General features: G+C 42.2%; 4 protein-coding genes across 12 annotated transcripts; 2 read left to right on the top strand and 2 right to left on the bottom strand.

The window, feature by feature from the left end:
* Positions 1–4,001: 4,001 nt before the first annotated feature.
* On the top strand, positions 4,002–30,295 carry ep300a (E1A binding protein p300 a). Of its 4 annotated transcripts, none has more exons than XM_063481574.1 (31): positions 4,002–4,494; positions 6,863–7,530; positions 8,656–8,835; positions 9,409–9,739; positions 10,021–10,134; positions 10,527–10,766; positions 11,152–11,257; positions 11,385–11,507; positions 11,974–12,091; positions 12,383–12,470; positions 12,645–12,716; positions 13,081–13,166; positions 13,438–13,587; positions 17,226–17,717; positions 18,161–18,581; positions 18,691–18,809; positions 18,954–19,017; positions 19,183–19,358; positions 20,976–21,064; positions 22,622–22,702; positions 23,107–23,163; positions 23,259–23,336; positions 23,441–23,508; positions 23,840–23,990; positions 24,434–24,580; positions 24,720–24,833; positions 24,966–25,131; positions 25,237–25,404; positions 25,559–25,720; positions 25,839–26,120; positions 26,281–30,295. In XM_063481574.1, the coding sequence occupies exons 1-31, from the start codon at positions 4,401–4,403 to the stop codon at positions 29,356–29,358; spliced, it is 8,283 nt and encodes a 2,760-aa protein (XP_063337644.1). In that variant the 5' UTR covers positions 4,002–4,400; the 3' UTR covers positions 29,359–30,295. The 4 variants fall into 4 exon arrangements, with proteins under 4 accessions (XP_063337644.1, XP_063337642.1, XP_063337643.1 ...); XM_063481572.1 differs by having other exon boundaries at positions 12,383–12,524; XM_063481573.1 differs by having other exon boundaries at positions 10,021–10,140.
* Positions 30,296–33,456: 3,161 nt separating this feature from the next.
* On the bottom strand, positions 33,457–52,854 carry cbx7b (chromobox homolog 7b). Its single transcript, XM_063481570.1, has 6 exons — positions 52,527–52,854; positions 45,440–45,483; positions 42,340–42,405; positions 40,518–40,584; positions 40,055–40,400; positions 33,457–38,273 (listed from the first exon to the last, which is right to left on the bottom strand). The coding sequence occupies exons 1-6, from the start codon at positions 52,593–52,595 to the stop codon at positions 38,083–38,085; spliced, it is 783 nt and encodes a 260-aa protein (XP_063337640.1). The 5' UTR covers positions 52,596–52,854; the 3' UTR covers positions 33,457–38,082.
* Positions 52,855–54,215: 1,361 nt separating this feature from the next.
* josd1 (Josephin domain containing 1) lies at positions 54,216–67,334 on the bottom strand. The gene is made up of 5 exons (XM_063481569.1): positions 67,197–67,334; positions 65,751–66,629; positions 65,516–65,644; positions 63,025–63,219; positions 54,216–58,044 (listed from the first exon to the last, which is right to left on the bottom strand). The coding sequence occupies exons 2-5, from the start codon at positions 66,134–66,136 to the stop codon at positions 57,945–57,947; spliced, it is 810 nt and encodes a 269-aa protein (XP_063337639.1). The 5' UTR covers positions 66,137–66,629; positions 67,197–67,334; the 3' UTR covers positions 54,216–57,944.
* A 7,208-nt stretch (positions 67,335–74,542) lies between these two features.
* On the top strand, positions 74,543–114,971 carry mrtfab (myocardin related transcription factor Ab). 6 transcript variants are annotated; one of them, XM_063481563.1, is made up of 20 exons: positions 74,543–74,744; positions 75,391–75,452; positions 79,092–79,277; positions 99,248–99,313; positions 103,795–103,850; positions 104,201–104,276; positions 104,816–104,977; positions 106,410–106,573; positions 106,682–106,831; positions 107,033–107,095; positions 107,633–107,817; positions 108,176–108,347; positions 109,381–109,776; positions 109,885–110,886; positions 110,990–111,196; positions 111,977–112,069; positions 112,457–112,597; positions 112,781–112,873; positions 113,358–113,421; positions 113,505–114,971. In XM_063481563.1, exons 3-20 carry the CDS (start codon positions 79,115–79,117, stop codon positions 114,050–114,052), a joined length of 3,801 nt encoding a protein of 1,266 aa, XP_063337633.1. In that variant the 5' UTR covers positions 74,543–74,744; positions 75,391–75,452; positions 79,092–79,114; the 3' UTR covers positions 114,053–114,971. The 6 variants fall into 6 exon arrangements, with proteins under 6 accessions (XP_063337633.1, XP_063337636.1, XP_063337634.1 ...); XM_063481564.1 differs by lacking the exon at positions 74,543–74,744 and adding an exon at positions 74,930–75,307; XM_063481566.1 differs by lacking the exon at positions 112,781–112,873 and having other exon boundaries at positions 74,544–74,744.
* Positions 114,972–115,737: the final 766 nt, after the last annotated feature.

Raw genomic sequence — 115,737 nt, 5'->3', positions numbered from 1 at the left:
TTCAGGAGTGTGGTATATCAGTCCCATTGCTGCAAGGTACTCAGTCCCTGCACAATAGCTGTGAAAGTTTGGTTTGCTTTGCACTTTGTCTGCCCTTTGTCCCCAATTCTGTTCACAACTTTTATGGTCAGAATTTCTAGATGTAGACAATAGGCAGAGGGTATTGCTTTTGCTGGTCTCGGGATCTGGTCTCTGGTTTTTGCAGATGATATGGTTTTGCTGTCTTCATTACACAGTGCTCTCCAGCTTACACTGAAGGGCAGTTTGCAGCAGAGTGTGAAGTGGCTGGGATAAGACTCATCACCTCCAACTATTAGGCTATGTTTCTCAGCCAGAAAACGGGGGAAAGCCCACTTTGGATTGGGAATGAGTTGCTGATCCAACTAGTGTTGTTCATGAGTGAGTGAAGAAAGGGGCAGAACACTGACAGATGGATTGGTGCAGCATCTGCAGTGTTGCAGATGTTGTATGTGTCTGTTGTAGTAAAGAGAGAGCTGAGTGTGAAAGTGAAGCTGTTTATTTACTGGCAAATCTATATTTCTATCTTGTGGGTAATGACCAAAAGAATAAGATTGCAGATAGAAATAAGCTTTCTCTGAATGGTGTTTGTGCTGTTTCTTAGAAATAGGGTAGATGAGTCATTCAAGAGGGACTCAGCGTATAAATACTATACTCCTCCTAATCAAAAGGAGCAAGTTGATGTGGTTTGTGCAAACTAAGATACTGTCTGGATACCTCCCAGGTGAGGTGCCCAACAGGGAGGAGTCCTCAGAGGAGGCCCACAAGGAGAACTCAGGACACGGTGGAGACATTACATCTACTGACCGGCTTGGGAATCCTAACCTGGGGATGCTAGCTTGGTAATGCTTCAGTGTCCCCACATAATTGTACTTTAGCCTTAGTTTTAATTACTTTGCCTCGTTATCCCTATTTTCCCTATTAGCCAACTAGAGAGGGGGGTGTAGATATCCCTGACTAGGTTTCTGGCCCACTGAATCCCTGGATAAGTGAATGTGGAAAAGTACATTTTATTACAGAATAATATTACTGCTACTGCCCAGCCAAGCTTGATCTCAAATTTGGCAGCACGTGGCATGAGGGCTAAAATGAATTTGACACCACTGCGTTAGAGGCTTCCTCACAAGAGACAAGTTTTTGTACCCTAAAGTTACATTATGATATTTTACAGTGGCTGGCAAAAGTATTCGGCCCCCTTGAACTTTCCCACATTTTGTCACATTACAGCCACAAACATGAATCAATTTTATTGGAATTCTACGTGAAAGACCAATACAAAGTGGTGTACACTTGAGAAGTGGAATGAAAATCATACATGATTCCAAACATTTTTTACAAATAAATAACTGCAAAGTGGGGTGTGCGTAATTATTCAGCCCCCTTTGGTCTGAGTGCAGTCAGTTGCCCATAGACATTGCCTGATGAGTGCTAATGACTAAATAGAGTGCACCTATGTGTAATCTAATGTCAGTACAAATACAGCTGCTCTGTGACGGCCTCAGAGGTTGTCTAAGAGAATATTGGGAGCAACAACACCATGAAGTCCAAAGAACACACCAGACAGGTCAGGGATAAAGTTATTGAGAAATTTAAAGCAGGCTTAGGCTACAAAAAGATTTCCCAAGCCTTGAACATCCCACAGAGCACTGTTCAAGCGATCATTCAGAAATGGAAGGAGTATGGCACAACTGTAAACCTACCAAGACAAGGCCGTCCACCTAAACTCACAGGCCGAACAAGGAGAGCACTGATCAGAAATGCAGCCAAGAGGCCCATGGTGACTCTGGACGAGCTGCAGAGATCTACAGCTCAGGTGGGGGAATCTGTCCATAGGACAACTATTAGTCGTCCACTGCACAAAGTTGGCCTTTATGGAAGAGTGGCAAGAAGAAAGCCATTGTTAACAGAAAACCATAAGAAGTCCCGTTTGCAGTTTGCCACAAGCCATGTGGGGGACACAGCAAACATGTGGAAGAAGGTGCTCTGGTCAGATGAGACCAAACTGGAACTTTTTGGCCAAAATGCAAAACGCTGTGTGTGGCGGAAAACTAACACTGCACATCACTCTGAACACACCATCCCCACTGTCAAATATGGTGGTGGCAGCATCATGCTCTGGGGGTGCTTCTCTTCAGCAGGGACAGGGAAGCTGGTCACAGTTGATGGGAAGATGGATGGAGCCAAATACAGGGCAATCTTGGAAGAAAACCTCTTGGAGTCTGCAAAAGACTTGAGACTGGGGCGGAGGTTCACCTTCCAGCAGGACAACGACCCTAAACATAAAGCCAGGGCAACAATGGAATGGTTTAAAACAAAACAGATCCATGTGTTAGAATGGCCCAGTCAAAGTCCAGATCTAAATCCAATCCAGAATCTGTGGCAAGATCTGAAAACTGCTGTTCACAAACGCTGTCCATCTAATCTGACTGAGCTGGAGCTGTTTTGCAAAGAAGAATGGGCAAGGATTTCAGTCTCTAGATGTGCAAAGCTGGTAGAGACATACCCTTAAAGACTGGCAGCTGTAATTGCAGCAAAAGGTGGTTCTACAAAGTATTGACTCAGGGGGCTGAATAATTACGCACACCTCACTTTGCAGTTATTTATTTGTAAAAAATGTTTGGAATCATGCATGATTTTCGTTCCACTTCTCACGTGTACACCACTTTGTATTGGTCTTTCACGTGGAATTCCAATAAAACTGATTCATGTTTGTGGCTGTAATGTGACAAAATGTGGGAAAGTTCAAGGGGGCCGAATACTTTTGCAAGCCACTGTATTCTCTGGAAGTGCACAGCATTTGCAAAAAGTATTATCAGTTGCTTGAGAGGTGATTGATTGATTGTTGTAATGAAAAACTTAAAAAGAATCAGTATATGCTGAGATACTTGTTAGAGAATGCATCACCAAAAGGCCCAGATTAAATAAGTTTAAAAAGGGCATTTCTTTAGTGTGTTCACTCTTTACTCCAGATCAAGCTGTAAAACCTTTACCAGCAGCTAACAGTAAGTTATTCTAGCTCAGATCATGTAATTTATAAAAGCAAACTGATTCTGTGTTTCAGAGACACATGTGAAAATTCACATTATTGAATATAATGGAGCAGTAACTAAATAAAGTGACCTTTGATTAAACTCAGTGCATGTGTACCATTACTGTACAGATTTAATGGAACATGCTCATAAACATATTGCAAATGTTACACAGTTACATTTTGTGCAGTTTTACATCTTTGAATACTTTTACACAGAGAGAAGTTTGAGGGGAAACACCAGGGGGACTGGAAATTAACACGTTAAAACAATCACTGTTCAAATAGGTTCTTTCTTTTCAGTGACATATTTATATATGTTACTGAAAAGAAAGAACCTGTAGATTGGTTTTGGACAGTTTACTTGGCCTGAAGTGGAGAGTCTGGTGACAAGCTTTTAATGCTTTTCTCAGTGAAACTGGCTTTGGAGCAACCCTGCAGAGTTGCACCATCATCTTGGGAAGATTACAAATTTTTGTGGTGTCTCACTGAAAGTTTAGCTATAAATAAAACATTATGTATTTAAATTAGAAAATAATCAGGCTCAGCCAAACCTTTCCACAGAATACAGAGTTTTCAAGGTTCATGAATCAACTTCGGTCTGCTAAATTCCAAGTTATTGCGCTATTTTGTTCTTTAAAGCTTCCACTTACAAAATGTTTTAAAAAATAAATTCCCTTCTTTAACACAGTTCAAAATGAATCTTTGCAACTATAAACCTCAGAAACAGAAGATCACGTTCATCTTGCTGCATAGATGAATCATAACGAACTTTGAGGGTTTTTGGGTCTTTATATGCATAGATAATACGCGTTATATTTTGTCAACCATTACACTTGAAGATTTTCAGTTTTATTTTTTTAATTTGCATCCCCGCATCCTCACCCGCTGCCACCAGCAGCACCACCGTCACTTCGCAGGCAAACGAGGCTTTTCTGCCCGACATTATCTTCATCCAGACTCCGCTGGAAAGGAAGCTGAAATGACGGATGCGATCATGGGAGAGGTAGCAGGGGATAGTTTATTTACATCGGAAGAGGCTCTGTAAGTTTAGAGGGAAGCCGATGCGTGTGTCTCCCTCTACTTTCACGGACCCCCTCCTCCTCCGCTGGCAGAAATTTATAAAGAACAAAAAATCTGACGAGGGAGGGAGGGGGGTTGATATACGCCGAGGCTGAAATCGAGAGGCGAACCCAGGGAAAGAGGAGTAATTCGTACCCGTGACTTTCCCCCTCTTAGTCCCCCAAAAGGAGGGGGAAAAGTCGCAATATTGGAAACGGAAAGGAATGAGGTTCTAAAGGTGTGAAAACGACTGCAATTGTGGATACTTTATATATTTTTATTTCGAAAAAATATGGCCGAGAACGTTCTGGACTCTGGCCCGCCTTCAGCCAAGAGGCCTAAACTCTCCTCTCCGGCACTTTCCGCGTCCGCCAGCGATGGAAACGGTAAGTACTGGCTCGGGTTATAATTTGGTTTAGTGTTATTCGTTGAGTTTTTTGTTTTTGAACGGCTTGTGGTTACTTAAAAGAGGAGGGAAACGCGGGATTACGCTTCTGTTTTTGTCGTAGCTTGCTAATGTTAGCGTGCTAGTAGTGAGTGTGTGTACGTGAAGAAACGCTCCCCGTCTAGCTCGCATGCTAACAGCCATTTTAGCCGGAGGTAGCTACTAGCCATTCGGCTAGCGCTAGGCTAGCCCACTTGAACGCGGATCCTGTCCTGACGGTCCCGTGTCTAATGACTACTTTAGCCGGGCTGTTTGTAACCCCATTGCCAGTCAAACTTACGATGAAGTTTCTTGGTGTCATAGAGTTGTCTTAAATTGACAGTCATGTATACGTACTGGTATTCTGTACTCGAGTTTTTAGGCTGCTAGGGTTTAAAACAACCTTGTTTTGCCCCATCATAACTCGGACCCTTTCTTAACTGCCGTAAGCCATCGTTAATGATGTTAGCGAAGACAGAGGTTGCAGACGGTGGTGCTGCTAGCCTGGTGAGAGCTAAATTTAGGCCCACGGGTCCGACTGATTGTTAAGCTCAAACTGCCATTGTTGGTACGTTTTTTTTTCTGTGTGTGTGTGTGGATGGCGTGTGGCAGCAGCTGGAATAGTGGCCCGAGAACGAAACGGCGGAGCATGGACACAGCGCCATGCCCAACCACCGAGCTGCTAACCTGAAAGTCCAGTTAGTGACCGAATACTACTACACGCACGAAATATTCACCCAGATTTCATCACTTAGACATTCACTCAGTCGTTACACCAAAGCCAGCTGCGCCTCTGCTCGGCAATAAGAGAGACCATTACGGTTAAATTAGTCAGGCACTGCACACATTTCCGTCACCTTCCAAAGTATATTTCGATGACAGACGCATTACTGCCAAAAGACAAACACGATTTGAGGATGTAATTAACTGCACTCAAAATTATTCTGCCATGAAGTGTGGTTGTTGCCGAAAGATGCTTCCTGTTGATGTCTCCAGTTGTCTTTAAATCGTAGCATTAATTGAACTGCAGATTATTTTCATGGTTGGTCAGTCTATTTGAAAAAGCATTTGGTCTACAAAACAAGAAATAGTAAAGGTGCTACCTAAATACCTTAGTTCGTTCAGATAGCTCCCAAACCCCAAACTTTAACATTTACACCTTCAATACTTAAAACAAACAAACAAAAAAACTGTTACTCACATGTTATAGCACTGAACCAGTGAACCCGTTGCATTTGTATTTTAAATAAAGCTTAAGTAATTATTTGTCTAATATTTCTGCTTCCTGAGGGGAAAAAGTTAAGTGTGGACAGAATAAAAGCATGTTTCAAATGTTTGTGAGCTCCAGTGAATTTATGTTTAACTTAGTTATGTATAATTGCTGACTGCCACATTTCTTTGTAACGTGTCAGATAACTAACTGGTTGTAATGTGTATGTTACACGTTACTTGGTAATGTGTAGCATAAAAATTGTGTTTGCCTGAACGGAATATAGCCTGCTAAAGCTTGGATTGCTGTTCTCACTAGAAAGAATTTATCCCCGGTCCCTGTGTATCTTACCAATTTTTGTGGCCTTACTTCGATGAAATAGTCCATTCGTCAGCCTGTCTGTGCAACACTTTGAATGTCTTTACTGATCAGAGACTCTTTCTGCAAACTTGGGTAGTAAGGTTAGTTTTAAATCACACATCACACTATTGGTTTACTGTTCTTGCTTTGATACAAAGCTTGCCACTAAAAACGTAACTGTCTCTACAGATAGTAGATAGTACAGTAGATACTACAGATTTTTTTTTTCTCTCTCTTGACTAGAAGTGGTGGTTATTATTGTCCCTCACTTTGCTTCATTCAGCATTGTTGGTCATTGTTGGTTAGCTGCTATACTTTGTCTGTCATGCCATTTTCTCCTTTACAAAATGTGTTAGACTCACAAGATGCATAGTGCGTCAAATGAATATCGTCCTACTCGTGTCACAGCTGATTACACTTTTGGTCATGTCATATGGAGGGAAAAATGCTTGGACAACACTATTTTTATTGTATTCATCATATAAGTTTGTCAGGTTGCCCACCTCTAAATCATTTACTGGTTCGGTGCTCAGTGTTGTTGCATTGGATAGTATGTTTTTAATTTCTGATGTGAGAAAACTGGTCATGTATGATAAGCTTTCATCAATTTTTGATGTCAAGCAAGTGATCACATTTTCACTTGGTCATGCTTAAATATGATGGATTATACCAGCTTAACATAGCTGTGGTCCCTGTTGTCCTCCTCCTTGCTCTTTCTCTGCTTTTTTTGCCTTCCTGAACTTGCCTTTCTTCATTTCAGATTTCGGATCTCTTTTTGAATTGGAGCACGACCTCCCAGATGAGCTCATCAGCTCCAATGAACCAGGTCTGGTCAATGGCGGGGACCCTAACCAGCTGCACACCACTCTAGGAGGAGGACCGGCATTGTTGGGTCCTGGAGGCGGTGCTGGAGGGGCAGGAGGATTGGGTCTTGGGCTTGGCCATGGTCCTGGGGGAGTTGGTGGAGGGCAGGATGCAGTGGCCAAGCATAAACAGCTGTCAGAGCTTTTGCGTGCGGGGGCAACACCCTCAACTCAGCCGGGGCACCAAGGAGCCATGGGTAGCCCAGGAGGCCCCGCTGCCATGGGGCAGCACTTGGCGAACATGAAGGCGTCCCCTGGTCAGGGGCCTCAGCAGATGATGGGCCAAGGACAACACCTTTCCCCTCAGCAGCAGGCCAACATGATGCAGCAGCAGAGTGCTGCAGGTGGAATGATCAGGACCATGATGGGAGCACAGCAGAAAGGCAGTAATGGACAGCAGCAGCCAGGCATGATTGGGAACCAGGTGATTAATGGCTCTCCAAGGATGGGCTTCGGCAATCAGGGGATGGTCAGTGGCAGCAACCTTTTGGCTGAGACCCTACAGCAGCCGGGAGCTGGGGGCCAGGCTGGGATAAGAGGCCAGCAGCCTGGAGCAATGAACAAGGTAGGCAGTGCTTCAGTTACAGACTTATAGATTTATTTATTTTTTTAAAGGAAAAAAAATCTATATTTGCAAGAAGCTTGCAAATGCAAAATAGTGGAAATTAACCCTTGCACACACTTAGTCTTATTTGCCTTAGTAGTAATTTGTTCATCTGTGAGGTAAATTTCTAAATAAGACTGAATTTTCTTCAGCCTTACAATTTCAAAACTTAAGAATTTAAGCAGGCATAGATGTATAATTATGAAAGGTGTTCTCACGTTTTTTCATTGTTAACAAAGTTCTATTTAGAGACACTTAGAGTTAAGACATAATGTTTAGGTGCACAAGAAATTCCCAAATCCTGTTTTTATTTCTTAGAATTTCTTATTCTTTGCTGCGGACTTCAGTTTGTTCTCAGATGGTTAAAGGTTCATGGTTGTATTTGTTTATTTTAACAAATGTAAGTAGTGCACTTGGGTTTGTTTTTTTTGAGTCCATCTGTGTGATTGACAGTCCCACAGGAGTGATGGTAAAATGTTGCAGCTGCAGGTACTGGTGATGAAGATGATTCACTGTGGTAGAGCTACTGATGGTTGATTTTTACCCAATCAAATGCAATGAGTGGGATTCCTGGTTAGGAATAGGTTAAAGGAAAAACTCAGATGAGCTTGTGTTGGCCTCCTCAGTGTGGAGGGAGAAAAGAGAATCGCATCAGAAATGCTGTTGCATTCTCTCCTACTGTGAATTGCTGTTTTCGTTTGTTTCAGGTCGTATTCTAATGATATGGTTATAACATGTTCTATCTCCACTACTGTGAGATTTCATTGACTTAGTTGCTCCTTTTTAACTTTCGGTCTTATAAAGTTCATGGTTTGAGGAAATATCCACAAATCCAGCTTATTTAACAACTGAGACTTGGGTTCTTGAGACTTGATTACACTACAAGATTATTTGGTAAAATAAGAGCACAACGTGCTGGCATGTATAGAGCTCAGATGCTCAAGTCATCCTCATATCAGTGACATGCAGTTTAACAAAAAGAAGGCATAGAATGATTTTAAGTCTTGTTTTATCCTTGTCTTCATTATTGACACAAACATTTCTCTTTTAAAAAAAATTAAAATAACTTGTATTTTCATTTGCTAGATGGGGATGATGGGGAATCCAGGGGGGCCCTTTGGAGGCCCATATGGAAGTCAAGGGAATCAAGGTCTGGGAGGCGCAGGGCTGGGCCCTCAGCTCCAGAACAAAGGTTCCATGGCTAATAGCATGGCCCAGTTCAATGTGGACAAGAAGAACCAGCCCATGCAAGGAATGGGCGCCATGGTAAGGAAGAGATGATAAAGAGAATGTTTCCAATAAATAAGTTGTATTCTGATCCGTGTTATGAATTAGTAGATTACTATAAACTCTAGGACAGTACCAGATACTGATGCTGGTTGATAGCCAGTAATGATGAAAATGTTTTCTGTTATTTTATTTTTATCAAATTGTATCAGTGAATCAGAAGATCTTCATTTAAAAAAAAACAAACAAACAAAAAAAACAACTTGTATGTTTAAAATATTTTAGTTCTCCATCATACTGGTTGTGAGCGTTTAGCAAAAATTGATGTGAAAGAGTCAGACAATACAGATATCTGTCAAATCTATCATTTAATCTCCCAACACAATCAGAAACTAGATTACCTCTTCCTGCTGCATTACCTCTTCATGTCCTGTCATTTGACTTGAGCTCTCAGTACTCTAGTATTGCTGTAAACACCATCCTTTTATTTTCATCCTCCACCTCCTCTTCCATTTTTACTCCCTCTAATCTTCTGCCTTCTCTTTTATTCTGTTTCTTTTCTCTTATTTCCTCCGTCTCACCTCGTCTTGTTGTCGCCCACTTTCTTTCCAGGGCACACAGCAGTCACAGACAGGTGTGGGTGGTCCCACAGGTGCACCTGTGGGAGGAGCCCCCGGGATGGTGCCGGGCGCTCAAGCAGGTCTGGTGGGTCCTGGTACCCAGGTTTCTGCAGCATCCGCTGCAGCTGGAGCACCGCCCACAGCCGACCCTGAAAAGCGCAAGCTAATCCAGCAGCAACTGGTACTCCTGCTACATGCACACAAGTGCCAGCGGCGGGAGCAGGCCAATGGTGAAGTCTGGCAGTGCAACCTGCCCCACTGCCGGACTATGAAGAATGTCCTCAACCATATGACTCACTGCCAGGCTGGGAAGTCCTGTCAGGGTAAGTAGAAAGGATGCTGCATCCTCCTGGAAACACTGGATAAAATAATTCCTTCTGTAGCTGTCAAGCTGGCAACGTTCCTCGTAATGAAAGTATATCTCACCTATTAAAATGGTTTAGTGCTTAAGCACATGAAGCTTAATTTTATTATGCTACCTGATTTTTAAGAGTAGTACTTAAGGAAAAAAAAAAAAAACAGCCCCCCTCCCCCCCTCCTTCTCTAATACACCTCCATTTCCCAACTCCTGATTCCATATCTGTTTTGCCTCATTGACCAACAGTTGCTCACTGTGCATCATCGAGGCAGATCATCTCCCACTGGAAGAATTGCACGCGACATGACTGTCCTGTCTGCCTGCCGCTGAAGAATGCTGGGGACAAGAGGAACACGCAGTGTGAGTGTCTGTATCCGACCAAACAAAATAATATACCTTTACATTTCCTTCCTTCATACCATTAGATACATTTTTTAGATACTGTGCTGTTATCATTATCAATATATTTACACATTTATATTGTGTAAATATATTAATAATGACAAAGTTTGATGTTAGCGTTCTAATGCTGGTAATGTAAGTATGATTTTGTACTGGGTTTGAAATGACAGCGTTGTTTTGAATATACTAGTCAGTATTATATTATAGCACAAAAATAGAATAATTTTTGCTGAATTTTGTATAAGTATTCAGTAAATGATTTTTTTTTTTTTTTTTTTTTTTTTTTTTTTTTTTTTAAATTCTAAGCTGATTTTATTTATTCATAACTTTTCTTTTTTGTGTTCTTACAGCTCTACTTGCAGGGGCTGCTACAGGACTAGGCAGCTCACTTGGTACAGTCCCTGGTAGCCAACCAAGTGCTCCCAATCTCAATCAGCCGAGCCAGATTGATCCCAGCTCTATAGAAAGGGCCTATGCTGCTCTGGGCCTTACCTACCAAGGGAACCAAATCCAGGCTCAGACTTCCCAGCCTAACATGCCCAACCAAGGCCTTCAAGGGCAGGCTGGTGTGAGGCCTCTGAACCCAATGGGTGAGTTTAGTTTATTTTCAGTAAAAAGACATTGTCTGAATTGTCTGCTCTTTTAAAGCTTAATGCTAAGCATTTCTTTTTTTTCAATGCCAGCAAGCGGTTAGGACTTTCAACTTTCAGAATGAGTGAATTGTATACTTAAAGTGACTTTTCAAAAGCTGTTTATCGCTGGTGGGAGCTATGAAGATAGCTATATAAAATTGTTTGTCAGATGTCTCCAGGAAAAATAATCATCTCAAGAATATGTTCCATGCTATGTAGCTAACCCTAAGCCCTGGACATGTTGAAAAACATGTCCAGGCAAAAGCTTGTCCATTGTGTCCTATTGTTAGGATGACACTGAGAATAAACATATATAATTTCCTTTCTTTTCTATGCGGTGTAGGTGTGAATCCTATGGGAGTGAATGGAGGTGTGGGTGCTTCCCCTCAGAGCCAGCAAGCTAGTCTACTGCAAGATACAATGATGCATCTTAATATGAACAACCAGGGGTAAGAACAAACACCAAGGCTTTTATTGTATTTATTTATTTTTTAAAGATTTGGTCAGTTCTACATGAGTTTAGGACATACATTTATTTTAAGAAGCCATTTAAAGGATTCACTCTGTCTCTTCTAGTCTGAATGATGCTGGTGGGGTCGGTTCCATGCCTACAGCAGCCCCTCCCTCCGCCACAGGCATGAGGAAAAGCTGGCATGAGGACATCACACAGGATCTACGAAATCATTTGGTACACAAGCTGTAAGTATTAAAGAGAAAAGCTGCATTATTTATTTAGTTTTGGACTGCGCATAGGATCACAATTAGCATTGCTGTGCGAATACATTAAAAAAAAAGGGGGGGGGGGCGCCTTGTGGTTTTTTTTTTTTTGTTTGTTTGTTTTAGTTCCATTCATCTGCCTGGATATAAAAATTTAGGTGTCATGTATTTCTTTAATGTAGTCATAAATAGAAAACATACTGGTGGATTATCATATTAAATATGGTGAATGTTTCAGAAATAGATGGAGGGATATCTACTTGGTTTGATCAAGTTTTTTTCCTTCCTTTTTTTCTGGGATCTGAATGATGCCATCGAGACTGGTTATCCATGTCATGTTCATCTCGGACACATACCTCTGTCCGCGCTGTAGTTAAAAACTACACAATTTCCACCCTTTTTTCCTTCATCCTATTTTCTGTCCTCCTCTTTATTTGTCCCTCCACAGAGTCCAGGCCATCTTTCCGACTCCAGATCCCGCTGCCCTCAAGGACCGTCGAATGGAGAACCTGGTGGCTTATGCCCGAAAAGTTGAGGGTGACATGTATGAATCGGCTAACAGCAGAGTAAGTTGCTCTTTCCACTTGAGAAATCAGTGGTGTCGGCGTTTCAGTATCTATGTTAGTCATTGTGCTGTCATTACTCGTTCATTAAATTTATAGCAGCAGGTGAACCGCTGTCTTTTTTTTCCTGTTGTTAACTTGTCTTTTTCCCAAGATGAAAGATAGCCACAGATTTGGTATTACTTGAGTTTCAGAATACTTGTATAATTTTCAAAATAATTTATATTTTTGTGTCCTTTCTGTGTTCAAATTCTTGTTTTCTAACGTCCTTACTCTCTTGTTCTCTTTTGACAGGCTGAGTATTATCATTTGCTGGCAGAGAAGATCTACAAGATCCAGAAGGAATTGGAAGAGAAGAGGAGGACCCGACTGCAGAAGCAAGGTGTGAACATTGGACCTGCTGGCATGGGACAGCCCTCTACTGGGCTGCCTCCAAGTGAGTGAACCTGTTGGAGGCAGGGGAAGAAATGAAATGTTTTAGTGTTTGTTCAAAGTCTTCTGCTCATGCTTGGTGAAACATGGCAGTTTAACTTCTTCTCCTGCCCTGTCTTTACAGACGGTCCCCTAACTGACCCGGCAATGGTGCGACCAGCAGGACCAAATCAGATGAACAGAGCGCAAGGCCCAGGTAAAATATCTGTAGTTGCAGGCACATCATTTTATGGTGGATTTGAAGCTTACACTGATTTTTTTTTATTTTATTTTTATTTATTCATTTATTTATTTATTTATTTATGTTTTACCAAATGTTAACTTGGAGCCAAATGGGCTGAGTGTAATGCCTTGATTAATCTCCGCTGGGGACATAGACAGCTGGAGTAGCTGCGCGTCTCTAATATCTGCTGTCGTGCTCACTCTGATGACGAAGGCTTTAGAGTTGAGTGTCTTTGCCCTCATGTTGACACAGCCCCCCCGAGTGTTGATTACTTTGAAAAATAAAATCCATGTAAAATATTTTTATGTTGTATATCATAAATTCTGTGTTTTGTCAGGTATGAATCAGTTTAACCAAATGGGAATACAGTCTATGGGCCAGAGGTCAACACCTCCTCTACCCTTGGGACCATCTGGCAACCAGGTGAGTACACACAGTGTTTCAGATATTATTTATTTATTTATTTATTTATTGTTTTTGCCACACAATAAAGAATTTTCTGACTGAATGCTTTCATGATAATGTTATTGTAGAAGAACAGAGTTTAAAGAGCAGGGGAAATAAAATGAGTAGCTGTTAAATTAATTTGATTTTTTTTTTTTTTATAACAAACCTCTAAGAAAATATAAAGTTTTTTTTTTTTTTTTTTGAAGACCAGTGCTCTTTTTTTTCTTTTTTCTTTTTTAAACTTCAGATGGGAATGGTTGGACCCAGGGTGGGGCAACCCAATGTTAACCAGCTGCCAGCCCCGTATATGTCCCAGGGACAGTTTCCTGGCTCAGGACCTGGAGTTGGAGCTCAGTCTGGGATGACACCACCTGGGGGACCAGGAGGTATGGTGCAGGTAAGAGGGCTCACACTTCTTTTTGATGTTGCTTAGAAACCCTGATTGTACCTGTAGCAATTCATATTTAGGTCTTTAATAAGGACAGTCCTTCTTTTCTTTTCTCTTTCATTTTTTCCCCCTCCAACTCAAATATAAACTCTGTTGTTAATGTGTTGGGTGTGAGGAGGAGAATTGTAAAGAGTACTGTGCAGGTCATCGTGTTCTGTAAGTACACACTACACTAACCATTAGTTATACACGTAACTCTAGGGATGCACCAACCCTTTGGATCAGATATATTTCCAGTTGTAACTTGGTTCATTTCTATGTTGTTCTGTGTTATTCTGCCACATACCAGTAGAAGTACATATAGCTTAGAGGAAGCTAACAGGAAAAGGCCTGTACATTTTACTCAACCACATACTGTGGTCAAGTGAGTTGACATGATTGAAAAGCTCCAACAATCCTTTCCCTGCGTGTCTGTTTATTTCTCTCTCGGTTGTTGGGAAGCTTTTGCTGCACTTACAGTAACAAAAGTGTCGTCGCCAATTTGATTAATATTGACTTCAGTTGTCTCTTGCTAGCTCCACTCTACATGAGAGGTGTGTATATGTGTGTGCACTTGCTGTGAGTCAAGGGAAGGCGAAACTAGTGCGAGTGTAAATAACAACAGTATAAAGTAACCTAATGATTTTTTTCACCCACGTTTTTTCTCCCACAAAACGCTACGTCCAGATGAACAGAATCAACTTTTGGAGATAACCTAATGATGTTCATGCTGAGGTGAAAGTGTAATTTTTAAGCCCACCGGAGCAGGCACTATTTTTAAATCCCAGTAGAATTGAAACCACATAAGCTAGCGCAATAATGTTTGTTTGTTTTTTTGCATATGAAACTGGATGAGTTGTACTTGCATAACATGCATTCAGATTGTCCCAGGTCGTGGTTTCCTTCCACAAATGGCTTTGCAAAAATCGCGTAAAAATCGCTGGCAATGACAAAAACATTATAATCCAGAAACACGCTTTGCCGATCTGAACATCTGTTCATAGTAGGGCTGCACGATTTTGCATAAAATGAGAATCACGATTTCTTTGCTTAGAATTGAGATCACGATTCTCTCACGATTTTCTTTTCCAATATAAATATTTATTGCACTTATTAACTGCACATCAACTTCGTGACAGTTGAGACTGAACATAAAAACAATAAATGAACATAAAAACAATAAATGTCTCACATTTTGTCGTTGCCGCAAAATGTTGTACTGCTTGAAATTCCGTCTCCACTGTTGCTCGACACTGCGTGTAGAGCAGGTCGTGCAACAATAGAAAAATAGTTGCGGGACGGCACTGTGTAGCGTTTGTCTAGGGTGTTGATTATTTTCCTAAATCCCTCGTTTTGCACAGTGTTGATGGGAGCCATATCTTTAGCCAGGCGATAAGTGATAGCCTCCGTAATTTCTTTGTGCCTGCGGGAGTTCGACGGGTATGGGTAAGCGCTATATAAAGGTTCCCGTTATTGATGTTTGGGTGGTTGACCGGGACGGATTTTCTCCTGTCACTTTCTCGTCATCTCTCACGTGCTCTCGTTGTTTTTTCCCTGCCAATTTTAGCAGCCAGCTGGCTTCTGTATCACGTGGTATAAGGCTCCGCCCTTGTCATTTGTTGAGCAGGAAGAGTGAGCGCTTGTTTTCATGCAGATTATTTCCCGGATCAAAATGCGGTACAATCGTCATCTTTTTTTTCTTTTTTTTTTTTTTAAATCGTTGTCATTTGGAAATGAGATCGCACATAAGTATGAATTGAGATCGCGATTTTCTAACGATTAATTGTGCAGCCCTAGTGCATCCATGAAAACAGAATTTAATAAATTCATCGGAGTTAGAAGTTAGCAGGAAGTTAGCTCGCTAGTTTCCACCTAAACATGATATAGCATGTTCTGACTGAGAGATTTCTGAAAAAATTAAAACGTACAGCTCTGCTATCACTTCCAACATAAATGAAGACAGAGAACTAAACAACTGTGACTTTTTTAGAGTTACTGAAGTTGGACTAGCTGGTATATAATGATGTCCTACGTGATCGCTTGCAAAACAGCTACGTTAGCATAATATTAGCACAGTGAAGCTGAAGGATGAACACTAACACTTTTCTACTCGATAAAAGTTAACGTGAGGGTTTCGGGTGGTTAGGGACAAATGCAGTTGCATGGCAGGATGCTATAAACGGACCAAACTTCAGTCAGGAGAACAAATGAGATAATCCATCCACAATACGAGGTTAGTCATTAATATACTGCAACGACATGGGAATAGAGCAGTTGCGAGAGAATTCAGCATTAATGAATCAATGGTACGGAAGTGGAGGAAGCACAGTTTTTGGCTTTCCCCATATTCCAAAAGTGCTTCGTCTCTTTGCTATTACTGTCGCCCGGCATAATTTGCAGATGATGTTGTTTGCAGCCGCTGCAATGCTTTCAACCCAAAACAGGTGCAGATTGATGACACCATCAACATGCGCTATCGCGGTAGAATGGTATAGTCAAAATCTCTACCATTGGCCAAATTTATATCGTTTCTACCGTAAACCGTTTATACCGCCCACCCCTGATTTAAATTTGTCTGAAGGAGAAGACACTAGGTATGTATTTTCATACATAGGCTTTCTCCTGTTGTAAGACATAACCTTCACCAACAAAGGAAAGAGAATGCCACTGACATCTTCACAAAATGTCATCTTCTTTCTTAACATCTTAAGCTTCATCTCCTGAACTGAAGTCAGGTCTCTGACACAGGAAAACATGCATAAACATGCTTATTTATTCCAGATATCGTCACAGTAATTAATGTCAGCAGATTAGACACATGACCCTCCCATCTCAGAACAGCTGACAAGGAGCCAGTTAAACAACATCGACAGCTGGTTAAACGCTAACATTGTGACAGCTAATGTGGACTGTCAAGTAACTGAGTCCAAGAATGTTAGTGAAACTGTCTTTTGAATTGGATCTAAAGCCAGCTAACAGATGCTAAAACAGCAGCGCTTATCAGCAGTTCAACTTACCCTCAACAATTCATCTCAGCATCAATGAAACATGTGGAGTGTAAAGTCATAGTGAACGGGCGTTTTTATTGTTTTTGATCTCTTGGCTAATTTAAACATGTTTTACCTGAAGGAGCCACTGTAGCTAGTGCACTTGAATTCGGGGGGGTGTTAACTCTAATCTGCAATCCAGTCTACTGACATCTAACAGTGAAAATTATGCACACTGTAACTTTAAACTAACATAAGCACTGATACTCTGCACTGGCAGATATCTAAACCGGATTGGTGCATCCCCATTTAAAATGTAGCAAACTAAAATTTAAACCCGAAGAAGAGAAAACACACTCCAATAATTCCTGGATCATCAGATAGAACTGCAATATTCTGGGTTAATATAAAACTTTATGCGGTAAAATGTAAATGTAGAAGATGAGTAACCTCTTTATTCTTGCCATCCTCGGGCAGTATTGTTACAATTTCCCTATAGCGTGATGTTAAGAAACATGGATAGAATATAAAGGATCCTGATGTGATCTCATTACATACATTCTTAGGTTACCCAAAGAACAACATTTTCTGTCTCTTAACCAACTCTACCTCTGTCGTCAGACGCAGATGGGCACTCCTCCCCCCCTCTCAGTTGCGAGTCCTCTAGCACAGCCGGGTTCAGCTGGCACTCCCAGTGGGGTCCCTCCAGTAGGGCCAATGGGGCCTCAAAGCGTGGGTGGTGGAGGTCCCAACTCAGCTGTCGGAGCCCCTGCCTCATCAATGACTCCATCTAACACAAACCAGCAACCGAACTCCAACCCTCATTTGGGGGCCATGCGCGGCAACTCACCCTCTCCTGCTCACAGCCGATCACCTACTCCCCACCAGACGCCCCCCAGGCTTGCTGGGTCGCAGACGCCACAACCACACACCCCTAATGCATCACATTTGGTGCCACCCCCAGCTCCTCAGCAGAACCAGCTTGGTCAGGGTCCTGGCTCCAACAAGCCCCTCCAGCAGCAACACATGGGGCCTGCTGGTTCAACCACTCCATCTCATCCTGGAATGGCCTCCAGTTCAACACCACATGGCAGTCAGCTGCCACATACTCCGGTCAGTGTCCCTTTTTTTTAAAAAAAAAAAACTGGCATTTATTTTTAATTCATGAGTTAGAAACTTTAAAAAAAATTTTTTTTTAAAAAATCAGGTCTTTTAAGTTTGAAAAGTTTTAGACAACAATGAAATACTTTAAAGAGAAAATACTTTATAAATAATAGCACAAATATCTGAATCAGATCATCATCATCATATCAGTGATTTGCTGTGGGCATGCTTTGCCTCAAAGGTAAATTTACACAGTTCATCAAAGTTCTTTACAGATTTGATGCTCCAAGCAACTGCTAGAAGGATTAAGCTATGCCGCATTGCCCTTTCTGTTAATGTAACACCAAACTATGAGCAGTTTGTTCAGTTTTACTTGCATGTTCCCCTGTCGTGCATCACTTGCATATTTACTACTTGTATGCATCTAAGTCTATTTGTGCATCTCTCTTCAGTTATCCCAGAAAGGTTCGTTCCCAGCCGACAGTCAGGCCCCAACTCCAGCTTCTGTCAGCAGTCTAGACACCTCGTCCCAGCAACCGGCGTCAGACACTTCAGCCACCAATGTGGACACGAAGATGGAGGTCAAACATCAGGATGAGGAGGAGGAGAGCGATGCTGGGAGCTGCTCCAAAGGAGGGAAACTCGGCAACCTCAAAATGGAGGAAAAACCTGTGAAATCCGAACTTAAAAAGGAAGAGTGTTCTGGAGAAGGCGGTAAAGGAGTTCCTATGGAAACGTCGACTACATCACAGGGGTCAGGAGTAAAGACAGAAGACAGAAAACCGGAGGTGAAGAAAGAGGTGAAGAAAGAGGTGAAAGATGAAGAGGAGAGCTCGGAGGCAGTTGTGTCGCAGGCCCCAGTGAAAAAGAAGAGTAAGTCAAAAATACATTTTTACCAGCTGTTTTACACCTGCTGAAAATGAATCATGTTTTATTAATCCTTTCATCTCACTCTGCCCTCTAATCTCCATCATTCTTACAGTCTTCAAACCGGAGGAGCTTCGTCAGGCCCTGATGCCCACGCTTGAATCTCTCTACAGACAAGATCCAGAGTCTCTGCCCTTCAGAATGCCTGTTGATCCTCAACTGCTCTGCATACCTGTATGTACCCCTGCTGAGGTTTAGGTTATTTATACTTGCTCAGTTTCATATTTGCAAAAAAGTTGAACTTTTTATCTGCATTTTTACTCGTACAAATTTTAGTAGAGGGCTTAACTGCTCTGCTTTGACGTTGTGATGTTCCAGGATTACTTTGACATTGTGAAGAACCCAATGGACTTATCAACCATCAAGCGAAAGCTAGACACAGGTTAGTATGTGCTGCTGTATTTATGGAAATTTAGTAGACCACAACAAAAAAGCATGGATTTGGGGGTGTTAGAAGTTGATGTGTTAAGAAGGGAGAACTAAAAGTGTAAAAGTTTTTTGATTTCTAGATTGGAAAGTCATCATGGTTTGCGTGTGTTGGTTTTAGGTCAGTACCAGGAGCCCTGGCAGTACGTGGAAGACATCTGGCTGATGTTCAACAATGCCTGGCTGTACAATCGCAAAACCTCACGAGTCTACAAGTACTGCTCCAAGCTGGCCGAGGTTTTCGAACAGGAGATCGACCCTGTGATGCAGAGTCTTGGCTACTGTTGTGGGAGGAAGGTGAGACAAAGTGTGGAATAACAGGCTGAATGGATGAGGTGGAATAGGAGTGGGTACAGGTCACTCTTAAATTGGCAACAGCACTTCATAGGTTAGAGCTGTTCAACAGAGTTCTGTAATGGTTTGAGAGTCATTTGTATGTTCGGCAAGTATTGTGCATGTAAGTGGAAACACAAGCAATCTGCCCGAAAATCTAGTGAAAGTGCATTACATAGACAGACAAATGTCCCAAATGTTTTGTATAGCAGCCCAGAGCTCACACGATTATTAAAAAATAAATAAAACAACTATTGGTTATTAAACTAATCCTTATTTTTATAAGCTAATTTAGTTTAGCTAAGTGTGTGTTCCTAAATGTCTCTTTCTCATCTGAGCTGTTGTGCAGAAATTTGCAGTATGTATGCAGCTTTAAAAAAAAAAAAAAGAAAAAGAAAAAAGCAAAGCATTATTAATGCACTGGATTGATAACGCGTTCCCAAATTGTAGGACGTCACTTACACTGCTCAAGTTAAGGTGCTAAGTTGGTAACAACACCAAAGGTGAAGAAGCCCAATCCTGACACGGTGTGAAGACCTGAGTGCACATTTGCATTGGTTCAAATTATCCCGGCCAATTAACTCATCAAAGTATTTACAAATGAACTTGAACCAGAGTCTAAGTAAACCAGGGCTTAGTGTATCTGGCTAAATATTAAGGAGTGATGCTGATATAGTCTTACACTTTTATACTTTATAGAGGTTTTGTTTCAACACGTGAACCAATCCATGGAGTCTAAAACTATTACGGTTTTATAAAACGCAGGTTGAAGATGTGTGTTTAAATTCCTTGACCATGTTTCAGACCTGAAAACGGAAGCAAGTGAAGTGGGCTCATAGCTAAAATTGGCCTTGAGCATGCCACTGCGATATCACATTTCAGCTCTCATTAGACCCTGCTATTTTTGTTTTTGCAGACAAATAACAAAACTGATTGCCCCCCTATTATTAAAAGCTGGCTGAAGGTATAGTACAGTGTGACAAATCGAAGTAGAACTTGACTTAATCAGTAAAGTTTTTTTTCTCAGATAAAATAAAAACCTAAACACAACTTGGGAAATGTTGTCTCCTGTGAGTTTTTTTTTTTTCAGGTTCAGGTTTTGTTTCTGGTTCCTCAAGTCAAGTACAAACATTTTTCTTGAAATTGTGTATATATCTTTGCCACTGTCACAGTGTGATTAAACTGAAGGTCAGTTTTAAGAAGTGCTTAGACTTGATAATAGTACTGTTGTGTGGTGTGGGGTTGTTAACTCGGGCAGCTGTCCCAGCAAGAGTGCGGGGGTGTGGTGCAATTTAACGTTGCACTTGACTGAAGTAGCACTATCCAGCAGCTTCAATGCTAATCGTATGACATAGATGGAATAGCTGCCTAGGTGGAGCTCCCCACATACAGGTTGAGGGACATAAAAGTAAGACTCCGGGAGTTTATTTCATTACTTTTATAAGTATCGTAGGCTATACCAGTGAGAGGGCACTGATGAGTTTGCCTCATTCACATGATGCTGAGTGGCTAAAGATTCAGTTGTTGATGGTCAAGAGGTTAATGAGTTCTTTATCATTTTTCTTTGCTTCTCTCCATCAGCTGGAGTTCTCTCCTCAGACGTTGTGCTGCTATGGAAAGCAGCTGTGCACTATCCCCCGAGACGCTGCATACTTCAGCTACCAGAACAGGTATGGGGGGAGAAGGGAAGAGCAATAAAGAAATGAAGGGTAATAGGAAGAATGGATAGTAAAAGAGGATTGTAGAAGAGAGCCATTAAGAAGAGTTTAAGCAGTGGGACAGTATTCAGAGAATATGAGGTAAATGCCAAATGATTATCTGATTAATTTTGTTTCCCTAAACACTTCCCTTCACTTCATGTTCTCCTTTTTTTTTTTTTTAATTAAATATTTCCATGTGGTGCCTAATGCACTGGCATTTTAACAGTCAGTCCTCTGATCACATTCTTTAAGAAGTGTGTGTGTGTGTGTGTGTGTGTGTGTGTGTGGTAGCGAGGCAGGCAACCCATGAACAACTGCAAACGAACACCCCCTCGCTTTCTAAAATGGTTAATAAATAAATAAATAGCATTTATATTTTGTGACAATGATCAAAGAGGCTTAATCATCTGCCTTCCTTAGTAAGTTCTCTACCCAGTGGACGGACTCCTGCTTCGTCACCTTTGACTGCAGGTGCTGCAGGTTCTGGTTAGGGTGGCTCTCCACAACCAATCAAAACTGGCATCTCAGGCTGTAGTCAGAGACTGTCGAGTAAAGTCTGTTCCACCAAAGGACAGGGGACTTGAGACAGGTGAAGGATATTGAGGACCAGCCTACTTGTAGGGAAATGAGATGGTGAGGACTGAAGCTAACTAGTTGGCAGTGACAGACTTTTCAAAATAACTGTGGTGGATTGGTTACTAGTAAATCAATAATGTTAAATGTAATTAAAAGTAAATCAAGTAAAAATAATGGGTGACTCGCCAAAGTAAAATGTAATTGTGGGGAAACTATGCTAACGCAAACTGAAGTAGGAAGAAACTGGACAATAAATGCCAAACTTTCAAAATCTTCCCTTGATCATTTTTAAAAATTATTTCTATTATTATCATCGTCATCATCATTATTAAGTCCAGTCATGCAAACTTTAGCGGAATGTGAAAGGACCGACTTTAAAATGAACTTCCTGAATGAACAGCTGAGCAGTTGTCTGTGCTTGTTCATTATCTGTTGAGTGTTTGTATTACGTCCTGTGCCACAGCTTCCTGCTCCCATTTAGCTCCTGTTGATTCTGCTCCTGCTCTGTTAGCTGTGGTGGTGGTTGTTGTTGTTGTTGCTGTTGTTGCTCATCCTCTCATGTCCAAATTGCTAATCTGTGCTTTGCCTCGGCTCTCTGCTGTGTGTTGTCCTGGATGTTTGTCTCGTCTTGTTCCCATACGACTTGTCTGTCTCCCCTCCCCAAATGATTGTGATATCAACATTGGCTTGCATTTGCCTTGCCCCACCATGTACCACCAACCCCCTCCACCTCATTCCCTCACCCCTTACAATCATGACTGGCTGTTGCGGTGACGACTTCCCTGCTGTCCTGCGTTCCTCCTTCCTGCACTTCCTGCTTGCTTGGCTTGTGGCACCCTGCCTTGCCCATGTCCTATACCATTTGGTGACTGCCCTCCCATGCGCTGTCTGTGGTTGACTGTGCTGTGGGGAACGGTGTAGTTCACCAAAATTTGGGCTTCTTGCTAACAGGTACCACTACTGTGAAAAGTGTTTCAACGAGATCCAGGGAGAGACCGTTTCCCTGGGTGACGACCCCACCCAGCCACAGACGTGAGTATTAGTTAATAAAATGTGATTTTTGAACTTAAATGTCACCTTTCAGCATGCTAGATGCTTTTTAATGCGTTCCAGTTAATCTCTTGTGTGAGTCTACACTGTTCATTTCTATTATAGGAAAAAAAGAAACTGCAATAGGTGTGCTTAAATCATATTTCATGGTGTAAACTTTACCAGCAAAGCCGTGGGATGTAGACTCCACACCTAATATTTGATTTAGCAGATTTTAATACGTCAATGAGAAAAGAAAATGAACATTTCTGCATTCCACTCAATTTCTAATCAAAATTAATTTCCTCAGCATGCCCCTGAAAGAGATTTTATTAAGTGTTTTGCAATAATTTATTTTCAATTTCCACCTGCTACAGTTTTACAGTATCCCTCTTTGTTGGTTTTAGATCAATAAACAAGGATCAGTTTGAGAAGAAGAAGAACGACACACTGGACCCTGAGCTGTAAGTCTGCCTTTTGTCGTGGGCAAATTTAATTTTTGTGGTGGCGTGAAGAGATTTGGTCTAAGCTGTGTCCTCCCCTCTGTCCCTGTGGTCAGGTTTGTTGAATGTATGGATTGTGGTCGCAAGATGCATCAGATATGCGTCTTGCACAATGAAACGATCTGGCCAGAAGGGTAAATAGCCTTTTTGTTTCCATTTGTTTGATTTCTGTGAAAGTCCAGCTGGTGTTTGGTAAAAACTGATTTTGGTCTTTATCCATCTTGTTTCTGTTTCATAGTTTTGTATGTGATGGCTGCTTAAAGAAGTCGAATAAGACGAGGAAGGAAAACAAGTATTCTGCCAAAAGTAAGTGGACATTTGTGAGCTCACTTTTGTAATTGTGCAGCTTTTAGTGTTTCACACAGATCAGTTTGTCGTTGGTGCAATGGGGGTGTATATGCATATAATTATAACCGAATTAACTTTGGCTATATGTTGCTCATATAACCATTTGACCAAACTCTGACATAAAATAATAATTCCAGCTAAAGTTTTTGTTGGCTTTCCTCCAGCTTGATGTCTTTCCCTGCAGTTGTTCAGAGTGTGTTAGACGTACACTTACCAACAGAAGTTTTTATATTTGTCATTTCGTGCTGGCTGTTTTATACAGTTGTTGACTAGCTTAACTGTCCCACAGGGTTGCCCCAAACGAAGTTGGGGGTTTTTCTGGAGCAAAGGGTGAACGACTTCTTAAAGCGACAGGTCCACCCAGAGTCTGGAGAGGTCTTCATTCGTGTTGTTCATGTCTCTGATAAAGTCGTGGAGGTCAAACCAGGCATGAAGTCCAGGTACAACACTCTTCATCCAGAGCTAGAGCTAGGTTTTACCTACATCAGCTCTTGTGTGTCAAATAGATCAAGCGTTTTGGGAATTCAAGTTGAAATCTTGCGTCTGGTAAAACCTGCAACATTTCATTAATTGTAGATAAGGAAAGGTGTCTGTGTTTATTTGTGAATTAATTTTTCGATTTACTGAATTGTAAAGAATGGAGTAATGGATAGTTAAAGCTATAAATGCTTTTAAAACAAAAGATTTTGCCTTTAATTTAAAATTTCCTGAATAAAATAGTGTTGAAATGGAAGCTAACCGTGATTAAGCTAATAATTATGATGAAATAAATGCAATCTAGCTATCCGCTTGTTGCAGACGTCTGTGAGTATAGGCTTCCATTTGATTTGTACAGATTCACGTTATTCACAGCTCCTGTATTAACTCGTGCTTTTGTCTCCAGATTTGTGGACAGCGGCGAGATGTCCGAGTCATTCCCGTACAGGACTAAAGCCCTTTTTGCATTCGAGGACATTGATGGAGCAGACGTCTGTTTCTTTGGTATGCATGTTCAGGAGTATGGATCTGACTGCCCTCAGCCCAACCAGAGGTAAAGATATCACCATATTGTTAAACTTTTACCAAGTACTTTGTGTTTTTCTATGTTGGAATCATTTAAAATGCAGTTTCAGCAGTTTTGACACAATGTTTTTTTAAAGTTACTTTTTTTTTTTATTTCATCCACTCAGGCGAGTGTACATCTCCTACCTGGATAGCGTACACTTCTTTCGCCCACGCTGTCTAAGAACAGCAGTTTACCATGAAATACTCATTGGCTACTTGGAGTACGTGAAGAAATTGGGGTGAGTGCTGCTACAAGACAAAACATTTATTTTGTTCCGGGCTACACAAATTCTTATAAAAAGTTGTTATTTTGATATAGTTTAATTTGTCCAGTAGTTGTTTGATTTGTGTTCTCTTGTTTGAACTCGTAGCTACACCACCGGCCACATCTGGGCCTGCCCACCTAGCGAAGGCGACGACTACATCTTCCACTGTCACCCTGCAGATCAGAAGATCCCGAAGCCCAAACGCCTTCAGGAGTGGTACAAGAAAATGCTGGATAAAGCTGTGGCAGAACGGATAGTGCATGACTACAAGGTAAAGAGGCATTCTTTGACCTCTGGAGGGTTTAGAAAAGGAGTAAAGATAAACTTTATTGTATAATACATGTGTAATAACAATACTGTCTGTTTACCCCAAAAGGATATATTCAAGCAGGCGACAGAGGATCGTTTGACCAGTGCCAAGGAATTGCCTTACTTTGAGGGGGACTTTTGGCCTAATGTGCTGGAGGAGAGCATCAAGGAGCTGGAGCAGGAGGAGGAGGAGAGGAAAAGGGAGGAGAACAGCACTTCCAATGAGAGTGTTGATGTAAGAATTAACGACTCAATGTAGTTCTTGAATCTAAATGCACTGATTGAAAGAGGGGTGAATAAGGGTTAGCGTTGTAAACGGCAGTTTCTCATCAGTGTGATTGTTTTGTTTTAAACCACACTTTTTTTATTTATTTTATTTTTTGGTGCAGGACACAAAAGGAGACAGCAAAAATGCAAAGAAGAAGAACAACAAAAAGACTAGTAAGAACAAGAGCAGCCTGAGCCGAGCCAATAAGAAGAAGCCTGGGATGCCTAATGTGTCCAATGACCTATCACAGAAACTCTATGCCACTATGGAAAAACACAAAGAGGTATGTGGGGTGGGGGATTTTGAGGTTTTGCCATTTTTGGGGGGTGAGCTGCTGGCAAAAACTTGAAACTGTTTTAAAGACTACGTTTCATCTGATCTCCTCTCTTTTCCTCTCCTAGGTGTTCTTTGTGATTCGGCTGATTGCAGGCCCAATGGCAAATGCCTTGCCCCCTATTGCTGACCCAGATCCCCTGATGGCATGTGACCTCATGGATGGTCGTGATGCTTTCCTGACACTGGCCCGAGACAAGCACCTTGAATTCAGCTCGCTGAGGAGGTCCATGTGGAGCTCAATGTGCATGTTGGTGGAGTTGCACAACCAAAGCCAGGACCGCTTCGTTTACACGTGCAATGAGTGCAAACACCACGTGGAGACTCGCTTCCACTGTACTGTTTGTGAGGTGAGTTGGAAAGAGAAGTGAGGTGTGTTTGGTTTGTCTGATTTGTCCCAGGGCAAAATAGGTGGAGTTTGGGTTTATTATTATTATTATTTTTATTATTGTAATTGTTCTAAAACCTCCAAGTTACATTTCTAACTGTTTCTATTGTCATCTGTTTTAGGATTACGACCTCTGCATCACATGCTACAACACTAAGGGACATGAGCACAAGATGGAGAAGTTAGGCCTCGGCTTGGATGATGAGAGCAGCAATCAGTCTGCCGCTGCCACTCAGAGTCCCGGAGATTCCCGCCGCCTCAGCATCCAGCGCTGTATCCAGTCGCTCGTCCACGCATGCCAGTGCCGAAATGCCAATTGCTCTCTGCCGTCCTGCCAGAAGATGAAACGTGTCGTTCAGCACACAAAAGGATGCAAGAGAAAAACCAACGGTGGCTGCCCTATCTGCAAGCAGCTTATTGCATTATGTTGTTATCATGCTAAGCACTGTCAGGAAAACAAGTGCCCAGTCCCATTCTGTCTAAATATCAAGCACAAGCTTCGCCAGCAGCAGCTGCAGCACAGGCTTCAGCAAGCTCAGATGCTGAGAAGGAGAATGGCCAGCATGCAGAGAGTGGGCCAGCCCGCTGCAGGAGGAGCACCTGGGGGAAATGGACAACCCTCTCCTGGAGCCAACAATGGAGCTACTGGTCCTGGTACCCCTACATCGGGAACGCAGCCCCCTACCCCACAGACACCTACCCAGGGTAACATGTCTGCACCTTCTCAGCAGCAGGGGGTTGGGATGGGTGGTATGGGAACTCCAGGTGAGCAACAGCAAGGTGGTGGCATTCCCCCTCAACACCATCTCCACCAGTTTCCGTCAGCAGGTGGAGGGGGGATGATGAATTCTCCTCAGCAGCAGATGGTACCTCAGCTTCAGCAGCAGCCACCAAATCTCCAGCAGCTCCAGCAGCAGCAGCATCCTGGTAGTTTGCCTCCATACAACCCCAGACCAGCTGGAGTCCCTCCTCTTCACCAACCCCTTGGGAAGCCTGGAATGGGTCCAGCAACCCCTCCTCAGCAACAACCACCACCCAATCAAGGCCAGGGGTCCATGGGTGTCCAAGGCCAGCAGCAAGGGCCACCCCTGGCTGCTGTAGAGACAGCACTAAAAATCCAGCGCCTGGCAGAGACCCAGAGACAGATGGCTCACGCCCAAGCACACATGCGTGGCTTGGGACAGGGGGGCATGATACCTCCACATCCTCACCATCAGAACAACCAGGCCCAGATGAGAATGCCCCACATTGGGGCCCAGGGCATGCCGCTCCAGGCTCAGGGAGTTGATGGAAGGACTATGTTAGATCCACAGCAACCAGGAACGCTAGCAGGGATGCAACAGGGTGGTCCTCCATCACAATTGCCGCCTCAAGTTCAGCAGCAGGTCCAGCCAGGTGGACAGCTTCAGCCAACAAACCAGCAGTGGGGTGCTGGGGGACCAACCATGAACCAACAACAACGGCCAAACATGATGGGTCATATTACACCACAGCAGCAGCCAGCAGTTCCCCAACCACAGCAACAAATGCTGAATCAGCAGCAGCCTCAACCAGGAAACCGAGGGTTGATGCAGGCAATTGGAGGAGCAGGGGGGGTACCTGCTTCATTAGTAGCTGGATCGGGGAACTTGCCCCAGGCAGCACTACAAGATCTCCTGCGAGCGCTACGCTCCCCAAGCTCAGTCTTGCAACAGCAGCAAGTCCTCAACATCCTTCGTTCCAACCCAACGCTCATGGCTGCTTTTATTCGGCAGAGAGCAGCCAGGTATCAAGGTGCTCAGGGTGGCCCTGGAGGAGCAGGCGGGCCTCCGCAAGGAGGTCCTGGAGGTGTGCGTTTCCAAGGAGTTGCTGGAGGTCTGCCTGGTGTAGGAGCGCCTGGAGCCAACCAGCTTGCCAATATGGATGGGCAACAGCAGGTTAATGTGAACCAGGCAGGCCAGCCAGGGATGAACATACCTCAGGGTGGAGCAGGGGGAGGAAATATGCCCACCATGGCTCAGCTTCAGCAGTTACAGCAGCGCCCGATGTTGCCAGGAAACTTACAGCAACAACAGCAAATGGCCACTTTGCAGCAGCAGCAACAGCAGCAGCCACAGGGAGCAATGCAACCAGGTCAGCAAGGGAACATGGCCAATATGACACCACAGTTCAGAGAGATGTTTTTGAGAAGACTGCAGCAACAGCAACAGCAACAAATGGGGAACCACGGCCAGTTCCAGCAGCCTCAAGGACTCCAGCAGCAGCAGCAACAAGGCCAGCAAAGCTTCATGCAGCCTGGCCAGGGACAGCCAGGGATAACCCCATCTTCTCAACCCCAACCTGGGGGTGGTGTAGGGGTTCCCCAGCAGCAAGGACCACCACCAGGTGGGCCAGGACAGCTAGGCCAGCAAAGCTACCAGATGTCACAAGTAGCTGCAGTGCTCCAGCACAGGCTGATGCAGCAGCAGCAGCAGCAGCAAAATCAAATGGGTGGTCTTCAAGGACAAGATGTAGGCCCCAGTGGAGGTCCTGGAGGACCTCCACTCCAGCCTGGACAAGGTGGATCGGGGCCAGGGCAACAACCGCAGAGTGGTGCAGGTGGTGGCCCCCCAATGCCACAGACGTCCCAAGCCATGCTTGCCCAAAATATCCAGCAGAGGCTCCTGCAGCAGCAGCAACAGCAGCACCTTGGAGGGGGTTCTCCAGCCCACCATAGCAGTCCTATGAGTCCCCAGCAGCAGATGGCCCAGTCCCCCCATCACCACCTACAGGGACAAGGAGGACTCGGTCCAGCTGGATCGCTCAGCAGTCAGGTCCGGTCCCCTCAGCCCTCACCAAGGCCACAGTCGCAGCCTCCACGCTCCAGCCCGTCCCCACGCATGCAGCCTTCCTCCCAGCCTCAGCCCTCACCTCACCGCATCTCCCCTCAGACCCAGAGTGGGTCGCCCCACCCAGGGCATCTCAGTCAACATTACTCCAACATGGCACCACCCCAACCTCCACAACCCCAGCAACAGCAGCCAGGTAGTTCTGTAGATCCTAGTCAGTACAGTTCGGACCAGAACTCTATTATGTCTCAGCTGAGTGGGATGACGGGGATGCACGGTGGACAAGGGGGGCAGTCAGACATGTTGGGTGGGAACAACAACAGCGGCGGCAGCAACAACAACAACAACAACAACCAGGAGCTGGGAACGAACATTAACCACAACCTGATGTAGCCTTGACTCTGTACTGTCTCTCTCCGTCGTGATGCTCTGATCTGTTGCCCCAAATGACAAACTGCCATGAAAGGAGAGTGGGGCAGCTTTGGGGTTTTAGAAGTTTTTATTTTTTATTTAAATATTTTTCTGATGTATAAATATGAACTGAAAGCTTCCTTCCTATGGGAGATGCAACATCAATCTTAGAAGTCAATAATTGAATAAATTAAAACAATGGTAAGTTATTGCTGTTAATAAATATCTATATATTTTTGCCAATTGTGTACAAAAAAGGTGGAAGGTCAGTGTTTCAGGTTGAAGATATTACTTCTTTAAGTATATGACAATATTTTTGGGGACTGAGAATTTTTGCCTTTTTATGAATATTTTTAAGATTTCAAATGTTGCTAAAAATGAGAGTTGACATGATGTACTTTTTTTTTTATTATTATTCTTTTATTTTTTCTCCTCAAATACCCATCATGATTGTATCTATTTTGCAGAGTACGTTTATTTTATTTCTTATATTATTATAATTATTATTATTTTGTGCCCTCGGCGATTCGTTAATCAGGCATCAACATATCTTCCGTTACCCGACCCTTCTTCTGGACACACAAACGTAGATTTTTTTCCAGTGACTGCAGCGATTCAGAAGTATATTTATTGGGTTTGTAGGTGGTTAGGAAGGTGTGTTCAATGCAGTTTGATTTATTTTTTACATTTTTTTGACAGCTATTCCAGGTTTGTCTTCGTCAGGGTTTCTATAATTTGAATTAAACCGTAAGATCTTTTGTTTTGTTTTTTTTCCTTATGGGGCCGCCTCTTCGCACTTCTCCTGTGAATGTGCACACTTTCTTCATCCTAACTTCTCCTGCTCCACAACCTGCGTACTATATACCTGTATTATAGCTGTTGAAGCTCGCTGATGATTTAAAAAAAAAAAAAAAAAAGAGGTTGTGTGTACATATATTACAGCTGCATTTATGAACAGTAACCTGGAGAAGAGGTCGCTAAAATTCCGCCTTTATCCCGAACCCCAACGGTTTTCCTTACATCCTTATCCTCCCCCCGTCCCACACCCTCACGACTGCCTCTCAGCCACAAGGTTTAATTCACTGTTAGTACTGTACAAATTAAGAAATGGTGGACTTGGATACTGTTTTTGTTTGTTTGTTTGTTTTTTCTTTTGTTATGGAAGTGAAAGATGTAAAATAAGTGTACATACTTTAAAATCTTATGAGCAGAGACATTTTCTGCTGTTGTTTCCTCTTGTTTGATTGAATATTTGCTTGTATGTGTTTGGAAAAAAAAAGTGCTCCTGAGCTACTGTACAGTATTGTTTTGTTTTGTTTTCTATAATGTACAGTATGGGGTGTAGTCGGTCACAAGCACCAATGCGCCTTTTTCTGTGTAAGGTTTTAGGGAGGCTATAGCAACGGAGTCACACACCTAACCAATCTCAGCAGTTAAGACAGGGAACCTGTACGACGATGAGCCGAAGCTGGGGTCGGTTAGAGTTGTGACTTAAGAGTTCAAATTTGGTCATTTAGCTTTTTATGGAGAGGACTGAAGACACAATATTCACATGCTCACTATTTTTCTTAAAGGTCGGGCTTGCTGGGTATGGGGAAGGGAACGCATCAGAAACCAGGTGGCAATATATCTTGAGACTTATTTTATAAGAAAAAAAAAACAAGGAAAAACTGTCTTTTATAAATAGATATATTATTTAATTTTATTTTTTGGAAATAAAACTTGAAGCTACAGGAATTAATAGATAAAACATGCTTTGTTTTTGTATTAAAGATGTTATGGTGATGCAAAAAGACACTGCAGACAGTCTTTCAGTTCGCCTGGGGAGGCCTTGGAGTATATTATACCATCCTTTTTTTCTTTTCTTTTTTTTGGTTGTTTTGAAGAAATGTTTCATGTACATGAATATAGTTGTAAACATACTGAATCACTGTACAAACTGATGGCAACTGAACAAATAGTTTTGTTTTTATCATTTCTTTTTCCTAAAGAGACTGGAAGTAAGACTATTTAAATATTTGTTTAGTATTCAAATGGAATCTTTGACCACTCTCTTTTCTTTTCTTTTCTGTTTTGTTCTTGTTAACAGTTTTGGTGCTTGCTGAGAGAAAGCAAAAATAACTGTTGCTCCATTTTCATTAGTTTCTTTTAAGTTATTTCGGTGGTCTGATTGTTTTTGTTTTTGCCAATAAATTAATTGTACAATAAAGTATGTTTGTACCATTGGAAAAAATACTTTTTTTTTCTCTGTCAGTTATTAATGACAATATGATGCATCTGAGCATCAGTCAGAAGCCTGTGCCATTTGAAGATGCTAAATCTGTCCTTATCTAAATGCTCTAGCATTTTAGAAGGAAGTTGTGTCAGCATGTTTTCTGTTAAAAGATCAGATATTGTCAGATATTTTTCAAACTCTTAAATACGTGTATATAGTCCTTAAAATTTACTATATCTTGTACTAAGTGCCAAACTGGAGTTCTTGAATTGTCATTTGAAGCTGCCTTCAAAAAACTGATTCTGTCCAAGTTTTAAGCCTGAGATTTGTAGACCACAACTGTGTAGGTAAGAATAATGCATTTACTTATGGTTTAAAGTTAAGCATCTTAGGGGAATGACTGTTTTTAATGGCTTTTTTATCACAGTGTTGTGCAAAGTGATGCAAGTGCATCAGCTGTTCCAAGTTCTCCAGTAAGAGCATTTTGTTGGTTTTGTTTTTACTAGCCTAAATTAGCATCACAGTAAGTTCAAATAAAATGCAGTAAATTAAAGATGCATGTTGCTATTTAAGCTGTCTAAACTGTGCTAAGATTAGCTGATAAATCTCCAGCTCTACCCTCTCAAATCAAATATGGACATGCATACCTAAAAAAACAAAAACAAATGTGGAGATGGAAAAAATGCTTCATCATGATTCTCCACAAACCAACAATGGACTGATGGCTGCATCTATCATTTACATACAGTCAATGGTCTAAATATGTGAAAACTATCAAGTCAAAGAAACTTGAAATCTGCTTTTAAAAAACCTCTGCATTAATATTTTTTTGAACGTCCCCCAACGTTATTTCTAAACATGGCATCAGAGATATTACAGGCCATGTCTGCAGTACAAAGGTATAACCATTTAAATCACTGTAATATGACTGTAAATTAAGTACAACAATTTAGGTTTTTCTAAGAAAAGAATAGGACATATAAATATATATTTAATGGTACACTGAGTAAAATTTCACCACTAGATAGCAGTAGATTGCAGTCACGTGAATTCTGTTCTCCCAATTCAAGTAGGTAATCACAGCTGATCCCAGTGAGTCTACGCTGTCAGTCTGCTGTGTATATTTACTCTGGAACAGGCTGTAAAAGTTTGTGAAATGGGTCCAATACAATATATGTCTTTCTTTAGTCTTTTCTCTTGTTAGCTGAAGGGGAGCCATTCTCAGATGACACTTCATATCTTGAATCTGAAGTTGCAGACACATTAAAATTTGCCTCTATGGCACATAAATGCTTATGAGTTTTCTTCTCTCACATTAATGGCTTAATAAATATATGCTCGGTCTCTAGCCACAAACAAAAAAAGCAATTAGACAGAACAGCGATGTCCAACTCAGCCACTGTATTCAACATGGCGGCTTCCACAAACCGGCAGCTGCTCCTATTTCTTTTTAATGTACCAAGTCTAAGTTTATGAGAATGCCTCAACTTGTTGGAAGATGGAATTAAGCAGTAATGAATCTATATTTATTTTTACTCAATAAACTCTGAAAATGACTGACTGTACCTTTAAGTAAATGATATTTCTCTTCCCTGTAGGTCTTGTAATTTGTGTCCAGTCCCTTAAGAAGAGGCTTAAGTTGAGAAATCCTTTAAGATCTATTTTTGCCTTTTACATGCAAGCCATGGAGGCTCTCCGACAGAGCTTTGCCTCATATTCAGTTCTTCAGTTCACTTAAAGTGACACCACATGTCGACCCACTGTAGATCTGTTATAACCTTTAGACACAAAACTGCACCTGGAAAAAGTCACTCGAGTCACTGTAAATAATCAAGAGGCTGACTTCAAATGATATTAAACATGAGCAACATTTATTTTAGTAGTACCATAGAAATAGTTTATACACGATGACACTTCATAGACCGGAGCATGTAATGTGTAGGGTTACATCACAATAAAGTGCAAGGTTCTTCGCTCAGTGGTGGACGAAAGCAGCGCGAGCAACCACGTCAGGCAACGTCAAATCCGAGGTGCTTTTTACGTCATGTCAGCAACACTGAAGTATGGCATGAGCTCAGTGGTTATCACAAACTGTATAAAAAACTATCCTTGTTGGTCATCGAAGTGACAAATACACCCTCAAAGAATAAATATACATTCAGGTCAATGTAGAAAAATAACCACTAAAAAATACACGTTTCCTCTCCGGCTTCCTCCTCGCGTCGCCTTGTTTTTCAAGTCTTAGTAACATCATTGAAGGATGGTGAAATCCAGACATACAGAAACAAAACAAAAAAAACCAACCAAACAAAAAACTGGGACGGGAAAGGTGTGTTAATGTGTGTAAAAGGGAAATATTAGCCCTAAAAGCTCCACAAACAAAAGTAAAAGAAAAAAAAGTTAACATCAGGCACTTCCATTCCCTGCAGCTCGTTGTCACACAGAGACAGTTTGAAGATCACGAGAGGCTGACCCATCAATCCTCAGTGTGATATAAACAACATGTGGACCAATGGGACGCCTCTGTGGGAGATTCCATAGATGTGACACATCACATCGGCTCCTGCGTCCCCAGTGGAAGCCTGTGGAGTCAGACTGATCTGCTGGGTCCAGAGTTAGGCTTTACTTCTTAGTTTGTTTTGAATTTGTAATACTGATCATTCAGTGTCGCTCCCTGATAACTCAAACCTTCCACTTTTGATTAGCACATCGCAATCATTTGTCAAGTTTTCCATTTATTTGAGCCGCTGGCTGCTCAGCTGTCATGGAATTGATCAATTTGAACGTTGATATCTTTAATCGTTTTTAATATCATCTAAATGATTTGGATTTCTGTGATTTTCATCTCTCGGTGTTCTGAAACCTTTTTAGCAGAACTGAAGCGAGGTGGTGTTTTAAAGTTCAGTTTAAAGTCATGTAAGAACTGCAAAAACTTAACTTTTTCAGTCAACGTTAGAAGAAATGTTCATGGAAATGCAGACGAAAGAAGGAATCTCTAAGCAAAAGCCGGTGATGAAACTAATGTAAAATAATAAGCCAAACCTACTCGGGTGACCAGAAGCCCCTCCTTATGTGGGACCGTGCAGCACTTTGATTGCTTGTCCAATCTATGCAATGATACAAACAGAAACTACTGGAATAAGAGAGACATAAAAAAGAAGAATACAGGAGTATATAAAGCCCATCACATCATAGCATAAGAACAAACTTGAGCTTTCTTTTTCAGTATTGTATTTACTTACTGAGAGAGTTGCAACATGAACAATTTATTGTATTTTTATTTTGTGGTTGGATATGAACGTTCAGACTACCTCTCAGCATCGCTGACGTGTCCCTCACATTCAGTTTCTTGGGATCTGGTCACCCTAGCTATAGGTTAGCCTGGTCCAAAATGACCTTTTACTCATAATTACTGTGAATATATCATGTTATAGATACTTATGTTATGAGATAACCAATTATAGGTTGCTAGAGATCAGTTGGCGGCCCCTCAGACACCACCGGTCCCTCTGGAAAACATTACATTACTTTGGGTTCCCATTGGTCTTTAGGCTGGTGTGACTGAGGCTTTATACAGTTTGGAAAAGTGTTTTATAAAGCCTGTTAGAGCTTCCAACATAAGAGACTCTATATGTAGTTACACCGTTTCAAATTTTAAAGTATAAGTCATCCTGTTTTACATGTTAATGTCCACGTTAGTCCCTCTTTGTTTTCAGAGACCATTTGTTTAAAACTGAAAGGTTTTCCTGCATTACTAAATGACATTATCACTGGCTAAGAGCCTTAGCTGGCTGTTAGATGATGGGTTACTAATATTATCTGTTTTATTAGCCGAAAAGCACACTTTCTGAAAGTTGTGCTGGAACGCTACACGGTTGACAAAACTAAATGCATCAGCCCGGCTTTTAGTGGAGAGTCTCGTTTGGTAATTGACTTAATGAGGCATTTCCAGTTTTAAAAGAATCACATTAATGGATAAGGACAGTGGAAATGATATGATAAAAAGGGACTGAATATTGGTGCGAAACATCAGCTGGTAGCAGCTTTAGAACTTTGCCTTTGAAACTCTACCCATTAGACTTTGCAAAAAGAGCCTCCTGGTGGACACACAAACCTCTATGATGCTAATACAGTGCAATTCCTTAATACATTCTCTCATCAAGTCTCATTTAGTTTCTCATTTTGGTACAAATTTGTCACTTGTGTGGTGGGCTATATGTGCGGAGATGAAGAGCTAGTTGAACAGAGAAGACTACACCGTCTTTATATCGCTATAGTAACTGTACTGGAGGAGAAAGGCATGCAGGCGGATCAAATCTTCTCTCTGAGGATTTTGAAACGCATACAAGACTAAAGCCACGTGTCGTACAGTAGTAACAGTCTATGAGTTTACAGGTTACAGGTACAGCACTGTGTGTTAGTATGGGTCTGACACCTAAGCCCACCTCACTGAGTATGTACAAAATGTTTGAGTCCAGTCAGGCTGGCTTAGTGTGGCTCCGTTTACATGCACAGAGAACTCCTCACTTCTCTTCCTCACATGTTTATTAATGTAGCCTGTGTGCTTCAATGACCAGGAGAGCTGTGCCAGTGGGAGCAGAGGCTCCTGGTAGGGATACCCAGGTTGAACAGGTCAAAGGGTAGAGGCCAGACAAATTTGAACCACCTCTAAAGCTAACATGTCTAAAGCAAAAAACCAAAAAAAAAAAAAGCCCATAACTATTACACAAACATAAATGGCAAACTCAGATCACGCTGGTGGGGAGATGTCAGTGGATTTTGCTCGTCATGGGGCAAATGGGCTTAGAGGAAAAAGAAGATCTAATGTAAGGTCAAACATTTAGCCAAGAAATTTGCTCAGGCGCTAATGAAAAGTGCAATAACAAAGGAATTGGCTGTTTGACTTTCCAGTTTTGTGCTACTTTAAACTGTAAAACTACTACATATACTTCATCGCTGGAGTTCCTTTACAACTTTACAAGGTTCAAAAATAAAGACTCTGCATGAAAGGTAAGATCCACTCGATTCACAGTGTTCAGTCATAACTTGGGATCCACGTAAAGTATGGAGCTCTGTGTTTCCATCACTAAAACCAATGAATTGCCTGCGGGAGCGCTACTTTACTTGTTTTCCATCATTGTCTAAATGCCTCCGGGATGAACATTTATGCAATTTCAAACAGTTACAGGGATTTTAAATCCACATGGGTCAATAATTTGGACATTTGGGACATCAAGGAGAAGAAATACTTCATTCTCAAAGCAACTAAGTTTTTTGTTTCACAGTGCCTGTCAGTACTGTCAGGTAGCCATAACCAATCTCAGTTTAAATGACCCACCACTGACAGCTTGGATGGATTGGTGCGATCTGGCCCCTCTGCTTACTTTATGCAGCGCGCACTTAACAACCAAACCTGGTAAACTAACTATGAAGCAGGTGACTTTTCAAATGGTTTGTCGTGGCAGAAATGTGTTTTGCATCTTTATTACACCTTGGGGTAACAAAGAAAACCCCTATCCACTACTGTGCGACTGTAGTTGTGTTTCTTTGAAAGACATCTCTAGAGGAGAGCTTTACTATGGACATCTATGCATTAAGCAATGCCAACAATACAAGTAAACTCTGGGCCATTTTACCTCCACACATTTCCAGCTGTTTGATTCCAGATGTCTGGACATTCTTCACATTTGATCGGTCAGTGTTTCTGACTGTACCTTGGTCATGATTAGTTGAAATACTTAATGTGGCCCAGTCTTTGCTCCAGTGGCAAAGGAAAGAACAGATACCAAAATGATTTTGCCAGTATTCAGTGCCTTCACAGATATTCAGTACTGTCTTTTCATCACGTTTGTGTTGGACCTGTGTTTGGATAACCTAATCTCTCTCTGTGGAGAAGTAGCTTTCCAAGTTTTTCTGTTGTCTTGGTTGTCATAAAAAATGAAAATTCACTTAGAAAAATGGAGCAGAGCAAGATTTTTGCAGTTGTCCACATGAAGTGCCACGTGGACTTCTTCTGTGGCTGATCCACTTATTTAATGCATGAGAATGCTATGCAAGTTGTATGGTGGCCATTTTTTAAGTTTTGGTCAGAAGGTCCTTGCTGTGGCCATCACTTTTTTTTGCTAAATTCTTCTTCTTCATTCTACTGGAACCACAACAAAATAACTTCCCTTCAGGATTTACTCAAGTTTTAAATCCTGTTCTTAATATAAACATTGATGTAATGCTCTTCTTATTCAAGGCAACTCAGTCTGATTGTAGGAAAAGTGTCAAGAACAATGAAAAAAACACTTTACCTGGAGATCAGCTTATATTCAGGTGACTCTGTGCATGTAAATGTACCACTCAGAAAGTTGGGAGAGGCTGGCAATGAGACAAGCAGAGAGAGAGTGAAAACACCTACTGTCGGCACCTTTTACACACTGTGTCGGTGCCTCCAGCTCACTCTCGCCATGCCTCCACTGCTAACCTGCCAACCCCATTTCCAGCATTCAGACTTTCAGGCCCCAGTCTCTGAAGAAGCCTTTGGCCACTCTTGACTCTCGGAAAGTCACTGTGAGGGAGTTCAGGGTGATGTCTGTGACAGTTATTTCTCCCGGACATATGACGGGTCTCCAGATATTTTCTGATGTGGTGCCCTCGTCTGGTCCCGTGGAGCTCCAGCCGTCTGTCCTCTCATGTCCTGGTTGAGGCAGGGACACAGAGGGAGAAAGGCAGAAGGTGAAAAGTGTACATTTACACTAAGACAACTACTGCATTAAGGCTGCCACTCGTGTTCTGAGTTAGCTTGCCTTGACTGATCTGTTTTGATGCATGTTATAAACTGACAGAGTGCACGTGGCTGTTTATGTTTCCCAGAAAACAGACGAGCACACTACGGTTGGGATCACTGCACGATCATGCAGAACAGTGAATATCAACAAGACCACTCCCTGTTACTGAATTAGGAGAGGAGGCAATCCCCGTTAAATTCAATTCAAATAGCACCAAATCACAACAAGAGTCACCTCAAGGTGCTTTATATTGTCAGGTACAGACCTTACAATAATACAGAACACCCCATCGAAAGTGGGAAAGAAAAACTCCCTTTTCACAGAAAGGGGAAAAGGTGAGGGTAGAAAGAAGACAGTTTTTGGAGAGACGACAAAAGACACAAGAGAGATTAATAATAACTAATGATCACTAATTACTATAATAACTAATGACTCATAGTAAGTAAATGACAAATCAATCATCCCAAACCATCTCTCTTTATCGGGGCAAAACAATATTTATCAAACATAAACAATTTATCCATCCAGTTTCTTCCACTTATTCAAGCTTGGATCAGGGTTGCAGCAGGATAAACAGGTTATTCCAGATGTCTTTTTCCCCTACTGTTTTCCACTTCTCTGTGGGGTTTTAAAGATACATACTCTCTCCAGCGAGTTCTGGGTCTACCCTGTGTATGTGTTATTGCAGCTGGGTGGGGAGGAGCCCAGGAGATAGCCTGAGTAGATGTGTGAAAATTTGTAACACAAACAATTGTGCATTCACAGACTTACACTGTGGCCTGGACACCCTTCTGGATAACACTAGCATTAAGAGAACAGCATGATAGTCTGCTGACAGCTGGGAGATGCTCTGTCACTACAGTACATTTACAGAACAGAACAGAGAGATGGAGGATGAAGAAAAAATACTAGAGTTACACTAGAAGTGCTGAAAGGTGGTGCAGCCCATCTTCCAGCCTATGATGGGTGGGAGAGGTGACCTTGATATGGATCAGCCGAAGAAAATGGACGGCTGGTATCTCATATTGAAAAACAACTGCACGTGGATGGGACTTATCGTTGATCAGAAGGACAGCAAGGTAGAAACAACAGGAACTGCAACAACAGACATGTATAGTAGGTGATTCTCAGCCACCTAGAGGTGTAAACGTGAGTGTGAGGCTGCTCTTCTCTCTGTGTTAGTCACTTGATTGATGGGCTTAAGCCCCTCTCCCCTCCTGACTTGGGTCTTTGCACTCCAAACAGCAGAACAAGCTACTTAAAACCTTAGAAAAGGACTAGTCAGTGAGGGTTGATTGGGACAAAAACAACCCCGTGTCAGTGCTTGTATCAAGTTAATGTAGTTAATGTAGTCAGTTAATTAAAAAAAGCAATAACAAAGTTAGACAAGTCATTCTTTTTATCTATTAAATACAGTTGCTTGTTTATTAACTGGCCCCTAAACTCCTGTCATTTCATGAGAGCATCCCAGAGGCAAACGCAGCTCTGAATAAACTGCTGCCTTAGATTTAGAAGCAAACTGAGACTATATTCCACCCTTTGCAGGATTTGCTCCTCAATCGGCTCAGAATGAGCTCAGTATGAGGGACTTTTAATATTTTTGGTGGGATGCCCAGTGACAAAGAGAGTCAAGTAAATGTGGCGCGTGATGCTGATTAGAGTCCACTGGCTGACCAAGTGACACACATACCATTTAAAATGCCATTGTTCTCCTTTGCTGTGTTCTTCTGAGTCTCCTCTTGCTCCTCCTCCCTGTCCTCATCATCTTCCATGCTGTTCTCTTCCTCTTCCTCGTCCTCCTCCTCCTCGTCTTCCTCTCCATGCTCTTCCCAGTTCTCTTGTCTTGGACTTGGAGGGTTTGAGTTAAAGCATCTGAACTCCTTCCTCCTCAGTCTGTGTTGTGCTCGTGATTCCTGTCTGTACGGCTGATGGTCATCCTCGGGGAGCAGAGAGCGTGTCAGAGACAGACGCAGGCGCGGTGCAGGTTTTTCGGGAATCTTGTGAGCGCTGCGGAGATCCATGGTGTAGACAGTATTCTGAATCAAGATCAAACAGAAAAAGAAAAAAGAGTAACATCATTGTCAGGCCCCAATGAGAGAAACAGAGTTGGAATTTTATATATATATAATTTTTAATCAAATTCCAAACTTTACCTGCAGAAGGATTCTTTTGGATTTGGATCCTTTCCTTCTGGGACCCAGAGCTCGTTCTCTCTGTTCTCTGGAAAAACCAAGCAGACCTTTGTCAGGCAGGAAAAGCGTCCAAGCGCTATGACTTGGGGTCAGAAAGTCTGAAAAGAGCTGTACTGTAATGTTGGGAAGCTTTGAGGTACTACATTAGACAACAACCACTCAAACTACGCCATGTGTGCCATCATACATAGAGACACTGTGCATTAACAACAACACAACTGTTGCTCACCACCGAACAACTTTGGCCCCTCCCTAATTAATTCAAGCTGAAAGGTTGCGATTGTGACATTTTGGAATCACTGCAGACGCACAAATGTAAATGGTCAGAGAGGGGCTTTCAACGAGGCTTCTAAAAATAGTCTTCCAGTGTTGCCCAAGGAGACTACCTACATGCTTTACTTCAATATTCGTCCAAAAATTATATAAAAAATTATATATGTGTGTGTGAGTGTGTGTGTGTGTGTTGTTTAGCAATTCTCCTTTCAGAATCACCAACATGTGTATGATTATAGAACCAGGTACCAATTTAGAGGTTATACAAACAAATAAGAAGAAATCTTATGTCTTATTTCAAATGTCATAGTTAAATGCAAATTTCTGTCTATGTTTTTATATGTGCTTTTTGATGATTTATAATGATTTGTAAATCCAAATAACTGAATTCTACATGTGTATAAAATCAAGCCCCTTGGCATGCAGACTGCTTTTACAAACAATTGAAAGAATGGGTCGCTCTCAGGGACTCAGTGAATTCCAGGATCGTACTGTGATAGGATGAAACCTGTGCAACGAGTCCAGTTGTGGAATTTTCTTGCTATTAAATGTTCCACAGTCAACTGTTAGTGTTATTATAACAAAGTGGAAGCGACTGGAGGAAACGATGACAACTCAGCCAAGAAAAATCAGCAGTGCGGTAGCAGTGCGGTCAGCAGATGCTGAGGCACATAGTGCGCAGAGATCACCTACTTTCTGCAGAGTCAGTCGCTACAGACCTCTAAACTTCATGTGGCCTTTAGATTAGCTCAAGAACAGTGTGTAGAGAGCTTCATGGAATGGTTTTCCAGGGTCAAGCAGCTACATCCAAGCCTTACATCACCAAGCCCAATGCAAAGCGTTGAATAAGGAGGTGTAAAGCACGCTGCCACTGGACTCTAGAGCAGCCCAGACCCTTTGCATCTCTAAATCCCTCTTCTCTGTCTAGTAAACCAACGGACAAGTCTGGGTTTGGTGACTGCCTGGAGATCAGTACTTTGTGCATTGTGCCAAGTGACAACGTCCAAGCCTTCTCATCCAGCATCATTGTCTGATCTCACAAATGCCCTTTTGGAAGAATGATCAAAAATCCCTATAAACACGCTCCTAAACCTTGTGGAAGCCATCCCAGAAGATCTGAAGCTGTTGAAGCTACAGAGGGTGGGCAAACATCATATTAAACCCTATAGATTAAGAATGGGATGTGAGTCAAGTTTATATGTGCGTGAAGGCAGATGAACAAATACTTTTGGCAATATAGTAAAACTGCTGGATTATCAGATTCAGATTGTATGCAACTGCCAACTTGACCCCATTCAATTGCAGACTGACATCAGACTGATAACACACTCCCTCCAAGGGGAAACCCTAAAAATATAATATGATTTGTATCTATATACATATATATATGTATATGTATATATATGCACACATTTATAAACAAAAATTAGACTCTGCATGTCAGTTTGTGTTAAATAAAGGAGCAAAGTACAAAGGTGAAAAAATGAATGACAAATGGTGGCAGCCTTACTTCTCTTCGTAGGCCTGAACCAAGCGCCGGTCCAGAATGTGTTCCTCAGGTTCCCAAGTGCTGTACCTGTAGGAGGATACAAAACGTATATAAAAGCTTTCTTCATTTTTCAATGACCTCCATAAATAATTTATTATTATAATCATTTAGGTAATTAAAATCAGTCTGTTGATTCATTTAAAAACAAGGCCAAAGAAGTGCTGACACAGTGTCTTTATTGTATTTCTAAATCAGAAAAACAAACTTTAGAACTCTAGTTAAAATAAATTCTTGCCCTGGTGTAACTTTTCAAAACTGCATTACTATATCTTTTAGTACAGCGGTCCCCAACCCCCGGGCCTCGGACCGGTACCGGTCCGTGAGTCGTTTGGTACCGGGCCGCGAGAGTTGAGGCTCAGGTGTGAAATATATGGTTTTCAGGGTTTTTATCGGTTTTCAGCGTTATTTTGTTATCGTTTTTATCGTTAACTCGGTTTTCCTGGGTCTTTTCACGTGTGTTATGAATAAATCTTCTTTTTTTTCGGTACCGGTACTAGTTTTATTTTGTTGTATTTATCCGCGACACCTTAAAGGTTGGTCCGTGAAAATATTGTTGGGCATAAACCGGTCCGTGGCGCAAAAAAGGTTGGGGACCACTGTTTTAGTATGTTGATATTTACAACATTAAAACCACTGACAGCTTAAGTGAAAAACACTGATCGTCTGCATACAATAAAAAGTTCTTCTGGGAACCCTTAGATTTTAACATTCATGTGGATGTTACCTGACACGTACCACCCACGTAAACATTGCTCCAGGCCAGATACACCTCCCCATGGTAACTACACTCCCCGATGATAGCGGCTTACCCCAGGAGAATAATGTGCCCGTGCACAGTGCAAAAACTGCTCAGGAATGACTCGAGGAACACGACAAAGATCCCAATGCATTGACCCGACCTCCATGCTCCCAAGATCTCAATACTATCGAACATAAGGACCTACCCTACAACCCAAACAGGGCCCAAAGAAGGACACTCCCAGAGATCCTGTGTCCATGCCCCAATGGGTGGCAGCACTAAGGGGACCTACACAGTATCAGGCAGGTGGTTTTAATGTTGTAGTGGGTCAGCGTATACACAACCCCATTCCCACAAAGTCAAGACACAAAAAAATCCCATTTAAAACCTGTATTTAAGTTGAAATAAAACAAGGACGACATATTGAATGTTTAATTGATCGAGAGGTTTTTATTATTATAAAAACCAATTCTCATTTTAAATTCATGCATGGTGTCAGTAACATATTTCAATAAAAGCTGGATCATAAGGATGAGCACCACTGTGTTCTTTTAACAACACTAACTGTTTAGGGACTGAGAAAAGCAGCTGCTGTAGTCAAGAAAGGAAAGTATTTACCCACTGTTGCTTGATATATAACTCCTTCCTCCTGCTTCCTCTTGCTTTCTAATATGTCTCTATGGCTCTTTAATAATGATGGCTCTTTATTAGAAACCGATTCTGCTGTAATACATGTCAAAACAGTTTGCTACTCTCTTCTACAATAAAACAGCCCTTCCCTGAAGAAGTAATGGTCTGGATGGTAGTATACATAGTTTGCTCCAAAATCTATAGTATGGTTCAGCATTAATGGTGCCTTAGCAGAAGTGCAGATTAACTGTGCCACTGTACATCTTGTTGTGCTCATAAGAAACCAAACAGTTTCTCTACCCTTTAGCCTGGAGGACACAGCATCCATAATTTCAAGAAAGAATTTTAAATTCTGACTTATCAGACCGTAAAACAAATTTTCACTTTGCCTCAGTCCATCCAAAGTGAGTTTACGTCTAGAGAAAGTGACAGTTTGAAGATTTTCACAATAAGACTGTGTCAATCTTTAATCCAGAGCTATCTAAGAGCCTGATAACTATGGTCATTCAATACTGGTTCTCCCCTGCATAGCTTTTCTCTGAATACCATCCATTCTCTTCTGCTTATCCTTGTCAGGGTCGTAGGGGGTGGAGCCTATCCCAGGTACCATAGAGCAAGAGGGAGGGTACACCCTGGACAGGTCGCCAGTCCGTCACAGGGCTAACACATAGAGAGAGACAATCATTCCCACCTATGGGCACTTTAGAATCATTAATTAACCTAACCCCACTAACTGCATTCTTAGGAAGGCAGAGTACCCAGGGAGAACATGCAAACTCCACACAGAAAGGCCCGAGCCAGATGGTAGCCTGGTGGAATGGAACTCAGGACCTTCTTGCTGTGAGGCTACAGTGCTAATCACCACGCCACACCATATGTGATGGAATCCCCTAATTCTCTGCTATTTTGCTCTGACAAACATTCTTACAATGTCAAACTGCCAAAGCACAGACCTCGCCTATAGGATGTCCTATTATTCAATCATACTGCTACTGTACATTAACTGATTTGTTATGAGTTCATCCCGTTTTTGTTGTCCCTGTTTCAACTTTTCTGAAAGATGCAGCTTGCATCCAATTGAAAATGGGCATGTTTTTCAACGAATGATTACATTTCTAATTTCACAACATCTGATGCATTGTTTATATACTTTTAAAAAGATAAATTGATTGATGAATGATTGCAATTTTGAACAGTGTGTTTATGTGGAGAGTAAGTCTTGACCCAACTGGCATTTCTTCATATTTTGCTAGGAAAATGAGAAACAGGTGCTGGAATTTATTGTAGCATGTGCAACAATGCACAGAAATTCAGTCTGTAGGCAAAATCTGAGTTTGCACACTTTTAACAAGCCATAAGGTCCATATATAATATGACCAACTTTATTCTTCATATAGTCTGAAGTCTTTTAGGCATGCTTTCTTGTAATGTTTTAAACTTTAGGAATAGCTCTCCGGGCTTCTTGAAGGATACTCCAAAGCTCTTCTTTGGACGCTAGTTGCGTTTTACCTTCAGAAAGCCGAAGGACTACTGTTCAAAACCACTTTCAAAAAGTTACAGGCAAAACTGGGTCCTGTTAAGTACAATATTTCAAAAATGAGGGGTGGCTCAAGACTTTTGCATACCACTCTGTGAGTCACATTCAGTTCCATTTCATGTTATCCATCTTATTCTTCTAATCTACATACTCACTTTGGAGGCCATCCTTTCCACTTCAGCAGATACTCCACATTCCCCTGTGGAGACAAAGTTTCAGAGCAGCTTCAGATATAGAGTAGTTTTTGTTTTTTTCCCCCCTGTTATGAACTGTTTAAGTTATTGAAGAAACAAATTACTAGCAAAAAAAAAAAGGCACAGAGTCATGTCTGAAAAAAGTGATACCTATTGGAAACTAATGTGTCTTTTTTCTGCTCCTCTCTTCTCTTTTTCCTCCACTCACAGTGGATCTTGTGACCTACTGTGAGCGCCTTCACCTCCAGGTTGGGAACCACTGCCAAGCACAATGAAATCAGCCCATCAACAATTACCTCATCTCTCAGATGCACAATGTCTCATTTTGATGCAACTTAAGGGAGTGCATCGCTATTCTGTGCAGCATTTTCATTTCATCATTTAACTGCCTGGATGTGATATCGTGGGGCCAGGCAGTTAGATTTGATGGTATCAGGTTGTTCAGGTCAAAATGTCAAACTCATAAAGGTTGTAACTTTTCCATCAGTGACTTGGATTTCATTGAAATGTGCAGTTTGCTACAACCAGAGGTGGTTGCTTTCTTTGTGGTACATAGTAAGTTTGTCTCTTTTAAGCTTTTATGTGTGAAACTATATAAACAACATTAGAAATCCTAAATGTAACACATTATACAAGTATATCATATGAAAACACAGTAGTATGACTACAAATCTGAAATGGAACAAATCAAACTTTAAATTAGTTTATTTAATGATTATCTGTTATTTCTTATCTATTTCAGACCTTTCCTTATCGCATTCTCGTTAAATGTGCAGGAAGATGTTGCCATGATGTCATCAGAAGATATCTATAATTAACACAATTCAAAATGTATTGTATGTTTTCCACATACTAGCGAATCTACTCAGATTAGTCATCCTCTGTGACATCATCCAATAATAACTTCCAGGCTCTCAACGGTACTCTCAGTCGGTGAAATCACCGCTTTTCCCCGACTTCATTTTAATCACTAGTTACACATACACACAAAAAAAGACTGTATGATTAAAAGGACATAATATGTTTGACTGTAATAAGTACATTTATTACCTATCATTTCTAAACCTTGTAATAAGATCACATAAATATTAGAGCCAATATAGAATTTAAAGACTGATACTGATATTTGATGTTTTAAAAATCTGATATATTGGCCAACATATCAACATACGACTACTATACTAATACTACTACAATATACTACACAAGAAATGACTTTAATGTTAGTAGTTAATGTTAGTCGTTATTTACGAATACAGTTTAAAAATAATCTTGTCATGATCCTGGGTCTTATGACCCAGTGTTTTGAGTTTAGTTTATTTGGATGTTTATATTATTAAGCTCATGAGTTTTTCTAGTTCTTTGTTATTAGATTCCCCTTGTGTCTTCCAACCCCTGTGAAGTCTCCCCTGCTCTTCATGTGTTTCATGTCTGTGTCTTACGTTGTCAAGTTCTGGTTGTCATGTCTGCGTCTCATTAGGTTTCCTATTTTATTTTGAAGAGATCTTGTGTTTGTATATTATGGTTTATGTTTTGAGTCCTTGTTGTACTGTCTTTGTTGTTCCCTAGGTTTCAATTATGGTTATCAAAAGTTTAGTTAAGTTCTGTCATATGGCTTCCCTGTGTGTTCCATGTTGCCTACTGTGCCTTTCTGTACCATGTTTCAGGTTCCTACGTTCTGTCTCCCAAGCTGCTGTTAAGTTTACATGTCAAGAGTTCAGTCAGTGTGTTTCCTGTTTTTACCTTGAAGGTCCGTGTCTCATGTCAGTGTTTCTAGTTTTGCTTCCCTTGTCTCGTCCAGCCTGATTACTCCCAGCTGTGCTCTCCTTCTGTGTCTAATGCCCTCGTTATCCCTCTGTGTATTTAAGCCCTGTGTTTTCCCTTTGTCAGTGTCGTAGTCTCCCTCATGGCTGTGTTTCCCTGTGTGTTAGTTATCCATGTCCCAGTTTAGTTTATTTATATTTTTCGTGGCATCCTGCAATAAAGCAGCCTTTTGAGTTTAATTCCTGTGTGGTGAGTTTTGCGTTTGGGTCCTTCTCCTGCCTTTACACAGCCGAAACATGACAGAAGACTACGACCAGACAATGGACCCAGCAGCTCACAATCCCTCCGCTGAGCTCCAGGAGGACATGATTTACGCGGTGGAGTTTCTTTGTCAAGAGTGGTTTGCGCTGCCTTTCAAGGAATACCAAGAGGAGTTAGCTCGCCGGTTGCAGAGAATGATTTCCGGCCTCCCTTGGTTATTCGGCTCGCTACACCCACTCATTCAGGACTTCCTCGTTACCACCGTGCATGTCCGCCCTGAGCAGCCACTCCTGTGTGAAGAGCCGGAGGATTTTCAGCTGAGTCCGCTGGAGGATTCGCAGGCCGACTCGTCCCCTCCCTCTTCCAGGAGAAAGCGGCGTTCACGCCGCCATCGCTCCACAGCAGCTGAGCAGACAACTTTCGTGAGTGAAAATGACTGTGTACCACATTCTGATTCAAAACCTTCTGCCATTTCATCCACAGTTAGTCATGCTGCTCCTATGAACACTTTAGTTTTTCAACCAGCTCCTCTGAACCTTCATGATTCCGATCCTGTATCTGAGACTCTTTGTGGTGCTCCGCCAGTACCTCACTGTATTTTTTCTGTGCCTCAGATGGAAGATGTGACTAGCAACAGAGTGCCATCTGCTATAGTAAAACTGGCTAGGAAGCTTGGACTCAGTACCTCAGAGCTAATGAATCAAGTTGAATTTTGTGTTCCACAGCCAGCCATGTTCAAACACACTCACCATGTTTTAGAGTCAGACCAAGTTCAACCTGCACCTCAAGTGACTGTTTTGGGTGTGGCTTCACCCCTGGACTTTGCTGCTCACCAGTCAGCTTATTCTGAAACTGCCTTTGCAAACCTACCTACTCCTGTGACCACTCCTGAGCTCCGCTCTCCACCTGTCCCGGCTCCCAGAGTGAGGCCAGCCAGGACACAGCCTACCTCCGCACCCGTACCTACTCCTCGGGTGGGAGCGGCTCGTGCCCGGCGGGTGCCTGCACCCATTCCTGTGTCCGCTGAAGGCTCAGGCGAGCCTATCCAGCCCCTGTCCTTGTGTTCTGTAGGCTCAGAGTTAGGTCATCAACCACTACCACAATCACTACAACCTCTCATTTTTTCCATAGTTCAGTCTGTTGCTCAGTTATTAGCTCAATCATGTGTTCCATCTTCAGTTTTGCCTCCAGGTCAGGCCTCAGTTTTGCCTCCAGGTCAGGCCTCAGTTTTGCCTCCAGGTCAGGCCTCAGTTTTGCCTCCAGGTCAGGCCTCAGTTTTGTCACCCATACCCCTTTCATTAGCCAAATCATCTGCACAACCAACCGCTCAACAGTCTGCTCAGCACTCCGCAGCTCCCACGCTGCTGCCTGTTCCAGCTGGAGGGCCCGAGGAGCCCGTCCAGCCCCAAGCCACGTCAGCTGGGGGGCCCGAGGAGCCCGTCCAGCCCCAAGCCACGTCAGCTGGGGGGCCCGAGGAGCCCGTCCAGCCCCAAGCCACGTCAGCTGGGGGGCCCGAGGAGCCCGTCCAGCCCCAAGCCACGTCAGCTGGGGGGCCCGAGGAGCCCGTCCAGCCCCAAGCCACGTCAGCTGGGGGGCCCGAGGAGCCCGTCCAGCCCCAAGCCACGTCAGCTGGGGGGCCCGAGGAGCCCGTCCAGCCCCAAGCCACGTCAGCTGGGGGGCCCGAGGAGCCCGTCCAGCCCCAAGCCACGTCAGCTGGGGGGCCCGAGGAGCCCGTCCAGCCCCAAGCCACGTCAGCTGGGGGGCCCGAGGAGCCCGTCCAGCCCCAAGCCACGTCAGCTGGGGGGCCCGAGGAGCCCGTCCAGCCCCAAGCCACGTCTGCTGGGGGGCCCGAGGAGCCCGTCCAGCAACCTTCCTCGTCTGCTGGGGGGCCCGAGGAGCCCGTCCAGCAACCTTCCTCGTCTGCTGGGGGGCCCGAGGAGCCCGTCCAGCAACCTTCCTCGTCAGCTGGGGGGCCCGAGGAGCCCGTCCAGCAACCTTCCTCGTCAGCTGGGGGGCCCGAGGAGCCCGTCCAGCAACCTTCCTCGTCAGCTGGGGGGCCCGAGGAGCCCGTCCAGCCTCATGCCTCGTCAGCTGGGGGGCCCGAGGAGCCCGTCCAGCCTCATGCCTCGTCAGCTGGGGGGCCCGAGGAGCCCGTCCAGCCTCATGCCTCGTCAGCTGGGGGGCCCGAGGAGCCCGTCCAGCCTCATGCCTCGTCAGCTGGGGGGCCCGAGGAGCCCGTCCAGCCACCACCTGCTTTTCCACCTGCAGCGCCTACGCCGTCGCCTGGTCCAGCCTCGGCCTCTGCTTCAGCTACGCCCGGTCCAGCCTCGGCCTCTGCTTCAGCTACGCCCGGTCCAGCCTCGGCCTCTGCTTCAGCTACGCCCGGTCCAGCCTCGGCCTCTGCTTCAGCTACGCCCGGTCCAGCCTCGGCCTCTGCTTCAGCTACGCCCGGTCCAGCCTCGGCCTCTGCTTCAGCTACGCCCGGTCCAGCCTCGGCCTCTGCTTCAGCTACGCCCGGTCCAGCCTCGGCCGGTCCTGCCTCGGCCGGTCCTGCCGTTGCCAGGCCACCGCCTTGTCCACGTCCGGCTCAGCCTGCTGATCATCGCCCACGCCTGGTTTGGTGTCAGCGGCCACCTTCCAGGCCGCTGACTGGACTTCTTCGCCGGCGCGGCCGGCCTCCTGAACTGCTTCCACGCCGCCGTCGGCCGCCAGCCAAGCCGCCTGATGGTCTTCGTACCTGTCCACGTCGCCGCCGCCGTTGCCGTCCGCACCGTCGGCCCCCAGAACTGTGTCCACGTCGCCGTTGCCGTCCGCACGGTCGGCCCCCGGAACGGTTTGACCATGACCTCCTGTGCTGTCGGCCTCCGGGCCGGCCCCCGGATCTCATGAACTGTGGATTTCTGGACCGTCACCCTCCGGGTCGGCCCCCTGAGGAGTTCTGAACTGTTCCCTGCGCTCCTGTGCCTTTAATGGACATTTTGTTTTCGACCTGGTTTTGGCCCTCCGTCCTGGACCCCCACCGCCCGCCCTGGGTGGGTTGCTTTTGGTTTTGTTTTCCCAGCTTAGGGCGTCTGGAATCCGCCCTTGAAGGGGGGGCTCTGTCATGATCCTGGGTCTTATGACCCAGTGTTTTGAGTTTAGTTTATTTGGATGTTTATATTATTAAGCTCATGAGTTTTTCTAGTTCTTTGTTATTAGATTCCCCTTGTGTCTTCCAACCCCTGTGAAGTCTCCCCTGCTCTTCATGTGTTTCATGTCTGTGTCTTACGTTGTCAAGTTCTGGTTGTCATGTCTGCGTCTCATTAGGTTTCCTATTTTATTTTGAAGAGATCTTGTGTTTGTATATTATGGTTTATGTTTTGAGTCCTTGTTGTACTGTCTTTGTTGTTCCCTAGGTTTCAATTATGGTTATCAAAAGTTTAGTTAAGTTCTGTCATATGGCTTCCCTGTGTGTTCCATGTTGCCTACTGTGCCTTTCTGTACCATGTTTCAGGTTCCTACGTTCTGTCTCCCAAGCTGCTGTTAAGTTTACATGTCAAGAGTTCAGTCAGTGTGTTTCCTGTTTTTACCTTGAAGGTCCGTGTCTCATGTCAGTGTTTCTAGTTTTGCTTCCCTTGTCTCGTCCAGCCTGATTACTCCCAGCTGTGCTCTCCTTCTGTGTCTAATGCCCTCGTTATCCCTCTGTGTATTTAAGCCCTGTGTTTTCTCTTTGTCAGTGTCGTAGTCTCCCTCATGGCTGTGTTTCCCTGTGTGTTAGTTATCCATGTCCCAGTTTAGTTTATTTATATTTTTCGTGGCATCCTGCAATAAAGCAGCCTTTTGAGTTTAATTCCTGTGTGGTGAGTTTTGCGTTTGGGTCCTTCTCCTGCCTTTACACAGCCGAAACATGACAAATCTTGTTTTATTGTCATAACAAGTTGGGGATTATACATGTGCTGCCCGCCTGATGGTTCAGATCCACTGGTTGCTGGTTGTTGTTATGATGTTGCAGAGAACTCTGTTGGACAAACTATGCAACATTAACAGTTATAACATGGATGAAGGTTCTCTCGTCTCGTCTTCACTTTTTACATTTTCATTTCTTGACCGCTATAAATGCTGATTCTGACATATCGGCAAATAGCTAATTTCAGCTGATGTATGAGCAGGGGCTCTAATAAATATTATGCATGTAAATATTACATACTCACTGTATTGAAAATGTATTTTCCCTTTTAGAACTGCTCTTTGCAATTCTAAAAGGGAATTGCAAAGAGCAGTTCCCTTTTAGATTCCTCTGTGAACTCTGGCATCCTCAAATCTCAAAACAAAACAGTAGTTTTACTCTGTAAAGCCTGTGTTTAAGCTCAGCATCACAAAATCTATACAGAACACCAGTCAGTTATATAAATTCATATTAAGGCCCATTACAAAACTACATATGAAAGTTTATATTACTCTACCCACCATTTAATAAAACTCTTTGTACTTAATATTATGGGTTGCCTATGACTTGGGAAACAAGTATGTAAGTGGATCTTAAGCATTGTATTTATATTCTGTATATTAGTTGTTGACACTGGTGGAAACCACTAGTTTCAGCCCCCCCCCCCCCCCCCCCCCGTGCCCTGCGAGTAAACAAAGGCGTCGCACCTGCACATGTCAATACAACAAGGTAACTTAGACCCAAACACAATTAGCGAGCAAATGGGCCCAAAAGCAGAGTATTTTGGGGTTGATAGCGCGTCCTCCTACAACCCTTATAAGCCAAACACCTGACACTTTAAGCTGTAGTACAGGAACAACAGTCTCCGTGTCAAATTAAAGGGACATCCTCCGCTCACCTGCTCCCTCAATACACTCTGCAATTAGATAACCAGCTTAGAAACGCTGCTCTCCTCGTTTAATCTCCAAAGCTTTCATTAGCATCTTTAAAGTAGCATTCTGGTTCACCAAAAGAAAAAGAAAAAAAGCGTGTCTCCTTAAAGTGCTGAGAGCTAGAGAGGCTGATAATTTGGCCGCATTTTGTTTTTTACACGCTTACCTTTCTAACTCTTTTCTTGACGATTGATTCCACTGCAAACACTTGCTCTCCGATAGCTGACAGCTCCATCTCTTCGCACGCCGCCGTCCGCTGGCTTTTAACTGTCAAAGTAACGTCCCTCTCCCCGACAAACTAAGCTAACGTTAACTGCGTATGACAGCCCTCCCTCGGATACGTCTTCTTCCACGCGTGTCTCCTTCGGCTACCTCGTTTTCCTGACAGTTTAAAGGCCCATTTATCCAGAGCGACTTCCTTTTGCTGGCTCTTTCCATGCGTCCAGTGACTTTACAAAATCTGCGACACATCTGCACACTGCTTTGCGCGCGCCCGCTCTGGCCCAAAGCGCGTTTCCGGCGCGCGCCACCAGCTTCCCCATCATCCTTATTATGCAGCGTGTATACGGATACCAAAGACGGTGATAGTACTTTCCTCCTCTGCTTCACTTAAAGCAGCAGCACCGTAGTATAAACAGTCATTCTTTTATTATAATATTTATGATATAATATCGTTATTACATGTATGGAAGCTGCTCATTTTTAATTATGCACTTAAAGTAAGCCTTTGAAAGCCAACTTTCAATGGGTTAGTACCTGAGGTGTAGAGAAATAAACGAACATTAGCTTGGCATTTCTTGAATCTGTACTTTTATTGTGACATATCTGATCACAGAATTATGACCTTGATCTTGGTGAGAGGGTCATTTTAGTGTTTGGTGGAATAACTCAGGTGTCTAATGTGTAAATAGGGGACCCAACCAAACTTTGCTTTTATGCAGGTCTGGGCTTGTAAAGCAAAGGTTTAATGTTTAACTGTAAACCTTCATGTTCTTCATGTTGGAGAGGAGGTAGGGATACAGCTGTGAGATGCAGTTATCATTTTTTTAAAACAACATTATTAGTGCATCTCAGAAAATTAGAATATTGTAAAAATGTTTGTTATGTCCCCACATTTAGTTCAAAAAGGCAAGCTTTCATTTATTATATATGCATTACATGTAAGGTGAAATATATTAAGTCTTTTCTCTGTTATAATTTATATTATTGCGTTTTTTGACTCACAAAAATCTTTTGAGTTTGATGAGTCCGCCAGTATCAATACTGTGTCTAGTTCAGCACATGCAACCACTGTTCAGTAGCTCAGCGATCTTCCCTAATCATGAGGAAGACTGCTGACTTGACAGCTGTCCAGATGACGATCATTGACAGATAAGCCACAGAAGGTCATTGCTGCATAGGCTGTAGGAAAAAGTGGACAAGCAAAAAGGATGACCAGTCTTCAGATGATTGTGCATTAGAAGTACTTTGCAATCAGTGGACTGTAGCTGGTGTTAGTGCATTAGGAGGCACCACAAGCAGACGTCTTCAGGAATAGCGGGGAACAGTCACACACTAATTTTTTGCACTTCATTTTGAAATTAAGGCCGTAGAGCACACGAGTCACATACAACTCACTTTGATCTTAGGTACGATGGCGCAGTGACATTACAGGATAAATGTGTAAAATTACAGAGTTTGGGTAGTTTATTGCCCAGGCTGTCCTGTAATTGTAAAAAAAATAAATAAATAAATAAATCATTAATTCACAGAAATGTTTCTTCTGTGAATTTCTTTTACTGTGGACAGAAAAATAAATAAATAAATGAAAAATAAAAAAAAAACTTACATGATTTAATTTTATAATTTGGTGTAGTATTAATGGTAATTTATTTATTTTGGGTGGTGGTGAGGTCTTTACCAATAGGGAAAGCTTTCAAACTTGTGAAAATACAGCTAAAAGTTCAAAAACTATCCTCCACTTTTCCAAAGTCTTTGCTGGGCTGATCCTGCTCCCTGGGCCTTATAGTTGTTTGGAGGAAGAGTGGGAGAGGCACAGAATCCAGTGGGAAGTTTCCACGGTCTGTGATGATGCTGATGTTGTTGGTGGCTGGCCCACTGTGTATTATGAAATCCAAAGTCAACACAATCGTCTTCATGGTTCCATCTGCTGACATGCTTTATGGAAACGCAGATCTCCTTTTCCAGTAGGACTTAGCGTCTACCTCCAATGCCAGAACTGCTACCGAATGTTGAACATCTTATTGTGCTTCATTGGCCAGCCAGCTCGCCTGACCTGAACCCTGTAGAGAATTCATCTACAGGGTTCAGTCAGTGTTAAGAGGAACATGACAAACACATGATTAAAAATACAGATGATCTGAAGGCTGCTGTCAAAGCCACCTGGGTTTCAGTAACACCTCAGCAGAGCCACTATGCACTAATGCAGCAGTTCTTGGTAAAGGAGTCCAAACAAAAAACTGAGTATAAGTGAACAAACTTTTCAAGAGAAATATAGTCTGAAAAACTGGATTTCTGATTTTCATGAGCTTACATGAAGATCATCAAGTTGGGGGAAAAAAAAAGATTTGAAATATTTCACTTGAAGTATGATGAATATATAAGGTATGAAGGCTTACATTCTTTGATGCACCACAATTTCCCTGTGAAATGAACAAATGTTCTAAAGGGCAACATGTCATTGTAAAAGTGAGACATACTTTCCACACACTCACTGAGGCCCAGAATAGCAGCATTATACTCTACATGTAACCCAACAATGACCATTTGAAAGCAAATACACACCCATTTAATACACCCACACACCAGCTTATACATAAAGTGCCAATATAAGCATTTTATTTCTATGGAAAAAAAAAATTACAGTGACAATCAGGGTCCTTTAATAGGAAGGGCTAAATGGATTGTCATGGCAAAAACAAAGAATAAAAAGGCAAATGCTGAGTGCAAATGTGCCACACTAGTCATGACGTGATTGGGCTGAAAACTCTCCACAAATTACCGACGATTGCTCGGCTTGGATATAACGAGGCGGTGAAGGCCAACAGCCTGCGCTGGAGTCACTCTAAAATAAGACATGCACCATTAAAATAAAGTAATCTTTTTTCCTATAAAAGTCACGTCATTTCAAACGTTTGTATAGAACATAAAGTCCTTGGCGGAAAAACTGAAAATATCATTACAGATTAGTTTCTTTGCGTACTGGATTTCTCGTCGGTGCTTTGGAATTAACCTCCTGAAGTGGCGCCAAACTGCACAGCCCCCCTGTCAATATTTCAGAGCAACGTATATCTATATGTTTCTTTCAATGTAAACAAGTTAAGGCCAATATTGTCGTCAACAGACAATACATTTATAGTAGCAAACAGTTTTAACAGTTGATAAATACGAAAGCTACAACAGCGGAATCTCTCATTAGGCTCATTTCACTACACTTTCCCACAGCACGCGTAAAGGCTGGACATTTGGGACACTTTCCGACCTACACTTTCTTTACCTGACACCTCCTACAGATCTTCAAGCTTTTTTTTTTGTTTCATTTCCCCTAAGCCACCAACAAAATCTTCCACACATTGAAACTTCACGCAACAGAGGCCGCTGCGTAAGACTTTGTGGGACAATCGGTGACATTCTCTCAGAGCTGTATTTTGGCAGGATATTTATGAGAGGATACGGAGAAGGAGAATCTCTGCATAGGCTGAGCTCCTGTGCTACTGAGGACTGCTGTGGTGGGGACACTCACAAGCCAAAGTAAGAGGTAGGGTGGGGGCTGCAGTGGGTTGATAACTGTTGTGTCATCTGCGTGAAAGATCACTTTGAAGACGTTTAACAAATGTTGGTGGCTCTGAGTAGAAGTTGGTGACGGAGGGAAACAAAATTATTTCCTCATATGCATGATCTCTTGTTAACTGGTGTATAGAGCCCGACTGGTATCTGACTTGACTGATATTTTTTAGACGACATTCACTTATTACAGATATCTCAGTATCAGTATATAAATGCCATCTGATATGTGCAGTAACCTTTGTTTTTGTTTTTTTAAATATTACTGTTTCTTTAAGGAAAATAATGGAGAAAGGGATGTGTCGGGCAATTATGGCGACATTACAGAGTTTTACACACTCCCATTCTTTTGCCTTTAATACAATACCATATTGCACCTCAGCAGATCTGAATTAACAACAAAAGGAATTCCTCCTCTAATTTGACACATGTATTTATATGCTGTATATGTATATGTAGAATACATATACATAAAAAAACGCAACCCATCAGGAACAAATCGGCCTCTACAAAATATGGTGAAGTTTTTTCATTTTGTAATATGGAACAGGCTTCGCTGGTACACTTTTATCTATCATTCAGACTTACATTTGAAATGTCACACTAACTTGATTATTATATGCTGATGTAAAAGAATCCTGCTAAAGGTAAACACCACCTTTTCGGATATGCAGACTTAACTCTGTTGCAGTGATACTCTAACTTTGGGAGCAGCCAGGTTGAAGATACAAACTAAAACTAACTTATATAAATGTGATTTGTTTTTGTTTTTTTAGGGAAACTGGACAAACTGAAGGTTGATGACTCTTGTGCTGACCAGTGTTTAAGCTAAATTAAAGCTGCACCCATTTTGATTAATGATTGATTTAAAAGGAAAAAACAGTCATGGGGCATTGGCTTCTTAATCAAGGCATGCCATAAGAAGTTTGAGACTTCATTATGAACAATCTGAAAAGAAAAACTGGATAGGTGATGATGGTGTGTCTTGCTTGACTGAAAATTAGGCAAACATCCACTAGAGGGTCTACTTGGCCAGGGTGCTGTTGCATTGCTTTGTTGCCATATAAAAGTGTTGTGTCGGCAGAGCCTCCGCAGCAAAGGCTCTGTCTGTGCCAGAAATGTTTGGGAGGTGTTGAAGTATACAAAGTTGGCAACGTGATCACTCACCGATTCTTACCAGTGACGTGAAAAAGACAGAGAGATGGAGTCACGCTGAGGCAACGAAGGGCACGCTTTGGTGAAAGTGATACGGACAAAGAGAAAGAGAGCTTTACAACACGAAGGGAGGGACACAAACACAAAGACACATCAGTGAACGTCATGACCGAAGCGGGGAGGATCACTGAAGGAGACGGGCACATGAACATAGCATTTTTCATAAAGCCTGAACTCGAATGACTTTGGAAACTAGAAAAGTAAAAAAGGGAAAAAAACAAAAGCAAAAGATCAAAACTGACATTGAAAATATGCATCAATATAAAAAAAATCCACAAGAATAGCAGAAACAGGATAACCCTTCAGAAGTCTTAGCTGTGTCGTGAGAAAGAGCTGTGATTCTTTGATTCTCCCTGTATGTTAAGTGTTTGCTTCCTTCATTGCATTGTATCTCGCCAGATAATTGTCCAGCAATGGCTGTGTAAACAAAACCTCCAAAAAAGGTGTGTGTGTGTGTGTAGTAGATATATATCTGCAAGTGTGCATCAAAGGGGTTTGGCTGAGCACAACAATGCTAGTTCCTCTTCCGTTTATTCTGCGATTGGACTGCTGGCCCAGTTAGAGCTGTGATAGGCTGGTTAAACCCTTAGCCATCAGATCGCCATGTCTGGTGTGCCTCCACTTCCTCTGAGACGACTAGCAGGAGTTCACAGTTCTTCCCTCGTAGCTGCTGGTGGAGAAACTTCCTGAGAATGTGATAAAAATCAAACACAAGAATTACATTTTTTTAAAATTAAAGTGAAAGTGATTAAAGTGAAACAACAACAACAACAAAATTAACAAGTGGTACACTGATGTAAAGCTTCAATGAATTATTTTTTAGCCCAGCAGAACAAGTTGTAAACCACAAACTGGAGATGTAGCGATAGACCAGCATTTTTGGCCCTAACCAGTGACCCGCCAGTCAGCTTCACATACACTACCGTGAAAGGTTTTAGAACACCCCAATTTTTCCAGTTATTTATTGTAATTCAAGTTGTTCAAGTTCAATGAATAGCTTGAAATGAACTGCCAGAGGTTAAAAAAAAGTTAAGGTTACCCAAAACTAAAAAAATAATGCAATTTTAAATGAATTATACTAAAAGGCCTTTTTCATGGAACACAAAATGGGTTAACAAATTAAACTGTTCTGCAGCAACGGAGGTTTATCAAGCCTTGAAACCTGGTGTTCCAACCCTCTGTCTACATAAACACTGGAACACACTGTGGACCCATACCTTCTTGAGCATCGGTTGAACCATATTGTGCTGCATAAAATAGTGTGTTGCTACAAAAATGGTGAGAAAAAGGCAATTAATAATGGAAGAGAGACAGACCATCATAACACTTAAATATGTGGGTCTTCCCTACAGAGAAATTGCAAAGGAAGTCAAGGTGTCCGTGAGTACAGTTTCCTTCACCATCAAAATGCACTCAGAAACTGGGGCAAACTCTGACAGGAAGAGGTCTGGCACACCCAAAGCCACACCTGAATCAGAGGACAAGTTTTTGAGAGTTAACAGCTTGCAGGTGGCTCAGAGGACAACAGCTTCAAGCACAGCTTAATAGTGGTCGTAGTAAGCAAGTCTCAGTTTGAACTGTGATGAGGAGACTTCGAGCAGACAAGTTGCAGCAAGAAAAATATTGCTAAGATGTCAGATTAAGACAAAGAGGTTTGCCTGGCCATGAAACATTGCCAATGGACCACTGAAGACTGGAAGAAGGTATTATGGACTGGATCAAAATTTGAAATCATCACACAGGATATTTGTACGGCATCGAGTAGGCGAAAGGACAACTGTCAAACATGGAGGAGGAAGTGTGATGGTCTGGAGCTGTTTTGCTGGACCCAGTGTCGGTGACTTGTACAAAGGGTTACCACAGCGCCATGCAGTACCCTCTGGTATGCACCTAGTTGGTCAGGGGTTCATCCTACAGCAAGATGATGACCCAAAACATAAGTCCAAGCTATACCAGAGCTACCTCAGGAAAAAAGAACAAGACGGTAAGCTTGAAAACATGGAGTGGCCAGCACAGTCTCCAGACTTAAAGCCCATCAAGCTGGTTTGGGATGAACTGGACAGAAGAGTGAAAGCAAAGCAACCTACTGCCACACATTTATGGGAACTTCTGCAACAGATATGGTAAGAACTTTCTGAAGAATATTTGATTTCTATTGTAGAAAGAATGCCACGGGTGTGTTCAGCTGTTATATTTGCCAAAGGTGGCTACTTTGATGAGTCAAAAGTTTAGAATACATTTTGGTCTATAAATTGATTCCATGATTTTTTTTTTAACTCCAATTGCTTATTTGTACTATGCTGCAATGAGACATTAAACTGCATAATTTTCAATCCTAAAACATTTGACTGGTAGTGTATGTCTGATTAAACCGTGTCTCTTACATGCATGTTCAACTTGTACACAGAGGCTCAGGCAAATAGTCTTTTGCACATTTACAACCACATGCTAACATGTTGTTTTTTTCCCTTTTTTTAATCTTTATATTTTTAGTGTACACTGAGGGCCATGGGAGCATTGCGATTTCAAATTCCTGTGTATAACTCTACATATGGTCTTTAACAATAAAGCTGACCTTGATTTGACTTTGTTAGTATGTGTATAGAATGGGCAATGTCACCAAGTTTGTCAGAGTAAACCACGGTGTGCCCACCACGAGACTGCTCATAACAACAAACCTAATCAAACACTTGAATTACCCTTGACCAGCTGAACATGGACATTTTAAAAAAGCTAACAAAGGAAAAGCGATTAAAGTGAAAGCAATCCAGAGCTTAGAGTCAGCCTCGGTATGATCAGTGAAAAACCCCCAAAAAACATTAAAAGAGCCAACTAGGAAAACTTCTTTGGTTAAATGTAAAGTATATATATCAATATTTGTTATTGATATATACATATCAATAACATATCAAATATACAGTTAAGCCCAAAATTATTCATACCCCTGGCAAATTTTGACTTAAAGTTACTTTTATTCAACTAGCAAGTTATTTTTTGACTGGAAATGACACAGGCGTCTCACAAAAGATAATAAGATGATGTACAAGACGCATCATTGTGGAAAAAAAATATTTCTCAGCTTTTATTTACATTTGAGCAAAAAGTATCATGTCCAGAATTATTCATACCCTTCACAAACTGTCACAGTCTCTGGGAAAATCCAAAGTTCCATCCATTCCAAATAGTCAAAGCTGTTCTAAAGCATCCTAATTACCCTGATTAATTGGAAATAGCTGTTTTGATCAACTCAACAGGTGAAAAACAGCAGCTCTCTGCAGGTGGTCTGTGGACATTCATGGCTAAGACAAAGGAACTCAGTGAGGACCTGCAGCTGTGCATTGTGGCTGCTCACAAGTGAGGAATGGGCTACAAGGCCATATCCAAATGTTTTCAAGTTCCAGTGGCCACAGTGCAAAGTATTATTAAAAAATACAAGATGTTCCGCACTGTGGAAAATCTCAGAGGACGTTGTCGGAAGCCAAAAGTGAAACCTGTGCTGGCCAGGAGAATAGTGAGAGAGGTGAAAAAGAATCCAAGGATCACCACCAAGGCCATTCTGGTGAATCTGGGCTCTGCTGGTGGCAATGTCTCAAGCCAGACAGTCCAACGGACACTGTTGGGTTCCACGGATGCAGACCAAGGAAAACGCCACTTCTCCAGGCACTTCTAAGGCATGCAAAAGCTCATTTGGCCTTTGCAAATGCTCATCTGGACAAAGAAGAAGGTTTCTGGTCTTCAGTGTTATGGTCAGATGAAACAAAAATTGAATTATTTGGTCACAATGATGTTGGCATCATTGTGATCATTTGGCATAAAAATGGAGAAGCCTTCAACCCAAAGAACACCATCCCCACTGTCAAACATGGTGGTGGGAACCTAATGCTTTGGGGGTGTTTTTTAGCCAATGGACCATGGAACCTAATCACAGTAAACAGCACCATGAAAAAAGAGCAATACATGAAGATTCTCAACAACAACATCAGGCAGTCTGCAGAAAAACTTGGCCTTGGGAACCAGTGGACATTTTAGCACGACAATAACCCAAAACATACAGCAAACGTGGTGAAGAAATGGTTAGCAGACAACAACATTAACGTTTTGCAGTGGCCTAGCCAGAGTCCTGACTTGAATCCAATTGAGAATCTGTGGAGGGAGCTAAAGATCAGAATGATGGCAAGAAGACCCTCCAACCTGAAAGATTTGGAGCTCATTGCTAAAGATGAATGGGCAAAAATGCCTGTGGAGACATGCAAAAAGCTGGTCTGCAATTATAGGAAGCGTTTGATTGCTGTAATAGCCAATAAAGGCTTTTTTCTATTGATTATTGAGAAGGGTATGAATAATTCTGGACATGATACTTTTTGCTAAAATATAAATAAAACCTGAGAAATATTTTTTTCCACAATGATGCCTCTTGTACATCGTCTTATTATCTTTGGGGAGACACCTGTGTCATTTCTGCTCAAAAAAGAACTTGCTTATTGAACAAAAGTAACTTTAAGTCAATATTTGGCAGGGGTATGAATAATTATGGGCTTAACTGTATCAGGTAAAAGTGGGTGTACAACAACCCATTTTAAGTTAATTATTAGTTAATTAGTTAATTATTTGTACCTCTTCTTAGTAGCAGGGCTCTTTATTTTTATTGCTTAGGGGAGAGACGATCCTGCAACGCGTGCACCAGGTATAGCGGAATGGTTCGGTTTGTCCCCAGTATACCTTTTTTGCTTTCTTCTGACCACTACTCATGCTAGGGCCTTCATCTGGGTTGGAATTTTCTCCAGGACGCAGGTCAGATTGACTACGTTTTCTTTTAAAATATTTATCTATTGCTATTACACGCTGCATTATCTCACATGACTATTATGTAATTTCTTCTTTATCTTCTTCTGTTTTACTGGCAGTTGGCACCCATTTAATTAGAGCAGGAAGTTGTACTTTCCTCTAGTGGAAGAGAATGTACCTGTTCTGCCCGTTATTCACACCGATCGCTGAGAGTACTAATCAGGTGGAACCAGATTATCTTCCACAGCACACCTGATCATTTCTCGCGGCACACAGTGGTTGGGAAACACTGGTCTACAAGACACAGCCCTCTGCCCTGACCTCTGTCTACACTTTCTGATGAGTTTATAATCTCACTCATTCATTTCAGGACATATGTAATAAAACATTAAGACTACATGGTAAAGTTAGGTCATTCTAAGTAAGTAGCACGAGGTTTTATCACTATAATAGATGGCTAGAACATTTTGTGGATCAACATGGCTGTCTTGGGCCTTTACAGATCCTTTAGTCATCTAGAATCGTTATGAGGTACATTTCGTCATGAGATGATGAGCTTGAGGGTCCGTGCGGCTGTCCGCGTGCCTCTATCGTCCACAGATTTTACATTACAATGCAATAACTATGCATGCACCCCAGGCAGCAGACTTCAAAGAACTACAACAGGAATAACTACTCAGCTGTGATGCATTAGTTGTCCATGTACATGCAGAGCACCATCAAGGCTTCACACTTACTTCTAACATGGAGCTAACTGTACATTTCTCAGCTAGATCCTCTCCACTGGCACACCTATTAGTTTTTAAAACTTTATGACAACAAAAGTATAAAACAACACAGCTGCTGCTGCTACACATGCACACACTCCCCATCCCTCTCACCTGAGCTCATCCGGATTGCCAATTGGTTGAGGGCTACGTAGCTTGGAGTCCAAGTTGTAGTAGACTCCTCCCACCTCTCTGACGCCTATCCAGTGCTGGCGCTTAAGCGGCAACCGGAGGGGCCCCCAGCGCAGATTGGACGGTACGTTCAGGATGAAGCCCTCCACGTTGGACAGTTCAATATTGCCAACATCCCTAAAAAATATATATATTTTTAATAATAATAATAACAATAACAACAACAATAATAATAATAATAATAATACTAATAATACATATATATTACATGACTATTTGAAAATATTTGTATTTACTTTTTTTAAAGATTATTTTTTTGGCCTTTATTGGATAGAGACAGTGTAGATTGAAAGTAAAGTGGGGACTGAGAGAGGGGAAGACAAAGGGCTGCGGGTGGGACTCGAACCCGGGCCTACTGCTCTCCAGCCATACAGCATTTTTGTTACCTGTCATTATTTGGGCTTGCATTTACTTGAGCAAAATATATATATATTTTTTACATTGAAACTTTCAGCTATGTTCAGATAAAATGCACTTACAAGTGTAGTCACAACACAAAGGTCCATTCTAAGTCAGGAAGTCCAGAAAAAAAACCCCTGTGATAAACCATCCACAGTAACAATCACAAGCAAAGCTATTCAGCTATGTACAGGACATAGCAAGAGACTGCGTAGAATACCAGAGAGAAGCATTCTTGCAGCCAGAAGTTTAAACAAACCAGGGAGGCATATTCATTTTCAAATGAAACAAACAGGTTATATAACATACATGCTCACGGCACTTCAAAGCACTCTTGATTTTGTCAGTTCCCATTGATGACTGTAACGAACACTGTGTAACTCAACTGCGCTGACCTTTGTGCAGATTGAGTAGCGACATGTGTTGCAAACTTTGCATCTGTCAAAATTCAAAACTGTCATTAACTGGCAAACGAAGACTGAAGTGGAGACTTTGAAGTTTCAGTGCTTGAATGCCTGCCACACCTACGCTCCAGTATCAGAGCACACTTCTAAACACAGTTGACTGTACACTGATGATAATACTACACGAGGACCCTGTTCAACCAATCAGATTTAATAAAAACTCAAAGTTTGTGGGTTTTCTGCTCCAGAAAGAGGGCTAACTTGAACCCTGGGTCTATTATTGGAGTAACAGACTCTGAGACCGCTGGCAGGTTTTCTTCAACAAACTCTGAGCACATACTGAAATGTATTAATTAAAGAAGTTTACAAACATTATAATCCCACTGATATGTTAGCTTAGTACTTGTTCTATTTAACCTGAGTGCTTATATAATTGATCTGTTCATCTGTGATTGGACAATAAGTCAGCTCTGAGGCTGTCTGGTCAGGGTTCTCGCTGAGGGACATTCATATTTCTGGATTAAAATGAAGGCTCTGCGTTTTCTTTACCCAATGGTGGTACCTTTTTTTTTTTCCATTTCATTGCTGAACTGCTAGAAAAAAACTCAGAGTTTGTTAAACCTGCTCTGTGGATCAGGGCACCAGATTTCCTTGTCTTATCAATCACTTGTCCTCTCATAAGTGACCTTATTATCTTGCTCCCTTCCAAAAATAAATGATATTTATAAATACTCCAGCTGTGGGTTGGAGCTTTTAAGCACACTTTTTTCACCGTGGTCCAAATACATAAAAATATCTTGGCTGCAAGTGTTTACCGCATCAAAAATCCCCTGTGAGTAGAGTTATAAAAACAGCCTCAGGTCACAGGAACGTCATAAACATAACCAAAGAATAAAAAGAAGTCATGTCTTCTCTTGTCGAGAAATCCAAAATGAGAGAGCGCTTAAGTGCTAGTCCATTCATCGCGTTGTTTTCTTGCCTCAGTCTCCGGTTGACGTGCCAGCAACCGAATGTTTACAACATGTAAGCATGTAAAGCCTTAGTTACATGCAAAAAAGGGGTGAATCTCCACTGTGTTATGCCAAACAACAACAGCGCGCATCTGCAGAAGCTCAAAAAGAGAAAAACAGGAATGGGTTTTATCGATATAGCAAGTCTGTGTTTGGTGCTGCTGTCAACAGTCATGTAAGACCGATAATGAAGGAAGCAGGAATGCTGATAAAACCGACTCTTAAACTTTATCAACCACAGGAAGCGCTGACTAATCACAGGGATCACTCAGGACCCTGCTGATGAGGTGGTTGAGGAGCAGATGAAAACAAGGGGTGCCTCCTTTTTAGTATTTGCAATATATGTGCACTCTAGCGAGATAAGAGAGGAACAAGTGTAAACAAGTACAGATAAGCAACAATAGACTGATTGCTTTTCTTTGGTTTGGGCTTCCTCGGCCTCACATTGACTATTTTGGGAAACAATCAGGGGTAGAAGTCATGAGGCAAATTGCAGTTACAACGTAAGCAAATGGAAATAAATCTATTAAATCAATACTTCTACTAGATTAAATATGATTTATCCATGCTAAGGCTTCTTTTGTTGCTACTCCTACATACCTTCTTTTATCCCACCAAACTGCCTCAAACCCTCGGGTCTGCAGGGCTGCCATAATGACATTGACGTCATAGTTCCCGTTTCCCAGCACGCTCTTCTTGTGAGGCGTCACCATAGTGCTGGGAGAGAGCCTGCAACAAGTTGACAAAAGGGATCGTCCACAGATCACTTAGTCAGATTGTATTTGCGAAACATTTTATGCACACCTTAACACTTTTAATCCACATACTGTCTCACCTCTGGTAGATCTCCTGCAGGGTGTCCCGGCTGAAGGCTGTCCCATCCTGGAAGACGTTATTGAGTGCGTGCAGGGCACACAGTTCCCGCCGCTGCTTTTCGTGATAAATGGCCGGAGGCACCAAAGAAGCTTGGGGAGGAGCTGGCGAGGTGAGCGAAGAAGAGGACGATGAGAGATCTTGCTGCTGAGTTTCCCTGGGATCCCTGGACCTCTTCTCCTCTGCTCCCACCACTGCCTCCCCTCCTCCTCCTCCTCCTCCTCCTCCTCCTCCACTTCCTCCACCACCTTTCTGTTTGCTGACCTTCCAGGGCATGCACCCCAGCTCCTGCAGGCTGCCTCGCCCCTTCCCCTTCCACTCACCGGCTGGATAAGGAGCACTTCCCATCCCTGGATGTTCACCACCGCCAGCACTGTCGCCGCCCCCACCTCCACCGGTACCTCCTTCAGCTCCACAACTACTAATGTCAGGACACTACTTGAGCATCATGACAACCATTTGCGTGATAACCTCTCAGCCACTTGGAAGAGAGGAGCTTGTATCTGGAGGGAGGGTAAATGAGACCTGCGGCTCTCAAACACCGCAAAACCTTCTTTCTGTCTCTTTCCCACTAAAGGACAGATGTGCAGAAAGATCGCTATGAGTGACCAAGTATAACCAGCAAAGATACTCTAGATGCTCCAAAATGACAGACTAGTCCTCCAACAGCACAGCGGTGTCATCAATCATAGTGCCGTCACTCTTTGCGTTTTCCACTTCCTCCATCCTCTATGTGCTGACAGCTCTTTCCATCTAAAGCCTATAGCTTAGCAGGTCTTTCCATCCTCCAAGACTTGCTGACCGCAAAGCTACAGTTCCACAGGAACAGAGGAGTCACACACTGTGGAGAAAAATACAGTCAATAAGCAACTGAAATGCAAAAAATAAATACATTGTATTAAAAAGGAAAGGAAAGTCACGTGTTTTTCCTCATAATTTAGCTATTACACATAATAACACAAGTCCCCAAATCACACCTCGGATATGGTTGGTTAAAGAACAGCTGCCAAATCGGCCTAAACAACACGGTGAAGCACCACTGAATACGCTGTTACATTATTTAGAGCTTCAGTATGTTGTTGGTCAGCAGAGCCCAAATGAAGGGAAGGTAAACATTTCGAGCAGCTTTGAACTGGATAGAGGAAGCAAGCTGTTCACTGAGCTAGCAACATTTGACAAGAGCTACACGTTAATGTGAAGCTTACACAGCGTTAAGGAGACATAGCAAATATATTCCCCTAAAAGCAGGCATGTACAGAAGGTTTTAATCCGTGTTAGCAGCAGATATCTGGCGTTGGTCTTATTGCTGCTCTACGTGACTCCGTGTCTCCAGCAAACACAACCACAACGCCTCCTTTTATGATTTATAACTTCATTTTCTCTCGCCGACCACTTCCCCGCCCGTTACCTGCCGCTGGTGTCACAGCTGGGCTGCCGTAAACCGGTCTAAAACCCGAGTCTCCTCTGTCCTTTTTCCCCTAAAGGGTGCTCAGACCTTTGTCTTTGCCACTTTTTTCCTGTTGTGGCTCTCTCCTGTCTCTTTCTCCGTCCGTGCAGTCGCGGACATGCGCAGTAGCGCCTCCCTGGCTCCATATTGCTGTCACCGCCTGCGTCAGTAGACTGGAGCAGATCCTCCCCTGAGACTGCGAAAGCCTACCTTTTCCACTTTGTTCTCACCTGTTGTTCGCTTTTCATCACATGGCTGCTGCACAAAGGGTTTAAATACGTATAAAAATATGTTTTACCATAGGAAACATCACCTGCTGTCTTCTTAAAGCAATTCCAGTTCTTAAACTTCTTAAACTACTTCATGAATGGGTCACACAAATGAGGACCGCTTTAGCCTCCTTTAGCTTATTGTTTAGCTTTGTCGTTTTTGATTTAGTCTCACAACATAAAATTTGCCGGTCTGTAAATACTTAAGCTGCTTAAAAGTTAGATATTTTCACTTGGTGGGAACTTAAAAAGAAAAAAAAAGTCTATTTCAGTTAAACAAACTAATGCCATATGCCTATGTCCATGTTCACTGGTTGAGTAAATTAATATGACGGCTAAGTTTGAAATTTGTTTTGGTACAAAACCTTCCCAAGAGGTTGATTCTGTTCATCTGGACGTAGCGTTTTCAGTGGGAGAAACGTTTTGTCACTCATCCAAGTGACTTCTTCAGTCTCAGCTGACTGCAGTTTTCCCCAACCTTATAAACAGTACCTTTGCACAATGACTGCAGCACCACTGAATGAACAATGGGCTGTGAGGTCAGCTCCTTGATCACTGGCTGGGGAAAACTTGCAGTCAGCTGAGACTGAAGAAGTACAATGGACTGAAAACGCTATGTCCAGATTAACAGAATCAACTTTTTGGGAATTCCTTACCTGGATGATCGAGCATGCATCAAGATGTTACAAAAACTTGATAAAAAGGATAACAATATCCAAATTGCAGCGTTGGATTTCAAATGAAGTGAATGTTTTTACATTATGAGAAGCAGATATCAGTTTAAACCCATAGTCATTAATATGTTGGAGAGCTCAAGTTGAACAATATGTGAAACAAATTCACAGGAAACAATTGATGTGAAACACAAGACTGCCTCTGAAGCAGTCTTAACATGATGGCCTTCTTGTGTTGTCCTTCATTAAAGAAAAGAACTGTCTCACCCCTTTATTTATTTTACTGACATTTAAAGGGACACAGGAGTTTTCTCTCTTAATTTAGCATTTCGATTTGAAGCTACTCTTTCGCAATCACCACCAAGCACCAGGCATCAAACCAACATTTATGACGTTAAACACATACCAGTTGAACTGTACCTCAAAAAACCCCACCAAAGGACGCCCTCTCTAAAGTAAAAGCAGCGCAGACAGTGTGTTGCATTGTCACAGGAATTTGCATAGTCAGTTGGTGAAGCAGAGGACACCTTAATATATATATTTTCATGCTTCCTCCTGATTTGCATATAAGCTGCTGGAATTGCAGCTCACACTACACCCATTAGAAAGCTGATCAGTTCATTTGTATATTTGCTTATCACCGAGAATAGTCAATAAACACAGTTTTCACTTTATACGTGTTGTTTTGTTACTCTTTATAGAATTTTATCAGAATTTTATCATCTGTTCCTCTGATAATGTTTGATTAAAGCAGGGGGCAATCCGTTAAGTTTGTGCTGAAGGAAGAGTGAAATGATGTGTGAAGGCCCCCTTTTGTGTGAGATTGAACAGATACTGAAGGAGAAACCCTGAGTTAACAAAGTTTTTTTGTGATAAAATGTTTATTGTGTTTAGACAAATGTAAAAATATAATAAAAGAGTAAGGGAAAAAAGAAAGAAGGGGGAGGGGAACAGACAGAGAGGCACTGAGTACAATACAGACTTCAAATTTTACGCAAAATCTTCTTTAGCTTTGTGGGTTCGGGCTGTGGACAGTTCAAGATAAGCAACATCCATGAAAATGAGCAACCACTGCTGCCAAATGAGCAACCGAAGCTTCCTCCGTGTGGAAATCAACTTTGTAGCAGCTATTAAACCAGCTAAAAACACACTTTTCTGAGCCTCATGCACTCTTAATTGACACAAATCCCTTAAAATTGAAAAAAAAATCGGGAAATGGAGCTGAAATATGTTATAAAGTAGAAAGATTTTCTTTAAACATTTCCAAAACGTGGACACTGCAGGACTTTCCCATACCATGTCATAAAAGGTGGGTTGGCAAAGTCAGCCTTAAGTTTCATACTATAAAATCTTTGTGAAGTCATATATGTCCTATGTACAAAATAAAGGAATGTATTTGTTGATTATTAGGGTTCCTGGAGGACTGTTTAACGATGTCCCAAACACTGTCCCAGTAAAACTAGTGCTGAGGTCCTAAATATCTGTGCACCATAATGAATCCACTGGCAATGGAAGGTTTGTTCCTTTTCAATTTAATTTGGAAACTCTATGACCGTACCATTGACTTTAACAAATGAAGTTGATAACAACCATAGACGATACTCGTTATTTCTGAACAGGATTGCCGGCTAATGTAAAGAAAGTCTGGTTGTGTTGAATTTGCTTTGTAGTATACCTCTTGGGTATCATAAGAAGTAAAAATAAAACAGTACTGAATTTCAGTTCATGGTGGTTTCGAAACCTCACTCTTTCAGGTTAAAGTCCTGGTATAATGAGCCCTGACTTCATGTAACGCTTTAGTTTTTCTACATGTGGAGCTGCAAACCGTGCTGTGCATCAGCAAAGGCCGGCATCGCAGAGACTGGAGGATGATTTCCAAATCTCATCTGAACTGGCGACACAGATCAGGTGTCTATGCTGTGAATTTGTAACGGTAATATACTGAGTTCTTCACCTGTAAATACAGACCTCATTGTCTGCTGCGCGAATGACTTGGCATTTACTGTAAAAGTCAGTTTCGAATGACTGTTTTCGAATTTGCATGTGTACTGTGGAATAACATTTGTGCTTCTCCTCTTGCTTTTTAGCTTTGCTGATTTTGTATTCAGAGAGGATATGAAAATGAGAAATGCTACAGAGCAAAGAGCAAACAAATTTCCAAGAAGTGTGTACGTGTTATACAGTTTTAAAAGAAATACATACAAATAAATGCAGACTTACAATAGGTGAAGGTTAAGAGCTTGATGAAAAATGGAGGAGCTGAACCTGAGGCACAGGTAAAAATTAAAGACTGAGAAATGTTCGAGGGAAGGAGGGAGGCAGAGGAAGCGGCAGCCTCCTCTTCTCTTCAGTTGCCCAAACACTTCTTATTCTTGTGAATCCAGCTCCACAAACCTTAATTGTCATCTTTCTCTTTCTTGTTCAACGCGTTTTCTTTATATTTTTTCTTTTTATTACTATGCATTCTTTTATCTTTTTCCCCTTGTGCTCCACCTCCATCTGTTCTATCTCCCTTATTTTGAAAACCCTGGAGCATTTTTTGGGGATGTTCTTTCTTAGGCAGCATTCCTGCAGCTCTTGATTCTTCTGCTCCAGGTTTTCCTTCTCCTTTTCAATTACTTCTTGTCATGCTCATGTTCTTTCTACCGTACGTTCCCTGCCATTTATTATACTTATGTAGAAGTATTCTTTCTTCTTCTGCACCTGTTTACTCCTTTACTTTTTTTTTAGTCTGGTCTTCATATTTTTGCTGCAGTTCCTTATACTTTTCTCTCACTTCTTTATTCAGATGCAGTTCTTCTATCTGCCAGAAGTTTTTGAACTAACACATTCACGGTCTTCATCCTTTGCTGTAACAAATCCCCTTCTGTGTTTTATATGTATGCCTTGGATCACTATCTGCTTGGCCGAATGGTAGCATTTGGCAGAAAGTATTTTGGAAGACATCCAGGTAAATATTTCCATGTACTGCATAGGTGATGAAGCGGACGACACATTGACAGACAGCAACAACATGCTGCAATGGCAGATGATATCCACAGCTTTTTCATCGGCAAGACAAATGTCATTTGTGAATGGGTACACCTTAATATGACAAAATGGTTCATAATGAAGTAATCAGAGACAGGCTGGTTGTAGGGCTCGCCGATATACGCACCAGCACATGTAGCTGGATGAGGATCTCGCACTAGCCAGAGCAATCCAGACGGCAAGACAGACAGCAACAGTAAAACAACGACAGAGTGACTTATATAAGAATACTGTGTGCAAAAGAGAGACATGCTTGGTAGGACGAGTAATGAGCAGAGTCGAACAGACTTATTTGTTTTTGTATTTCAGAGACAAAAACAAGTAAGACAAATAAACACAACCGTGGACATGTAGAGACAAGCATAGTATTACAAATATGGGAAAATTCCCTTACATGCCTAAGAGTAAAGTGTAAAGCAAGGGATATTATGGTAAATGGCCTGTATTTATATAGCGCTTTACTTAGTCCCTAAGGAGCCCAAAGCGCTTAAACTACATTCAGTCATCCACACATTCACACACTGGTGATGGCAAGCTACATTGTAGCCACAGCTGCCCTGGGGCGCACTGACAGAGGCGAGGCTGCCGGACACTGGCGCCACCGGGCCCTCTGACCACCATCAGTAGGCAACGGGTGAAGTGTCTTGCCCAAGGACACAACGACCGAGACTGTCGGAGCCGGGGCTCAAACCGGCAACCTTCCGATTACAAGACGAACTGCCAACTCTTGAGCCACGATCGCACCCATAAAAAAGAGTGTGTGCTTCATCAAGAGCTGGCGCAAGAAAAAGATGAAAGCACTGACTGTGGATCTAAAGCCCAAGGACAGGACTATCACATTTAAAATTGACACTGGTGCTGATATGACTGTCAGTCCTGACCATGTATTCAATGTGATGTTCACAGATGTAAAACCAGCTCTTTAGAAAGAAAAGATGCCCGTACTTGTACAAGGTTTTATACCACTGGGCATGCTAGGGTTCACAAACCTAACACTACAGAAAGGAGAGTAACCAATCTTTGTGATCAGTAACCTGCACTCTCCTGCTCAGGGCTAGTGGGCTCAGCTAGTCGCTAGTGGCTAACAGCCCCAAGTCATGAAAATGTATCAGGATGGATGACCAGAGAGCAGATCATTAAAGCTTGGTAAAGCTGCACTGTGCAGATGCCTCCTTTATTGTGCATGATAGCCTCTAGTTAAAAAGGGCATAATTGGTCATTCCTGCAGCTTTAAGAAACAGTGTCCTCAGCAGGCTACATGAGGGGTAGCTAAATGCATGCAGAACATGTGTGTGCCAAAATGAGCCATTGCTCCCAAAAGATCTCCTGGAGAGACCCTGGAAGGAGGTGAGGGCAGACCTGTTTACAATCAAAGGGAAAATGTACTTGCTGGTAGTGGACTGTTGAAATGATATGTTGAAATGCCCAACCTCCACCACATAAAGTTTCCTGATGTCACTGTCCATCTGAAATCCATGTTCGGATGTGACGGGGTGCCTGAGATCTTAAGGACTGGCAATGGCCCACAGTTCTCTGCGGATAATATGCCAAACTTTGCTGATACATACAGTTTCAAACATGTGATCAGCAGTGCACAGTACCCACAAACCAACGGGGAGGCTAAACAGGCTGTTCAAAAAGACTAGATCAGTACTTCTGCATATCTTGTCATCCCACTTAAAAATGTGTTTTAGCCCAGCTCAACGTTTGATTTGGTGCCAGCTTGGTTCCACTGTGCTGACCCAGCAGTGCTTCCCGACAGCGCAGCGGTCACTGTAATGGAGAAAGAGAGAATGAATTCACATCAGAGATTCTTCAACAGGCATCACTGTGCACAGGAGTTCAGTTATCCCCCCACGTGGGAACAGGCGTGGTTGAACTGCACTCTAGTTCCTTCCCTACAAAAACCAACACCCAGAACTTTTCCAAATAGCCCCACAGTCATAACCAAGTCAGGCAGAGCAGTTTTGAAACCACAGGACTGGACTGAACTTGTAAACAACTGCGCAAACAAGAGTTTATCCTTAGTTTGAAAGATAGAAATCAGTAAGAAAAGTTACTGCATTATGATGAAACTTGGGCTGTTGTTGGGCTGTTGGGGTAAAAAGTTTGTTATCTTCAAAAGAAAGAAAAGAACAAAGCAGCGTTCAAATTAAGAATCTGTTCAACAGTAACTAAATCCAAAGTCAAATATTTTATGTTCTCCTTAAAAAGGGAGCTGGTGTGATGTTGGTTATGTAAGGAGGCCCAGAGGATTTTGGGTAACGTTGTTTTTATTGTAGTAGGGGGCTCCAGTTCTAGTAGCCTCACATTGCAGGAATTAAGGGAGCCTTATACAGTGAAAACCTATAAAATATAAACTCAAGATTCTGAATCAACTTCATATATTATGTCTGCTTCATTTGTCATGAAATAACAGAACAGTCCTCACCTTTCCATGAAACTGAAGTAATTGTCGTCCAATTACCTATGAACCTCTGAATGTCAATACACACTGAAGGTAAAGTGGAAGAACTTAAAATCCATTTGGGGCCCCTGACTGAAGGGTGTCTCCTGGCCAGGTGGGTACCTAAAGAACAACCTGATTGATCCTGCCAGCAGCATGTGCTTGTCTCTGTTTGAGTACATGTGGTGATTACAGTAAAACTGTGAATGGTGCATGAAATCACTTATGGTTCCTTTGATTGCTCAGCCATTATTTGAATAACAATGGTAATCCGAGGGCTAATAAGTATAAAGTTTAAAGGAAAGCTAGACAGAAACCCAGACTTAGAAATCTAAGTGCACCAAACAGAAAACCCGGGGCTATGTATAAAAATTGACCTTAAATTATTTTTTACTTGGTTTGCAGAAAAATCTTTACCATAAAATGAAACACTGATTACTCTACAAATACAAATACAAATAATCTGAATCAATAACTACACTACACACATCCATAAATACTTTTTTTTTTATTTACTTTTACCTAAATGCATCTCTGTTTGTCTTTCAAACTAAGAATTAGCATGTCAGTTTGGCTTTGTTTATTAAAAAAATCACATAAAACATACTTTATTTGATTAATTATATTACAAAGAAAAAAGACTGTAGTATTGCAAACATCAGACCGAAGTGAAAAATCACACAGAAAAACGCGCTTCTTTATTTTGGAGACATATACTGTAATACCTGTAGCTCCGTGTGTCCTGAAGTACACGCAGTTGAACACTAGAGGGAGACAGAGACTGCGCATGTGTGACAGAAACAGTTCTCAGAAGTGCAAACACATTCTCCACTTCAAGTTAAACAGCATACCTATTTTTGTGGCGAGGGCAGTGTTTTACAGGGATATGCGGGCAAAGCTCCGCTCTTATTTCTCCTGTTACCGAAGCGGGCTGAACCCGTGGGAACGGCGTAGCGAAGGAAGTGGGTCTTTGCGTCCCACGCAGAGGAGGGTTTTCCGGTTAAAGTTTCCTTTGTGATTCGGGGGTGGCGCTGTGATGCCAAAGGCGTTTATCCTCACAGACACAACACACAAGTGGCGAACATTATGAGTAAGCATAAAAATACGAATTCATGGTTCGGAGTTAGAGCAGCAGCTTAATTTCTATTCAGGGAGAGTAACAGTGTGGCAGATAACTGATCGTAGACGTTGGCACTTAGGGGTGATGTTGTTATGGCATGCTAACGGTTGCTAGCTAACTTGGGGTGTCTGTGTCTGCAGTCAGCAGGGGAGCGAAGAGTTTTCAGCTGAAGCCGGTGTCAGCGTTAAATACTTTATTGTTGTAGTTGATAGCATTTCACGTTCAGTATGGCGCGTGTGTCCGCTTTTCTATAGCAGCCCGACTTTGGCTCGCGTATTGAATGTTTAGGTTCACTCCCACCCAGACAGGCTAACAATAGCTTAGCATGCCTGTGTGTTTTGGACAGTGACAGCTGCAGGCTGCGGCCCCATGACATCTGTGGAAAGGCCTCCTGAATCGTGGATTTCTTTAGCCCATCTTATTAGTTGTCATGAGTCTTTTTTTAAAATGTCTTGTACTATTGTAGATCTTTTATCTTTTCTTTTTTTCCTGCACATGCCCTGGTTACTGTGATACAGCTGCTCAGCATCATAGTGCGTACAAGTAGTGGATCAGAAGAGCAAAGGGGTATAACAGACTATTTGTACTGAAGCCTTGCTTTTATTTTGCTTTACAGGACCGTTCAAAGCTCTGTCCTCCTGAAATGGGAAAACCCCCCTTCCAGATTTTGTAACACAGGTAAGCAACAAGCCTTGTTCACATCTGGCCTAGTTTATGATAAGCCAGGTTGCAACCACATCCTTTTACCTGTTTGCTGGGGAACTGAAAAGCTCTTGTAATTCTTGGTAGCTGGTTTCCTGTGACTGATGGTGAAACAGTCCTGGCTGTCAGGACGTGTGTGCCTCGCAGTGTGTACCAGTGTAATGATGATGCATATCTGAAAGGCTAGTGTGGGCGTGTAGGGAGGAATGCTTCCAGTGTGTTTCAGCATTTGAATGTACTATTCAGCAGAATAGCACATTATGCATGTTTGAACAGCAGCTGTTTGTTGGGGAAAGTAGGGATGAGGCAACTGTGAAGATCTGTCGTATTCATTTGTGATTTGGAGGTTAATTTAACGTGTGACACTTGATATTTAGGTCACTGGCTGTTATTGTATTAAGCTAGCTTTTGTGTGAGGCGTCGACAAAAGCTGCAGACATAACGCCTCGCAGTTTTTCTCACCTGTTGTCGAGGAGATAGGCATCTCAGAGTGGTGTGCTGAGACAAAGATCACACATTAGATTGAAGAAGCAAGTGCATGCATTATCTTGCGTGTCTCATCGTGCTGGCTTACGCTGTTATTGAGCTCATGTAGATACAGCACTAAATAATTTCTTTATACAATTACAATACAATACAAGATTTAGTCTCAATTATTGATTTAATGTTATTTTAGCCCCATTGTCAAGGTTTTCTGAGCCTTTCTAAACCAGCTGATTTGTTTTCTCTGGGTGAGCAGTCAGGCTGTCTAGCTAGACTAGTTTTGGCTGTTGTCATCTGTAAAATGATTACAAATCTCTTGCGTGATCAGGTCAAAAAGTCATTGTTAAATATCAGGTGATTTTGACAGCTGGACAGAATGATGAAAAAATGCTTATGCAGTTTGATTTCTGTCTGTAACATGTATACGCACTGATACAGGGTTATTTGGACCAGCTATATAATTTGTTTAAATAATTGTCATCTTATTAAATCATATTAAATTATAATATTTTGCTAATTTTTAGCTGTATTTTATTAGGTCCATCATTGACTAGTAATGAGAGAATCTGGTTTATAATTTGTAAAAGCGGGTTGTGTTAGCCTCGTGATAGACTGGTGACCTGTTTCTCACCCTTTCACAGCTGGGTTAGACCCTAAAATTGGATGGATGGATGCTCTGTATAAGGTGCAGATACTTACTGACTAAAAGCCTTGTGCCAGATAAATGACTGAACAATATGTTTAGTTGTTTCTTTAGAGGATCTCTTGTCCATTTGTTGAACCCCCGACTCTACCATCTTGGACAGTAGCTGCCAACGTGAACCCGCTCGTATTCTCAGATGGATAAAAAGTAAATTAAAGTCCGTTTGTGAGGAAACTCAGCCCCACAGATGAGAGAAGACTGATTTTCAATCCAGTTTTAACAACTCAAAATTATTAGTATTTTCCATAAAAAGTAACACTATTCACCTACATTCTGATAGGTTCACATATTTTTTTTTATCTCTCTGTTTTAATTGACTTAAAAATAGCATTTGATAGAACACAAATGTTATCTAAATGTTTTATGTCTGTCGCGATCAAACGTGCAGTGATCCAGTGAGATCAAGAGAAACTTTAGTGTCGTGCGGTTAGTGTGTCGCTATTCAGACGTGTGAGCTTGTGTTTGATTGTGAGAGAAAGAGAGGAGCAGCATCTCAGACAACACTGCCTCATTGTTTGCAGCCCCGCTGTGCAGTAATGACAGAATCCCCATCAGAACCCCACAGCTAGAAAACACATATTTGCAGAGAGAGCAAGAGGGAAATCAGCACACAGCACAGCGGCAGGTCCTGCCTTTGTAAACAACCATTAGCGAGTAGCTGTCAAAAGTTACCGGGCCTGCTCAGTCCAGAGGAGTGCTTGAGAAAGGAACCAGTTACACCGGGCTTGTGCCAGTAAATCAGGAAAATCTCTTCCATAACATGGGTTTGAATGGTTTGACTATTCACAGGAAGGTTAGCCTTCAGGCTTCGCTTCTTCACACGCTTAACCAGTTTGTGTTATAAATGTACCTGCCAGTCAGAAAGCAACAGCGATTTTAAGAATTTCTTTTTGCCCCCAACCATTACGCCAATGAAGTGTTAATCGCATCAAGTGCACATTTTACACAATTGCACCTGTTGCATCACTTTCACACTGTGATGGCTTATTGGGGCTTTTTTTTGTAAACACAGCAATAATCACCTAAGCTTGATGGAGAACCAGAAATGGAGTAAAGTTATTCAAAAGTCAGTGACATGTACGACTTTTGGCTCATTACGGAGCAGTTTAATGCTCTATGTGTTTGTGCTTTGCATAAAATTTCCATGGAAACATTAGAAGATATCCATGCTAATAATATGATAATGAATTGCATTTATATAGTGACACTTGTCACTAAAGCCAAGTAGCCTGAGCTAAACTGAATGCTTTTGTTGCTAAAAACAGGTTTTGCTGGTTTAAACCCGCACATTAGTTTAGGTTACATTTGCATTAGTCCCATTGCTCATTACAGGTTTACAAGGAGTGAGCAGCCTCAGATAGGGAAGTGTCTTCAAGTTATCTTAATGGTATATGTCTAGAATGTGCTCCTGAACTCTTTGCCTCGAGGCTCCATTTAGTCCAAATTGATTATATGGAAGCATTTAAGTTTTTTTATACACTTCCTCAACTAAACGTTTAACTTTACTTTAACCTTTCTCAGGGAGGGACTTTGTCTCTCTGCAAGTGCAAGGCAACACACAGCTAAACAGGCACTTTTTTTTTTTTTTTTTAATAGCTTCCTTTATGAGATACCTCGAGCTCTGATGGCAACTCGTTACCCGGGCTAAATGTATGGAAATCGTGCTGAGGTTGTTAAGAAGTAAAAAACAAAACATAAGCTGCCTTTTTAGAACAGCGGCCACAGCAACAGTTGTAAAAGCTGAAACATGCAAATTCTTCCGTGATGGCTGATTTAATCCCTGGTCTACAGTCCAGCATTCTTTCTCTTTCCCAAGTTATTTGTGTATGAAAGAGACAGACAGTCAGACTGAACGGTTTCTGGGACTAGGACTCAGGTTCCTGGAACTATGTTTTTCGGACTTGTCAAAGCCTGTGAGCATGTCTGGAGTATTGTTTTGTTTTTATAGCGTGGCATAGTTGAGGGTTCCTCAACTCTAACTACATAAAGGACAAGCTGAACACTGGAATTTCTTACATCCAATTCTTAGTAATTCATTAATAGATCTGTTTTTAATGGGGAAATGAATTGCAATTGGAAGAATGGAGGTCACTGCGGCTTCAGCAATTAGATCAAGGGAATATTATCCATGTTTCAACAGCGCTTCATAGTCAGTATAGCTCAGAAAAGTACAAACTGACTCAGTTATGAGCCACACTTTGATTTGTTTATTCATTTCCTGTGTAGAGCTACATGCTACAAAAAGATGGGAAAAATAGATGTGTGTGTGTATATAATCCTGTTTGGTCAATTCCTAAATAAAAAACTGCATACATATGCACTAGTTGCATTAATCACTGTCCCTTTATATGGAGCTTTCAACTCTGTGTCCTCTGATTATTTCACGAGACATTACACTTTCTCTTTCCTTTTTGAAAAAATGATTCCAGGTCTTTCTGTCACCTTGGCATCGATGGACTCACAGAAAGGGGAGGAGCCAAATCCTGGCAGTATGGAAGTTGCCAGTGTGCCAGGCTCGGCCTCGAGCCCCCAGAGCGACGCCGTGACCAGTGAGCTTCAGGAGCTCTCCCTTCAGCCTGCTCCCAATCTGCTGCCTATACAGGAGCGCAAGAATGGTGAGACAGTGACGCACGTGACCTTTGTGTTTTTCAGCCACCACTGCTTCAGTTTGATGCTAGGTTTTGGATAGGTGTTAAAGAGACCACAGCAGACATCTGTCACGTGGCACAAATACATCCAAAGCTACGACTGTTATTTTAATTAGACATTTTTACACATAAGAGCTTGCTCTCCAAAACTATAAAGTTAAAAAAGGTTCTAAAATCCAGTTTTTATGAATTAATACCATTTTACCATTCACTGTGCAGGATGTTTGATTAAATTACACACTAAGTATTTTATCACAGCTGCATGTAAACAGAGTTAAATGCGATTCAGATCTGTAAGATTGGGGTTTATACACGTCAGTTTCTCTTCATAAACTTACCTCTGCCTGCTCTTTCTGTGCTACAGCCCTGCAGTTTCTGAAACGCCAATTAGTGATCTAGTGGATGGATAGTGTTGCTTTGATAGAGTGCAAGATTAAATTTTAGTGAACAGACCCACCTGACCCCCCCAGTCATATTGCAGCCACCACGTCTAACAACTTTTCTGGTGGAAAAAACATGGTATAAACACTGTCTAGCTACACTTCCTTTGAGCATGTCACACCAGGTTTGCTTCAGTAATAGGGTCTTTCTGTAAAAATTCACACTTACGTGCAGGGCTGCTTTACAACATGTATGTTTTCTGCTCATTTTTAATGAAGTAGTATTCTGCACTACTGCCTGACTCTTGGCTCTCACCACGAGTTTTTGTAAAGCAGTTTTAAAAACACTTTGTCCCTCGTGTCGTCTTGTAGCGTCACACTGTTTGTTTGGGGTTTTTTGCCTCACAGCCTTCCTGAACTCACCATTTAACCATTAGATGTTTGCCATTATATACATTACTATTATGTCAAAATGAATAAGTGTTGTATTTACAGTTATCCCTGTTGGCTTTTCAGAAATGTCCTTTTTCTAGGATGTTGTGTAGGAAACGCTTAACAGATATTACTGACCAGCAGCACTCTTGCTTCTGCCCCAAGTTAAGATTTTGTTGAACACTTCTCATGCCTAATAGAAGTGAACATAAAATCCTCCAAGCAAAGAAAAGGTGTGCTTGGGGAATATGTTATGTAAGTTGAGGACACGTGGAAGGTGTGGAAAGCACTTGTCTGGAAGGCAGAAGTTAAATGTCAGATGCGCCTGTATCTCTTGTTCATTAGTCAGTAGAGAGATTAGCTCACCATCGAGGGCGTCTAAAGGCAAGCGAGAGACCGAGATTTAAGTTCTGAGGTGGTACTGTGTGTATGTAAAAGACTGTGTGCACTGAAGTCTCCAGAAAGAAGGGAGTGAAGAAGCTTCTGTGCCTAATTGGCTTGCTCCTCAGCTTTGACCTCCCGCTACAGTAGATTAGAGCGTGCTGCATGTTTGCTCTGTGGAGTTAACACTCTGTAGACCCTTTTTATGTCTGGAATTAGGATAGAGCTTGGAGTACTTTGTTCTTCTGAGTTACTTGAGCATCTTCCTTTAGTCACAGTGGAAAGGTTACGTTTGCTGGATTAATGTCTTTGATTTGTTTATGGTCATAATGCTGAATTACAAGTGAAGCAGTGCTTAGTGGCATAGTGTCAAGAAAATGCTTGGTAGCTAAGAGAGCAAAACTTGAGCTGTTTCCAAAAAGGAATAAAGTAAAATTTTCTAGTGAATGTCTTTAAAAACGTATTCGTTTGTTACAGTTTCAGAAATAACCAGAAAATACTTAGCAAAAGTCAAAGTTTGTTAAAACATTTTTGTAGCTAAGAGTCATCGAGTTCTTCTCCCCTTTCATCCATTCTTTCTGCAAAGGGCTTCTACTCTCTCTTGACCCATCTTCTATGCAGTGCTATTAATGTCCATAGTCCTCAGTGGACTATGAGGGAAATGGCAAAACCTTTAGCTTGCACCTCTTGAAATAGTCCATTGTGGATTTTAATTTGTAAGCGAAGACATGCAGCTGGTCATCTGGTAGGGAGTACGCCTAGACTAGCTGGTGTTTTTTAACCATAAAGTGGGCTTGTGCTTTTGTGGAGGGCAGAATGGAAGCCATGGGGAGAGTTGAAGCCAACTCATCTGAGATCTTGTGGAAGCAAAGGCGGCTGTAGGCAAACACTAATAATCCTTCTGCATGTTTATCTATGGAAACCTTGTTATGCCTTTTAGAAAGATTTTGCTTATCAAAGACTCATTTTCTGTCATCTTGGCTTGAGCTGAACTAAGCTTTGAGTAAGGTTGAACTTAAAGGGATGGCTGTGAGCGCAGTGCTATAAAAGGAAGGAGGAAGTATCTAATTTATAATACAAAACAAAACGAAAGCTATCGGCCGATAGCCCAGCCCGACCTTTGATCATAGAACCCCACAAAAAATCTATTTCAGCTTCATCAGTCCACAACATTTGTTTCCAGAATGTATTAGAAGGTCAGTCAAACACACCCACACATGCACATGTATCTTGCCATATCAGAATTGTCAGCCATATTGGCCATTGTTCTGAGCTGGGCGTTGGTCACCCATTTACTTGGAGGGAAAGTTAGTTGACTTGGTGTTGATTTGTATGGAGATGAAGGTTAGGCAAGGTTGGATCAGTCAATGATTTATAAATCAACAGTGGGAGAGAACAATGCACAATAACACATAAAATAAAAATCTGAGTTACAAAGTACAACAGAGTTAAGGCAGTAGACGGCTAACTTTTAGAGTGCACTGAAAGCAATAAGATAAGAAACTTCGTGTTTCTTGAACATTATTTCAAATATGTTTATGTCATTACGGAAGTATTTAAGAATGACTCTGTGGCTGCTTGTCCCAACACCATGTTTACTTCACCGTCTCACAGCCTCAGGCCATCACTCCCTTATTTAAACAACCCCTGCTCTTCTTGGCCTTCTCCTTACACTTCAGTGTGGTAGCCAGGAGCAAACATGTTGCTGCAGACACCCCTGCAGCTTATCTAGATGCCTTTACAGCACTGCGTGTGATTGCATGTACATTTCTGCACACGTACATGTGTTGCAGGGGAAGCGCAGAACCTGCATTGGGAAAGTTATCAAAGCTTTATCTCTGATACCAGGTTGTACAGTATGCTAACTGTACTGGATGAAGGCTGGGACATTTGTTGTTAAACACACCGTAGAGATAGGTGGCATGTTTTTCAGGATGGTTAGGTCTGTATACATTAATGCATATGCAAGAGAGAAGAAGAGGGAGCCAGCTCTGTTTTTAAGGTGGAAGGCTGATATAAACCAAGACTAGTCTTGAAAGCGTTTTACATTTCCTGCCTTCCCAGTTGCAAACTTGCCTCTGAGGTTTTCTGTGCCAAAAACACCTGGTCATGCTATGATAATGGAATTGAGATCATTTGAAACTTTGAGCTGGAGAAACTTGCTTGAGTGTGGGCTGCGAGAGCAACATGAGAAGGAGGATGGGGATGTCGTAAAGAGCGGGGGGAAGAAGGGCGGTCATGTCTGAAATGGCTGTATTGCATAATTTCTCAGAGAGGGAACAGAAGGATAGTGAAGGAAAGTGAAAAGCAAGAGAAGAGGGGGTGTGTCACTTGGACTTGAGGAGGTGAGGCTTGGAATCGGCTTGTTTTTATTCTTGTTTTAGAGTGCAGAGGAGTGACCAAAAGTTTCTTTTCTTTTTAAGAAGAGCTTAAAAATTGTTCACGGAACAGTGTATGGGTGGATCTTGTTCTTGTCCAAGGAGCAATAAGACAGACGCACAGATCTACACACGCCCTTTCTGTTGGGGCGTGCATGCACTTGTAGACAAGACAGTTCAGAGAAAGGGACTGTGAGGTGGAGTACCTGTGGAGTACCAGTTCCCTGTGACAGCATTGCTGTGGCTTTTCTGCTGTCGGACTTCTCCTCAGACTCCTGTGTTTTCTCAAATGAACAACGCTGGCTGTCTTTGGAATATGAATCCATAATCTTGCCAGGAAGGTGAAGTCTCCCTTCAGCATGGTGCAGAGGGATATGACTATCCAGTCAGGTAAAGCCCATTTGAGTCTCTAGTCCTCATTTATTTTGTTTTAAACTTAAGGAAACAACTGAAAGTTTGGTCTACCTTAAGATGGACCTTAAGGTGAAATACATGTGAAATCTTCAATCACGCAAAGTGCCACTGCATATTTTAGCTGCAACCTTTTGAATATATATAATCATGTGTATACAGTACATGTGTGTAAATGAGATCCGCAGGGCACAGAAGCTAGGCGGGGCTGTGAGGCCAGGTTTGTAGAGTGTGTCCTAAGTGGAAGTTAGGGGGTGAGGGAGCTGTGCAGGTTGGAAGATGTAGTTAAGGGGAGGAGGAAGGCTATCCGTCACTCAGTAGCTGTGAACTGTCCAGCCAGGGCAGCAGTTCTGCCCGAGGAGTGACTGCAGGCAGTGTGCCAGGATCCGGGCGAACTTGGAGAGTCAGAGGTTAGCCGAGGGAGGAGGGATAGAGGCATATGCCGGGCTCACTGACGGAGACTGAGGCTGGGGTGAAATTAGGTTAGAGGCGTCACAGATTTTGCACTAGATTTAAGCAGAAATGACCTGCTCAGTCAGAACAGATTGTTCCAGATCACAATGTAAACTACGTCTACTGCCACTCAGAGTAGAAAGAGGGTTTTAAATGATAAATGGAATGAGACAGTGTCAGCGCTGTCTGCAGCTGGCAGCTGATTGAAGAAGCAATATACCTGCAACTACTAGATGCTGCAATGTTTGCTATGAATTTAAAACCTGCAGAATTTTCTGTTACAGGCACAGAGGCGAGTTCAAACTGTCTGATCCAGACAAAGCCTCCATGTTTTTAAATCACCTCTTGTACTTTCTGGTCACTTAAACCGTTTTGACCTTCAGGACTTGACTGCAAATGACCCCTTTACAAACTAGAGGTAGTTGCAGACCAAGAGAGGTTGACTGCTAAAACATGGTCACGAAAAGGGTGAAATGTAAGAGTGGAGCCTCCTGCTGAAATTCCATGAAGTGTCATTCAGACTTGTAAACAAAGACAGATAAATATCACATGCTTCTTCGCCTTCGACACATGACGGGCTATAGATTACATCGGGATGTGGACAAGGGTCTTATTTGCATGAGGCTGAAATGATCAGTGTGAAAAATTAAAAATGTGAATATAATGTGATCCCTGCACAGCCAGACACTCATGCTTTTGGGTAGTAGTTAAGATATGTATCATTGCTGAGGCTAGCTTAGCCCAGCAGTGATTCAGGGAGGCTGCTGGTACTGTTATGTAACCTACTGGGATGCTGCCAGCAGCAGAGACCCCAGATCATTCTGTCAAGCTGAGAGTAGGAGTGAAAAGGAGAGGGAAGAATAGGATGGAGGGACTGATAGATGGCGAGAAAGCGAAGGAATAAACGTGGAGAGAAAGAAGAAGAAATGCAGAAAGAACTGAATATTCCAAAAGGTAGAAAAAATATAAAAATTAAAGAGAGGAGGGACAGAAGGAAAAGTTGTTTTACTCTTATCCCTGCAAACAGCTGCAACCGACACAATCCAGCTGCATGTCTTCTTTCTTTTATAACAGTAATTCTTTCATGGCATTAGGTAATCTCCATAATTCCCAAAAAATCATTAACACACATGAAATGATACAACATAATTGCAACAACACGCTTTTGGTCATATTTTCACTGAACATGCTTCATATCTTTATGCATGTGGTGATAGATAGATCTATGCACATTGGAGTTTATGAAACTGCAGCACAAATCTGTGCTTCCTAGCAACACGGCAAAACAGATTGAGTCCAAACAACGGGACACCAAATGTCGTAGCTTTTGGTGAATGTAAACAGCATCCAGTCTAATAAACACACAGGCAGGAGAATATTTATGCAACACAGGCAAGTCCTGCAAGAAGCTTAGATCTTAAGTGTGTCCAGCACACCACGCACACACCCACAGGCTACCCGTGACTCACCCTCACACACACACACACACACACACACACACACACACACACACACACACACACACACACACACACACACACACACACAGACACACACACTTTTCACAACTGGTGTCACTGTCAGAATCTGGACATGCTCTTCTGGGAATTGGTAGCCTTCCATTTTTTCATTAAAAATTTTTTTTTTTGACTGTGTGTCCTGAGAGCATGGTATTTGAACAAGCACAGACACACACATACATCTTTGATTTACAATCTTGCAAATTCCTGTTAGATAATGAGAAGTGTGAGAGCATATCCAAAAAAACCTCACTCAGATCTGTTGCCTAAAGCTAAAGAAAAGCGCTTCGCAGGTCTGCTCGTAGCAACAAGAACACAATGCCTGCACACCCACAGGTACAAGCCCACTCATGTAGCTCAGTGATCTTTAAAGACACACAAGCACACATCTTACAACGTGCAATTCAGTTTCAAAGCTGACAGATGGACACACATTTACCCCAGCTAATATCAGTTTTTTATCACTTGAATGCAACATGCTATGTACAACATGAAACGTTTTGATATTCTGTTTCACAAACACGGTTATGCTGCGGTGTGTATTTTGAGCACAGCTACAGCACACATTTGCACATTTATAATTGGTGCTGTGAGTAGCAAGACAGAAAATGAAGGCAATAGAGTGCTTTATTAATGAGAATGTGTGCTGCCTTCACATTACTGCAGTAGTTGTGCATTGTATGGCAGGGGCAATTGTAATCATGTATTGGAATAATAGTATTGGAATAATACTATATTACTAACATGGTACCAAACATACTAAACAAAACATTATCCACTTAAAAACTGGAAGTGTGGCTATTTTATTTATGCAACAATAACTCTGCCATAGACTGGCAACCTTGCCAGGCTGTACCTCGCCTCTTGCCCTGTGGCAGGAAGAATAAGCTCCAGCCTGTCATCCTACACTGGGTAAGCGGTTAAGACGATGAATGAGTGGATGGACCATGACAGTCAATCTTTCTGTTTTTCAACGCAGCAACAAATTCCTAATTTTTTTTATTTTTACATCTTTCTTTTCTTTTCTTTTCGAACTACCACAAAATGGCCTTTTTTAAAAAAAGGTATTGAATACATTCAGTAAACTGGATGTGAATTAATTAGAAAATAACAATAGAGAATAGAAAACTACTAAACGATGCACTGATTTCAGTTTTTATAAGAAAAATCTGGCCTGACAATTCAGTTCTTGGCCTGTTTAAATTTTCTGTCTAAGAGTTTTAATAAAAGAAAAGGTTATTTTTCTGCAAATGTATTTTAATTTAAAATCAATCTGAAAAGAATTGCATGCGTCACACTTTAACATGTTTTACATGTCTTTGTCTCTGTAATTACACCTCCTAATATGCTAGATGGCAATGTGGTTACTATGCTGTGTTTAGGTTCTTCTTGTATGCAAACAGAGTTGAATGAACCCAGCAGTTCATGCAGAATTAGGAGTAATACATTATATCTTTGCTAAAATGACTGCAATGCAAAGAAGAGACAAGATTTTTGAACAATTTGAGTTTATTCACGACAGACTGAGAAAACTGCTCATGCTACACTGTTAAATTATTGCCTGTTGTGTTAGCATCAGCATTATAAGGCAGTCTGACAGAATTATAGCCAAACCAATGTGAAAAAATGTATTATTACCAAACAGAATGTGTTGGGTTTTTTGGGGGTTTTTTTTGCGAAGGTAAAAGTCAAGTTGGAGTGGAATTGGCACAGAATTGCATAGATTTGAGGCTGACTGGCCCGACACCGATCATGGCCAGTCAGCTGAAAACTGGCAGATTCTGTTCATCAACCAATTGATCAGTGAATCTCTGAAATTATGCTCAGGTTGTGTAGTCCCTCACTTAGAGTTCCAGGCAAGTGCAAAACAAAAAAAAGAAACTGTGAGAGTAATAACAAACAAAGAAGACTAGGCGAGAACGTAGCTTAAGTCACATTTTCCTCTAATCTATTACATCTACTACTTCCTGAACAAAGACAGTCTTTTAACCAGCTGCAAGCAGGAGAAATAATTATGATTTTAAACAATAATTTCTGTCCTACTTGCTCCACTTGGATGGAATTGCACATGTACAGATAAATATCTGGACAGTTGCATTGTGTTTTTCAGCCTGTTTATGCTCACCTTCATTTGCATCCAATTTCCTAAGACCTTATATTTAGAGTTGCAATGATAATAATGATAGCAATCCACTCAACATCTTTTATCAATTGTCCTTTTTGAGCCACTGAAAGTCTGCGCTTCAATCATGCCTTGTTTGCTTGATTTAAAATTCACTGTAGTGGTGTACAGAGGTATAAGACAAAAACTGTGTCATGTTTCAAAACCTCCTGCAGCTAACTGAAGGTTTAAGCTCCTGTCACAGGTGCAAGCTGTGGGAACAAGTAGGCTCACAAACAGAAGACATGTGCTCTATGATCATCACCAACCCGGTGTGCTCTGGTGTTTCTGAATAATAGAAGACCTATTAGCCTGTGACTCACCTGCCAACACCAAATGTGGCGCACTTAGTGTTCGCTGATGAATGTAACAGAGGTCACCGTGAACTGGCAGGACTCCTGTTTCATCAGGATGACTCAGACACGAGTCACAAGAATCAAAAATCAGGGCTGTAGGCTAGGATGTGCCTAGCATACATCATTAAAGCTATATGTGAAACACAAAAAGAAGAACCACCAACATTTGTCGTAACAAATGACAAATCTTAAGTATTTTCTCCCTGACATGTCACCTCTTTGGCTAAATAAACTGGAAAATGGTTTTAAGTTCCAGTAAGTGTGAGAACAGAGTTGTCTTTCTGCACAAACAAGAATATCTGTTGGCAACGCTCGATAACATCAAACCTTTCACCAATCCGCAGAGACTGGGAAACTCTCGTAGAGGTTATGTCACATCTCAAGTATTCCTACACCCGACTAAAAACAAAGCCGTGTGTGGCTGAATTGAATTTCTTGAGCTCGTTCTAGACTTTACAAAGTCATTTGAGGTTTCTGCATTTTGACACATTTCTCTCTTGCAGGTTTATATGGTTTTGTCTTATGTCTTTTGCTTTTGCAATGAACGCAAACCACATTTAAAGTTTTGTGTGTCTGTTTGGTCACTGTGGAAAAAATCTGCCTTGTAATAGAACATGAAAGATCTTTTTAATCAGCATTGCGACACATCTGCAAATATGTTATGTGACTAATGATAAGTTTTCTTGAAAGCAAAGGTAGAAGAATGTGTAGCATTAGCAGCTAGCTGTCTATGAAGCTCTGTCGTTTCGTACGCTTGGATCTGCACCTGCATGTCACTTAAACTCTTGTAATAAATAGAAACCTGTGTCCCCAAAGGTCTGTGTCTAATAAAAACTCTGCTGAAGCAAATTAAGAGTCAGGCTTTTATTAGATGTTATATACAGTAACAGAAAAAGGAGAGGAGAGGAGGAAGCAGAAAGAGCCCTATAAAACTCTAAAGAGCACCTGAAGGAAAGAGACTTGTAAGAATACAGTCAGTAAGTATTAAAAAGACTTTCTCAAGCCAGAAAAAATTCTCTATCAGATGCTTGTGTGCTGTAATGTGCACTCAGTCAAACAGTTTTTTAACTTTGTGTCCCACTCTGTCTTTGTTTGCTAACAGCCTGCCCAGGAGTTTGTTGTTGTACATCTGAAGGAAGAAAAAAAGTTGTTTCCTCTGCAACTAGGGCAGGAGGTTAGGGGGTTTGTTACAATAAAAATTATTTTCAGATGTTGGAGTTATGTAACAGTGTTACGAAGCTGTCATCCCAGCACTGGGAGCACCCTTTCTGCTGCTCTTGCTCTCTGTTTTTCCCTCTGTTTCTCTGAAAATCTCATTTTGCTGAACACGACCTGAACCCCCACCCCCCTTCTCCTCCTTACCCAGTCGTTTCTGTTTTACAATAAAGGTTCACAGAACCAGATGCTAACAGCTGCCAGCTGGCTTGTGGGTCTTTCGGTGCTTGCGCACTTATAGATGCTTCTGTTTCCTTCAACAGTATACAATTAGAGCTCGTTTAGACTACTTTTCATTGACATGATGTGACAGAGTGAGGGGTGCTGCTGCAAGCTGGTCAACAAAAGAACCTTTGACTGTGGTTAAAAGGAGTGGGCTTAATTAGTTCCACTGCTTTTAAAAGCAGAATTAATTTTCTCTTTCAGCCATCTGATGAATAATCATGTGGGGAAATCAAATCAAATCAAGTAGTAGTAGTTAAAATAGGCAGGACTTCAAACCTCTGAGCTCTTTAAGCATATGTGAAAAGTCAAAGCTACAAACCAAACCAGTCTGTAAAGATGCAGCTCAGTAGTACAGACTAGTTATGACTTGCTCCAGCTGTGACATTTAAGGATTATCGGCGGTATTTCAGGTAGATCATATTGGGATTATATATGATTAGGATCTGGGAAAGGTTTGTGCTTATTTTTTATTATTCTATTTGAACTTGTGCTAATTGAACCAATTAGTATTCCGTGCATTTGGAGATCTGACTGTAGCACTTTGCAGTAGAAATAGCCAAATAAGTACGTTGCAAAGTATAACCTGTCTTTGAAGTTCTGTTACCTCTGACAGCTAACAAAAGCACAAACCTTGATTCCTCTTTGGAGTGAAGCTGAAGTTCAGCAGTAGGTCAGTCAGGGATTATGCATCTGATAAACCCGGGACTTGTACTGTTCCCTCATCCCCAAACATGTAAAGAGCTGCCTTTTCCTGTGAGTTTGCTACTTTAATTACAACTATAAAGCAAAGTAAATGATTAAGTGCAGCCTTGTTGCTGCATTTTGTGGTTTGTTCAAAATTCCACGTCTTTTCCTCATGATTACGCACATGGCTACCATGGCTAAAAGTCTCCTCGGTTCAGGATGACGCTGAGTAATCCCCTGCCTGATGTCAGTGAGTCCCAGGAAACAGTGCTGGTAAATTCCACAGAAGAGCGAGTGGGTGGGGGGAGACCAGGAAGTAAAAAGGAAAAAAGAAATGGTTGCCTGTTTTCCTTGCTGGAATGTTAATGGCTGGTCTGACCTACGGTAGCCTGTCACTTGGCCTGGTTAGTTTCTTGGCAGCTCGGGTTTTGTTGAGTTCATCTGTTTAGTGCATTCTTTGTCCATCTGTAAACTTGCCTTTGACTAGAAAGGCATCAATTCAAACATTCAGACATCGTGAAAAGATACAAGTGAGGAGTTTTGTCTGGCTCAGTGCTGATAATGTTACGCAAGTTTAAATTTACTTGTGGTGCGTCTAGTTTTTATATAACATTGTAAATCCTTTTGCACTGGACAAATGATCCCAAACTATTTGATGTGTGTTTGGTGTAAAATGTTGCCTAAATAAAATACTCTGAAGTTAAAAGCGAGCTTAAACAGTAGTGGTCAGGTAGTGAATAAACATGCCAAAACATTCTAGTTAATCCAGTTGACGGCGAATTTGTAAGGTGAGGTCTTTGCCACTTTGTGGAAGAGGTGCTAGTTCCCAAGGATGTATTTATTCAGTCAGAATTCATTAACTCTTATTCGATAATTAACATACTTGGAATCTCGTTGCCTAAAATGATTGCTTTGAAGATGCGGACCAGATCTGCAATCGTCCAGTCAGTTACTGTCTTCAAAGTGATTTTGAGGCATCAAGGCAGTGATAAGATGGCAATAAAATAGAGTCAGTCTGCTATCAGTCTGCTATCAGTTTGTGATTAATCAACAAGGACACACAAATCCCTTCTGGATTGTGTCATGAAGGGAATTTGGAATAAAAAGGCTGCTGCAGTGCTAGCCGCTGTGATCAGACGGAAATCAGCTATTTCTATTTAATTAAAAAAGACTTAAAAATACCACAGAGAGGCGGTGTACCGAACGAAAAACACCATGGTGGACAAAGAATAACGGCAACAGACAAGTGTCTTTAAACAAAGGAAGTCCCAGAAATATGAATGACCACTTATAGTTTGAACTTTCAAATAAAAATTTAAATCAGGCTTTGAGATCAGAATTGAAGTAGTAGGCTTCAACATTAAACACTCAAGAGTTCAACATTATATTCTTCTTTTAACCTTTAGACCAGATTATCCACTCCTACTAGATAATGTGTTTTCAGGTTTTCCCTCCATTAATTTATGGACGTCTCTGACTCACTGTGAGACCTTCAAGTCATTCTGTCTTCTTCACAAAATGCGTCTCTTTTTCTATTATAAAGTCACAGAAATGTTTTTAGTGAAGGATAAAGGAAAATACTCAAGGCCAAATGACTTCAGTGGAAAGTACTGACGCCCAACAACACCCTTCAGGTCAAAGTTTGTAGAGTCCAATACTTTACTCGAGCAGCGGTACAGTTTGGACACATTTTGAGCTTTGACCTCGTTGGAATCAGACCCTTTGGAGTTTGCAGTGCTTTGGTGGTTTTTTGTGTAGTTATAGAGATCCTAGTATCAACTAATTCAAAGTAATTCTAAAGAAGATCATAACTCATCTATTAGTGTGGGTTACTGGTTACTACATAATCCTATTTAGTGGGGTAAATCCTGGGAAACTGTGAAATGTGCCTTCCACACAGTGTGGTCAAGCTGTTTTAAAACCATAAAATATTTGCCTGCATTACTGGCTCGCTCAGTACTGTTATTACAGGGGAATCGCTGCCCCTGAGGTTTTTAGTTATGTGAAATATACAGCTGGCTGGACTGTAGAGGCTGAAAGCTGGTTACAAATAGTTGAAATGTTAATGTAACGAAGGATTTATGATTTTGAGCTGTGGAGGTGTAAATAAGCCAATATGTGTTTAGCATGCTGTGTCGGTTTCTGATGTGTGCAGTGCTGAGATTCAGCCTACACAGCCATGTCCTAATCCCAGCGTGTGCTGTCTTTTCTGTCTTTCCTGCCCAGACTGTGAATCATAACAGCAGGTGGACTTTAATCTCACACTCATAACACACAGTAATTGTAGTCACCAGACAGGGTTTGTTTAAGGTGTTGTCTGTGTTTTCAGGTGCACTGCTGCCCTGTGTGATATCAGTGTAGTATGCTGTTCATTTCGAATTTGGTGTTTAAACGCCGGCTGCGGTTGAAACCTCTCTGTGCTGAATGTATGGTAAAGTCTTCTTTTGTATCATAAAAAACTGATTTAGTTCAAGGAAATGGGGCTTAAAGTTTTCTTGTATGTGTTTGGAGCTAGAGATGTGCATGCCTGTCTCAGAGTAACCTTACCCTGCGAGTGCACAGGTGATACCAAGCTGTATTTAGCCCCCTTATGGCCAGCTGGCCCTGCTATTTAAAACAGATTGAGGGGGAAGGGTGACTGTGGCCGTGGCCGGCGTTTACCGTCAGCAGACAGTTTTGGTCAGTAGTGCTGAACTTCAGAAGAATCGGAACATTTTAAGACCAGGTTAGGACGCATTGGATAAGTCGCTGGTCGCACCAGACCAATTAGACTGTTGTTGCTTTTCTAAAATGTTTTTTCCAGTATGAGTGCAGATTTGTGTTCGCTGTCTTCCCTGAAGGGCAAACCGTTTGGAAAGTCTTTCAGAATTTCGTTTGTGATTGGGTATCAAATCAGCCACTCTAAAAGTCAGCCTGTGACTCATCCTGGTATCAGATTTACTCAAGCATCTTTGACAAAGGTCGTTTATGGTGCACGGAATCATTTCTACCTGTCTAATAAAAACTGTCCATAGCTTGTCTGAGTCATTGTTTTGTTTAACCAGAGGAAGTTTTTATGAGCCGATCTTCCGTGTTGTTGCTTTGATTTTGATCAGCTTGCTGTGTTTGGGTTGAACAGGGAGCAGGTTTTCATGTTGGAGCCCCCCTGAGCTTGTAACTGTGAATGAATGGCAACAGCTGAGCAGGAAAACTTTATCAGCAGCCCTCACTGTGTGTGTGTGTGCGTGCGTGCGTGTGTGTGTGTGTCTCCCTGCATGTGTGTGAGATTCAGGAGGAGCTGCAATCAGAGCAGTCTCACTGGGGACTCTCTCTGCTGAGCTCACTGCTGTCCTCCCTTCCTCAGCCGCTGGCCTCTTTTCAGTTTCCTCCCTTTAGCTCTCTTGTTCTTTCTATCCACGACTCGTCCTGTGGATTCCTTTACCCCGGCTCTCTGGGAAACTGCAGAACAGCGCTGTCGTGACTCGCCGGCTGTCACTGCAAGGAAAGGAGAGCGCAGGAGGCAGGAGAGAGAGAGCAAAGCTGAGACAGCCCAATCGATTTCTCTGATACAGAGAAGAAGCACCGGGATAGAAGGGCAACGGCGGAGCTGTGCTTTTCTTTGTCATTTTGGTTTAAAAGGAGATATTTGTCTTCTGAAGCATTTGAATCACATCTTTCCCTTGAGAAGAGAGGACAGCTTTTGACACATCAAGGGTGCCCTTCTTCAGGGATACGGTCAAAATCTGGGACTTGGGAGGAAATCTACTTTAAACCGTGGTGTTCAATGTTTACCTAATAATCAATCCCTATTCTGAATGATAATGCTGGACACCAACCATTGCCTGTCCTTTGAACCCTCCTCCCTGGACTCTCCTCCAATGGGAGATGACATGGAGAAGGCAGGACTGAAGATGGATCAGGACAGACTTGTCTATCACAGCTTGAAAGAAGGTGGGCAATCTAGAGTTAGATCTGCAGATCTGTGTTGTGTTTTTGTTCCTGAGTTCACTGTACATTTTCAAAACAGGGCTTTATGGCCTAATATAAATAGCTAATGGGGTGTTGCTAAAGATAAGTGATAGAGTTTACTGGCTTGTATAAGATGGAAGGAAGTTGAAGTGGTTTTAGGTTCTTTCTGATAAACCCTTTCAATAGAGCAGACTTGACCGCTGTGAATTCAGGAAGTGCTGACAGCCGGGCCTGTGACGTTGGGCTAACTTTGCTCATTTCTTCAAGGTTAAAGCTTCCAAATAATATTTCAACATAAAAGGTCAAGTTAATGCTTAAAATTAGTCAGTGCTCACCCCAAAAAATCATGCATATGTTTAAAGAAAGAAATGTGTTGACTTGCGTTCATTCACAAACAGCTTTCCCTAGTGTAGTTTGAATTTGGGAATAGTGTAACTGTGGTGGAAATTTACAAATGTCACATAAATGCTCCACACCAGGCATTCATAAAGGTACAGATTTCAAAGGAAGACGGCTATAAAGACACTCTGAGTGTGTGCGCACGTTTATGTCTGTTCAAAATGTGTGTCTATAACAGGCAGATTGTGGGTTGTAGTTTTCTCTAGAGCCACGCCTCCAAACTCAATGCCGAGCAACACATTTGTCACAGGAAACCAAAAGCATAAATAAATAACATAAATAATAAATAAGTATAACACGTCCAGGTGTCTTTGTGAGTTTCAGCTTGGGTTTTAGACCAACAGTGCAATGAAATGGCTTTTGTTATTTTTTTTATAATATTGAAAAGATTGTTTAAGTCCTAGAGTCTAGGTTTTAGGGTTTACGTTTAAAAAAAATAGATTAAACAAAAACTTTATAGGATAAGAGGTAGAGTGAGGGTTCAGCACTTATTTGTGATGCTAAAACGTGGAATTAATTAACCTGAGAATGTGTTAATGTGAATGTGAGAGCCAAAAAACATGGCTTTGTGTGGATGTGTGCCCTCCGTACTGCACACGGATTAGGGCAAGTAACTTGAAGGGAAACACCAGTAACAGATTTTAGCCCAAATATGAGATCTCCACATCCCAATATTGGAAGTTTGAAGTGGATCGTAGGAATGGCGATGCATGCACCTTACTTCACCTACAGTGCAAGTTTCAGCTTTTATCTTTTTACAATAGTGTCTTATTTCTAAAGTATTTCAGGCTGTATTAAATATGGCTGTGTGACACTTGTTGCCACTGTGCATGTTTGGGATTTAGATGTGGTGTGCAAAAGGCTCAAAAAAACATGGCCTTCCAAAAAAATGAAGTCATCCAACAGTGACATACTATCAAAAATTAGCCTAATTTGGTATGGTCCGTGCAACAGTAAAAAGGCTTCACTTTGTTTATAACCAGCGTTACAAGCATGGACCAGAGTCTCAGATGACTGGCTGCAGATGAAACAAAACATTCCTGTGAGGTTAGAATGACTGAAGATGGATGGAGTCTAGAGAAAAGCAAAGGGATTAAAAAAAAAAAAAAGCCATCAGTTTAAGATTATTAATCCCGGTGTGCTTTTTGCTTACTCTGAAGTATGAGTGACACAAACTGCAAAAGCTGCAAAAGCCATTATCCGTCTGTTCTCACTTGAACTTTAAGGATGATTAGTATTCACTGCACCTCTCCGTGTTGTCATCCTGCTTCTCGGCACAGTGCAGCAGAGGAAAGGCAGCGGGAGTGAGTCCAAGGTGTGAATGGCCTTAACCTTGCATTGTTTCTGCCCTTTTAGCTCTCTAGCTTCTTTCCACTCTCACTGATGTGCGAAACATTTGCTGTGGTCATGCGCTGCGTTCGCCTCTCCGTTCAGCACATGCAATTGAACGGTGCTACCGTGCGAAAGATGAGAACATCTTTCCCGATTAAAAAACATTTCCAAAGCCAGTGCCAAGCGTAACGTCTGTTCAAAGCGTCTGCAGGGCTCGTCTTTAGGTGGGTATGTGGCACACGCTCTGTGCGCCTGAAGCCTTTTGCCTTCATGTGTGTCACTCGGGTTGGTGCGCGCAGGCTTAGTCGTGCCAAGCCAGGGGTCTTTGGGGACAGTGACGAACTCAGACATGTTTAATCAGAACTACTGACACATGAGCACAGCAGGCTTAGCCCAGTTGGCCACCAGCATCCCAATTCATCCTCGTTCTTCCCTCTAATGTGACTTTTTACCTGTACAGCCTTATTTTAGACAATTATGATGACTTGAAACTGATCTGATCTTGACATTTAGGAAATAAAAGCTCTATAAGTTCAGGTAAAGATTTCATTATTGGTGATTTGTTATAAAGTTAAGCTTGTGAAAGGTTTAAAGAAAGCCATGACTTTAGTTGCCGGGGAGAAAAAGTGTTTTGTTTTGGGGGGTTTTTTATGTACACCCACACAGAGATCTTTGAAATAACAAATCAATGTGCAAATCATAGTGTTAGTTCTCTGACGTTTGCAATGACGAGTTTAATCAAAAGATCGACTAAGCGAATTGTCTTCAAATAAGCCATCTGCTGTCATTTCCTCTGCTTAATCTAAAATCTTCAAACGCTTGCATCTCTGTCGTCTTCCTCTTTCTCCCTTGTCTTCCTTTGCTCTAACTTTTTATGAGTGTAGTAGCAAGCTTTGGCTGTGGCCTAGTATCCCAATAAAACTGTCCTGCCTTTTCATCCATTTTCTTAAATTAACCAAAATGGCCTTCAAACCTGATTTAAGTCCCAGAGCATGTCCTGGTCTCTAAAACACAAAGACACATCCCTCCTCTTTTTTCCCAAGCAGTAATCTGCTTACAGTTAACAAAACATCACTATCCTTGTTGGTTATGTTTTTGTCCACTATCTTATCTTATTATAAGTTCTTGCTGCAGTGCATGTAACCATAGTCACTGTCGTAGTGCAAAAGTTTTCATTTGTCTTTCTGGCACCCATTTAAAGTTTGTTTTGTGGTTAATCCAGAACAAACAGTTCACAGCCTCCAAGTGTTTTTTGTCTGTCTGTTATACTCCTGTCTTTGTTGCTGTGCTGCAAGCAAGCAGTATTTATTTGTGTAGGACTTTAGGAATACTAGAGTCACAAAGTGCTATACAAAACACATGACAGTTTAGTTCAGCAGACAAAAACTAGGATTAAAAGCACTGCAACATTGAAAGAAAGGGAACTGAAAGTTAAAGTTAAAGTAAGGAAAAGTGGAATTCAAATAGATACAAAATGAGAAGAAAAGTTAGGAAAAAAGACAAAATAACAGGCAGTGGTGCAAACATGATTATTTTATGCGCATGAATCTACAATTTCAACACTGCTACATTTTTCGCGCCATGATTGTCTGCCAGAGACTTCTGCAATGTTGGGTTTGGAGGTTTATTGATAGCTGACGCTTTATTATTATAGCCAACCATTGGAGCCAGTGTTGCAACTGTACTGAGCTCATCAGCTTGGTGTTTAGGGGGGACAGGAAAGAGAGGGCAGGAGAAAACTGGAGTATCCTGGGTGAGGGATAGAAGATGTGGAGGGGGTTATGGATAGAGGGAAAGTGTACGAGTCTCTTTCTAAGAATAAACCTCTTCCCTGGAAGCCCCATGTGGCATGGCATCTAATGCCGCATGGCACGGTCAGTCTGTATCAGTGTGTCTGTGTGTGCACGTTCCTTTATTGAAAGTGTTTTCCTGTGTGTTTGCTACTGAGACAAAATGAGTGCTGCCAGCTGCTGTACAAGCAAGACCATATAGATCGACTCGCCTAAGTGTGTTTAGGCGTGCGTGTTTATAATGCTAAATATCAAATGGCAAGTTATTGCTTCTAGAGAGGAGTCGGTAGTGTTAGACTGATACTTTCAGACTTGGAGCATACACACTTGTAAAAACAACAGAGGAGAGCCGGGATCGCCAGTAAGAATTTGGAGCCAAAGAATGACATTTAGTTGCACAGGCTCTGACATTAATTCATGGCTCTTGCGGCGTTCCCGTCTAGGCGGGGATTCTTTGTCATAACACAGAGGCAGCACCGCAGCAGCAACAGCTATATCGTGAGCTAGACTGTGAGTACCAGTGATGTCACTTTGTTGGTGAGGAAGAACAGGTGCTGCTTGACTGAAGTAGCAAACACAACCCTAGCTAGAAATGCTTGGGAATCTTCAGTGGTTTGCACCACACTGTATACGCGCACACACACACACACACACACACACACACACACACACACACACACACACACACACACACACACAAATAGATATGTAGCCCTTCAGTAAGGATCGCTGGGACAACTTGAGCAGGAGCGTCAGCTGAAAGTTTACATCAGTAGTGAAGTTACTTGGTATAACAACATACTGCTTCCTCTTCTGATACTGTTAATATCTTGGAAATAAAAGATAAACAATGAAATGGAAAGACATCATGCACTGTCACTTACTTACTTACTTACAAGCTAAAAAAAAAATCATTACACACAAGTGTCTGCAGCCGTTCTGGGTGTCTTTTTTCATGGGTGGTATGTTTGTGTGATGTGATGGTTGACTAAATAGTTCAGGTCACTTCCCTAAATTGCTGTCGTGTTGCAACGAAGCCAACACGACAGTGATGAAATGCCGTGTACTTGCGTGACCTTGCAGGTGTCTATATGTAATTGTTAGTTTGTTATATTTGTGTCTTTGCTTTGTTTAAACGATAGCCAGCTCATTTCTAATTTATTATCCGGTTACTATGATGACGCCAGACTTTCTGGGTTCGTTAAAACTTTAAAAAAGTATCAGGATGAGGAGGACTGTGCCACACAGCACTCAACAACTGACATTTTATTTGTGTAGAAATGTCAGACATAGTCCAACTCTTTCTGTCCAGCTTTGTGTTCCTTACAGTTCTCCCCCACCCCGCCTCTCCATTATGTAACAAGAGCTTCCTGTTTTGAAATGACGATGTAATCGGCCCATTTAAAAAAGGAAAGAAAAAAAAAGTAATTTAGCTTCAAATCCGAGCTTTTATTTTTTCATTTCTTTTAATTTTTTCTTTAATTTCTTATAGCAGCATTATGCCTTAGTGTTCTGTCTCTCTCACTCTTTGATGGATGTTTGCTGCTTTTTCACACATCTGTGCTCAGAAACAGGAAGTGTGTCTACACACACACCCACCTTGTACCCGCCTCCCTTGTAACTTCAAAAAAAAAAAAAGATGCATGCGAGGCAGGGAGACTGGAGAATGAGCCGGTTGCCACAGAGTAAAGGTCCTCGTCGTGTCAGTCATATATGTTCCTTTATGTGCTTATTTACCTAAATATTGTGGATCTGTTGCTGATTGTAAGGCTTTACGGGCACAGAGCTTCACCGCTGCAGTTTCTTAATCTCGCCAGCCGTCACTGACTGTCTTCTCTTCTTTCTCCTCTTACCTCCTGTGTCTCCATGCAGTCCTCCAGCTCAAACTTCAGCAGAGACGCACACGAGAGGAGCTGGTCAGCCAGGGGATCATGCCACGTAAGTCTGCTGAGTGTGTTTTACTTGCTTTTTTGCTTTTTGCTTTTTTTAAGCTCATGAACCAAAGTATATATCATCAATGTACAGTAGTCTGACTTTAAGTGTGCTTTGAGACTCTCAACTGATCGAGTTTTACCCAAAGAAAGCACTTCTTTATTGTCTGAAACAGACAGTATCATCTCGTTTTTAGAAACTCGAGCAGAAAACAGGAGCTTTGGCTGTGAGCTGAGGTCAAACTGCTAACCCTTTCCTGTTTCAGGATTACACACCAAATCTTAACCTGTCACACACTAACAAGGTCGCTACGTGATGCTAGACGCTAAACGATACTCACGTATTTGTGGAATGTCGTTTAATTCACATCCTGCTGACACATATTGGTTATCAACAACAGAACCTGGATATGTTGGTAAATAGTGTCTGTGCTGTATATGCTGTCATATGATGGGTTGTATTGTGAAGGTCTGGAATGTCGTTTCTTGTTTTTTGCTGAAAATGTCGTCTCTTATCGGCATTATCAGTATGAGTATGTGTGTTCTGCAAGTGTCATATTTAGCTGTATCTTTGCACCACTTTGTGTTATCAAATAGGGCAGCTTCCTCTTTATGTCTATCCACTTCCTGTTTCAGGGTTCCTCACATCACAAGAGTCAGAAATATAGTTTTAAAAGTTTCCCTCCGTTTCTGTGTAGAACCGAAAGCACTCTGCTTTTTCTTTTTTCCAAGAAGACTTTTGGTTTGAATTAAAAGTGTGCAAGCGAGTGTTCGCCCTCATACTGTAGACATGGTAGCCAACATTCATTCTAATTGAGTAGATTTTCAAATGGAGACTAAATACCTGTTAGATTGCCCGATAGGCCTGTTCAGACATACAAACTTTGACGTGCAGATTATGCTAGCTGTGTGTTAAGAAGGGTATCAGGGAAACAAGTAACTGTGAATGGATGGTAACATGTGGCACACCTGTTGTCATATTTTGTTTTTTGTTTTTGACAAAAGCAGATGCGATTGAAAAGATACACCATGCAAGCTGCTGTCAGCCTGCAGTGCTGCACATTCAGTTTGTATAACAGTTTAAGGGTTAGATACATAAGAGTACCATAAAGTGATGACTGAGGGTTTGTTTTGGTGGGCAGCATGGAGCCTTCCAGTAAACCATTTAAGTAGTCTAGTAAATCGCTCTGTGTCCTCTTTTCTGCAACAGGCCTCGTGCCAGATTGTTGCAGATTTAGGATCAACATGTTTGGATCGACTATTTCGCTTTCCAGCTTCTCCTCTGTGGAAATTCCTAGAGGAAAAAAAAAGTATAGCTGTGGGTTTAAATGAGATTTTAGATTGCTCCCAAGTCGATGACTTTGTTGACTACAGAAATCCTCTTTTAAATTGTTTCTCCGAGATGTAGAAAGATGCGGCAAAGGTTGTTCAGGCATCAGGTCCGCTGTTGTGTTATAGTTCAGTAAAGATCATATGAACCGTTCTCTTCACTTCTCGCTTCATCTTCGATCAATTTTCACGGTAACTGTATCTTGTTGACAGGAATAAACTTTGCCAAGCAGTTCCACATTGCTCCACACCCTGAACACTTTCCAGCAAAGAAAAAATAGTCTTTATATTTATTAATGACTCTCGAATTACTGTTATTTGCTGGATTTTTGAAACAAAAAATAAAAAAACCCTGAAAATTTCACTTACAATGTCACCACATGGTTTGTTTTAGTCAACATAGAACCTTCAAAGGTGACATAAATGATCAGGGGTTTTCTGTCACTTCTCTAATTCTTACATTTAAATGTCCTTTGTGCTGTGTTTTCTGGTACTAAAAAAAGACTTTTATGTCTGAGTGTTGAAGTAGGGTCAGTTCCTCCTGTGGTATCAAATCCTCACGCTGGTTTTGCAACTGAAGGTGGTGTGAATGAATAACTTTCCACTTTCAAATACTTTCGCGAGGTTCCTGAACACAGACCTTGACTGTCCAGCTGTGAGCAAAAGTCAGTTAATCGTCATTTAAGAATGCCAACAAATCTATAGTTTTGTAGCATTGACATATTTTGTTGCTCCGCTGTATGAAAAACTGGGCTATGTGTGTAAAAACCACCAATGTTTTTATAGTGAAACTGTAGCTGATGGGGTCAGGGAGGTTGTGGTGTTTCACGGGGGAAGGTTCTGAACAGTGTTATGTGCCCAGCTATAAGAATAAGCTTGAAAATGCTGTTTTTGAGCCGAAAGTTTTCACTTCCTCCTGGCATGTTCAAATAACTTTTTAGTGTTTTCTTCCCCATGAAGTTTCAGTTTAAAAGTGCTTCAGGAGCAACATCGTGAAAGAAAAACTGTTGATCCAGTAGCTCGTTTTGGGAGTTTAATTTGCTAATTGTTCTATTGGTTTGTGCATGTTTTGGTGTTTCTAATTCTTTTAATGTTTGAGTATATCCAGTTATAGGTTACATATGCAATGATCATTTACACATCATAAAAAAACTAGCTGCTTTGGGTCTTTTCTCTTTCCGTTTAAGCCATCTTTCTTCTGATTGGCTGCCTCTTGCAAATAGAAGGTTTAAACTGCAGGGGTTACATGAGAAACTGGGACTGGTGGGGACGGCCACACCAATAAGCACCAATGACATAAGGGCTCACAGGCCAACAGACTCATTGTCCATTCTTTTATGCATTTGGTGAACAAGGTCATAACCTAACATTTATTTTCCAATGAATGCCAGTAAGAGTCTGATATGATTAAAATAAAACCAGCCCAGCCTTCCCTTGCCCATACGCAAGGAAATATTGTTTTCATTGAACATCATATTGAAGCAATTAATCAGTGTTTAAGTAGTTTATGGCCCCGGTTTGTCCTTGTGGTGTTATTATTGTGATCCAGACCACTCGTTGGTCATATTACAACTGGTATTCTTTGAACGCCAGGGGTTGTGACACAAGGAATGCTTCCGACCCCCACCCAGTCATCTGTGGTGCACATACAGTTGACGCCCTGCTGTAGCCAGAATGTCCTATCTCAAACACCCTTGGCAGGGATTTCACCAACTCTTGACCAATCAGACGATCGCTGTCTTACATCATTATAACTGCCGCTGTCCTCCGAATATCCTTCCCCAAAAACGGAGCGGGCATCTCCCCTGTCCGTTTAGCTTTTCTAAAACCTCGACTTTATATTTGTGGTTAAAAAGAGTTTGATGTCTAGCGCTTTGTTTTTTGGATAGAAATGATCTTCTAGGCTCAAAAAATCTGTGATGGGAGATGGACTGTAAAACTTTTTGTTTCCTTGCACTGGACCTTTCTGCAAACTGAATAATTATAAAAGTGTAAGATAAAATGCAAAATATATGACGCTTTGGACTCATTTTTCATGTTGACCACCTCTTTCACCTCAAAGGTAATACAGATTTTTTTTCTTTTTACACAATTTTAGCCAGCTGAAATTGCTTTTATGCATTTCCCTCTTACAAAAATACCGCATAGACGTTCACTCCCCCACCCCATACACTGGTCATGGCTGAGCAATGAAGTGATGAATCTAGACTTTCGCTGGGTGTGCTGCACTCTATTCATCAGTCTCTCTTCTGCCAGCTCGCTCCTTTTTAAAGAGCCATTCCAGACTCTGTTCATCAAGAATTGATGTCCCTCAGCTACAGTCCATCTGCCAGACTTATTGCAGATAGTTTGACCTCTGAAATGCAGTTTCTTTAGACTTACCTTTCTTCATGAAAATTCTTAGAACGCACCACAATCTGCAGCACGTTTCTGTGTAAAATACCAATAAAAGTATAATGAAGCTGGGCTATATGTAACCTGTAATCTTTATAAGTGTTTGTATTCCCTTTTTAACACTGTGTAATTCTAAATAACAGATCAAGACAAAGCTGAATGTGTCCAAAAGTGTCTAACGTCAGTTCAAAGTATGAGAAAGAGCGTTTGGAAACTTTGGAATATGTGGAAAACTCTTGCTGAATAATGAACAGTGTGTTCTCATTTAGGTTAATGAAACTGCTGAGTGAATGTTTGGTACAGTTTGCGCTCATGGTTTTAGTCATATTGTTCCATTAAATCAAGCTCATCTAAACTACTTCACTACCACTGACCACATCGCGACACTTCCTGCAGCTGCCTTGGTGTTTGAGTTGCAATGAGAATAAACGTAACACAACTGATGTGAAAAGCGTAGTAAAAGGCCGAGGAAACGCTGGCAGTAACGGTTTTCTTGGTGATAACTGAGGTGGATGTGCACCACACTCAGCAGCAGAGGCTGATCTACCTACTGAGTTGTCATCAGAGTGTGTGGTTTAGAATAGCACTCCTGACCTTCTCTGCCAGAAGCCACTTCTGCTTTGAGTCTGTCTTTGACTGTAGCCGTACAGGTTCTCACATTTTTGCTTGCTGAAAGGAGCATCACGACTTCCTTCACAGCCTCTCTAAACTGCATTAATCTTGGCTTTTTGTTTCTCCTCCTGTCCCCCCTCCCTCTCCATGCAGCACTGAAGAGCCCAGCAGCCTTTCACGAACAGCGGAGGAGTCTGGAGCGAGCAAGGGTGAGAGCCATAAGAACAATGAGTCTCCTGCAGTCTCAGTGGATTTTCTTCAGAGAGGCAAAAAACAAACAAACAAAAAAAACTCACAAGAACCTAACAAATTGAACGCTTGGACGCCACGGATACAGATTGGTTGTAGTTGGGTTATCGTACAGATAATTTCTGGTTAGTTGACGTTTCTGCAAAATTGTTGTGAGCTGCAGAGCCAGGAAATAATGAAAACAAGTGACTTCACAGTTTAATCAGAGTGACATGGAAACAAAACCATATATTAAACTGACAGAATAATATTTTATGGTGTTGTAGCAATTTGGAGTTCATGTGATTTTGGCATCTTGTTTTCTTCCCAGACTGAGGACTACCTAAAGAGGAAGATCCGGAGTCGTCCTGAGCGCTCCGAGCTGGTCAGGATGCACATTCTGGAGGGTGCGTGTTTTTTATTTGTTTTCTTTTTTTAATCAGCAAGTGCCAGTGTTGTCAAAAAGTCACATTTTAAGCTTTGTAAAATACCTAGACAAAAACAGAACCAAATCTTTATGAAGAGGTTAATGTATAGTTCCTCCTTCATATTTCTGCTTGACGCAATTCCGTGTTCTTTGAGGGTATTGCTTCTGCATCTTAAAACTCGGTAGCTCGATTCAGGCGCTGTGAAAACTCTTTTATAAAATGTGTTTCGGCATGTTGTCTTCATGAGGCAAGGTGCTTATCTTCACATTTTCACATTAATTTTAATATATGTGTTTGTGGTTTAAAGTGTTGTGTTTGTTATGATTTTTTTTGAAGCAGCTGGTTTGACCGTTGGTTTAGTTTCTTTTAAATTAGGTTGAAGTCAAATCGAGGAAGTGTTAAAATAGGCTAAAACCTGTTGTAACATTTTGAACAGATCCACAGAGGATCATATGTGTGTGAATCACTTGATAAATAAATGCACATGTATCCATAACGGCCTGCTGTGCCCTCTGCAGAGACGTCGGCAGAGCCGTCTCTGCAGGCTAAGCAGCTGCAGCTGAAGAGAGCACGACTGGCCGACGACCTCAATGACAAAATCTCTCACAGACCGGGTCCCATCGAGCTGGTCCACAAGAACATCCTGTCTGTTAACTGCCATCTGCAGCACTCACTCCTAGGTAATAACACACACCTCATCAGCGTTCACCTGTACGCGTCTCAGTCCAGGGACCCACTCGGGAAAAGAAAATGTCTTCATTGATGGCCTTGCTCTTTCTTTCTAATGTAATCCCAAGTTTAAGTCGTTGGGAAGGTTTGATTGCACCTGCGATCAACTTCGTCAACGTTATCGTCGTTTCACCTGTGTTTCATCTGCTGCACTTCCCGTGTGTCAGAACGTGCACCCGCAGTTAAACTGAGAGCAGGAAAAGGAAAAGCTGGGGTGACCTTAAATGACAGTAAAGCACAGTAATGACTCACACTGAGATGAAGTGAAAACGAGTGAAAATAAATGAGCATTCTATAAAAGTCTCTTTCTGAGGAATAATCACTGGTGCAGGATTGGTGCTCTTTATGAGTAGATGCTTAAAGTCCCAAAATACACAAGTTTTCCAAATAAATGACTGAAAAAATAAATCTTATCTCACGATAACGATCGTACTGTATGCATTTATTTATGTCTGCATGCAGGCTAGCATCTCCTTAACGAGTAAGCCCACACAACATCGTCACACGTACAGCGATCATTAAGATCTGTATTTTATTTTTTTAAACTGTTCGTTCTTTATACTTCTTTATTATTTCATCATCTTGCTGGTAATAAAATGTTGCAATCTCTGTTTGTAAAAATTTGAACCTCTGATGAAATTTTGTCGGACTCGCCTGGAAAAATGGAATGAAGAATTTGAAAAGGTGCTGCAGGCTATTGTTTAAAAGAAAAATTGGGCAATCTTGTATATTTGTGACACTTGGTTCAGAGATTTACACATACACACACACACACTTTTGCACAATGTTGCACAACACTCACAAGCGTACCTGCAGGAATTAGCAAGACTTGTAAATACAGGACAGTGGACAGGTTAAGGTGAATTCAGGCTGAGCCTCAGGCATGTGATGAATACAAGTTCGAACACGTCCCCTTCCACTGTTCACGGTGCTATTGTACCTGTGACTTGGTGTGCAGTTGCGCCACCTCTACGATTTGATTTCCGTTCAGACTGAACACCTGAGCGGTTACACCATTCACGTATTTACAGTCAGGTGAGTGTGTAAACAAAACAAGCAGCTCTGAAACAGAAGTGACTCAGATGCTTTGTTTGGACACGGCACTGTTTTGAAACATGAGACACGGCACGCGGTGTTGTAACTTCTCTAAAATTGCTTAGTGCCGATTGCTAAAGAGCGGTGACTAACTTTAGAGAAACTTTATTTGACTGTTAAAATTGCAGGGGAAGCTGGGAATTAAGCTGTCCTTTCCTGTGTTTCCCAGCGGCTCTGGAAATTCCAGACAACACCAACCCCTTTCACACCGCTGAACCTCTACACCAGAAGACGCCACCGTTAAATTGCGGTTTCATTAAATGTGTGAACGTTTCTGCACTGTCACAGATTCTCCAAAGGGAAACGGAGGAGAGAGCTCATCTTTGGACGAAGACAGCAGTGATGCTCTGTCACCTGACCAGCTAACCAATCAGGACTCTCCCCTGAGCGCTGTCCCTCAGGTCTCCCCCTCAGACGTGCTCACCCAGAATGGAGACCTCTCCCCCACGCAGGTATTACTGAGGCGGAACAGAAAGAACTGGACAGAGCAGTTAGTGAAACAAAAGCAAGTGTTTTTCAGCAGGATCATGCAATTAACCACAGTGATATCATCTCACCAGTTTCTCACACAGCCTCCTGCTCCACCTCCACCACCACCTCCGCCGCCCCCTCCCTTGTTGAATGGGTCCGCTTCGTCCCCTCTACCTAAAATTACAAACGGGACAACGGTGACCTCTGGATCCTCCCGCCATTCTGCTGGACAGGTCAAGGTGTGCCGATCGTTCTTTCAGACGGCTCTCGCTCGAACTTCCTGTTGATTTTCATGGCTTAAAAATAATTCTGACCTTAATCTCTATTTATGGGAACGCTGTAGCTCACCAAAACCCCCTCCTCATCTCTTCATTTCCTTCCTCGTCCCCCCCAACCCCCCCCCCCCCCCATTTCTCATGGTTCTCTGACTACGGTCTCAGGCCAAGACGAGTTCAGACCGCCCTCCACAGAGACCTAAGAAAGCAAAGGACAGCAAACCAAAGGTCAGAGGTCTTTGTTTTGCTTTCATTTTAACTCACACACTGGCACATGATTTATAGCCAGTTTTAAATTACGACCAGTCACCGGGTAAAGGCTGTTTTTTGATGACATCTTGACTGCAGTAAAGATTTTAAGACTTCAAATTGTGTTTGTCTGGCTTGCTGCTCCCACAGCTGAGCGACAAATATTAAAAGTTACTCCTTAGATTTGAAAGAGCCAATAAAAGTCTTCTTTGTGGTTTTTGCGTCGTCTCTATTAAATCATAGAGCAGGGGCTTCTCTCTAACCTCAGTGCTTTTTTCTGACATTTTACAATCATACTGAGGAGAAATGCTTGTAAAAGAGGAAGAGATACCATTTTATGTAGCCACAGTGGCCTCAGCACATCAGAAATATATACTTGCTTTTCTTAACTGGAAGTGCGTTAGCTTTTACTTCAGTTAAGTTTTTATTAGTATGCATCGTTTGACCTACATGTACAGAATGCCCATGCACTTCACACGTGTCTGTCTCTTAAACTTTCCCTCCTGCCGCGTGAAGGTGAAGAAGCTGAAGTACCATCAGTACATCCCCCCCGACCAGAAGGCTGACAAGGAGCGTCCGCCTCAGATGGATTCGTCTTATGCGAAGCTGCTCCAGCAGCAGCAGCTCTTCCTGCAGCTGCAGATTCTCAGTCAGCAGCAGCAGCACTACAACTACCACACCATCCTGCCCGCCCCTCCCAAGTGAGTGTCGAACCACTTTTGCGTATGTGTGCGTATGGTTTGGAAGCGAGGATGAGTAATTGCTGTGGGTTTTTGCCGAGAGTCAACAAGTTCAACACCCTTATTTTTTTGCCTGCATTAAGCTAGTAGTTGCAGTGTAGCTTTACAGTTTGTATTTTTTTTTTCCTTTTTACTTTGAGTATACTTTACAGTTAATATAAAACTTTGATGTTTCATTTTGAAAATTCTAGAAAACTTATTTAGAAATTTAGTTTTATCTTTAGAGCTGATCTCTTATCATAATTTCCCCTGTGGTCTGCCAGAGAAAAAAACATGCTCGATAATCTTTATTACAACTTTGTTGTTTGTCTTCCTTCAGGCCACAAACGGAGCAGCCTCCCACAACCAACTCTGGCCCTTCCCCCTCCCGTACCGCTCACACAACAACCACCACAGCTTCCTCGAGTCAAACGGGGACGGCCCGTCACAGCCAAACCGCAGTGGGAGGAGCCAAACCAGCTACTCTGCCAGCCAACCTGGATGAGTTCAAAGTAATTAACTCAGGACCCAAAAACAAACTTATGAGATCATTACTGCACACAGTGTTGTGGCTCATTAAAGTAGCGCCAACTTTTGTTGGGTAATTCAAATCAAAGATCTAAGTTTGTGCTCAGCAAAACGGCCCCAAACGAAAACAGCGTTGATCCTGCCCATTCTAAAATTGAGCTCTGATTTTGGTCCTTTCTAAAAGGGAAATCTGTAAAAGTCTGCAGCAGTCTAAACTGTAAGGATTAGATCTGCGCACACACCTCTCATATGGTGGTGGACTCTACAGTGTAGATGTTCTTATACTTTCTTCATGTATTGTTTGTGCTTTGTCATAACTGCAAAGCCAAATTAAGAAAGATAGTTAAACTCACTCGGCCAGAGAATAAAAGACGTGATCATTAGACAGTTATTGTGGCGCACTGAGCCACAAGCCAACAAAGTTATGTTTTAAGGCTCTTTCTTTACCCCTTGAAACATTACTAAAGAGTAACCCTTGAAACTCTTCTCTGCCCTGAGTGCTTTCTATCATATTTCAAGCCTGCTTATAGAACAAAATCACCTGGTTTGCATTCGAAGTTAGTGAGTGTCATCTCTGTCTGTGCGGGAAAAAGCTGGAAACTATTCAGATGGTAATCAAAGCACGTCTTTGTTGATATTTACTGAGGTGTCAAAACTCATTATTAAGGGTACAAGGGAGTTGTCTTTATGGGTGAAAGAGTTGAGCTCTTTATCTTTGCTTTTACTCCTGATTTGCATGCAGTTCTGTGTGTGTGAATGGTTTATACACACTCATTAGTGTTTTGGCTTTAAAATAATGTGTCATTTTATTTGGGTGTCATTTTAAAGATTCACTTGTCTGAATTTGTCCGAGGCGACCTTTTACATGGCTTTTTTTATCAGTACATCACCACCTACGCACCCTTTAAAGGTCCAGCTGTATAAAGTTCCTTTGAGCTGAGCATTTTAAATTTGAGTCTGTTCTCACTTTGAGTCAGTGTTTGTTTTATGAATACCACTTTTGTTTCCATCTTCCAGGTTGCTGAGCTGAAACAAGAACTGAAATTGCGGGGTTTGACCGTCTCAGGCACCAAGAATGACCTAATTGAGAGGCTCCGTAACTACCAAGAACAAAATGGGGGAACCGCAACTGTTTCAAAGAATGGCATTTTGCAGTCCGGCTTGCAGGGCACGACCTCAGCTGCTAGCACCACCACATCTTCTCTCACCACAACTTCCACCTCTGACCACCAGTCAGTAGAGGGTGGGTTTAAGTTGTCTCTGTCCTCACTGGCTCAGGCAGTTCCAGGGCGGGTGATGCGGTTTGGCAGCACCAGCTCGAGCCCTCCGGTGTCGCCGACTCCGTCAGAGAGGTCGTTAGCTGGAATGAGTCCAGATGAGACCAGCTGCAATGGAGACATGTTTGGAGAAATGGTGAAATTTATGTTTCATTTGTTATTGTTAGAAGCACTTAGTCATGTTTGTGTCTGCCCAGACATTTTTCTAACATCCTCTCCTTTTTTTTGTGTGTGTGTCCTTCAGGTGAGCTCTCCGCTGACCCAGCTCACCTTGCACCCCTCTCCTCAGCACCCAGCAAATGTCTCTCCACTCGCAGTCAAAGATGAGATCCAGAGCTCTTGCAGTCTGTCCAGGTCCTCACCTGCATTTGTCCAAACCCCCGAGCCTGGAGCAGCCATGGACACGTCATCTATGGATAAAGACCAGATGCTCCAGGAGAAGGATAAACAGATCGAGGAGCTCACCAGGATGCTGAGGCAAAAGCAGAGGCTGGTGGAGACTCTCAGGTCCCAGCTGGAGCAAGGCAAGATGGCAGGTGGGATAGTGGTCAAGAGGGAAGGAAGCGATAAGAGCAAAACATCCCCAGAGGTTAAGCTCCAAACTCTAATAAAAGCCTCAGCCATTCAGCCCCCTACGCTCCCTAATGGCATCGTGTTGAAGGTCAAAAAGGAGGTAGAGCCAGAGGAAGGAATGGAGGGAGTAACAGAGGAAGCTCTGTCAAAGAAGCAGGTCCCGACGATGCAGTGCTCCCAGGAGACTCTGCTCAGGCTGCAGCAGATTCAGCGGATGCAGCTCCAACAGTCTGATCAACAAAAACAGCAACCACAACCAAAACAGCAACAAAGTCAGGCGCAGCTGACGAAGGCCGCAGAACCCAAACCGAATACTCAAAAACAGCAGCACCAAAAGAAAGAGGCTCAACTCCTGATCCACCAGCAGCAGCAGCTGCAGCAGCTCATCTTCCAGCAGACCCAACAGAAACACCTCCAGGCTCAGCAGAAGATAACGCAGCAGAAACTGGCCCAGCAGAAGCAAGTACAGCAAAACCAGCTCAAGCAAACCCAAGGGCAGCAGCAGGCTCAGCAGAAGAACCAGGTTCAGCTAAAGCAGGTTCAGCTGCAGATCCAAAACCAGACGGTGACAAGTCAGAAACCCGCACTGAGCCAAACTCAGCAGAGGAAGCAGCTGAAAGCTCAGCAGAGGCAGCAGCAGAAACAGCAGACATCAGCAGCCACAACACAACAGGTAATACTGTGAACTTCAAAGACTGAAAGCACACACGCTGCAGTCTTTACTATGAGTATATAGCATATAATAAAACGCTAACGCAACGTTTTTCTGTTTCCAGGTGACTCCAGTCATCATCAAGCAACAGAATGGCACACCAGTGCACACTCAAGCCATCTCATTAGACCTCCTTAAGGCCAATGGCACACCTACACTGGTGACAGACACCAACGGGAACCACTACCTAATCGCTCTCACCAGTCACACCACAGATGGACAGAATGGAGTGTCCTCATTGGCCAAAACCAATGGACGGATCACACTGCAGGTACAGGGAACATGGTATTCTGATGATAATGATAATAATGCTAAGTTTTTCACTCTAAATTAGACTATTTGTACATTATACAAAAATAATGAATATATACTGTGTAGCAAATAATTCGTTGCACCTTCAGTCAGTATTTTGAACTGCAGCGAGTAAACTTAGCCCTACAATTACTCTGCAGCCTTTGTGCGTTTGTCGTAGTGGCATGTGTACCTGTTTTCCACCTGCTGTGGGTTTTGTTAAGATTTCTTGTCTTAGCTCGTAGAGCTTCCTGAGCAGAACAAGAGCTACTGTCACCAGCTGTAGCCTACAACAGCAGTGTCTTTTTGACGATGTTAATTCAGTTCTGTCAAAACTCTGAGTGAGTCGCTCATCACACATTGCTTTGAAGCTGACAGCTGGTCACTAGGGGACATTCCAGGCTCCTGTTGCCTAGGTATATTTACTACCAGGTCATATGTCAATCAGCGGTATCCTGATCTCTCATTGGTAGTCCCTTCAGTCACTCCCCTCGAATTTAAGAAGTTTATCATGTCGCCTGTGGGGGTTTTCTTGTTTTGTTTTCTTTTTGTCCCCACCCATCGTCACTTGAAGTTGCCAAATGTCACTGACTTACTGTAGTATTTCAACCTTTACTGTCCATGGATGAAAAAATAATAAAATAAAAAATACACTTCAGTAGGATAGGGTTAGTCTTGCATGTACTGCTTATATATGGGAAGCACATAATATTAAATGGCTTGACAGAATATGAATGTTTGCGTACTTGTAACGTTTCAGAGATTGAATTCGACTCCAAGTAAACTGCCCAGCACCGACAGCCAATCAAAAGGTCAGGCAGAGGCGGAGCCTGTGAGCCAACCAAGCAAAAAGGTACAGCAAAAACTCTTTCTCAGTAAAACATGTAAGCATGGTGTAGATTGTAACTTTCCCAACATTTTTACTTAACTTTTTTCTTCATTTCATTTGTATTATTGTAGGGTCTTAACCTTACAGTATAAAGCGCCCTCAGGCGACTGGGTTGGCGCTATGTAAATACACTGAGTTGAATTGATCTCTGTTTACTAATTTAGTCCTGAAGACAACAATAGCAACAGATTCCTACCACAAGGTGTCGCCACTGAGACACTGTAAAATCATCCAAGTTAGATTGTGGACTAACAAATGTTAAAAAACAGCATCTTATCCCAGAATAAGACTTGCATGATTAACATATGCAAGTGTGCCTTCCGGTCTGAACGTGCCACTCTTTGCCCTTAGGGACAAAAAGCGGGGCTGCACTTAGACGCCAAAGGTGATCCACAACCCAGCCAGCCCGTCACCGCTCCACCCAACCTGCAGCCTTTCTTTGACGACATTTCAGACAATGAAAGCCAAAACAACTTAATGTCATCTCTCAAGGTAACGCCACCAGCAGCAGCACCTCCTCCTTCTCCTCCTCCTCTCCCTCCTCTGCTTCCAGGCAGAGTTACCTTCAGCATGTCATCTCTAATGGTGGTCCCGCTCTCTCCACATGTTCATTAAATTTGTCTTCTTGTTTCTTCTCTCTTCTCATTTCATCACTTCATGGCACCATGCTGACAGAGACAGGAGGTGTGTCCGCCTTACGACCGACACACACTGTTCACCCCTCCCTCTCCTAAACCCAACACCTCCCTTCCTTCTCAGCGCTCCAGAGTATGTCCTCCAGCATGTCTTTTCTTTCCATCTGCCTTGCAGTATTGATCTTTCTCCCTGTCTCGACTCCTTTTTTCCATCTTCTCACTTTTTTTGTCTCTAATGTTTTTAGCAGAGGAGCGGCAGTGGTGTTGGGTTGGGTTTGTTAGGATGTAGTGGTAGACTAGATCAGTGTCATCCTATCAGACCCAATTATCTAAAAGAAATCGCCCCCTGCAACGTTCCAGTGAAGAACACTTGCTGCTGTTTTTTGTGTTAAATAACTACATGATACCTCACTGTTGCTAGGCCCAAGTAATAATATTCTTTAGCCAATGTGAAAGATTTTGCATCTACACCTGACCGGTTATTCACTGACCTAATAAAATTGAAACTGTAAGAGAAAAATAGCCCAAAATTTCATTTATTGGAGTTTGTGTTACAGTATAGAAAGCAGTGATGTGTTTACGTGATGGCTAATGAATACTGTGTTTCTGTTCGACAGCCAGAGAATGGCCTGAACAGCCAGCAGATGGACGACCTATTTGACATCCTGCTCAAAAGTGGAGGTAATGATGAGATCTCAGTTTAATGTGAGAGACATCACAGGTCGGTACGTCTTGATGACCTTTATTTCTCTGTCCTCCCCCAGAAATCCCCGGCTTCAAGGCCAACCCGGACCCTTCCCTCCCCCCTCTCCACTCTGACCCACCTTCTCCATCCACTGCCCCAACCCCCCTCCACCTGTCTCCTCCCACCCCCACAGAGGCCTTCATCTCCCCGGAGCCTTCGGTGGGAGAGCCCTGCTCAGGCAGCGGGCGTCTGGAGGACTTCTTGGAGAGCACGACGGGCACCCCACTGCTGGGCATAGAGTCCGACGGCGGCCTGGCGCTGATCGATGACCTCCACAGCCAGATGTTGAGCACGCCCAGCATCCTGGACCACCCCCCCTCCCCCATGGACACATCTGACCTGGGCTTCTCCCCGCATTCTGCGGGGCTGGACTTTGGCGACCCCAACCTGGATAGCATGGACTGGTTGGACATGGTAGGGAGCGCAAGTGGAGGTAGCGAGGGCAATAGAGGAGAGCGAGGAGGTGGAGACGGAGGGACGAGTTTAGCTCCGTTGGCGCCACACACACCGCAAAGCGTGTTCTCAGCCGACTTTCTGGACAATACGGACCTGCAGCTGCACTGGTAGCCACGTCTGTAGCACCTCACGCAGACGCACACAGATGAACACATGGTCGCTCACACTGTGTACAGGCTCCGTCTTTATTTCATGCACATACTCTATGCTGTCTCTACCACTGCGGGGGGTGTCTGGCACATGCACGCGCACACACACACTCTCACACATTTACTCAGTTTGTCTTGTCTTTCACTGGCTGTTGCTGTATGCAAGGTGAGGTGGTGTTAAATTCATTGAAATTACTTGGTGGACCTGAAGTGGACTTGTAAAGATTTTAACTCTACAGGGAACCAAAACGGATAAAATCCCATTTCCCCGGCCTTGACCTGCATTAAAGCCAGGTTTAAGTAAACCAGCCGAAAGTTGCAGGTCGCTTTCAACCCATTTCAACCCTCAGTAAACAGCTGGACAGATCAGAGGCGAGAAGGGACTGCTCCGTGATGTTTTCCTGGGCTCCTAGAGATAGCAGTGTGTGTCAGTGCCTCCTAAACTTTGCACTTATGCTGAATCTGATTGGTTTAAAAGGGTGGGTGTTTAGGTCAACAGCTGAGTGAAAGCCACCTAATGTTACAATGGTCAGCTGAGCCACTGATTGTTTTTGTTTTTTTTTAAAAAAAAGAAAAAAGGCAGCTGCTTGTGGCCTCACCATGCCAACCTAAACCCCACCCACACTAGTCAAAGATACAACCTTCATTGGTTGAGAGTTGCTGTTGAAATGAACCTTATCAGTGGCAACAGTTTGAATTGAAGCCTCATTGGAGGTTGCGTATAATTGGTAACATTATGGTAGACCACTATGTATTGCTGTATATCGGGTGTATATTACAATTTGTCCATATGACTATTTTTCTTTGCTGGTTGCTTTAGAGTCAAGCTAGCCGGCTGGGGAACAGAGGGGGAGGGCGGGGCTTCCAAGAGAACTTGGACCTTGTCATTTTTTAAAGAAAAAAAAGATTAAAAAAAATAAACATACCATTTAAAAAAAACCCTCTAAAGATGTGTTTCTTTTTCCTTTTGATTTTTCACATTAACAGATACACTTATTTCATCTCAGCTTTGTGATTTAAGTAAGCCTGGTAATGAAATTAAAGCCACAAGAGGGCGATGTTGCTCAAAGAATAAAGAAAGCAGCAGCCATCTGGAACAGGAGGGTGTTTTCCAGAAATTTGCTTACCCTTGTATTTTTTATTTTTCGTAGTGCTAAACAGGACCTGAGCACATTTACCAGTTCTTTGTCTTTGCTGAAAGACACGTTCAACTGGATTTTTTGAGTGCTAGTTAAAGCCTCACTTTACAACGTAAGGGTTTTGTGTGCTAGTTGTCACAAATTTCAAGCTGCATTTCCCCCACAGCTGCTTCTGAATGAAAACACACCCCTACCTAAACGGATCAACAACTAGGCTTCTCTCAACCACCTGAAAAGTTTACTTTTGATCATCTCGGGCAATTTATTTTGAAGGAACACTATAGATCATTTCTGTGGGACAGTCGGCAGGTTTTTGAATCTTTAAATATGTTTCAGAGTACATGAGAAAAGCCCAGCATCAGCTGTTTAATAAAGGCTTCAACTGTGGCATGTATGGATCTGCAGACCAAAAATGCCAAGTAATGGTGTAAAATTATTGGCATTAATAAAAAGCCACTAGAGTACAGTGTAATTTTGACAAATACGTTTTGTCACTTATACAAATACC

This window comes from Pelmatolapia mariae, linkage group LG8 (assembly GCF_036321145.2).
Source record: "Pelmatolapia mariae isolate MD_Pm_ZW linkage group LG8, Pm_UMD_F_2, whole genome shotgun sequence".
Lineage (NCBI taxonomy): Eukaryota > Metazoa > Chordata > Actinopteri > Cichliformes > Cichlidae > Pelmatolapia > Pelmatolapia mariae.
Note: the sequence above shows the minus strand (reverse complement) of the source record. Positions and strands in the feature narration are given on the sequence as shown.

Coding starts and splice junctions, on each gene's coding strand:
- josd1 (XM_063481569.1), bottom strand. CDS start 66,136: ATGGGAAGTGCTCCTTATCCAGCCGGTGAGTGGAAGGGGAAGGGGCGA. Junction 65,645..65,750: donor CTGCAGGAGATCTACCAGAG/GTGAGACAGTAT, acceptor AACTTGTTGCAG/GCTCTCTCCCAGCACTATGG. Junction 58,045..63,024: donor GGCAATCCGGATGAGCTCAG/GTGAGAGGGATG, acceptor TCACATTCTCAG/GAAGTTTCTCCACCAGCAGC.
- cbx7b (XM_063481570.1), bottom strand. CDS start 52,595: ATGGAGCTGTCAGCTATCGGAGAGCAAGTGTTTGCAGTGGAATCAATC. Junction 40,585..42,339: donor GTTCAGGCCTACGAAGAGAA/GTAAGGCTGCCA, acceptor TGGTTTTTCCAG/AGAACAGAGAGAACGAGCTC. Junction 38,274..40,054: donor GAACAATGGCATTTTAAATG/GTATGTGTGTCA, acceptor TGCCTCAACCAG/GACATGAGAGGACAGACGGC.
- ep300a (XM_063481571.1), top strand. CDS start 4,401: ATGGCCGAGAACGTTCTGGACTCTGGCCCGCCTTCAGCCAAGAGGCCT. Junction 12,092..12,382: donor ATGAATCGGCTAACAGCAGA/GTAAGTTGCTCT, acceptor CTCTTTTGACAG/GCTGAGTATTATCATTTGCT. Junction 23,509..23,839: donor AAACAAGTATTCTGCCAAAA/GTAAGTGGACAT, acceptor ACTGTCCCACAG/GGTTGCCCCAAACGAAGTTG.
- mrtfab (XM_063481563.1), top strand. CDS start 79,115: ATGGACTCACAGAAAGGGGAGGAGCCAAATCCTGGCAGTATGGAAGTT. Junction 110,887..110,989: donor CAGCAGCCACAACACAACAG/GTAATACTGTGA, acceptor TTCTGTTTCCAG/GTGACTCCAGTCATCATCAA. Junction 112,874..113,357: donor TTCCTTCTCAGCGCTCCAGA/GTATGTCCTCCA, acceptor TCTGTTCGACAG/CCAGAGAATGGCCTGAACAG.